The sequence below is a fragment of the Eurosta solidaginis genome, chromosome 2 (genome assembly GCF_040869045.1).
Source record: "Eurosta solidaginis isolate ZX-2024a chromosome 2, ASM4086904v1, whole genome shotgun sequence".
Taxonomy (NCBI): Eukaryota; Metazoa; Arthropoda; class Insecta; order Diptera; family Tephritidae; genus Eurosta; species Eurosta solidaginis.
This window is the reverse complement of record NC_090320.1, coordinates 157,033,590-157,177,768: the sequence shown is the minus strand read 5'-3', so window position 1 is coordinate 157,177,768 and position 144,179 is coordinate 157,033,590. Positions and strand designations below refer to the sequence as shown.

At 37.2% G+C, this 144,179-nt stretch overlaps 1 protein-coding gene and 1 pseudogene across 1 annotated transcript; one reads left to right on the top strand and one right to left on the bottom strand.

Annotated features, from left to right (window-relative positions):
• Nucleotides 1-32,001: 32,001 nt before the first annotated feature.
• On the bottom strand, nt 32,002-137,894 carry LOC137242434 (uncharacterized). Its single transcript, XM_067769720.1, has 5 exons — nt 137,769-137,894; nt 33,841-33,906; nt 33,457-33,638; nt 32,952-33,102; nt 32,002-32,889 (listed from the first exon to the last, which is right to left on the bottom strand). Exons 2-5 carry the CDS (start codon nt 33,869-33,871, stop codon nt 32,759-32,761), a joined length of 495 nt encoding a protein of 164 aa, XP_067625821.1. The 5' UTR covers nt 33,872-33,906; nt 137,769-137,894; the 3' UTR covers nt 32,002-32,758.
• Nucleotides 125,169-125,913, top strand: LOC137242433 (GPI mannosyltransferase 2-like; annotated as a pseudogene).
• Nucleotides 137,895-144,179: the final 6,285 nt, after the last annotated feature.

Below are 144,179 nucleotides of genomic sequence, written 5' to 3'. Positions count from 1 at the left end.
TCTGTGAAAATCGTATTCTAGGGATCAAAACAAAAAAAAACTTTGGCGAAGGAACCATACCTCTAAAACGAATTCTGATGTCCCCCCCTTTGGATCGAACTTTTGGGTAGGGGCAATTTCAATTCTACCTGCTGTGTCTTGTGGTGGCTTAAAAAAAACAACACAAGCAATTTTACGATCTGCAATTGTGACACAGTCATATCTTCATTTTTTAAAACGGTTGAATAAAAAACCCACGCAACTATGTTTACGACATGCAAATGCATCACAGTGATGCCTTGGTTTTAAAAGGGGGTTGTAAAAACGCTAATTTCTAATAATTTTTTTTAATTTCTTTGCTATTAATTATATTTCAATCGGTGAAATTTGAAGCTTATAGCTGTTAAAATGGGGTAGAAATTGTGAAAAGTTTCTTATCTGAACAATCGGTTGTATGAGATATATACTATATATACAATCGATCTCTATGATTTTTTCAGACAACAATATATGCTATAAACGTAAGCATTCGGTGAAATTTGAAGCTTCTAGCTGTTAAAATGGGGCTGAAATTGCGAAAAAAAAAAATATATATATACTATGTATACCACCATATATATACTATATATACCACCGACCTTTATGATTTGTTCAGACAACAATATATGCTATATACGTAAGCATTCGTTGAAATTTGAAGCCTTTACCTCTTAAAATATGGCAGTAATTACGAAAAGTTTCTTATCTGAACAATCTGTTGTAGGGGATATATACTATATATATGACCGATCTCATCAATTTTTTCAGACAACAATATGTGCAATATACGAAAGTATATGGCGAAGCTTGAAGCTTCAATCTGTTAAATTGAGGAAGATATGACAAAAATCCTCTTTTTCTGAGAAAACGGTTGTATGGAGGATATATGCTATAGTGGTCCGATCCGGCCGGTTCCAACAAATTATCGTCCTCCTACTTTAGGAGGGGTTTTTAAAAAATAATAAGAATTTTGTATGGTTAGTTACAGAATGTAACATTGACACCAAACTCAGAATCCAAACTGACTTTATTTTCCACAATTGCTCTTATTTATAACTTAATTCAATATTTACAATATAAGCGTTGCATCGGATTTGCCCTTGAAAACCGATGCGTGAGAAATGGAATGTTTATTCAATGAAATGCCAGTGGCTTGAGAAATATAATCTTTGTTTAGTCTGCTTACTGAAATGCCAGTGGCTTGAGAATACAATAATTGTTTAGTCTGCTTACTGAAATGCCAGTGGCTTGAGAAATGGAATATTTGTTTATGATTGCCATAAGGGCACTGTGGGAAGTGTACTGTTAACTCCCCCCTTTCTTTAAGAGAATCGCCCCGATTCTGTAATTTTGTTTGTAAGTTGATTAATTTTAACGGTTAATTCATTAAAAATTTCCTCTTGTTTTATTGACTGTCTATTTGTTTTCCATCTCTCAACCACTTTGTTGATCTTAAAAAATATATATATTATAATTATAATACATGTTAATACAATGACAATCCAATATACAGGATGTGATTGTATTTCATTTCTTACATAGTTTATCAAATTAATGTTTTCAAATTTCAAATTATAGTCTTTTGACTCAATGTAATCTACAATTTAAAAATTACTTACTTTACTATTCCTGACATACTGCCATATTTTTGAATTTATATTTTCATATGTAACATTATCAATATTTGTTTGATTTTCAAATGTAACTAAATAAATTCCATCTACTTCCTGATTATTGATAATATGCTTCCCTGAAACTAATATAGCACCCTGTTTTATTTCATCTATTTTTTTATTGCCTTCTTTAATTTTTTTACATTTAGCTTTATTCCCAGTTAAAATATCTGACAAGCAACCATTTGTATTATTAATTTTACAATAGGTGTTTATCAATTCTTTTTTACAATTATCAACATTAACATATTTGTCGTTACATTTTGCAATTTCTTTTGCAATTAGTAGCTTACCATCTATTTGGGCAATTGGCCTTACTTCAAACAATTTACAATCAAATATAATTTTTGGATATTTTATGTAAATAACCATTACATCTTCATTTTGCAATATTTTAAAAGTAGATACGTCTATTATATCTGATATAGACAGTCGTCCGTGCTCATTTTCGGCAATCTTCTCTATTTCATCAAAATGTAAAATTGTTGGATTTAAAATTCCTACTTTTGCCATTGCTATAGTATTAACGAGATTTTGTAATTCCGACATTAAAAATTCATTTCTTCGTTTTATAAGCAATTTAACATATTCGTCCCATTTAAGCTTTTTATTGTTTCAGTTAATCTATAAATATCTTTAAAAATTTCAGAGTTTGTAGTGTACTGTTTATTATTATTATCCGTTAATTCGTTCAATTTGTTATTTACTAACACCAAATCATCATGGTCTGGTGATCCCGCTATCCATTTCCATATTGTCCCTAATTCATTAATACCCCTTTTATCTTTTCCACTCTTTCTTTGTAGTTGCCCCAATAAGGTTTCTATTAAACCGGTTTCAAATTCTATGTCTGAGTTCTTAATATCTGGTGTTTCAGAGGTTTCTTCTAAATTATGGTTTCTGAATTTTTTGTTGTACAATTGTTTATCTGCCATTATGAGATTTTCAAAATAAGTCAAATTGGTTATATGGAAAATTGTTCCAAAGCTGCGGTATAGAGCAACATCACCATCTTCTTTCAGTACATAATCCTCCCGTGTATAGCCTACTATGTCTGATATCGCTAGAGCAATTAGTGATACAATTATTACTGGTATCATCTAAAAATGTATAATTAAGATTTTATATTATCTTTATGCACTATTCTATTTCTTTGATTAATCCTAACCCTGTTACCTAAATCCTCCTTTACTATCTGTTTCCTATACCTAGGTCTTAATTTATTCCTCTCTCCTATGATTTTTTCATATATAATATCACCACATGAATACGTTTTTATTTTCCTGTTTTTATTTTGTCTGTCTAACATTTTTTCTTGCGCCATTACACATTTTTGTGGCACAGTGTCATGTTTAATCTTATTATACAGTACCTCAAAAGGTTTATTCTCAATCACGGAGTGTATAGTTTTGTTATATTGTTGAACAGCTCTATATACTGGTTCAGAAAAACTGATCAAATCATATTCCTGCTTCATACATCTCGCAATCTCAATTATCGTTGAATGAACCCTCTCCACCTGTCCATTTGTAGTACTGTGATTTGGGTTACAAAAATAAATCTCAATATGAAGTCTCTCCATCAAGGTTTTAAATTGCACAGTAGTAAATCCTGGTTCATTATCTAGTGTTATCATCTTTACATTAGGGAAACCCTGTAATATCTCCAATACTTTATCTTCCAATTCAGTCTTATCCTCAATTCGTTTAATAATCAAAAACTTTGAATATGCGTCAATACATGTAATAAATTTCAAAGACTGAGCATAAAATATATCCATATGAATCTGTTTTCCTTCCTCATCAGGTACAGGAGCCTCTCCAATCGGTATTTTCTTCGGGTGCCTATCATATTTATTTCCATTACAAATATCGCAGCTTCTAATATACTCTCTGAATTGCTTATGCATTTCAGGCCAATAGTACATCTTACAACATTGCTTTATATTTTCTTCAAAACTTCTGTGTGCTCTGTTATGTGTTTGTTCTATTATCGCACCTTGGTCCTCCCTGTTTGTTACATCTATAGGAAAATTCCTGGCATACAAAAATTTATTTGTAAACGTTTCCTTTAACTTAGTTTTAATCTCATAGAGATCTTCTGGTGTACAGCGAATTGCAGTCACAAGACTGGGTTGTATAAATTCCTTTAACTTAGTTTTAATCTCATAGAGATCTTCTGGTGTACAGCGAATTGCAGTCACAAGACTGGGTTGTATAAATTCCTTTAAAATTGTTATCAAATTTTCCAGCGTGTCGTATTCAATAACATGTCTTGTCCTACCAAAGTTTATCACTGACTCATGTATGGTAAAACGTCCTTTACTTAGCAATATCTGCTGTTTAAACTGATTCAACGGTTTTTTTGTCTCCGGAATTTCCACATTATCTGAGCTTTCCGCAGAATGCTGCGTAGCACGATCCGATGAGTCATCAGATACCTGATTAACGCATCCGCTACTATATTCACTTTACCTGGCTTATAAATTATTTTTGGAGCATATTCCTCGATTATAGTGTGCCATCTTTTCATTTTAACATTAGGATTTCTTGGAGAAACCGAAAAAGATAATGGCTGATGATCTGTGTGAATCTCCAGATCTGATACCCCATAAAGGTAATTTCTTAAAGTTTTTAATGCCCAAACTATGGCATAAAGCTCCTTTTCGTTTGTCGCATAATTTCTTTCTGTTGAATTTAGTGTTTTCGATATAAAAGTAATGGGCTTTCCTTCCTGACTTAATACTCCTCCCAATGCGTCATTTGAGGCATCTGTTGCCAATATACATTTTTTTTTTAAATCCGACTGAGTTAGTTCGACTTGGTTTGCAAGTAATTTCTTTAATCTTTCAAAAGCCATAATTGCGTCTTGTTCTAATCTAACCTCAATTTTTTTAGACATGTGCTGTGACACATGTCCATTTTTCCCTGATAAATGCTTCGTCAATGGTTTCGTTATCGCTGCATAATCTTTAATAAATTTTCTATAATAACCTGTCATCCCCAGAAAACTACGAAGTTGTCTCACTGTTTTAGGTAATGGATACCTCGAAATCGGGTCAATCTTTTCCGGATCGGTTTTAATAATATTGTTAGCTACAATATACCCTAAAAATTCTACTTCCTTTCTGTAAAATTTCGATTTTTCCAATGAAATTTTCATATTTGCTTTCTTCAACGTATCAACAACCGTCTTTAAATGCTCCGTGTGCTCCGCAAATGTTTTGGAAAACACAATGATATCATCTATATATACGTGACAAAATTTGCCAATGTAATCCCTAAGAACGTTATCCATAGCTCTTTGAAAAATACTAGGTGCGTTTTTCAGTCCAAAAGGCATTCTTAGAAATTCATACTTGCCGTTATTAACCGAAAATGCTGTCTTTTCCACATCACTATCCTTCATCAAAATTTGATGAAATCCCGACTCAAGGTCAATTGTAGAAAAGTATTTAGAACCCCCCAAATTAGACAGTATGACATTGCTGTCTGGAATTGGATATTTATCCGAAACTGTTACTTCATTTAATTTTTTGAAGTTCACAACCATCCTCAACTTTTGTGTACCATCTTCATTTATGTCTTTTTTTGGTACAACCCAGATGGGTGAATTGTATGGGCTTTTACTTGGACGAACCACACCATCTTGTAACAAAACCCTGATCTCCTCATTAACAAAGCTATTTGCACCTACCGGATATTGATACTGCTTACTCCAAACCGGAGTATTAGTCGTAGTACGAATCTCCGCTCTAACATCTGTCCTAAACGGTAAATTCATATCTATTCCAGAATGAATTTTCTTAATTTCCGCTATTATTTCCTTTTCCATAACAATAAATTTATTTGACCCTTTCCTACTACAGGGTTTATAATTATCTTCTGCATTGCCGGAACATACATCGGCTGGTGCTTCAAAGGATTCTTCCTCCAAAGTAATTGTATTCAACGCTCCCTTTTCACTATTTATCTTGTCGGATAATTCAACGACTGGCTTTTCAGGATCTTCTCCCGAATTTTTTATATTCAAATTATTTTTATTAACGTGTTTTATTTTAAAACTTGCCGGAATTCTCTTCGGCTGGCGTCTCAGGATTTCTTTGTCCCGAGTGTTTTCCTCTTTATCTTCCTTTCTTTTGCCGGTATTACCATCGGCTGGCACTTTAGAAGTCCTTGCTCCCAAAGAATTTTTTTATTTTTTTTTATATTTTCCTGTCGCTCGGATTCACTTCCCAAGCTAAATATTTCTGCTTCTTTATCGTTATTTATTATCAACCTCCTCTTTTCAAGATTAATTACCGCTTTTATTCCTCTCAAAAACTTATATCCGATCAGCAAATCTGCTTCCAAATTTTCAATTTCATAAAAAATTTGCTTTTTACCGAACAAAGTTATAAAATGATAGTAACGTATTATTGAATAGCCGTTAATTGTTTTAACTCTTTTATGTATAGCCAGTTCATTTCTATTCTTGTGAATACCTGACTTTATATAACAGTTAGTTGCTCCTGTGTCAACTAATATTTTAAAATTTTTACCTATTGCCCTGTCATGCAAGAAAATGTATGGCAAAGCTAATTTTGGTCTAAAAAATGATCCTCATTTATATTATTGACACGTAATGTCTTATTGGGTGGTTGCACGGTCTGCTGCGTGTTTCCATGTGGTCTTTTTTCTATATTACCACTTTGATTATTACTTTGGTAATTATAAGTAGGTTTTAGCTGCGGCCGATTTTGTACCCTGATGCTGGAATCAACATCCATTGGGGTCGGTCGTGGTTGCACCCTTTCAACTCTTTGCCCGAAATTTCTTTGAGGCTGTTCTTGTGCAAACCTCAGATTATTATTGAAGTTTCTTCTATGGTTATAATTATTTTGCCCATTATTTGCTGAAGGCGAAAAATGGGTCGGCCTACCGAACTGTAAAGCAAAATTTGCTCACATATTGTTAGACTCCAATTCTTGGGCCTTTGCCAAAGCGTTCGGCAGATCACTTGGTGACAATGAAAACAGGATATTTGATAAACTCCCATTCAATCCGGTTATAAATATGCGTAAAGCATCTCGCCTATTCTTGGCATTAAGTTCCTTAGTGATCATGATCGTTTTATTTATCAACAACGTTAATTTCTCGTTAACCTTATTATAATAATCAATAATTGAATTAGAGCCTTGTCTCAAAATGCTCATCTCCTGTTCAATAATGTGGGCTGGCCTCTTGTCGGCGTATGCGAAATCTAATCGTGCCAAAATGGCATCAAAATTTAGCACTGTCCCATGATTTGATAGCAAATCATTGGCTTCCTGTGTAATATTATTTCTTAATATCGTTAGTGCAGCGAAATACCTACGGCTGCCTCTAACGTATAAACTCATTGTGTTATTAGCGGATTCCCTCCAACTAACATATTTATTTTTCTTTCCCGTGAATTCGGGCAAAGACTTTATTATCTCTAAAGACTCCTCGCACTTTATTTGCTGGTTGATGATCTCAGGCTTGTACTCCGCGATGGTAGCTGCCTGAGTCATCCCCTCGATTTGCCTGCGCAATTCCGCTACCTCTAATTTTAATGAAGCGTTAGTCGCGGCTATTAACCTAGCCACTAGGGCTTCATTTTCACTTTCTAACGACATACTTCCAAATACTTGTATCAACAAATCCACACTTAAATATTTTTAGTAATTGTTTTTTTTTTAAATAGCGTAAGTACAAGAATGAATCTCTATTCACTAAATAGCATAAAAATTAATCTTACTTCACTGCCGTACTGGTGCTCTCACTGGTCCTCTAACATCAAATTTATATACAGCTTCCTTTTTTCTCTGCTCCTTTTTGAACTGCTCTTCTCCTCTCGTTTACTTCTTCCTCTTATTCAACGTTATGGTTGTATGTTTGTTTTGTTGTTGTTGTGATACGAGTAATTCAAGAATTACGTTTTTAAATTTGTTTTTGTTTTTGCACACTCTATTAAATTTATATCTCCATGAACTTATTTTGCTGTTAGCTGCTCACTTGTATTTTTCTTGTCAATTTTCAAATTTCAACCCACGAACTTCACATTAAATGATTTAAGTATTCGAACAGCTATTCAACAGATGATTGAAGCTGTTTACTATTGTTAATGTTTTTTTCAAACCACTTGTATGAATTCACAATGGTAGTTAGTTAAAGTTTTGAAAACAATTTTTTGTTGTTTTACTTTTGTGTTTTTGGTTCTTTCTCGTCCAGTGACAATACTTATTTAAAAAATTGTGTTGTTTAACTTTTGTATTTTTTTTGTTCTTTCTCGTCCTTTGACGATACTTATTTAAAAAATTTTGTTGTTTAACTTTTGGGTTTTTTTTGTTCTTTCTCGTCCTTTGATGATAATTTTTTTTAAAAACTTTGTTGTTTAACTTTTGTGTTTTTTTATTTTTTCTCGTCCTTTGACGATACTTATTTTAACAACGCGTGCCCCACACGCCGGGCGCCAATTATCGTCCTCCTACTTTAGGAGGGGTTTTTAAAAAATAATAAGAATTTTGTATGGTTAGTTACAGAATGTAACATTGACACCAAACTCAGAATCCAAACTGACTTTATTTTCCACAATTGCTCTTATTTATAACTTAATTCAATATTGATAATATAAGCGTTGCATCGGATTTGCCCTTGAAAACCGAGGCGTGAGAAATGGAATGTTTATTCAATGAAATTCCAGTGGCTTGAGAAATATAATATTTGTTTAGTCTGCTTACTGAAATGCCAGTGGCTTGAGAAATATAATCTTTGTTTAGTCTGCTTACTGAAATGCAAGTGGCTTGAGAATACAATAATTGTTTAGTCTGCTTACTGAAATGCCAGTGGCTTGAGAAATGGAATATTTGTTTATGATTGCCATAAGGGCACTGTGGGAAGTGTACTGTTAACTTGCATGTAAAAACTATGACTAAGAATTACGTATTTCAAAAATATATGACGTAAACGTAACTTACTTACTTAATTGGCGCTTAACCATAAACGTAACTATTTGATGAAATTTGAAGAATTATGAAGCTTCTAGCCGTAAAAAAGTGGCAAAAATGAGAGTTTATATGGGGTATATAATATATATATAACAAAGATCTCTATGATTTTTTCAGACAACAATATATGCTATATACGTAAGCATTTGGTGAAATTTGAAGCTTCTAACTGTTAAAACGGGGCAGAAATTGCGCAAAGTTTCTTATCTGAACAATCGGTTGTATGAGATATATACTATGTATACCACCGATCTCAATGATTTTTCAGACATCAATATATGCTATAAACATAAGCATTTGGTGAAATTTGAAGCTTCTAGCTGTTAAAATGTTGCTGAAATTGCAAAAAAAAAATATATATACTATATATACCATCATATATATATTATATATATCACCGATCTCTATGATTTTTTTACACAACAATATATACTATATACGTAAGCATTCGGTGAAATTTGAAGCTTCTAGCTGTTAAAATGGGGCAGTAATTACGAAAAGTTTCTTATCTGAAAAATCGGTTGTGGGGGATATATACTATATATACAACCGATCTCATCAATTTTTTCAGACAATAATATGTGCAATATACGAAAGTATATGGTGAAATTTGAAGCTTCAATCTGTTAAATTGAGGAAGATATGACAAAAATCCTCTTTTTCTGAAAAATCGGTTGTATGGAGGATATATACTATAGTGGTCCGATCCGGCCGGTCCCGACAAATGTCTAGTCGGACACCCAAATACACCCGCTCACCAAATTTTATCAAGATATCTCAAAAATTCAGGGACTAGTTTGCAGACGTCCGTCTGTAAATGGCTAAATCAACTCAGCTCTTCATCCTGATTATTTCGGTATATTTAATGGGGGGTCTATCTATTTTCTTTTAAGGACTTACAATTTTGGGTTTCGTGACGAAATTAATATACCATTTCATTTTCATGAAAGGTATAAAAAGGGTCAAATTGACAGTAATGTCACGATAAATAATTCTCAAAAAAGAGATGTAAGAGAAATTGGTCAAGGAATAACAAGCACTATTGGCACGGAAAAAGCGAACTTAAGAGATGATTATCTATTAATTAGACACAAATTTCATGTAGTAGAAGACAATTTCCCAGTCCCATGCGATGGAATATTAGGATTAGATTTCATTAAAAAATATAACTTCATTTTGGATTATCAAACAGAAGGAGACACTCTAATATTGAGACCATATGACTACCCAGAAAACATAATAATTCAGATGACTAACAAACCAACAATCAATAGTATTTCAATCCCCGCACGATCACAGGTAGTTCGACAAATTCACATAGAAAATAACAATTCAGATTTACTAATCCCACAACAAGAATTGTCTGAAGACATTTGTTAGAATTATAAATACAACAAATAAAAATGCAACACTGCAAGATTTTAATATACGTACAGAAAATTTTAATGAGTATACAATAGTTAAAATAAAAATGAGAAAGATTAGAAAAATTAGGAAAAATTAGAAAGATTAAATAAAAATTTTTAAAATTTGCAAATAAATCACTTAATGCATTATGTGCAGAATTCATTGACATTTTTTCATTGGAAACAGAACCAATAACCACTAATAATTTTTACAAACAAAAACTTCATATGAAAGACAATAACCCAGTCTACGTAAAAAATTATATAATACCAGGAGCTCATTAAAGTGAAATTAATAAATAAGTAAATAAGTTAATTAAATATGACATAATAGAACCTTCAATCTCAGAATTTAATAGTCCAATGTTATTAGTACCGAAAAAATCACTCCCGAATTACCAAGAAAAAAGATGGAGAATGGTTGTAGATTACAGACAGGTAAATAAAAAATTAACCGCAGATAAGCTAAATATTTTTCATGCCTAGATTTAATGTCTGGAGATTGAACTCAGCGAAGAATCAAGAGATATCGCATCCTTTACAGCAGATAATGGTACTTATCGTTTTAAAATATTACAGTATGGCCTTAAAGTAGCACCGAACCCATTCCAGAGAATGATGACATTATCATTTGCAGGCTTAAAACCTTCACAAGCTTTCCTATACATGGACGATTTAGTCGTATTAGGATGCTCCGAAAATCATATGATTAAAAATTTACGAGATGTGTACGCAACTTGTAGAAAATATAATTTAAAATTACATCCGGACAAATGTTTATCTTTCAACCAAGAAATAACTTACCTTGGTCATAAATGCACAAGCAAAGGAATTTTGCCAGACCCCAATAAATTGGAAATTGTTAAAAATTTCCCAACACCTAAAATGCGGATGAGGCGAAAAGATTCGTCGCATTTTGCAATTATTACAGAAGATTTATTCCAAATTTTGCAGAATATTCTATAATAATAACAAGACTTTGCAAAAAAAATGTAGTTTTCGACTGGACAGAGGATTGCAAAAAATCCTTTGACTATTTGAAAGCTGCGTTAATAAGCTCTAATATCCTACAATATCCCGTTTCAATAAACAATTTTGTATAACCACTTACGCAAGTGGATACGCTTGCGGAGCAGTATTAAGCCAATATATGAAGGAAAGCAATTGCCAATGGCCTATGCATCAAGATCGTTTACTAAAGGAGAAATTAATAAAGCAACAATTGAGAAAGAATTAGCGGCCATTCATTGGGCCATAACATACTTTATACCATACATTTACGATAGAACATTTTTGGTCAAAACAGACCACAGACCCTTAAAATTCCTATTTTCGATGAAAAATCCGTCATCAAAGTTAACTCGAATCAGATTAGATCTGGAAGAATATGATTTCGAGGTGGAGTATATCGCAGGTAAAGAAAAATATGTAGCCGACGCATTATCACGCATAGATATTAAAGACCTAAAACAAATATCGGTAGAAGCGTGTAAAATATTAAAAGTTACGACTAGATCGGACACTAACAAAAATTATAACAATAAAGATTCCAGTAGTAAAAATGAAGAAATAAAAAGTCACAAAGAGAACCCAATAATATTTGAAGCGCTAAATAAATGTGAAGAAAAGAGACTAGTCCAGCTCGTTTTCGATCCTCCGAAATTAGGTTTCAAAAAAGGAAAGAATATTTGTAGCGGAATTAATATAAAAAATCTAATTGTTGAGGCGAAGATTGACTTAGATCAATTCTTTGCCAGGCTTATGAAAGAAGCCGGCAATTTAGGAATTAGAAAAATACAGTGGTCCTTAAGAGAAAAATTTTTTAAAGATAATTATACCCGGGTAGACCGATTTAAAGAAATTGGTACCAAAGTTCTCAAAAAGTTAATTATAGCGTTAACCCCAGAAGTTATGCATGTGACAAATAATGAAAAAATTTAAGAAATTCTTCACAAATTTTATTACGATCCTGTTTTTGGTGGCCACCCAGGAATAAATCGCATGACAAAAAAAAATAAAACAAAAATATTACTGGAAGGGAATGAAAAACGATATCAGAAAACATATCAAAAAATGCGTTCACTGTAATAAAAATAAAATATTAAAACACTTGAAATAGCTCATGATTATAACCGAAACGCCCACAAAAGCGTTCAATACAGTACAAATAGATACGTTGGCCCTCTTCCCAGGTCGGAAAATGGAAATGAATATGCAGTTACTATAGTATGTGACTTGACTAAGTATTTAGTTGCAATACCAATACCCAGCAAACACGCAAAAGCAACAGCCAAAGCGATATTCGAAAATTGTATCCTAGTTTACGGTTGCATGAAGACAATTATAAAAGATATGGGAAGCGAATATAAAAATAGCTTATTTGAGGAATTATGCAAACTTCTAAAAATAAACCATAAAACGTTTCTTATCTGAACAATCGGTTGTATGAGATATATACTATGTACACCCCGAACTCTATGATTTTTCAGACATCAATATATGCTATAAACGTAAGCATTTGGTGAAATTTGAAGCTTCTAGCTGTTAAAATGTGGCTGAAATTGCAAAAAAAAATATATATACTATATATACCATCATATATATATTATATATATCACCGATCTCTATGATTTTATTACACAACAATATATACTATATACGTAAGCATTCGGTGAAATTTGAAGCTTCTAGCTGTTAAAATGGGGCAGTAATTACGAAAAGTTTCTTATCTGAAAAATCGGTTGTGGGGGATATATACTATATATACAACCGACAATAATATGTGCAATATACGAAAGTATATGGTGAAATTTGAAGCTTCAATCTGTTAAATTGAGGAAGATATGACAAAAATCCTCTTTTTCTGAAAAATCGGTTGTATGGAGGATATATACTATAGTGGTCCGATCCGGCCGGTCCCGACAAATGTCTAGTCGGACACCCAAATACACCCGCTCACCAAATTTTATCAAGATATCTCAAAAATTCAGGGACTAGTTTGCAGACGTCCGTCTGTAAATGGCTAAATCAACTCAGCTCTTCATCCTGATTATTTCGGTATATTTAATGGGGGTCTATCTATTTTCTTTTAAGGACTTACAATTTTGGGTTTCGTGACGAAATTAATATACCATTTCATTTTCATGAAAGGTATAAAAAGGGTCAAATTGACAGTAATGTCACGATAATAATTCTCAAAAAAGAGATGTAAGAGAAATTGGTCAAGGAATAACAAGCACTATTGGCACGGAAAAAGCGAACTTAAGAGATGATTATCTATTAATTAGACACAAATTTATGTAGTAGAAGACAATTTCCCAGTCCCATGCGATGGAATATTAGGATTAGATTTCATTAAAAAATATAACTTCATTTTGGATTATCAAACAGAAGGAGACACTCTAATATTGAGACCATATGACTACCCAGAAAACATAATAATTCAGATGACTAACAAACCAACAATCAATAGTATTTCAATCCCCGCACGATCACAGGTAGTTCGACAAATTCACATAGAAAATAACAATTCAGATTTACTAATCCCACAACAAGAATTGTCTGAAGACATTTGTTAGAATTATAAATACAACAAATAAAAATGCAACACTGCAAGATTTTAATATACGTACAGAAAATTTTAATGAGTATACAATAGTTAAAATAAAAATGAGAAAGATTAGAAAAATTAGGAAAAATTAGAAAGATTAAATAAAAATTTTCAAAATTTGCAAATAAATCACTTAATGCATTATGTGCAGAATTCATTGACATTTTTTCATTGGAAACAGAACCAATAACCACTAATAATTTTTACAAACAAAAACTTCATATGAAAGACAATAACCCAGTCTACGTAAAAAATTATATAATACCAGGAGCTCATTAAAGTGAAATTAATAAATAAGTAAATAAGTTAATTAAATATGACATAATAGAACCTTCAATCTCAGAATTTAATAGTCCAATGTTATTAGTACCGAAAAAATCACTCCCGAATTACCAAGAAAAAAGATGGAGAATGGTTGTAGATTACAGACAGGTAAATAAAAAATTAACCGCAGATAAGCTAAATATTTTTCATGCCTAGATTTAATGTCTGGAGATTGAACTCAGCGAAGAATCAAGAGATATCGCATCCTTTACAGCAGATAATGGTACTTATCGTTTTAAAATATTACAGTATGGCCTTAAAGTAGCACCGAACCCATTCCAGAGAATGATGACATTATCATTTGCAGGCTTAAAACCTTCACAAGCTTTCCTATACATGGACGATTTAGTCGTATTAGGATGCTCCGAAAATCATATGATTAAAAATTTACGAGATGTGTACGCAACTTGTAGAAAATATAATTTAAAATTACATCCGGACAAATGTTTATCTTTCAACCAAGAAATAACTTACCTTGGTCATAAATGCACAAGCAAAGGAATTTTGCCAGACCCCAATAAATTGGAAATTGTTAAAAATTTCCCAACACCTAAAATGCGGATGAGGCGAAAAGATTCGTCGCATTTTGCAATTATTACAGAAGATTTATTCCAAATTTTGCAGAATATTCTATAATAATAACAAGACTTTGCAAAAAAAATGTAGTTTTCGACTGGACAGAGGATTGCAAAAAATCCTTTGACTATTTGAAAGCTGCGTTAATAAGCTCTAATATCCTACAATATCCCGTTTCAATAAACAATTTTGTATAACCACTTACGCAAGTGGATACGCTTGCGGAGCAGTATTAAGCCAATATATGAAGGAAAGCAATTGCCAATGGCCTATGCATCAAGATCGTTTACTAAAGGAGAAATTAATAAAGCAACAATTGAGAAAGAATTAGCGGCCATTCATTGGGCCATAACATACTTTATACCATACATTTACGATAGAACATTTTTGGTCAAAACAGACCACAGACCCTTAAAATTCCTATTTTCGATGAAAAATCCGTCATCAAAGTTAACTCGAATCAGATTAGATCTGGAAGAATATGATTTCGAGGTGGAGTATATCGCAGGTAAAGAAAAATATGTAGCCGACGCATTATCACGCATAGATATTAAAGACCTAAAACAAATATCGGTAGAAGCGTGTAAAATATTAAAAGTTACGACTAGATCGGACACTAACAAAAATTATAACAATAAAGATTCCAGTAGTAAAAATGAAGAAATAAAAAGTCACAAAGAGAACCCAATAATATTTGAAGCGCTAAATAAATGTGAAGAAAAGAGACTAGTCCAGCTCGTTTTCGATCCTCCGAAATTAGGTTTCAAAAAAGGAAAGAATATTTGTAGCGGAATTAATATAAAAAATCTAATTGTTGAGGCGAAGATTGACTTAGATCAATTCTTTGCCAGGCTTATGAAAGAAGCCGGCAATTTAGGAATTAGAAAAATACAGTGGTCCTTAAGAGAAAAATTTTTTAAAGATAATTATACCCGGGTAGACTGATTTAAAGAAATTGGTACCAAAGTTCTCAAAAAGTTAATTATAGCGTTAACCCCAGAAGTTATGCATGTGACAAATAATGAAAAAATTTAAGAAATTCTTCACAAATTTTATTACGATCCTGTTTTTGGTGGCCACCCAGGAATAAATCGCATGACAAAAAAAAATAAAACAAAAATATTACTGGAAGGGAATGAAAAACGATATCAGAAAACATATCAAAAAATGCGTTCACTGTAATAAAAATAAAATATTAAAACACTTGAAATAGCTCATGATTATAACCGAAACGCCCACAAAAGCGTTCAATACAGTACAAATAGATACGTTGGCCCTCTTCCCAGGTCGGAAAATGGAAATGAATATGCAGTTACTATAGTATGTGACTTGACTAAGTATTTAGTTGCAATACCAATACCCAGCAAACACGCAAAAGCAACAGCCAAAGCGATATTCGAAAATTGTATCCTAGTTTACGGTTGCATGAAGACAATTATAAAAGATATGGGAAGCGAATATAAAAATAGCTTATTTGAGGAATTATGCAAACTTCTAAAAATAAACCATAAAACGTTTCTTATCTGAACAATCGGTTGTATGAGATATATACTATGTACACCCCGAACTCTATGATTTTTCAGACATCAATATATGCTATAAACGTAAGCATTTGGTGAAATTTGAAGCTTCTAGCTGTTAAAATGTGGCTGAAATTGCAAAAAAAAATATATATACTATATACATCATATATATATTATATATATCACCGATCTCTATGATTTTTTTACACAACAATATATACTATATACGTAAGCATTCGGTGAAATTTGAAGCTTCTAGCTGTTAAAATGGGGCAGTAATTACGAAAAGTTTCTTATCTGAAAAATCGGTTGTGGGGGATATATACTATATATACAACCGATCTTATCAATTTTTTCAGACAATAATATGTGCAATATACGAAAGTATATGGTGAAATTTGAAGCTTCAATCTGTTAAATTGAGGAAGATATGACAAAAATCCTCTTTTTCTGAAAAATCGGTTGTATGGAGGATATATACTATAGTGGTCCGATCCGGCCGGTCCCGACAAATGTCTAGTCGGACACCCAAATACACCCGCTCACCAAATTTTATCAAGATATCTCAAAAATTCAGGGACTAGTTTGCAGACGTCCGTCTGTAAATGGCTAAATCAACTCAGCTCTTCATCCTGATTATTTCGGTATATTTAATGGGGGGTCTATCTATTTTCTTTTAAGGACTTACAATTTTGGGTTTCGTGACGAAATTAATATACCATTTCATTTTCATGAAAGGTATAAAAAGGGTCAAATTGACAGTAATGTCACGATAAATAATTCTCAAAAAAGAGATGTAAGAGAAATTGGTCAAGGAATAACAAGCACTATTGGCACGGAAAAAGCGAACTTAAGAGATGATTATCTATTAATTAGACACAAATTTCATGTAGTAGAAGACAATTTCCCAGTCCCATGCGATGGAATATTAGGATTAGATTTCATTAAAAAATATAACTTCATTTTGGATTATCAAACAGAAGGAGACACTCTAATATTGAGACCATATGACTACCCAGAAAACATAATAATTCAGATGACTAACAAACCAACAATCAATAGTATTTCAATCCCCGCACGATCACAGGTAGTTCGACAAATTCACATAGAAAATGACAATTCAGATTTACTAATCCCACAACAAGAATTGTCTGAAGACATTTGTTAGAATTATAAATACAACAAATAAAAATGCAACACTGCAAGATTTTAATATACGTACAGAAAATTTTAATGAGTATACAATAGTTAAAATAAAAATGAGAAAGATTAGAAAAATTAGGAAAAATTAGAAAGATTAAATAAAAATTTTCAAAATTTGCAAATAAATCACTTAATGCATTATGTGCAGAATTCATTGACATTTTTTCATTGGAAACAGAACCAATAACCACTAATAATTTTTACAAACAAAAACTTCATATGAAAGACAATAACCCAGTCTACGTAGAAAATTATATAATACCAGGAGCTCATTAAAGTGAAATTAATAAATAAGTAAATAAGTTAATTAAATATGACATAATAGAACCTTCAATCTCAGAATTTAATAGTCCAATGTTATTAGTACCGAAAAAATCACTCCCGAATTACCAAGAAAAAAGATGGAGAATGGTTGTAGATTACAGACAGGTAAATAAAAAATTAACCGCAGATAAGCTAAATATTTTTCATGCCTAGATTTAATGTCTGGAGATTGAACTCAGCGAAGAATCAAGAGATATCGCATCCTTTACAGCAGATAATGGTACTTATCGTTTTAAAATATTACAGTATGGCCTTAAAGTAGCACCGAACCCATTCCAGAGAATGATGACATTATCATTTGCAGGCTTAAAACCTTCACAAGCTTTCCTATACATGGACGATTTAGTCGTATTAGGATGCTCCGAAAATCATATGATTAAAAATTTACGAGATGTGTACGCAACTTGTAGAAAATAATAATTTAAAATTACATCCGGACAAATGTTTATCTTTCAACCAAGAAGTAACTTACCTTGGTCATAAATGCACAAGCAAAGGAATTTTGCCAGACCCCAATAAATTGGAAATTGTTAAAAATTTCCCAACACCTAAAATGCGGATGAGGCGAAAAGATTCGTCGCATTTTGCAATTATTAGAGAAGATTTATTCCAAATTTTGCAGAATATTCTATAATAATAACAAGACTTTGCAAAAAAAATGTAGTTTTCGACTGGACAGAGGATTGCAAAAAATCCTTTGACTATTTGAAAGCTGCGTTAATAAGCTCTAATATCCTACAATATCCCGTTTCAATAAACAATTTTGTATAACCACTTACGCAAGTGGATACGCTTGCGGAGCAGTATTAAGCCAATAGTATGAAGGAAAACAATTGCCAATGGCCTATGCATCAAGATCGTTTACTAAAGGAGAAATTAATAAAGCAACAATTGAGAAAGAATTAGCGGCCATTCATTGGGCCATAACATACTTTATACCATACATTTACGATAGAACATTTTTGGTCAAAACAGACCACAGACCCTTAAAATTCCTATTTTCGATGAAAAATCCGTCATCAAAGTTAACTCGAATCAGATTAGATCTGGAAGAATATGATTTCGAGGTGGAGTATATCGCAGGTAAAGAAAAATATGTAGCCGACGCATTATCACGCATAGATATTAAAAACCTAAAACAAATATCGGTAGAAGCGTGTAAAATATTAAAAGTTACGACTAGATCGGACACTAACAAAAATTATAACAATAAAGATTCCAGTAGTAAAAATGAAGAAATAAAAAGTCACAAAGAGAACCCAATAATATTTGAAGCGCTAAATAAATGTGAAGAAAAGAGACTAGTCCAGCTCGTTTTCGATCCTCCGAAATTAGGTTTCAAAAAAGGAAAGAATATTTGTAGCGAAATTAATATAAAAAATCTAATTGTTGAGGCGAAGATTGACTTAGATCAATTCTTTGCCAGGCTTATGAAAGAAGCCGGCAATTTAGGAATTAGAAAAATACAGTGGTCCTTAAGAGAAAAATTTTTTAAAGATAATTATACCCGGGTAGACCGATTTAAAGAAATTGGTACCAAAGTTCTCAAAAAGTTAATTATAGCGTTAACCCCAGAAGTTATGCATGTGACAAATAATAAAAAAATTTAAGAAATTCTTCACAAATTTTATTACGATCCTGTTTTTGGTGGCCACCCAGGAATAAATCGCATGACAAAAAAAAAATAAAACAAAAATATTACTGGAAGGGAATGAAAAACGATATCAGAAAACATATCAAAAAATGCGTTCACTGTAATAAAAATAAAATATTAAAACACTTGAAATAGCTCATGATTATAACCGAAACGCCCACAAAAGCGTTCAATACAGTACAAATAGATACGTTGGCCCTCTTCCCAGGTCGGAAAATGGAAATGAATATGCAGTTACTATAGTATGTGACTTGACTAAGTATTTAGTTGCAATACCAATACCCAGCAAACACGCAAAAGCAACAGCCAAAGCGATATTCGAAAATTGTATCCTAGTTTACGGTTGCATGAAGACAATTATAAAAGATATGGGAAGCGAATATAAAAATAGCTTATTTGAGGAATTATGCAAACTTCTAAAAATAAACCATAAAACGTCAACACCTTACCACCATCAAACTTTAGGCACAGTTGAACGTAGTCATAGAACATTCAATGAATATGTACGTTCCTACATATTCATTGACAAAAATTATTGGGATGAATATCTTAAATATTTTGCGTATTTTTACAATACTACCCCATCTACAGTTCATAATTATTATCCATACGAATTAGTATTTGCCAAAAAACCCCAAACTTACGAATTTTTAAGAGAAAATACAGTAAGCCCATTATACAATTATGAGGCTTACGACAAAGAAATTAAGTATAGATTACAAATAGCGCAGATAGAACATATAAATTAGTAAAACAGACTAAGGAAAAACAACGAATTAGTTATGATAGGAAAACCTCGCCTTTTAGAGAGGTCATGAGGTAGATAGTAGACATACGTATAGGGTCCCGCAGAATATAAAATGCCTAAAATAATTTTACAATCGAAAAAATTATTTTATTATGACCGGTAGAATAGAAAAATAATTTTACTAATACCCTATAAGGTAAAAAAAATCGATAAAAATAATAAATAAAAAAAATAATAATAATAATTTTACTATAATTCCATTTAGATAATAGAAACATAGAAAACGTAAATCAAAATGATAAAAATAAGAAAATTATAATACATAAAAATAGACTTAAACCCATAGAATAAGAGCACTTTAATTTTGTAAACACTAAGAAACTGTTTATTGTATGCAAAAAAAAATACAATAATAAAACAAAACAAAAGAGAAAAACAAATGTAAACTATTCTTTCGAAATCAAGCTAACACACACAAAAAAAAAAAAAAAAAACAAAACCAACAAACAAAGTAAGCACAAACGGATTCAAAAATGAATAGCATAAATTAAATTGTATATGTCTACTCTTTCAAAGGCGGATGGTGTAGCATTCATTCATTAAGTTATTCATTCATTTGTACAAACATATATTTTCTACATGCCACGGTAACTACGCCGTGCACTATCTGGTAACTTGAACCTTGGTATGTTACTGTTTAAAGCTTGCTCGCCACAAGCCTTTACCTGTATACAAATTATTAACATGATTAACTTATGCTTGCGTTGCAGATTCCACAGCTAATTTTATTTATGCTTAGAATGCAGTTCCCAGGGAACTGAATGTATTTGTATGTAATGCACTTAGTTTTTAAGTATTAGTGTAAGTAGGTATTTTAGCAGATAGAAATTTTGTATAAAAGAAACCGCTTTTTAATAAAGAACTCAATTCTATCTGGTGCCGCTTAATTGACACTACAACCGAATTCAATTTATTTTTATTTCCCAATCATTACATGGCGGTCCTGCCATACTGCCTGAATTAAATTGGCATCCTACCCGCTCTGCTTAATAATAAACAGACTGCTGTTTAAAAAGCGGTCTGCTAAACATATTTAGCAGGACTGATTTCATTTTTATACCAAGCAGGATAAACCTTACCTACAGGGCGATCCTGCCACACTGCTGAATTAAACCGGCAGTCTCCCTCGTCTGCTGTTTGAAGTATAGGCAGACTTCAGATACAAAATATTTTTGAAAAAGTTTACTTTATGCAAAGGAGTTTAAGGCATCATATTTGCAACGGCGAATGGTATAGTCAATGCAAAGGGGCGGATCACAGCGACAGTGACAACAAGGGTGCAAGCAAATTTTAAAAATTCATGAATACGACAAAGGAAAGAAGGAAAATATTTTTGGTCTTTAATACGGATGGCATTTTCAATAACTGCAACCAAAACCGCATAGCGAAGTGGAATAAACGTGGAGTAAAACCATATGCACTATCAGCTTGTTGGCGGTTCTACGTGCGCTATACAACTTGTTGAAGGATGACCGGGATTATGTATTATTTAACTTATTATGTATTTATTATCTAGGTATTTGTTAGCTTATAATAGAAGCATTTAGAAAGCTTACGGCTGCCAGTTTACGGGCAAAAAGTAGAATTATTCCAATATATTTAAGAACTTTTTTCCTTTCCCCCTCTAATTAAAATGAATGATATAAATAGTCAGGAAGAATTTGACGCTATATTCTTGCGTTGTAGAAAATTAATTTAGGAAGAAGAAAACAAATTAGAAAAAGTAGTAAAAAAAGCAGTAGAAATAACTAAACATATATCATTAAAGAAATTAAAAGAAGCAGAAAAGTAATTAGTCTCACTTAAAAAATGGTGGAAACTGATTGACATGCCTAGGGAACCCACCTTAGAAAATGTATTAATAAGCGGACTAACCACAGCTGAAGAAAGGTGGAGGTACGAAGTTAAATATATGGGACGTACCGACTAATAAATAAATATAAGAAAATTTTTGCAATTATTATTTCGAAATGGGAAGTATAGAATCCAAAGTAGAAGAACCCATTGCAAACGTAATTAATTCCATTCAGGTCGTTGACCATAGTGAAGCATTAGAATTTATCAAAATCTTGTTGATAATATTAACAATTTGCACTTGCCTCAATTTGTTTCTCAAATTATACTCAGCTCACAATAAATTCTTAAAGAAAAGATACAAGAGCCGAGCAGATGGTCTAGACAAAGTCTAATTCTAAGGGACAAATATATACCCCAATGGAGAAATGGGAAACCATTCTGAACAAGCTTGTGGAAGAGAAGACCTTGGCGGAAAAGTCTTATAAGTGTATCAACAAAAATACAACCATACTAAGATATACTGTGTTGAAACACCTCACGACAATATTACAGTCATTAAACAATATAGGAAAAATCATACAAAGAGTATATAGCAATTTAACAGCTAAACATCAGATGGAAGCACAACAAATTTTTTCCAGTGTCAGGGATAAATCCTCAGGTATCCTCAATAAGAGGAAGAGATTTTGATTTATACAAATAAAGAAATAAGCATTCAAAGGGAGAACTATAACGATAAATCTCCATTTGTCCAATTTGGAAATGGACGAACTTGGAGCATTTTTGGTTTGTTAGTCTTGTCCGCTGCTCTCAAAGACAATCACTTGGCAACATATGATGTTTGACACTACCTACTGTGGGGAAATGTACAAGGCAACCATGCATGAGAGAAGGTTCAAATTTATCCTAAATTGTCTAAGATTCGATGACAAAGAAAGAAGAACTGCTAGAAGAGAAATTATCAAACTAGCTCCAGTTTCTTCTATCTGGGAAAAACTTCTAAACAATTGCAGAGTGAACTATAAACCTGGAAGCTATATAACCATTGATGAGCAACTAGTTGAATTTAGAGGCAAATGTCCATTTAGGATGTATATTCCCTCTAAACCCATCAAGTTTGGCAGCATTTTGTGTCGCCGCTAGCATTTTTCCAAAATATGATGAACATAGCTGCAATAAACGCATACATCGTTTACGCGCACATTATGTGTAGCCGTGGGCAAAAGCCAGAATCCCGACTTAATTTTATGTTATCTCTACACAAGGAGTTAACGGGAAGGATTTCAAAGGAAAAGATTAGCAACTTATACAAACATGAGCCTGGCGTTGAAAAAATATTTTATATATTTTAATAAAAAATTACTCTTATATTATATCCTGGCTTTCAATTTTTTTCATTTTAAACTACTACTTCACAAAATAAATCAGATAATAACGTAAAATTTTGAAGTGAGTAAAATTTACTCATCGGTACACATAAGCGCCTACAATTTAACCGTACCCTTCTAGGTCTAGAAATTTTTTGTACAATATGGATAACAAATGAAAGCTGTTGATGAGTGCTTAATACAGGGTAATTTTCATACCTATTTGTGACTATGGTCTCGAGATATAGGCGAAAACGTTGATCAGGATAACACTAGGATGTGTTTTTACATTATGGGTATCAAATTGAAGCTGTTTATGAGTGCTTTTACAGGGTAGTTTTCATACCTATTCGTGACTAGAGTATCGAGATATAGGCCAAAACGTGGACCAGGGTAACGCTAGGATTTGTTGTTACATTATGGGTATCAAATTGAAGCTGTTGATGTACGCTTTAGTACAGAGTAATTTATACCCCTGTGTGACTAGGGTCTCAAGGTATAGGCCAAAACGTGGACCCGGATACCCCTAGAATGTGTGTGTAATATGGATATCAAATGTAAGCTGTTGCTGAGAGCTTTAAAGTAATTTTCATTGTGATATTCGATTCAGTCGCATCAACCTGGCAAAACTGATAAATATGCATGCGAAGCCGAAATAAAGACATAAATTAATAATACCCACATACCTATTTACATACGTCCTATTCGATTTGCTTGAAATTTGGTATATAAATTTGCCTATATTAGTATTTACGATTCTTTTTTCTGGGAAGTGGACAAGATACGGGCTGGGAATAAGATTAACACTAGGACTTGGGCTGAAACTTGGAGTTGGACTAGGACTCGGAATGCGACTGGAACAAAATAAATATAATAATAAATATAATAATAAAATGGGACTGCCAATAAGGGGTGAAGAAGAGTGAAAAAAACTTGAGAGATGAGAAAAGAGGAAAGGAGATAGAGTGAGACGAAAATACAGATGGATGAAGCGAAAAAGACGGAGGGAGGAGTGAATAAAAGGATTAAGAAAAAGTGAAGAGGGGGAGGGCAGATATAGACGGAAAAAGCTTATTAAAATGTATGGAGATTGACCAAATTTAGAGCAGAACAACGTCTGTCGGGTCTGCTAGTATTATATACAAAGATAATTGAGATATATTTCCTTGTGTCATGCAAGGACTGCAGACCTAGCAGCTTACCCCTCTCATCATAAGAAGGGAGGAAACTATGCCACTGAAGCTTATATAATGCGAATTTTGTAAATATATTTTGCACGCGTTCGATTTTATAAATGTGTACAACATAGGGACTCCAAATTACGGAACAGTATTCTAGGCGGCACCTGACTAGAGAAATATATAGCGATTTAAAATCAGTGGATCCTTGAACTCTTTGGTGTTTCCTCTTATGAACCCTAGCATAGCATAGGCTTTAGACTCCATAAAGTGTATATGTTTCGATAATGTGAGCTTTGAATCAAAGATAACACCCAAATCTTTCATTTCTTCACAACGAGATATTTTACAACTGTTTAGCTCATAGTCAAATGTAATGTCTCTCGTAGGCATTCTAGAAAACGGTACTAAATAGCAGTTATTGATATTTAGTTGTAGGCGATTAAAAGAACACCATTTTTCAAGAGCTTCGAGATCGCGCTGCATTTTAAGACTATCAGAGTGTTCACGTACAACTGAGAAAATCTTCATATCGTCGGCGAATATCAGACAGTTAGTGAATTTGAAGCAATTTGGTAAGTCATTTATAAATAATAAGAATAGGAGTGGACCATAGTGGGTACCCTGAGGCATATTTGATACAGCGTCTATTATAGTTCTTTATGATGCAGCTCCCATTTTTAACTTGGGTTTTTCTTTCTGTAAGAAAGCTCTTAAAGAAGTTAAGTAGCTTGCCACTTACTCCATTACACTCCATTTTTTTTCAAAAGTATAAATTGACTGACTTTATTAAATGCTTTGAGAAATCTGTGTACACAACATACAATTGCGTTCGATTTTTAAAAGCGTTAATTATAGATTACTTTTTTTTAACTTTTTAATGATTTATTTTTCAAATTCTTTAAATTACAAAGCCTAGAACAAAACCAAGGTGGTTAATTTCGGGTAATTAGTCTTTTAACAGGGGCATAGTAAGTTATGGCAAGATTTAAATTTTCTCGAAAAGTATTATATGCAACGGTCGAGCCGTTCAAGCCATTGAGAAACGCCCAGTCTATTGATTTTAAAAATTATTTAACGGTACATAACCCGCCTTCGAATAATCGCGTTCCTCCAAAACATTGGATTTTATAGTTTCGAAACTGTAAAATTGGGTCACAACTGAAATCGCTTTGTGATGTTACTTAAAATTGGATGCAGACACTCCTCGCAAGATAATTTTAAGTTACTGGAAGAAAAAATTAAATCAATTAATCTACCGTTATCATTTAAAATTGAATTGTGCTGATTAAAACCATACCTTTTAAATAATGATTACTAATGATAATGATTAGCAGTTCCATTGATTATTTGCGTTAAACGCCATTTAATGATTACTTGCCATTATATTCTATTTTTAATGATTACTTTCCAATTGATTAAAAAAATAATCAAAAAAATCTTCATTTTTTACTATTATTAAAAAAATTAAAAATAATCAAAAATAATAAAAAGTAATCAAAAATAAAAAATAATCAAAACTAATTGATTATTTTTGATTTAAATATTTATTTATTTTTTTTCTGGTTTGTTGAAATAAAAATTCCCGTTTGTTGCACGCACGGGATAATTTCCACATACAAATACATTTTAAGATGCAATAGTAAATCGTAACCGCTTACCGAGGCGAATATATACATGCAATATATAGGGCGAATAGTATATGAGCGTTGATTCAAACTGTAGCATTCACTCATTAAGTTATTCATTCATTTGTACAAACATATATTTTCTACATGCCACGGTAACTACGCCGTGCACTATCTGGTAACTTGAACCTTGGAATGTTACTATTTAAAGCTTGCTCGCCAAAAGCCTTTACCTGTAGACAAATTATTAACATGATTAACTTATGCTTGCGTTGCAGATTCCACAGCTAATTTTATTTATGCTCAGAATGCAGTTCCCAGGGAACTGAATATATATGTGTGTAGTACACTTAGTTTTAAAGTATTAGTGTAAGTAGGTATTTTAGCTTATAGAAATTTTTTATATAAGAAACAGCTTTTTAATAAAGAACTCAATTCTATCTGGTGCCGCTTAATTGGCACTACAACCGAATTCAATTTATTTTTATTTCCCAATCATTACATGGCGATCCTGCCATACTGCCTGAATTAAATTGGCATCCTACCCGCTCTGCTTAATAATAAACAGACTGCTGTTTAAAAAGGGTCTGCTAAACATATTTAGCAGGACTGATTTCATTTTTATACCAAGCAGGATACGCCTTACCTACAGGGCGATCCTGCCGCACTGCTGAATTAAAACGGCAGTCTCCTTCGTCTGCTGCTTGAAGTATAGGCAGACTTCAGATACAAAATATTTTTGAAAAAGTTTACTTTCTGCAAAGGAGTCTAAGGCATCAGCTTTGCAACGGCGAATGGTATAGTCAAGGCAAATGGGCGGTTCACAGCGACAGTGACAACAAAGGTGCAAGACAAATTTTAAAAATTCATGAATACGACAAAGGAAAGAAGGAAAAATATTTTTGGTCTTTAATACGGATGGCATTTTCATTAACTGCAACCAAAACCGCATAGCGAAGTGGAATAAACGTGGAGTAAAACCATATGCACTATCAACTTGTTGGAGATTCTACGTGCGCTATACAACTTGTTGAAGGATGACCGGGATTATGTATTATTTATCTTATTATGTATTTATTATCTAGGTATTTGTAAGATTATAATAGAAGCATTTGGCAGCCTTACGGCTGCCAGTTTACCGGCAAAAATTAGTTTTTTGCCAATAAATTTAAGAACTTTTTTTCCTTTCCCCTCTAATTTTTTTTAAATGAATGATATAAATAGTCAGAAAGAATTTGACGCTATATTCTTGCGTTTTAGAAAATTAATTTAGGAAGAAGAAATTAGAAATAACTAAACAGGGCCCTAAGGCAATTACCAAAGAAGAATATAGGCGTAGGGTTGGAGGTGGGGTTCTGCTTGCTGTACACTCTTCAATACCATCTGAAGAGATTTGCGTAACCGCCACCGATACAACTGAGTTCTTGTGCATACGCACACAACTAGCAAATATCCACATTTATTTGCCCATCTGTTATATCCCGCCATCTTCTGAACTGTCCGTTTATATGAATCACATTTCCTTGCTAAGAACTGTTAATTCGATGCTAAAGCCTTCCGATTCCATTATTGTCTTGGGTGACTTCAATATGCCACACATATCATGGTGCATCTCTGACTTTAATATCGTACCAGTTTCGTCAAAGTCTTCCAACAATGAATTTCTAGACGGAATGTCTGAGCTGTGCCTTCAACAAATCAACATCCAATCGAATAAATTCGGAAGAGTGTTGGATTTAGCCTTTGTGGATGATGAATCTAAATATTCCATTAGTCGATGCGAACCCATTATTGAACCTGAAGATGCTTACCACCCTTCCCTCAAAATAATTTACGAAGTTGTAAATTATGCTTGTAACAGCGGAAATAAACGATACGACTCCAGTTATCGCTTCGACTTTGCGAAGGCCAATTTTAAAAAATTAAATCGTGATCTATCTCGAATAGTGTGGCCAACATTTAATGCTGATGTGGAGCAAAGCGTTTCTCACTTTTACAATACCATTTACTGTCTTTTTGAAAAATACGTACCTAAGCGGATTTGTGTACATTCCGATACAAGCCAAGTATGGTTCACTAAAGAGCTGAAAATTTTAAAGAATAAAAAGTCTCGATCTTTCAAGTTGTTCAAAAAGACGGGTTTACATAACCATTACTTACAGTACTCGATTCTACGCTGCAAGTATTTTCAATTGAACAAAAAGTGTTACAAAGCTTATCTTTGTAAAATGAAAAGAAATATAACTTGCAACCCGAAGGCATTTTACGGATTCGTAAACTCTAAACGCAGGGTGAAAGGGTTTCCATCATCCATGAAATTCCAAGATAATATTTCCAGCGATGATCAAGAGATCGCCGACTTCTTTGCGGAATTTTTCAAATCAAATTACTCTATTGAGACCAACGTTCCACCTAATGAATACCCATACCATATTGATTCATGTTATTCAATCAGAGCTCCATTTATATCTTCAGAAGATGTATTATCTTATTTAAAAACTTTAAAAGTATCATATTCATACGGCCCCGACAGGATCCCGACACACTTTCTTAAAAAATGTGCCGCAAACATCTATCAGCCGCTAACAGATTTATTTAATTTATCTTTAATTTATGGCGTTTTCCCAACAATATGGAAGGAATCTTTTCTTATTCCGCTTCATAAAAATGGAAGCAGGTCTTCAATAGAAAACTACCGGGGCATAGCAAAGTTATCCGCTATCCCAAAGTTATTTGAGGCTATTGTTACCCACCACCTAACATTCCCTATTTCCCCCATAATTGCAAGCTCGCAGCATGGGTTCTGTAAGGGCAAATCACCTATCACCAATTTACTAGAATTTACCACCCACGTTTATAATGGATTTAGAAAAGGCCTTCACACTGATGTAATTTACACCGATTTCAGTAAAGCTTTCGACAAAGTATCACACCCATTACTTATTCATAAGCTCAGTCAACTCGGTTTTCAACCCCGTCTTATATGTTGGATTTCTTCGTATCTTGGTTATCGTACGCAAAAAGTAATCTTTAAAAATACACTTTCTGGGGTCATCAATGTTTCTTCTGGTGTTCCTCAGGGCAGCCATCTTGGTCCGATTCTGTTCTTGTTGTTCATAAACGATATATCTGGTACAATTAAATACTCAAAAATCTTGATGTACGCAGACGATGTAAAACTTTTCAAATCATGTGCCTCGGTTGAGGAACATTCCTTGCTTCAAATGGATTTAAATCACTTGGTTACCTGGTGCAATGTAAATTATATGCCGCTCAATCTCAAAAAATGTAAATTCATGTGTTTTTCTCGGAGAGTTTCGCCACCAGCTTCATATACAATTAACAACTATAGTCTAGAAACTGTAAATAATTTTATTGACTTGGGAGTCATGATGGATTCCAAACTTAGTTTCAATCTTCATATTAATGCTACAGTGAATAAAGGCAAAGGTGTTTTTGCATTTGTTAAACGGTGGTCAAAAGAATTTAACGACCCTTACATAACTAAAGCACTTTTTACAACATTAGTTAGGCCAATATTAGAATACGGCTCGATAATTTGGAATCCGCGTTATCAAGTCCATGCAGACAGTCTCGAATCAATACAAAAACAATTTTTACTATTTGCCTTAAGAAATTTCCAATGGGACTCTTTAACTAATCTTCCACCTTATACTAATCGATTAAAGCTTATCAATCTTCCAACTCTTGCTAGTCGAAGGGAAATGCTTGGTGTGATATTTATGACAAAACTTTTAAATGGATCAATTTCGAGCCCATTCCTTCTGAATGAAGTGAACTTTTGCGTTCCCTCTCGGACATCGAGACACTTCAAACCTCTTCTGCTGAAACAATGTAGAACGAATTTCGAACAAAATGAACCTTTTCGGCGTTTATGCCAAGATTATAACTCTCACTCAAACACATTTGATAGCTCGGACTCCCTTTTTTCTATAAAAAAGATTGTTCTCACCTCTCTAAATTAATGTATAATACGTTTGCTTCTGTTCTCTTTAAGTATTACGCTTGGCTGATGAAATTTCTTCTGTAGCTGAGCAGTCTCAGATCGTGACGCTTGACAAACCGCTGCCCATCAAAGACCCGGCAAAATAAAAAAAATAAAAAATAAAAAGTTATTATATATATATATAAATCGATCGCGTGAACAGGATTAGCCTGGTTTCATTGGGCCACTTGAGGGCAGCGCGCTGCCACAACGTCCATTAAAAAAAAAAAAAAAAAAAATCAGCAACATAAAATAGAGTAACCAAAGATTCCAAAACCATATAAAATCAAAAGAAAGAAAGGAGGTAAAAAATTCAACCTTAGAAAAACGATAGCAACTTTGTACCAAAGAATTAACTTATCCACAAACACAGAGGAAAAAATTCGTTTAAAGACAGAAATAAGAAAAATCAAGGGAATATAAAGTAAGCATTTTCAATGGAGAGTGCATTGCCTAATGACCTTGGCTACGAGGCTATCAACCGCACTGTTGATAATTTAGAATTGGAAAATAGGAATTTTAAGAAAGATATAATATCATTAAAGAAATTAAAAGAAACTGAAAAGTCATTAGTCTCACTTAAAAAATGGTGGAAACTGTTTGACATGCCTAGGAAACCCACTTTAGAAAATGTACCCTGCAGGAGAAGTATCTAACGTAAAAGTAACTTTAAGTTGCTTACCAATCAACTAGAGCTGTATATTTACTGTAAATTTTCATATACGCGGACTAACTATTTTTGTTCGACGATGGCCGGAATCCGGACAGTTATGGTTACCTCTGCATGAGATGCCAACCACCTACTAACTAACTACTTTTCAACCAAAAAATAGCCAATGGCTACTTTTTGACTACATTTAAACCAGCTGGTAGTTAGTTTGTTTGAAAATATATATAAGCTTATCAGAAAGATGGTAGCTTCTTAGTATCTACTAAACATCAGATTTAAACCCACACCTTTAAACCAGCTAGTACCTAGTGTGTTAGATACTACATATAAGCTATTTAGAAAGATGGTAGTTTATTAATAGGTGCTAAAAACCAGATGTAAACCCGTTATTAAAAAAGTAATTTTTTTATAAAAATTTACATTTTATTTATTAAATTCATTTTCATTGATATTTATAAAAACTAAATATGTATATGTATTAACGTAAAAATAAAAATTCAATATATTTACTTACAAAAATAAATAAATAAATTTTTTTAATGTATTAAGGTTTTGTTTAACCGTAATAATAATTGAAAATAGATATATATATATTTTTGTAACGTAAAAATAAAAAGCCAATCTATTTACTTACTAACATTAAATAATAAATTTGTTGTGTATTTATTTTTTGACAAACAGTAGTAATAATTGAAAATGGATAGGGCTCATTCCATTTCAAGACACCCGGTCCGCGCAGGACATGATTTTTGATTTCGATGAAATTTTAATATGCTGTTCTTTGGTCAAAATAATGAAACACGGGCTTTTTTTGATTGCCTTAAAAAAATTTCTTTTCGGATTTATCAGCAATTGAATTCCATAAAATGCAATGGGTATATTATTCATTCATTTTTCCAACTGTCAATAACTTTGTCAAAAATTAACCGATTCTCATGATTTTTTCTTTCAAATGTTCCTTATTACTTTTAATTTTGTATAAATTTATAGCAATTGTATATAGTTAAAAAAATTATTTTTTTAGTATTTAGTAAAAATTTATGACTTTTTTTCAAAAATTAATATTTCAAAAAAACGGTTACTGTTTTTTGTTTAAGCTTTTTCTATATCGAGTGAGCAGTTTATATTTTAACTTGGCTAAATATCCTTTAGCCAAAGCTTGTTGTTTTCGAAATATGAATTTTTTAATATTAAAATATTTCGCTAAGCCTCCAATACTGTCACAAGAGCCTTTGCCATGCCCTGTTACAAAATCACTGTAATTCTAAAAAATAATAACTGTGATAATAAATGTGATATTTTAATTAATTTTCAGCATTTGGCATTGGTCGCCTTGTATGCTGATTTGTATTGCATCAATATATGGCGAAAAAAAGTTTAATATTAAAAAATTCATATTTCGAAAACAACGAGCTTTGGCTAATGGATATTTAGCCAAGTTAAAATATGAACTGTTCACTCAATATAGAAAAAGTTTAATCAAAAAAAGATAACGTTTTTTGAGAACTTAATTTTTGAAAAAAGACATAAATTTTTACTAAATACTAAACAAAAATTTGTTTTAAAACTATATGCTATTGTTTATAAAGTTATATAAAAGTAACTATAATTACGAACATTTCAAAGAAAAAATCAAGAGAATCGGTTAATTTTTGACAAAGTTATTGACAGTTGAAAAAATGGATGAATAATATACCCATTGCATTTTATGGAATTCAATTGCTGATAAATCCGAAAAGAAATTTTTTTAAGGCAATCAAAAAAAGCCCGTGTTTCATTATTTTGACCAAAGAACAACATATTAAAATTTCATCGAAATCAAAAATCATGTCCTGCGCGGAATGGAATGAGCCATAGGAATGTATTTTAAATTAAATTTGAAATTAGAATTAAATTTGAAAGCAATAAAATATGTGTTAGGTCCTTTCTATATTAGGGTAACGATATGTATGATAATAACTAAAATTAGAATAAAAGAAAGTGTTTACGAAGTTAATTCGGTGTTACGCTTTTTCTCCGCAGCTTTTCGTATAGATACTTTGTGAAAGTATCTTTTTTTTGTTACAGCAAACGCACGCCGGAGTTCAGTAGTTGGATCCGGACTATCAATTGCAGCTGTATGAAAAAAACATTATTGTTAATTATTAAGGTTAATATGTAAATAAAAATTACGTTACCTAATAAAGTATCGAAGAACTGCCGATATTGCTTTAGTCCTTGCTTTCCGTGGATTCCATCTATGTTAATGGCGATGATGACTTCGGTGCTGAATACGTTATCTATTTTTTTTGTCAATTTCCCCTTCAGTAGCGTTTTTAGCGCTTTGATCTGCCAAAGACATGAGACAAATTTATTATGTAAACAAAAGGGTGGGACTATTCAAAAAATTTTTTTTTATTCGACAGTTATAAAAAATTCGAACAATATGACAATAGTAAGTAGAACGCGTACTGATGATGACGGCTTAGCACCCTTCGAAAATACAATTTTTCAAATTTAGAAAAATTAAAAAATAACAATAATTATCATTAGAAAAAAGTTATTGTTCTGGCCTTGAGCTCGAATCGAACCTTGAATTATTCGAATAGTTAACAACAATACTACTGCTCTGCATACATTTGTACAGGCAAAGTTACATACATATGTACATACAATGGTTATGCAGATACATGTATAACTTACATAAACTGCTTTGTTATCTTGGCATATTTTTTCATCTATTTCCTTCAACTCGTCTAATGACTTCAAAGGAAAAGATTTCAGCATATCGTCCGAAATTGAATCTTGGTATATAATTTGCTTTAGTAATATGATGTGTTCTGCCAACGTCTGCATAATAATTTTGTTTTGAGTTTCTACAACGCCTAAATGAATACAAATTTTCATAGTTTAGAATATTTAGACACATATATACCTATGTGATTATTATGCCTATTTTTTTTTATGCATTTCCATGGAAAATTAAATTTGTGCGCTTATCTTTTCATACAAAATTTAAGCGAAAACGCATATGCGTGTGAAAAAGAGGCATAATAATATAATGTTAAATGATCGTTATCAAATTACCTCTAAGTTCTTGTATTTCCTCGCGAAGCATTTTGGAATCTATACAGTTTTCGCATTTATTATTTTCTGAAAAAGAAATAAGATGTTTATTCTTATAGATGTATGCATATATTATATTAATATATTAATATATATTAATAAGCGGACTAACCACAGGTGAAGAAAGGTGGAGGTACGAAGTTAAATTTATGGGACGTACCGAATAATAAATAAATAAATATAAGAACATTTTTGCAATTATTATTTCGAAATGGGAGGTAAACAATCCAAAGTAGAAGAACCCATTTCAAACGTAATTAATTCCATTCAGGTCGTTGACCATAGTGAAGCATTAGAATTTATCGAAATCTTGTTGATAATATTAACAATTTGCAATTGCCTCAATTTGTTTCTCAAATTATACTCAGCTCACAATAAATTCTTAAAGAAAAGATACATGAGCCGAGCAGAGGGTCTAGACGAAGTCTAATTCTAAGGGACAAATATATACCCCAATGGAGAAATGGGAAACCATTCTGAACAAGCTTGTGGAAGAGAAGACCTTGGCGGAAAAGTCTTATAAGTGTATCAACAAAAATACAACCATACTAAGATTTACTGCGTTGAAACACCTCACGACAATATTACAGTCATTAAACAATATAGAAAAAATCATACAAAGGGTATATAGCAATTTAACAGCTAAACATCAGATAAAAGCACAACAAATTTTTTCCAGTGTCAGGGATAAATGTATCCTCATTAAGTAGATATAACGTTGAGACATTGGTCCCAACATCATTTGAAAAGGAAATAGAAATAGATTTTGCTGCACTATTGCTAGAGACTCAACCCAATTTAGGGGAGGCCCCAAAAATTGAAATTACTGATAAAAATCGAAAACGACCGAAAGCGACAAAGTGCCACAAACAATAGTCGAATTTTTAAAGACTGCTTCGTCAGTTCTGCCAGAATTCGATGGTAAAGCTGAGAACTTGAATAGCTTCGTAGATGCTTTGGATATCCTAGAACAACTTAAGGATACCCATGAAGCTATAGCTGTTTCGATGATAAAAACCAAGCTGAAAGGAACAGCCAGAAACCTATTAAGCACTGAAAGCCCAATTGAAGCAATAAAACAAAAATTAAAAACAGCAATTAAAGGTGAATCATTTGAAGTTTTGACAGCAAAACTCCTGAACATCCAGCAACGTAATAAAACGGCAAACCAATACACTGCGGAAATTGAAAGACTCACAAAATCGTTGGAAGGCGCTTACATAACTGACGGACTAGCACCAGAGTTAGCAACCAAGTATGCTACACAATCAGCTGTGAAAGCTATGTGTAAAAACAACTGCAACGAAAAGGTAAAAACCATTACGCAAGCTGGAACGTTCACAACAATGAACGAAGCTATTAAAATTCATTAACAGTTGCACACAGGTAACTGGAAATCCAAATTCAATATTACATATTCGCCAACAAAATCAGTTCCGAAGTAACTTCCGCAGGAGTTACCAAAACAATAATTATAGAGGAAATTATAGATGTTCTTTCAATACCTATAACAATAATAACAATAATAATAATAATAGACAAAATAACCAAAGACCTGGTCGAAATTTCGGATCGCGGGGAAATACCCGCAATACCACCAGAAATGTCCGAAATGTTACACAACAGGAAAACCAACAAACTCCACCTCAATAAATGAAAAATTATACATTTTCAATTTACATCTTAATAGCTACATATCTTCCAGAACAACTCTGAATGATTCCATATCAACCCTCCTAATCGATACGGGAGCGGATATTTCAATAATAAACAAGTAAGGACGGAACTGTATCCGGCTGTGCCGTTCGTAATCTCCAAATAATCGGATTTATAAGATAAGAAATATATAGTGAACAGATGTACATACCTAAACGATTTTTAAGATAAATATAAAATAAAAAATAGGTAGGTACTTTGTGTGAGGATGCAAATTTCAGGTTTTTTGTGGTCTGCGTGTAAAAACTATGACTACGAATCACATATTTCAACAATATATGACGAAAACGTAACTATTTGATGAAATTTGATGAATTTTGAAGCTTCTGGCCGTAAAAAAGGGGCTAAAATGACAGTTTATATGGGGTGTATGATATATATACCACCGATCTCTATGATTTTTTCAGACAACAATATATGCTATATACGTAAGCATTTGGTGAAATTTGAAGCTTCTAGCTGTTAAAACGGGCAGAAATTGCGCAAAGTTTTTTATTTGAACAATCGGTTGTATGAGATATATACTAGATATACCACCGATTTCAAATGACTTTTTGAGACAACAATATATGCTATATACGTAAGCATTTGGTGAAATTTGAAGCTTCTAGCTGTTAAATGGGGCAGAAATTGCGCAAAGTTTCTTATATGAACAATCGGTTGTATGAGATATATACTATATATACCACCGGTCTCTATGATTTTTTCGGACAACAATATATGCAATAACGTAAGCATTTGGTGAAATTTGAACATATCTAAACGATTTTTGAGATAAATATAAAATAAAAAATAGGTAGGTACTTTGTGTGAAGATCCAAAGCTTCACGTTTTTTGTGGTCTGCATGTAAAAACTATGACTACGAATAACGTATTTCAAAAATATATGACGTAAACGTAACTATTTGATGAAATTTAATGAATTTTGATGCTTCTAGCCGTAAAAAAGGGGCAAAAATGAAAGTTTATATGGGGTATATAATATATATACCACCGATCTCTATGATTTTTTGAGACAACAATATATGCTATATACGTAAGCATTTGGTGAAATTTGAAGCTTCTAGCTGTTAAAACGGGGCAGAAATTAAGCAAAGTTTCTTATCTGAATAATCGGTTGTATGAGATATATACTATGTATACCACCGATCGCAATGATTTTTTCAGACATCAATATATGCTACACACGTAAGCATTTGGTGAAATTTGAAGCTTCTAGCTGTTAAAATGGGGCTGAAATTGCAAAAAAAAAAATATATACTATATATATATACTATATATACCATCATATATACATTATATATATCACCGATCTCTATGATTTTTTTACACAACAATATATACTATATACGTAAGCAATCGGTGAAATTTGAAGCTTATAGCTGTTAAAATGGGGTAGAAATTGCGAAACGTTTCTTATCTGAACATTCGGTTGTATGAGATATATACCATATCTACAACCGATCTCTATGATTTTTTCAGACAACAATATATGTTATTTACGTAAGCATTCGGTGAAATTTGAAGCTTCTGGCTGTTAAAATGGGGCTGAAATTGCGAAAATATATATATATACTATATATACCACCATATATACTGTCACGAATATTAGCAAAACTAAGGAGTGCTGCCGTCTCTAAGCCGATGCTAAGCAGTGACGTGAATGCACATCAATAATTCAATCATTATGTATCTACATAAACGAAACAATAACTGCGTCTACATATATGTACCATGTACGTATACGAGCAGCGGAGAGTCAATGCACTAACACATGCATATATCTGAGATACTCTTATAAGTATGCAATGAGAAAAACTATACAATTGTGCAATTGTAGTTACAGCTGAGAAGTTTGAGAGCTACTGGACTAGTAGATTCTGGAAGCGCCTAGAAGATGTATAAAATTGTGCAATTTTAGTTATAGCTGAAAAGTTTGAGAGCTCATGGACAATACTAGTAGATTCTAGAAAATGCGAACGAGGAAACCAAAGAGTATAAAAGGCGACAGATGTAGAGGCGCTGTAAATCAGTTTGATTTGAGCTATCAAGCAGTTTTGATTAAGCGCTATCTAGCGAGCTATAGGAGTATTATTTTGAATAGTAGAGTTTCATTTAAGCTGTCAGTTTGGTTATTAAGCTATTCGTTGCACAGTTTGAGTGTTATTGTGAAGTATTTTAATAAAGGCCATTTTTCCATTATTCAATATTGGAGTTATTTATTCAACAGTTTAGCGATACGAACCTAGCAAAAGGGCAAATAAGAGGATTTGCAAGCAAATTCGTTACAATACTATATATACCACCGATCTTTATTATTTTTTCAGACAACAATATATGCTATATGCGTAAGCATTCGTTGAAATTTGAAGCCTCTAGCTCTTAAAATAGGGCAGTAATTACGAAAAGTTTCTTATCTGAACAATCGATTGTGGGGGATATAGACTATATATACGACCGATCTCATCATATACGAAAGTATATGGTGAAGTTTGAAGCTTCAATCTGTTAAATTGAGGAAGATATGACAAAAATCCTCTTTTTCTGAAAAATCGGTTGTATGGAGGATATATGCTATAGTGGTCCGATCCGGCCGGTTCCGACAAATGTCTAATCGGACACCCAAATACACCCGCCCACCAAATTTTATCAAGATATCTCAAAAATTTAGGGACTAGTTTTCATACAAACAGACAGACGGACATGGCTAAATCAACTCAGCTCTTCATCCTGATTATTTCGGTATAATTAATGGTGGGTCTATCTATTTTCCTTTAAGGACTTACAATTTTGGGTTTCGTGACGAAGTTAATGTACCATTTCATTTTCATGAAAGGTATAAAAATAGGTAGGTACTTTATGTGAGGATGCAAAGCTTCAGGTTTTTTGTGGTCTGCATGTAAAAACTTTGACTACGAATCACGTATTTCAAAAATATATGACATAAACGTAACTATTTGATGAAATTTGATGAATTTTGAAGCTTCTAGTCGTAAAAAAGGGGCAAAAATAACAGTTTATATGGGGTATATAATATATATACAACCGATCTCTATGATTTTTTCAGACAACAATATATGCTATATACGTAAGCATTTGGTGAAATTTGAAGCTTCTAGCTGTTAAAACGAGGCAGAAATTGCGCAAAGTTTCTTATCTGAACAATCGGTTGTATGAGATATACACTATGTATATATACCACCGATCTCAATGATTTTTTCAGACAACAATATGTGCTATATACGTAAGCATTTGGTGAAATTTGAAGCTTCTAGCTGTTAAAATGGGGCTGAAATTGCAAAAAAAAAGTATATATACTATATATATACTATATATATATATATATATATCTAATATATATTATAAATGGGAAAGTTTGGATGTTTGGATGTTTGGATGTTTGGATGTTTGTCCAGACGTTTGTCTTTGTGACTCAATAACGCAAGAACGGCTGGACCGATTTGGATGAAATTTTGCACACATATAGCCAATAGTCTAGAAGGATCTACTAGCTATATATTTTTCAAAAGGGCGTGGTCCCCGCCCCCTAGGAACAGTTATAATTTAATTATTATATTTTTTCGTCTTTGCGACTGAATCACGCCAGAATGGCTACACGGATTTTGATGAAATTTGGGACACAGACAGTAGTCTACTAGCGAAATTTTTTTCGAACATGGAAAGAGGGGTAGGGGTCCCACGACCCCTTCGAGAAATTATTTTTCATAATTTTTACACATTATAACTTTACGTATACTGGCCTTCACCAATATCACAGACTCAAGGGGTCAAATAAGTCGAGGGCTTACAAAGTAAGCAGTGACACCCTCCGCCCGCCCCCCTTTATCTCCCCCTCTGGTGTAAAATCCATAAATTGTTATAACTCAATCTAAATTTTCTTCTAAATCAATAGTTTTTGGTATCTGGTACATACAGAACGAGATCTAGACAATTTTGGAGGAACGATCAGTGGTCCTCTCCTCTACTTCCGCCATCCGCCATCCGCCCTCCATCAATTGTTTTTATTAGCACGCTTTTATTAGCTTTACCTGTATGTTTCTATCTAACTTTTTATTGGCTCCAATGCGCCTGCTGCCTTATTAACATGATTTTATAATTAGCTTCACCTTATTTGTAATCCCGTAAGGGTCATATCGAGACCCTTCCGGGATCATTTCTGGATGGTTTTCGGGATCGGTCCGGGATTACGCCGGGGTAATTTCGGGACTTTTTCGGGACTATTTCGGGATCATTTTGGGACCCTTCCGGGATCATTTCTGTATAGTTTACGGGATCCGTCCGGGATCCCGTCGGGGTTATTTTGGAACATTTTCGGGACTATTCCGGAATCATTTCGGGACTATTTCGCGATCATTTGGGGACCCTTCCGGCATCATTTCTGGATGGTTTTCGGGATCCGTGCGGGATGTCGTCGGGGTCATATGGGGACTTTTTCGGGATCATTTGGGGGCTCTTCCGGCATCATTTCTGGATGGTTTTCGGGATCCGTCCGGGATATCGTCGGGGTCATTTGGCGACTTTTTCGGGATCATTTGGGGGCTCTTTCGGCATCATTTCTGGATGGTTTTCGGGATCCGTCCGGGATCTCGTCGGGGTCATTTGGGGACTTTTTCGGGATCATTTTGGGGCTCATCCGACATCATTTCTGGATGGTTTTCGGGATCCGTCCGAGATCCCGTCGGGGTCATTTCGGGACTTTTTCGCGACTAATACGGGATCATTTGGGAACCCTTTCGGCATCATTTCTGGATGGTTTTCGGGATACGTCCGGGATCCCGTCGGGGTCATTTCGGGACTTTTTCGCGACTAATACGGGATCATTTGGGAACCCTTTCGGCATCATTTCTGGATGGTTTTCGGGATCCGTCCGGGATCCCATTAGGGTAATTTCGGGACTATTAGGGGATCATTTGGGAACCTTTCCGGCATCATTTCTGGATAATTTTCGGGATCCGTCCGGGATGCCGACGAGGTCATTGGACGACGAGGTCATGGAAAGAGGGGTGGGGGTCCCACGACCCCTCGAGAAATTATTTTTCATAATTTTTACACATTATAACTTTACGTATACTGGCCTTCACCAATATCACAGACTCAAAGGGTCAAATATGTCGAGGGCTTACAAAGTAAGCAGTGACACCCTCCGCCCGCCCCCCTTTATCTCCCCCTCTGGTGTAAAATCCATAAATTGTTATAACTCAATCTAAATTTTCTCCTAAATCAATAGTTTTTGGTATCTGGTACATACAGAACGAGATCTAGACAATTTTGGAGGAACGATCAGTGGTCCTCTCCTCTACTCCCGCCATCCGCCCTCCATCAATTGTTTTTATTAGCACGCTTTTATTAGCTTTACCTGTATGTTTCTATCTAACTTTTTATTCGCTCCAATGCGCCTGCTGCCTTATTAACATGGTTTTATAATTAGCTTCACCTTATTTGTAATCCCGTAAGGGTCATATCGAGACCCTTCCGGGATCATTTCTGGATGGTTTTCGGGATTGGTCCGGGATTACGCCGGGGTAATTTCGGGACTTTTTCGGGACTATTTCGGGATCATTTTGGGACCCTTCCGGGATCATTTCTGTATAGTTTACGGGATCCGTCCGGGATCCCGTCGGGGTTATTTTGGAACATTTTCTGGACTATTCCGGAATCATTTCGGGACTATTTCGCGATCATTTGGGGACCCTTCCGGCATCATTTCTGGATGTTTTTCGGGATCCGTGCGGATCTCGTCGGGGTCATATGGGGACTTTTTCGGGATCATTTGGCGGCTCTTCCGGCATCATTTCTGGATGGTTTTCGGGATCCGTCCGGGATATCGTCGGGGTCATTTGGGGACTTTTTCGGGATCATTTGGGGGCTCTTCCGGCATCATTTCTGGATGGTTTTCGGGATCCGTCCGGGATCTCGTCGGGGTCATTTGGGGACTTTTTCGGGATCATTTTGGGGCTCATCCGGAATCATTTCTGGATGGTTTTCGGGATCCGTCCGGGATCCCGTCGGGGTCATTTCGGGACTTTTTCGCGACTAATACGGGATCATTTGGGAACCCTTTCGGCATCATTTCTGGATGGTTTTCGGGATCCGTCCGGGATCCCGTCGGGGTCATTTCGGGACTTTTTCGCGACTAATACGGGATCATTTGAGAACCCTTTCGGCATCATTTCTGGATGGTTTTCGGGATCCGTCCGGGATCCCATTAGGGTAATTTCGGGACTATTAGGGGATCATTTGGGAACCTTTCCGGCATCATTTCTGGATAATTTTCGGGATCCGTCCGGGATGCCGACGAGGTCATTTCGGGACTATTTCGGGATCATTTGGGATACCTACCGGCATCATTTCTAGATGGTTTTTGGGATTCGTCCGGGATCCCGTCGTGGTCCTTTCGGGACTTTTTTTTCGACTAATACGGGATCATTTGCGGACCCTTTCGGCATCATTTCTGGATAGTTGTCGGGATCCCGTCACGGTAATTTCGGGACTATTAGGGGATCATTTGAGGACCTTTCCGGCATCATTTCTGTATTGTTTTCGGAATCCTTTCGGGATCCCGTCAGGGTCATTTTGGGACTTTTTCGGGGCTAATACGGGATGATTTGGGGATCCTCTAGGGGTCGTTTCGTGACTTTTTCTGTTTTATTTCGAGATCATTTGGGGACCCTTCCGGCATAATTTCTTGATGGTTTGCCGGATCCATCAGGGTCATTTCGGGACCATTTTGTGATCATTTGGGGACCCTTCCGAGATCATTTCTGGATCCGTCCGGGATGCCGTAGGAGCCATTTCGGGATTTTTTGTTACTTTTCCGGGATAGTTTTTGGGCCCTTCCGGGATCATTTCTGGATCTGTGCGGGATCCCATCTGGGTCATTTCCGGACTATTTCGGGATCATTTCTAGATCCTTCCGGAAGTATTTCTGTATGGTTTTCGCGATCCGTTGTTGATTCCCTCGGAGCCATTTCGGAACCTTTTCTGGAGTATGTCGGGGTCATTTGGGGACTTTTTCGGGATCATTTGGGGCTCTTCCGGCATCATTTCTGGATGGTTTTCGGGATCCGTGCGGGATCTCGTCGGGGTCATTTGGGGACTTTTTCGGGATCATTTGGGGGCTCTTCCGGCATCATTTCTGGATGGTTTTCGGGATCCGTCCGAGATATCGTCGGGGTAATTTGGGGACTTTTTCGGGATCATTTGGGGGATCTTCCGGCATCATTTCTGGATGGTTTTCGGGATCCGTCCGGGATCCCGTCGGGGTCATTTCGGGACTTTTTCTCGACTAATACGGGATCATTTGCGGACCCTTTCGGCATAATTTCTGGATAGTTGTCGGGATCTGTTCGGGATCCCGTCACGGTCATTTCGGAGCTAATAGGGGATCATTTGAGGACCTTTCCGGCATCATTTCTGGATAGTTTTTGGAATCCTTTCGGGATCCCGTCAGGGTCATTTCGGGGCTTTTTCGGGATCATTTAAGGATGGCTTTCAGGATTCGTCCGGGAACCCGTCAGGGTAATTTCTGGACTTTTCCGCGACTATTTCGGGATCATTTTGGGACCTTCCCAAGATCATTTCTGGATGGATTTCGGGATTTGTCCGGGATGGCCTCAGGGTCATTTTGGGACTATTAGGTGAGCATTTGAGGACCGTTCCGGCATCACTTCTGGATGGTTTTCGGTATCCGTTCATATTCCCGTCGGAATAATTGCGGGACTTTTTCGGGATCATTGTGGTCCCTTCCGACATCATTTCTGGATGGTTTTTGGGATTCGTCCGGCATCCCGTCGGGGTCATTTCGGGACTTTTTCTCGACTAATACGGGATCATTTGCGGACCCTTTCGGCATAATTTCTGGATAGTTGTCGGGATCTGTTCGGGATCCCGTCACGGTCTTTTCGGAACTATTGGGAGATCATTTGAGGACCTTTCCGGCATCATTTCTGGTTAGTTTTCGGGATCCTTTCCGGGTCCCATCAGGGTCATTTCGGGACAGTTTCGACATCATTTAAGATTGGTTTTCAGGATTCGTCCGGGATCCGTCAGGGTAATTTCTGGACTTTTCCCAGACTATTTCGGGATAATTTTGGGACCCTCCCAAGATCATTTCTGGATGGATTTCGGGATCTGTCCGGGATGCCGTCAGGGTCATTTTGGGACTATTAGGTGATCATTTGAGGACCTTTTCGGCATCATTTCTGGATGGTTTTCGGTATCCGCTCAGGATCCCGTCGGAATTATTGCGGGACTTTTTCGGGATCATTTGGTGTCCCTTCCGGCATCATTTCTGGATGGTTTTTGGGATTCGTCCGGCATCCCGTCGGGTTCATTTCGGGACTTTTTCTCGACTAATACGGGATCATTTGCGGGCCCTTTCGGCATCATTTATAGATAGTTGTCGGGAGCCGTTCGGGATCCCGTCAGGGTCTTTTAGGAACTATTAGGTGATCATTTGAGGACATTTCCGGCATCATTTCTGGATAGTTTTCGGGATCCTTTCGGGGTCCAGTCAGGGTCATTTCGGGACTTTTTCGGGATCATTTAGAGATGGCTTTCAGGATTCGTCCGGGAACCCGTCAGGGTAATTTCTGAACTTTTCCGAGACTATTTCGGGATAATTTTGGGACCTTCCCAAGATCATTTCTAGATGGACTTTGGGATCAGTCCGGGATGCCGTCAGGGTCATTTTGGTATTAGGTGATCATTTGAGGACCTTTCCGGCATCAGTTCTGGATGTTTTTCGGTATCCGATCAGGATCCCCTCGGAATCATTGCGGAACTTTTTCGGGATCATTTGGGGTCCCTCCCAAGATCATTTCTGGATGGATTTCGGGATCTGTCCGGGATCCCGTCAGGGTCATTTAGGGGTGCGTTCGAGATCCCGTCAGGGTCATTTCGGGATTTCTTCGGGACTATATTGGGATCATTTCTGGATGGTTTATGGGATCCGTCCATGACTCCTTAAGGGTCATTTCGGGACTATTAGGTGATCATTTGAGGACCTTTCCGGCATCACTTCTGGATGATTTTCGGTATCCGTTCGGGATCCCGTCGGAATCAATGCGGGACTTTTACGGAATCATTTGGGATTCCTTCCGGCATCATTTCTGGATGGTTTTCGGGATTTGTCCGGGATCCCGTCGGGGTTATTTCGGGACCTTTTTGGGGCTAATACGGGATCATTTGGGGATCCTCTAGGGGTCGTTTCGTGACTTTTTCTGTATTATTTCGGGATCATTTTGGGACCCTTTCGGCATAATTTCTTGATGGTTTGCCGGATCCATCAGGGTCATTTCGGGACCATTTTGGGATCATTTGGGGACCCTTCCGAGATCATTTCTGGGTCCGTCCGGGATGCCGTAGGAGCCATTTCGGGATTTTTTGTTACTTTTCCGGGATAGTTTTTGCACCCTTCCGGGATCATTTCTGGATCTGTGCGAGATCCCATCTGGGTCAATTCCGGACTATTTCGGGATCATTTTGGAATCCTTCCGGAATCATTTCTGTATGGTTTTCGCGATCCATCGTGGATCCCCTCGGAGCCATTTCGGAACTTTTTCTGGAGTTAGTCGGGATAATTTAGGGACCCTTCCTGGATATTTTCTGGATGGTTTTTGAGATCCGCCCGGGAGCCCGTCAGGGTCATTTCGGAACCTTTTCGGGATCATTTTGGAACACCTTCAGGGATCATTTCTGTGTGGTTCTCTGGATACGTCTAGAATCGTGTCGCTCTCATTTCGGGTTTTTTTGGGACTATTCGGGGAACTTTTGGAGACCCTTTCGGGGCATTTCTGGATGGTTTTCGGGATCCGTCCGCGATAGCGTTGGGGTCATTTCGTAGCTTTTTCTGGATAATTTCGGGATCATTTGGGATCCTATCAGGTTATCAGCTCATTTAGTTCTTTTTTTTAATCAATTACAAAAATAAAATGCATTAGACAGAAAACAAAATTTTAAACAGATAATAAGCAGGCTAACGCGAATAGCCCCTTATGTTTAAAATTTTCCTTGCGGACGGGGCCGCGAGTAAAGGCTAGTCTAATATATATTATAAATGGGAAAGTTTGGATGTTAAGATGTTTGGATGTTTGGATGTTTAGATGTTTGGATGTTTGGATGTTTGGATGTTTGTCCAGACGTTTGTCTTTGTGACTCAATAACGCAAGAACGGCTGGACCGATTTGGATGAAATTTTGCACACATATAGCCAATAGTCTAGAAGGATCTACTAGCTATATATTTTTTAAAAGGGGCGTGGTCCCCGCCCCCTAGGAACAGTTATAATTTAATTATTATATTTTTTCGTCTTTGCGACTGAATCACGCCAGAATGGCTACACGGATTTTGATGAAATTTGGGACACAGACAGTAGTCTACTAGAGAAATTTTTTTCGAACATGGAAAGAGGGGTGGGGGTCCCACGACCCTTCGAGAAATTATTTTTCATAATTTTTACACATTATAACTTTACGTATACTGGCCTTCACCAATATCACAGACTCAAGGGGTCAAATAAGTCGAGGGCTTACAAAGTAAGCAGTGACACCCTCCGCCCGCCCCCCTTTATCTCCCCCTCTGGTGTAAAATCCATAAATTGTTATAACTCAATCTAAATTTTCTCCTAAATCAATAGTTTTTGGTATCTGGTACATACAGAACGAGATCTAGACAATTTTGGAGGAACGATCAGTGGTCCTCTCCTCTACTCCCGCCATCCGCCCTCCATCAATTGTTTTTATTAGCAGCTTTTATTAGCTTTACCTGTATGTTTCTATCTAACTTTTTATTCGCTCCAATGCGCCTGCTGCCTTATTAACATGGTTTTATAATTAGCTTCACCTTATTTGTAATCCCGTAAGGGTCATATCGAGACCCTTCCGGGATCATTTCTGGATGGTTTTCGGGATCGGTCCGGGATTACGCCGGGGTAATTTCAGGACTTTTTCGGGACTATTTCGGGATCATTTTGGGACCCTTCCAGGATCATTTCTGTATAGTTTACGGGATCCGTCCGGGATCCCGTCGGGGTTATTTTGGAACATTTTCGGGACTATTCCGGAATCATTTCGGGACTATTTCGCGATCATTTGGGGACCCTTCCGGCATCATTTCTGGATGGTTTTCGGGATCCGTGCGGGATCTCGTCGGGGTCATATGGGGACTTTTTCGGGATCATTTGAGGGCTCTTCCGGCATAATTTCTGGATGGTTTTCGGGATCCGTCCGGGATATCGTCGGGGTCATTTGGGGACTTTTTCGGGATCATTTGGGGGCTCTTCCGGCATCATTTCTGGATGGTTTTCGGGATCCGTCCAGGATCTCGTCGGGGTCATTTGGGGACTTTTTCGGGATCATTTTGGGGCTCATCCGGCATCATTTCTGGATGGTTTTCGGGATCCGTCCGGGATCCCGTCGGGGTCATTTCGGGACTTTTTCGCGACTAATACGGGATCATTTGGGAACCCTTTCGGCATCATTTCTGGATGGTTTTCGGGATCCGTCCGGGATCCCATTAGGGTAATTTCGGGACTATTAGGGGATCATTTGGGAACCTTTCCGGCATCATTTCTGGATAATTTTCGGGATCCGTCCGGGATGCCGACGAGGTCATTTCGGGACTATTTCGCGATCATTTGGGATACCTACCGGCATCATTTCTGGATGGTTTTTGGGATTCGTCCGGGATCCCGTCGTGGTCCTTTCGGGACTTTTTTTCGACTAATACGGGATCATTTGCGGACCCTTTCGGCATCATTTCTGGATAGTTGTCGGGATCCCGTCACGGTAATTTCGGGAATATTAGGGGATCATTTGAGGACCTTTCCGGCATCATTTCTGTATTGTTTTCGGAATCCTTTCGGGATCCCGTCAGGGTCATTTTGGGACTTTTTTGGGGCTAATACGGGATCATTTGGGGATCCTCTAGGGGTCGTTTGGTGACTTTTTCTGTTTTATTTCGGGATCATTTGGGGACCCTTCCGGCATAATTTCTTGATGGTTTGCCGGATCCATCAGGGTCATTTCGGGACCATTTTAGGATCATTTGGGGACCCTTCCGAGATCATTTCTGGATCCGTCCGGGATGCCGTAGGAGCCTTTTCGGGATTTTTTGTTACTTTTCCGGGATAGTTTTTGGACCCTTCCGGGATCATTTCTGGATCTGTGCGGGATCCCATCTGGGTCATTTCCGGACTATTTCGGGATCATTTTGGGATCCTTCCGGAATCATTTCTGTATGGTTTTCGCGATCCGTCGTTGATTCCCTCGGAGCCATTTCGGAACCTTTTCTGGAGTATGTCGGGGTCATTTGACGACTTTTTCGGGATCATTTGGGGCTCTTCCGGCATCATTTCTGGATGGTTTTCGGGATCCGTGCGGGATCTCGTCGGGGTCATTTGGGGACTTTTTCGGGATCATTTGGGAGCTCTTCCGGCATCATTTCTGGATGGTTTTCGGGATCCGTCCGGCATATCGTCGGGGTCATTTGGGGACTTTTTCGGGATCATTTGGGGGCTCTTCCGGCATCATTTCTGGATGGTTTTCGGGATCCGTCCGGGATCCCATCAGGGTAATTTCGGGACTATTTGGGGATCATTTGTGGACCTTTCCGGCATCATTTCTGGATAATTTTCGGTATCCGTCCGGGATGCCGACGAGGTCATTTCGGGATTATTTCGGGTTCATTTGGGATACCTACCGGCATCATTTCTGGATGGTTTTTGGGATTCGTCCGGCATCCCGTCGGGGTCATTTCGGGACTTTTTCTCGACTAATACGGGATCATTTGCGGGCCCTTTCGGTATCATTTCTGGATAGTTGTCGGGATCCGTTCGGGATCCCGTCAGGGTCTTTTCGGAACTATTGGGAGATCATTTGAGGACCTTTCCGGCATCATTTCTGGTTAGTTTTCGGGATCCTTTCCGGGTCCCATCAGGGTCATTTCGGGACTTTTTCGGCATCATTTAAGGTTGGTTTTCAGGATTCGTCCGGTATCCGTCAGGGTAATTTCTGGACTTTTCCCAGACTATTTCGGGATAATTTTGGGACCCTCCCAAGATCATTTCTGAATGGATTTCGGGATCTGTCCGGGATGCCGTCAGGGTCATTTTGGGACTATTAGGTGATCATTTGAGGACCTTTTCGGCATCACTTCTGGATGGTTTTCGGTATCCGCTCAGGATCCCGTCGGAATTATTGCGGGACTTTTTCGGGATCATTTGGTGTCCCTTCCGGCATCATTTCTGGCTGGTTTTTGGGATTCGTCCGGCATCCCGTCGGGTTCATTTCGGGACTTTTTCTCGACTAATACGGGATCATTTGCGGGCCCTTTCGGCATCATTTCTAGATAGTTGTCGGGATCCGTTCGGGATCCCGTCAGGGTCTTTTCGGAACTATTAGGTGATCATTTGAGGACATTTCCGGCATCATTTCTGGATAGTTTTCGGGGTCCAGTCAGGGTCATTTCGGGACTTTTTCGGGATCATTTAGAGATGGCTTTCAGGATTCGTCCGGGAACCCGTCAGGGTAATTTCTGAACTTTTCCGAGACTATTTCGGGATAATTTTGGGACCTTCCCAAGATCATTTCTGGATGGATTTTGGGATCAGTCCGGGATGCCGTCAGGGTCATTTTGGTATTAGGTGATCATTTGAGGACCTTTCCGGCATCACTTCTGGATGGTTATCGGTATCCGATCAGGATCCCCTCGGAATCATTGCGGGACTTTTTCGGGATCATTTGGCGTCCCTCCCAATATCATTTCTGGATGGATTTCGGGATCTGTCCGGGACCCGTCAGGGTCATTTAGGGGTGCGTTCGAGATCCCGTCAGGGTCATTTCGGGACTTCTTCGGGAATATATCGGGATCATTTCTGGATGGTTTATGGGATCCGTCCATGACCCCTTAAGGGTCATTTCGGGACTATTAGGTGATCATTTGAGGACCTTTCCGGCGTCACTTCTGGATGATTTTCGGTATCCGTTCGGGATCCCGTCGGAATCAATGCGGGACTTTTACGGAATCATTTGGGATTCCTTCCGGCATCATTTCTGGATGGTTTTCGGGATTTGTCCGGGATCCCGTCGGGGTTATTTCGGGACCTTTTCGGGGCTAATACGGGATCATTTGGGGATCCTCTAGGGGTCGTTTCGTGACTTTTTCTGTATTATTTCGGGATCATTTTGGGACCCTTTCGGCATAATTTCTTGATGGTTTGCCGGATCCATCAGGGTCATTTCGGGACCATTTTGGGATCATTTGGGGACCCTTCCGAGATCATTTCTGGATCCGTCCGGGATGCCGTAGGAGCCATTTCGGGATTTTTTGTTACTTTTCCGGGATAGTTTTTGCACCCTTCCGGGATCATTTCTGGATCTGTGCGGGATCCCATCTGGGTCAATTCCGGACTATTTCGGGATCATTTTGGAATCCTTCCGGAATCATTTCTGTATGGTTTTCGCGATCCATCGTGGATCCCCTCGGAGTCATTTCGGAACTTTTTCTGGAGTTAGTCGGGATAATTTAGGGACCCTTCCTGGATATTTTCTGGATGGTTTCTGAGATCCGTCCGGGAGCCCGTCAGGGTAATTTCGGAACTTTTTCGGGACTATTTCGGGATCAATTTGGTACCCTTCAGGCATCATTTCTGTGTGGTTATCTGGATAAGTCTAGAATCGTGTCGTTGTCATTTCGGGTTTTTTTGGGACTACTTCGGGAACTTTTGGAAACACTTCCGGGGCGTTTCTGGATGGTTTTCGGGATCCGTCCGCGATAGCGTCGGGGTCATTTCGTGGCTTTTTCCGGATAATTTCGTTATCATTTTGGGATCCTATCAGGTTATCAGCTCATAAAGTTCTTTTTTTTACTCAATTACAAAAATAAAATGCATTAGACAGAAAAAAAATTTTAAACAGATAACTTTATAAGCAGGCTAACGTGAATAGCCCACATATTTCATTTTCTCCTTGCGGACGGGGCCGCGGGTAAAGGCTAGTAAATTATAAATGGGAAAGTTTGGATGTTAAGATGTTTGGATGTTTGGATGTTTGTCCAGACGTTTGTCTTTGTGACTCAATAACGCAAGAACGGCTGGACCGATTTGGATGAAATTTTGCACACATATAGCCAATAGTCTAGAAGGATCTACTAGCTATACATTTTTCAAAAGGGGCGTGGTCCCCGCCCCCTAGGAACAGTTATAATTTAATTATTATATTTTTTCGTCTTTGCGACTGAATCACGCCAAAATGGCTACACGTATTTTGATGAAATTTGGGACACAGACAGTAGTCTACTAGCGAAATTTTTTTCGAACATGGAAAGAGGGGTGGGGGTCCCACGACCCCTTCGAGAAATTATTTTTCATAATTTTTACACATTATAACTTTACGTATACTGGCCTTCACCAATATCACAGACTCAAGGGGTCAAATAAGTCGTGGGCTTACAAAGTAAGCAGTGACATCCCCGCCCGCCCCCCTTTATCTCCCCCTCTGGTGTAAAATCCATAAATTGTTATAACTCAATCTAAATTTTCTTCTAAATCAATAGTTTTTGGTATCTGGTACATACAGAACGAGATCTAGACAATTTTGGAGGAACGATCAGTGGTCCTCTCCTCTACTTCCGCCATCCGCCATCCGCCCTCCATCAATTGTTTTTATTAGCACGCTTTTATTAGCTTTACCTGTATGTTTCTATCTAACTTTTTATTGGCTCCAATGCGCCTGCTGCCTTATTAACATGATTTTATAATTAGCTTCACCTTATTTGTAATCCCGTAAGGGTCATATCGAGACCCTTCCGGGATCATTTCTGGATGGTTTTCGGGATCGGTCCGGGATTACGCCGGGGTAATTTCGGGACTTTTTCGGGACTATTTCGGGATCATTTTGGGACCCTTCCGGGATCATTTCTGTATAGTTTACGGGATCCGTCCGGGATCCCGTCGGGGTTATTTTGGAACATTTTCGGGACTATTCCGGAATCATTTCGGGACTATTTCGCGATCATTTGGGGACCCTTCCGGCATCATTTCTGGATGTTTTTCGGGATCCGTGCGGATCTCGTCGGGGTCATATGGGGACTTTTTCGGGATCATTTGGGGGCTCTTCCGGCATCATTTCTGGATGGTTTTCGGGATCCGTCCGGGATATCGTCGGGGTCATTTGGGGACTTTTTCGCGACTAATACGGGAGCATTTGGGAACCCTTTCGGCATCATTTCTGGATGGTTTTCGGGATCCGTCCGGGATACCGTCGGGGTCATTTGGGGACTTTTTCGCGACTAATACGGGATCATTTGGGAACCCTTTCGGCATCATTTCTAGATGGTTTTCGGGATTCGTCCGGGTTCCCATTAGGGTAATTTCGGGACTATTAGGGGATCATTTCGGAACCTTTCCGGCATCATTTCTGGATAATTTTCGGGATCCGTCCGGGATGCCGACGAGGTCATTTCGGGACTATTTCGGGATCATTTGGGATACCTACCGGCATCTTTTCTGGATGGTATTTGGGATTCGTCCGGGATCCCGTCGTGGTCCTTTCGGGACTTTTTTTCGACTAATACGGGATCATTTGCGGACCCTTTTGGCATCATTTCTGGATAGTTGTCGGGATCCCGTCACAGTCATTTCGGGACTATTAGGGGATCATTTGAGGACCTTTCCGGCATCATTTCTGTATTGTTTTCGGAATCCTTTCGGGATCCCGTCAGGGTCATTTTGGGAATTTTTCGGGGCTAATACGGGATCATTTGGGGATCCTCTAGGGGTCGTTTCGTGACTTTTTCTGTTTTATTTCGGGATCATTTGGGGACCCTTCCGGCATAATTTCTTGATGGTTTGCCGGATCCATCAGGGTCATTTCGGGACCATTTTGTGATCATTTGGGGACCCTTCCGAGATCATTTCTGGATCCGTCCGGGATGCCGTAGGAGCCATTTCGGGATTTTTTGTTACTTTTCCGGGATAGTTTTTGGACCCTTCCGGGATCATTTCTGGATCTGTGCGGGATCCCATCTGGGTCATTTCCGGACTATTTCGGGATCATTTTGGGATCCTTCCGGAATCATTTCTGTATGGTTTTCGCGATCCGTCGTTGATTCCCTCGGAGTCATTTCGGAACCTTTTATGGAGTATGTCGGGGTCATTTGGGGACTTTTTCGGGATCATTTAGGGCTCTTCCGGCATCATTTCTGGATGGTTTTCGGGATCCGTGCGGGATCTCGTCGGGGTCATTTGGGGACTTTTTCGGGATCATTTGGGGGCTCTTCCGGCATCATTTCTGGATAATTTTCGGTATCCGTCCGGGATGCCGACGAGGTCATTTCGGGATTATTTCGGGATCCTTTGGGATACCTACCGGCATCATTTCTGGATGGTTTTTGGGATTCGTCCGGGATCCCGTAGGGGTAATTTCGGGACTTTTTCTCGACTAATACGGGATCATTTGCGGACCCTTTCGGCATAATTTCTGGATAGTTGTCGGGATCCGTTCGGGATCCCGTCACGGTCATTTCGGAACTATTAGGGGATCATTTGAGGACCTTTCCGGCATCATTTCTGGATAGTCTTTGGAATCCTTTCGGGATCCCGTCAGGGTCATTTCGGGGCTTTTTCGGGATCATTTAAGGATGGCTTTCAGGATTCGTCCGGGAACCCGTCAGGGTAATTTCTGGACTTTTCCGAGACTATTTCGGGATCATTTGGGACCTTCCCAAGATCATTTCTGGATGGATTTCAGGATTTGTCCGGGATGCCCTCAGGGTCATTTTGGGACTATTAGGTGAGCATTTGAGGACCGTTCCGGCATTACTTCTGGATGGTTTTCGGTATCCGTTCAGATTCCCGTCGGAATAATTGCGGGACTTTTTCGGGATCATTGGGGTCCCTTCCGACATCATTTATGGATGTTTTTTGGGATTCGTCCGGCATCCCGTCGGGGTTATTTCGGGACTTTTTCTCGACTAATACGGGATCATTTGCGGGCCCTTTCGATATCATTTCTGGATAGTTGTCGGGATCCGTTCGGGATCCCGTCAGGGTCTTTTCGGAACTATTGGGAGATCATTTGAGGACCTTTCCGGCATCATTTCTGGTTAGTTTTCGGGATCCTTTCCGGGTCCCATCAGGGTCATTTCGGGACTTTTTCGGCATCATTTAAGATTGGTTTTCAGGATTCGTCCGGGATCCGTCAGGGTAATTTCTGGGCTTTTCCCACACTATTTCGGGATAATTTTGGGACCCTCCCAAGATCATTTCTGGATGGATTTCGGGATCTGTCCGGGTTGCCGTCAGGGTCATTTTGGGACTATTAGGTGATCATTTGAGGACCTTTTCGGCATCACTTCTGGATGGTTTTCGGTATCCGCTCAGGATCCCGTCGGAATTATTGGGGAACTTTTTCGGGATCATTTGGTGTCCCTTCCGGCATCATTTCTGGATGGTTTTTGGGATTCGTCCGGCATCCCGTCGGGTTCATTTCGGGACTTTTTCTCGACTAATACGGGATCATTTGCGGGCCCTTTCGTCATCATTTCTAGATAGTTGTCGGGATCCGTTCGGGATCCCGTCAGGGTCTTTTCGGAACTATTAGGTGATCATTTGAGGACATTTCCGGCATCATTTCTGGATAGTTTTCAGGATTCGTCCGGGAACCCGTCAGGGTAATTTCTGAACTTTTCCGAGACTATTTCGGGATAATTTTGGGACCTTCCCAAGATCATTTCTGGATGGATTTTGGGATCAGTCCGGGATGCCGTCAGGGTTATTTTGGTATTAGGTGATCATTTGAGGACCTTTCCGGCATCACTTCTGGATGGTTTTCGGTATCCGATCAGGATCCCCTCGGAATCATTGCGGGACTTTTTCGGGATCATTTGGGGTCCCTCCCAAGATCATTTCTGGATGGATTTCGGGACCTGTCCGGGATCCCGTCAGGGTCATTTAGGGGTGCGTTCGAGATCCCGTCAGGGTCATTTCGGGACTTCTTCGGGACTATATCGGGATGATTTCTGGATGGTTTATGGGATCCGTCCATGACCCCTTAAGGGTCATTTCGGGACTATTAGGTGATCATTTGAGGACCTTTCCGGCATCACTTCTGGATGATTTTCGGTATCCGTTCGGGATCCCGTCGGAATCAATGCGGGACTTTTACGGAATCATTTGGGATTCCTTCCGGCATCATTTCTGGATGGTTTTCGGGATTTGTCCGGGATCCCGTCGGGGTTATTTCGGGACCTTTTCGGGGCTAATACGGGATCATTTGGGGATCCTCTAGGGGTCGTTTCGTGACTTTTGCTGTATTATTTCGGGATCATTTTGGGACCCTTTCGGCATAATTTCTTGATGGTTTGCCGGATCCATCAGGGTCATTTCGGGACCATTTTGGGATCATTTGGGGACCCTTGCGAGATCATTTCTGGATCCGTCCGGGATGCCGTAGGAGCCATTTCGGGATTTTGTGTTACTTTTCCGGGATAGTTTTTGCACCCTTCCGGGATCATTTCTGGATCTGTGCGGGATCCCATCTGGGTCAATTCCGGACTATTTCGGGATCATTTTGGAATCCTTCCGGAATCATTTCTGTATGGTTTTCGCGATCCATCGTGGATCCCCTCGGAGCCATTTCGGAACTTTTTCTGGAGTTAGTCGGGATAATTTAGGGACCCTTCCTGGATATTTTCTGGATGGTTTTTGAGATCCGCCCGGGAGCCCGTCAGGGTCATTTCGGAACCTTTTCGGGATCATTTTGGAACACCTTCAGGGATCATTTCTGTGTGGTTCTCTGGATACGTCTAGAATCGTGTCGCTCTCATTTCGGGTTTTTTTGGGACTATTCGGGGAACTCTTGGAGACCCTTTCGGGGCATTTCTGGATGGTTTTCGGGATCCGTCCGCGATAGCGTTGGGGTCATTTCGTAGCTTTTTCTGGATAATTTCGGGATCATTTGGGATCCTATCAGGTTATCAGCTCATTTAGTTCTTTTTTTACTCAATTACAAAAATAAAATGCATTAGACAGAAAACAAAATTTTAAACAGATAATAAGCAGGCTAACGCGAATAGCCAATATATTTAAAATTTTCCTTGCGGACGGGGCCGCGGGTAAAGGCTAGTATACTATATATACCATCATATATATATTATATATATCACCGCTCTCTATGATTTTTTTACACAACAATATATACTATATACGTAAGCAATCGTTGAAATTTGAAGCTTATAGCTGTTAAAATGGGGCTGAAATTGCGAAAATATATATATATATACTATATATACCACCAAAACGAAGTACCTGCTGTCATAGAGCAAAGAGTCAGCGCATATGCGCCTTGACAACCACGCTACTGTTGGCAGCCATAATTTCGAAATAGTAGAAGACTTCGTTTATTTGGGAACCAGCATCAACACTAGCAACAACATCAGCACTGAAATCCAGCGAAGAATCAATCTTGCCAATAAATGCTACTTTGGACTAGGTGGGCAATTGAAAAGTAAAGTCCTCTCTCGGCAAACGAAAATCATACTGTACAAGTCAATTATCGTACCCGTCCTGCTATATGGGATAGAAGCATGGACCATGACAACAGCAGATGAAGCGGCGTTGGGAGTGTTCGAGAGAAAAGTTCTTCGAAAGATTTATGGACCTCTACGCGTTGGCGATGGCGAGTAGCGAAGAAGATTTAATGATGAGCTGTACGAGCTATACGCAGACATCAACATAGTCCAGCGAATTAAAACGCAGCGGCTGCGCTGACTAGGCCATGTTATGCGAATGAAAGATGATGCTCCGGCCAAGAAAGTGTTCCTATCGGAACCCACCTATGGAAGCAGAGGTAGAGTGCGGCCCCTACTCCGTTGGAAGGACCAGGTAGAAAACGATTTAAACTCCCTTGGTGTGATCAATTGGCGCCGGTTGGGGGAGCGAAGGAGCGACTGGCGCTCTTTGTTGGACGGCCATAACCGTTTAGACAGTTACGCGCCAATTAAATAAGTAAGTAATATATACCACCATATATACTATATATACCACCGATCTTTATGATTTTTTCAGACAACAATATATGCTATATGCGTAAGCATTCATTGAAATTTGAAGCCCCTAGCTTTCAAAATACGGCAGTAATTACGAAAAGTTTCTTATCTGAACAATCGATTGTATGAGATATATACTATATATACAACCGATCTCTATGATTTTTTCAGACAACAATATATGCTATATACGTAAGCATTCGGTGAAATTTGAAGCGTCTGGCTGTTAAAATGGGGCTGAAATTGCGAAAATATATATATATATATATATACTATATATACCACCATATATACTATATATACCACCGATCTTTATGATTTTTTCAGACAACAATATATGCTATATGCGTAAGCATTCGTTAAAATAGAAGCCCCTAGCTCTTAAAATAGGGCAGTAATTACGAAAAGTTTCTTATCTGAACAATCGATTGTGGGGGATATATACTATACGTATATACATTTTTTTTAATACAGTCGTCAAGCGATACGGACGTGTTTATTTTCGCTCCGTATTTATGTGCAATTTTTAATTGTTCACTTAACAAATGTTAATAATTTGTGCCTACTGCCACATTGAGATAGTGAATCTTGTTTTGGATTTCAATCCTGAAAGTAATATTTAAATGTTACAAAGGAACATGATATAAATAAAATTAAATTAATAGTGGCAAAGTGTTATCATTAAATATCATTATGCCGTGCGAATGTGGACAAAAGGTTGAAAGAGGCCAACTGAAAGTGTTGTGTGCTAAGTGCAATGACCTCTTTCATTTGAAGTGTCGTCGGATGATCTTGATTTTCTCGTTTCGTCAAACAAACATTATTTCTGCAAAGTGTGTTCGGTTGAGCGACGCGCGTCTATTCGTATGCCGCCACCTACTGCTCTCCCCACTATCGTTAACAATGTTGAGCGCAATGATTATTTAAGTGGTATTGTTAAAAGCATTGCCGACCTACGTTGTGATAACGCTCGTATACTATCGACCATGGATGCTCTAAAATGTGAAAACTCTCAATTATCACTAAAGTGTGATTCTTTATCAGCTGAAATCCGCTCATTATACTTAGTCATAGAAGATAAAAATGGTATAATCTCTACGATGAGTTCTGAAATGAAAAATCTTGGCAGTATTGTTGCTACAGTTGCTAGTGATATCAAATCCATTCTCACTAGTGCTGCGGACAGCAATAAGCAAACAAAATCTGCAATAACAAAACAGCCTACAACAAAAAAAGGGCAAAGGCAAAGGCAATGAGTTGGCTGGCTCTACAAGCAAAATTAACTCGAAAGCTGTTAAGGCTGCGAAAACAATACAGGCAGCCTCTCTCGAAAATGCAAAAGCAATTCAGTCAGGCGTAACAAGCAAATAAACTTGCGAAGATGATACGACAGAAAATACAAAACAACCAGCAGATGATAGTACTAACAACAACTCAGCTGTGCCAAATGTTCATTGTGCTATTGTTGATTTGTCTTCCTCACCCAGTTCTTTTAGTGGCGCTGCCGCTTGTTCTACTAGTGATGCAAATATCAGTTCTGCTGCACCTGCCAATAATAAAACTGGGTATTCCGGGTTGTAGCTTTTGGCCGTCAGGGATCAGTCGCTACTAACCTAACATCTATTAATAATTCTAGCTTAGCATCTAACAATAATAATAATACTTCAAATAAGTTCATAAAAGCACCCACCATTGTCGTAGGTAGCAATTCAAACGCAAATCTTAGCTTAGCTGTTCGATTGAAATGGTTGCATTTGTCGTCTTTTCAGCCGACGGTAAACGCCAGCGATATTGTCGACTATGTCTCACATAATACAAACATCTCGCCTTCATTAATTCATTTTTTTAAATTAATAAAGAAAGATGCAGACTCGAGTTTGTTATCAAGATGTAATTTTAAACTAGGAGTCTCGCCTTCAATATATAATAAGCTTCTTGAGTCTTCGCTATGGCCACCGGACGTCAAAATTAAACCATTCCGTTTTTTTTCAAAAAGCACAGGGCTCAACTGCAAAACCTTAGCTATATGCGGTAATATTAAAAAAAGTATAAATATCTATTATCAGAATATATCTGGGTTGAGAACGAAATCTAAAGATATATTTTTAGCCACTTCACGGTGCGACTATGATGTCTACGTCATTGTTGAGACTTGGCTTAATAATGACTTCTCTGACTCAGAATTTTTTGATCATAGTCTGTTTCAAACTTATCGAAAGGATAGAGACCCTATCAAAACAGGGCGTCGCAGAGGCAGTGGGGTGTTAGTTGCTGTAAGGCGTTCTCTTCTCTCTTCTTTTGTGCCGCTTTCTAACGATGACTCTCTCTTGGACCAGCTTTGTGTCTGTATTACTGGGCCTTCTGGCAATTTATTTATCTGCGTTTCTTACATTCCGCCTTGCAGCACAGATTTTCTCTACTTTGCTCATGTTAATAATATATTTGACCAATATGAATATAATGTTGATAGTAATTTTTGCGTCCTGGGAGATTTTAATCTCAGCAAGGTTGTTTGGTCGAAATTACTTGAAGATGATATCTTAACACCTACTAATGTTCATCATCCCCATGAGATTAATTTCTTAGACACCCTTTTTAGTGCCAATTTAATTCAGATTAACAGTTTCGTGAACCAGTTAAACAATATTTTGGACCTAATTTTTGTCGATGAGAACCTCATAACTCACTTGACTGAATGTGTGTTTCCTAGATATAAATCAGATATGCATCATGTAGCCCTATATTTATCTATTGAATTCTTCGACCTAGTGCCGAAAAACAATATAAATAATAATGAGCGCGCCTATAACTTTAAGGATGCAAATTACGAATCCTTAAACTCTCTCATATCTGAAATAGACTGGACATCCATTTTCTTTGCTAAAAATGCAACTGAATGTTTCGACATTTTTCTGGTAAAGATGGCTGACATATTCAGTAGGAATCTTTCTCTCCTACCAGTTAAAGTTCACAAACTACCCTGGTACAATACTAGGTTGAAAAAGTTGAAAAATCAAAGAAATAAGTACTTTAAATTATACAAGGATACCAGCGATACTGTTTTTAAAGATCAGTATACTTCCTATATGACGCAGTTCAATGTTCTTGATAATTTTTTGTACAACAAATACGTTTCTAGAGTTGAAGATGAGTTGAAAGTTAATCCTAAATCTTTTTGGAACTATGTTCGTTCAAAGAAAGGTTGTTCTAATATACCTACCTGTGCAAATTTAATAACATTTGCTCCAACAGTTTGGTCGATTCGGCAAATCTTTTTGCTGATTTTTTCAAATCTACGTTAGTTGTTGAGGCCGATAACTTTGATAACAGGTATCTTACTAATAGCCCCAAACCTTTAGACTTTGGGTCTCTGTCCTTGTCTGAGACCGATATTATCTTGGGTATATCCTCCTTACAGACCTCAATCAAAAATTATATTGATGGATTGTCCTCTTTTTTATTTAAGAAGTGTAGTATTTCTCTTTGTGTGCCACTGTGCCACATTTTCAATATTTCGCTATCGTCTGGAGTTTTTGTTGATCGCTGGAAGCTGGTGTCTATCACTCCTATCTTCAAGTCAGGCAATAAAAATGAAGTAAAGAATTATAGGCCAATATCCAAACTGTCAACATGTTCAAAACTTTTTGAAAAGGTAGTTAAAACAAAGTATCATTCGCTATAAATAAAATAGTCGATCCATGTCAGCATGGTTTCATTGCGGGACGTTCGACTGCTACAAATCTGGCTGTTTTCTCTCAGTTTTGTGTCTCTGCGTTTAAGGATAGATGTCAAGTTGACACCATATATACGGATTTTTCCAAGGCTTTTGACACAGTTTCGCACAAATTACTTCTGTGGAAACTTGAAAACATGGGCTTTCACTCAAGCTTTCGGTCGTGGGTGAAGTCCTATTTGGAAAATAGAATATCTTTTGTTGAAATCGAGAGAACTAAGTCTTATGAATTCTCAGCAACTTCGGGTGTACCACAAGGTAGCATCCTTGGTCCTATTTTGTTCTTAATGTTTATTAATGATGTTGGCTCATGCATAAACTATTCGAATTATTTGCTTTATGCTGACGACTTAAAACTCTTTCGGAGAATCTCCTATACTTCTGATGCATTGCGTCTGCAAGAAGATCTGAATGCTATAAATAATTGGGCCTGTCAAAATAATCTGCGACTCAATATTTGTCTTGGCCGGGCCACAGCTCAGGGATGGTGCCGGTCAAGATTTAATGTAGAAAAGAAGAAAAAGTTTGGTATTAGAATTTGAATTTAAATATAATATCTTTATTCGAAATAAAGATTGTGCACAAAATTAAGATATTTACAATTTTAGGTTACCTTTTAGTTGGTGAAGCTGGAACTGCGGCGGGATATGTCCTTTCTCCTTGATGTGTGAAAACAAGTGAAGTAAAAGAACATAACAGGTCAATACCGCTTGCCAGTCAAACTGTTTATTTATTCCAGCGATGTTCATTTGTATGGTTAACATAAACAATTTGACTGGCACTGTTAACCAATATAAGAAAAAGTGCGAGGGCGACCTTCTATGTTTTGAGTTTGGGCTGTTGGCCTAAACATGCCGGCCCCCTTGCGAAACGCAAGATTCAATTGGACATTTTCCGCCGCTGGTTCGCAGTTTAAATTTAATTAAATTAAGCTTAAAACTATTTTCAGCTCAGGTTCCGTTTGAATTACCTAAAGTCGAAAATTGAAGAAAAATAAATAATAGATGTACATGGTTCAATTTCAGTGGCACATTCATTTTTATTTCATGTATGTACTATGTATAAAATATGTCATTGCTTATGGATATGCATAAGCAGTATTCAAAATTAATTTTTTGTAGAAAAAATATGTAAGTATTTACAATTCATCAAGGCACTCGTTGGAGGTAGGTGGAATGCAGGTGATTCCACTCTCCTTGCGGCGCGACTTTGATGCGCTTGCTGCTTGCGTCGATTCTTTTTGTCTTTTCCATTGTAGCTATTTTTGGCGGTTGGAAAGTTTGCATTTCCAATCCGCTTGCGATCACCTCATGCCGAAATAGAGGACGAAAACGGCACAGTTGGAAAGTTTTCATTTCCAATCCGCTCGTAGAAGGTGGGTGGAATGCAGGTGATTCCACTCCACCTGAGGTCTCCGGACGGAAAGCAGACGTTTCCGCTGCAGAGGACTCTGCTTCGACCTCCAATGCCTTCATGGAGAGGGTGTCGCTTTCCTCATCGGTTTTGTCGACGTAGCGAGCGTATTTCGGTTGGCGAGCAATTCTGATAAGGTAAATGTGAACTTCACCTTATAAGGGGTTGTTGGTGGAAGCAGGGTACAGTATGCGATATATAAATACGCGATGGCTGTATTGTAATGTAGTATAACTGATATTCATTTGTTTTGCAAATAATACCCTCGGACCCCCAAGACAGAAACAACGCCAACCCAAATATTAACGGGAAAGATTTTCTCAAACAATGTCTAATTTATATATTTCCCAGCATTTATAGCATTTATTTTTGATTACTAACTAGTTTCTCAAAAATGTAAATGTCTATGTCATGCTTTTCCGTATGTGACGCATGTAGCCTTACGGATAATTGATGATGTGTCAACACCCATATGCTACCTTACTAGTGAATCGATTGATTGCAATATCGATATATTGCATGTTTCACTGACTTCAATTCCGGATTAATTAATGAAAACGAAAAACGAAAAAAAAACGTGGCGCGTGTGATTTCGGTTTTGTGATTGCAATATAATTGTAATTGCAAGAAAAAATAGTGCGCGTGCGGGCGAAAATGTAAATCGCGAAAATTTAGTGTTTATTTCGGGTTTGTGAAGTGGTTTAGTGAAACAAAATATAGATATGTACATATATGTATATACATGTTGCAAAGTATAAAAAGAGGAAAAAAAGAATGTGATAATAAAGACCTATGAAAGGTCATGTAAAAATCCTCCAATAAGCAGAGCAACAAGTTGTGTGAAAAAGTGTGTAATTGTGTTTTGATGTCGATACGATTTGCAATAAATCATGCGATCGTGGAGTGACAACATGTGTGGTAGGGTGTGCAGTGGTTTTTGTTTTTTTTTTTTTGTGAAAGAAAAAAATTTTTTTTCTTTTAAGTGTTTTTTGTGTTGGGTTTTGCTTCGAAAAGCAAAAACTTAATTGCAATATGTTGCATTAGGGTGAACCGAGCAACCCGAAATTTCTCCTCTGTTTTTTTTTTTTGTTGTTAGAAAATTTTTTGTTCCTTTCTTTTTTGTTTACTATTTAAACTTTTTACTTCGAAAAGTAAAAAGGAATTGTGCTATGTGCCGTGCATTATATTAGGGTGTCCTTAATTGAAAAATTTTTATTTCCGTAATTTTTGTTTTTTACTTATTTTATTTTTGTTTTTATTTTTATTTTGATAAAAACGGGTGTATGCAATGGAATTGGCAGCGCTTTGTTTAATTTAAGTAACGTTGCCTTTGCCATTGTACTATCCTTTTTTTCGTTTCTTCGTAACAAAAACAAAAAAATTGTGTTTATGTGAGGACCCCTGTATATAATGCACTAGGCGAAAGAACAAGGAAAATAATTATTTGAGGGAAATTTCATAATGTAATATGTGGTTTGCGAAACCCCGAACTCTTTTTTTGATTGCTTAAGTAGACCCGAATTTTTTTTTCTTTCATGATTCCATGCAGTCCAATGCACATAGTCATTGTGTATATGCCTGTGCACATGTTTTCGGTGGCGACTACCTGATAACCTCAATTTGTAGTGAGTGTGTAAAAATCGCGTTAAAAAATTGAAAACTTAATAATAAAAAGTGTTCATCAATTCTAGAAAAATATTGTTGCTTTTATAAATGAAAATCACCACCCATGTGCGCAAGCATGTATGTACATGTACATATGTAATATTAGGCTGCATCAAAAAAAGAAATTTTTGTTTCCACTATGAGTTTGTTGAAGTTGCTTCGTTTTGGTTAGGAGAAGTTTTGATGTTGTGTGGAGATTTTGTAACTTCAATTGTAGCGTTACTGCTGGAGATTTGGGTCTGACGTGTTTTCGGTGTCCGCATTATATGGTGGTAGTAATATTAGTTTGACAAGTGGTCTTGTCACTTGCCCCCTTTCAGTCCTTATATCCACAACGCGCACCCGGTTGTCTGAACCAGGGTGTAACCTTATCACACGCCCCAATCTCCATTCGTTGGGAGGAAGATTGTCTTCCCGTATAACCACCATATCTCCGACTTGCATATTTGATTTAGGGTGCTTCCATTTTATCCGTTTCTGTAGTTCCGAAAGATATTCTGATTTCCATCTTCTGCAGAAGTTTTGATGTAATGCCTTGAGTTTCTGCCAGCGATTGACTATTGAGGCCGTATTTTCATCAACGCTGATTTCCGCTGGTGCTAATAGGTGTCCTCCAATCAGAAAGTGTCCTGGTGTTAGAGGCTCAAGGTCAGATGGTTCATTTGAAGCGGGGCTAAGAGGGCGAGAATTGAGACACGACTCAATTCTACATAACAATGTGTTAAATTCCTCAAAAGTGAATTTGTTGTTTAAGGCCACTTTTTTGAAGTGGATTTTAAAGCTTTTCACTCCCGCTTCCCATAGTCCTCCCATGTGTGGAGCTCCTGCTGGTATGAAATGCCAATTTAATGCCTGATGGGAATATTTTGACAGGGTTTGGTTTCTTGCATCGGCAAGAAATTCCTTAAATTCAGTTTTTAATGCACGTGATGCACCGACAAAGTTTGTTCCATTGTCCGAATAAATGTTTCTTGGACATCCTCGTCTAGCTACGAATCTTGAAAGAGCGGCTAGAAATGAGGAAGTGCTCAAATCACTAGTGGCTTCTAAATGTATGGCCTTAGTAGAAAAGCAGACGAACAGACAAACGTAACCCTTTGAGGTACGACACCCGCGCCCACGGTAACTCTTAATATCGAAAGGCCCTGCGAAATCTACCCCTGTATTGGTAAATGCACGCGAAAAGGTGGTGCGTTCTTGGGGTAGAATTCCCATGAGCTGATTTTGAGATCGTTTCTTGAAGATCGTGCAGATCTTACAATTATGAATTACGGATCCTATCATGGTTTTAACTTTTGGAATCCAGTATTGAGTTCTAATGATACGCAGCATTAATTGGTTTTCACCATGGAGAGACATTTCATGGACAAACTGAACATACAGACGTGTAAACCTACAATTGTACGGAAGTATTATGGGATGGCGTTCAGATTCGGTAGTATCTTTGGATGCACCAAGTCGTCCACCCGTTTTCACTACTTCGTCTTCATCAAGATATGGAGTGAGCGAAAGTATTTCGCTTTTAGATCCAATTGGTGTTTTGGATTGCAAACTTGAAATTTCTGATCCATAATATTGCTTCTGAGCAAGTTTTATTAAACGGGTTGTGGTAGTTTTAATTTCATCTGAGGAAATTAAATAAGATTCAGGTTGACTACAATCTTTCGTTTTAGAATGCGTTCTATGAAAAAACCTGAGTATATATGAGATAACTCTTAAAGCCCTAGGAAGATTTGAAAACCTATCGAGAATATCATTAATATTGCTTGAAATTGCGGTTGCATGTGCTTGTACGCGTTTTCAATATTCGTGTTAAAATCCAAATCTTGTGTTGGCCACTTTTCCTTCTCTTCTTGGAGCCAAGAAGGACCCTGCCACCACAGAGAGTTGTTGACTAAATCCTCGGCTAGTATTCCTCTACTGGCTAAATCTGCTGGGTTTGTACCTGAATCCACATGATACCACGATGAACTTCCAACTTTATCGACGATTTTTGTAATTCGATGCGCAACGAAAGTTGACCATGAGCACGGAGGTTTTCGTATCCAAGCCAGCACGATTGTCGAATCTGTCCACAGGCGAATGTTTTGTTGACCTAAATCAAGGTTAGCGCAGATAGATTCGGTTATCTCCGCTAATAATACAGCTCCGCAAAGTTCCAATCGAGGAAGTGAGATGGTTTTGACTGGAGCTACTCTTGTTTTTGCCAAAAGCAGATTCACAAATATGCCGTCATTGGTTTCCACTCTCAAATACACGGCTGCACCATACGCTTTCTCGGAGGCGTCGCAGAACCCGTGGATTTCGACCTTTTCTGTTGGAGAAAAGGCTACCCACCGCGGTATTCGTATTTTGTCAATATCCTTGTACGTATTGGTAAAATTTTTCCACCTGTCTAATGTTGAAGACGAAACGGTTTCATCCCAGCCAGTACCCTCTAACCAGATATTTTGCATGATCATTTTTGCCACGATAATTGTTGTAGCTAGCCACCCTAATGGGTCAAATAGTTTTGCGATAGTAGATAGTATCGCTCTTTTTGTGGGCTCGGTGTTTTCTTCTATAGGGTTTGCTATGAAGTAAAACTGATCGGAATGAGCATTCCACCTAATACCGAGCGCCTTTACACTACTTGAATCTTCAAATTCTAAGAAATATTCCCTCAGTAGATGAGCTTTGGGAATACCCTGTAATATTTTACTGGAATTTGAAGTCCATTTTCGTAATGGAAAACCAGCTGAACTTAAAACCCTGGAAATTTCATCTCTTGCTCTGATCGCAAATGCAATAGTATGCCCTCCCGAAAGAACGTCGTCGACATACATATTTTTTCGTAGGATATTTGAACCGATTGGATGAGATTTTTCGGAATCATCAGCCAGTTTAATTAAAGTCCTTATTGCTAGATAAGGAGCACAATTGATACCAAATTTCACTGTTTTGTGCTCATACAGACTGATTTGATCATCTGGACTTGAGCGGAAAACTATTCTTTGGTATCTTGTATGATTATGATCTACTAGGATTTGCCTATACATCTTCTCAATATCGCTATTGAAGACGTATCTGAAAAGTCGCCAGCGAAGAATTAATGTTGGTAGATCAGCCTGAAGCACAGGACCAGGAAGAAGAACATCGTTCAGGCTAACACCATTAGAAGAGCGTGAAGAAGCATTGAAAACAACTCTAACTTTGGTAGAGATGCTTTCTTCTTTTATTACTGCATGATGTGGTAAATAGTAATTATCGACTGCATTGGCCGATTGAATTGAATCTAATTTTGACATATGCCCCATAGTCTCGTATTCTAATATGACTCTATTGTACTCTTTCTGTAAATCGAGATTTTTTCTAAGTCGGGTTTCATTTTTATAGAATTGAGAGCACGCTATTCTTAATGATGGACCTAGATTTATCTCTCCTGGGAATTCTGACCTGATCGGAAGCGACACAATGTATCTTCCGTCAGAATTCCGGTGCGTTGTACGTTGATACAATTCCTCAGAAAATGTATCTTCTAATGTGGAGGCTCTAGCTTTCGGCGTGTCTTCGAGCTCCCAAAATGACCTTAGCTGCTTGTCTAAAGCCACTTCATTGTAAAAGGATACCCGATTATGATTGGTTGGACTGGCTGCATCAGCACGACCAGTCAGTATCCAACCAAAGACAGTTTCTTGAGCTAAAGGAGTGCTAAGAATATTTTTTTTGATACCGTCTAATATGTTAGATAAATATCCCCGCCCAGAACAAGATCAACTGGCTCATTCACGAAGAAACGTTTATCCGCAAGCACGAGATCAGGGAATGCTTGTTGTGTTAATGCACTAACATCGCATGTTGGCAAATTACCTGTCAAATGGGGTAGAACTAGAACTAATGCGTCAATAGAAATTAGTGGGTCCACTGGGGACCGCAACTGAATGGCGCATGCCTCTTTTACCTGCGCAGAAACTGAATTATTGATGCCCGAGACTTGAGCATGCATCTTTCGAGTTGGCAGGTTGATTCTTCGTCTGAGTCTTTCAGTGATAAAAGAGCATTCAGATCCCGAATCTATGAGAGCTCTGGCCGAAAAATCTGTACCATTATAATGAATTGTGACGCGAGCTGTGCCTAGTAAAACCCCTTTACTGGTATTAATAAAATTAGATTTTACAGTAGTTTTATTTTGCTGCTTTTTTTGTTTTGCAGATTCATTTTGAGATTGAGCTTGCCTTGAAGTGCACGGTTGCTCATCTGATGAATCTGCAGAATTATTTACCTGTGTAAGTTTTGCCTTACTTCTCTGTAAATGCAGAAGGGTATTATGTCTTAAATGGCAGTTGCTGCAATTGTGCGCACTTGTGCATTTTGACACTGAATGCCCCGATGACAGACAGTTTAGGCAGAAGTGATTTCTTTTTATGAAAGCAAGTCTTTCATTCGTGTTCAAATTTTTGAACTTTGAACACGCATAAATTTTGTGATCATTGCTTTGACACATTTTACAAGTGCCTTTAGCTACACTTGCTTGGAAAGCGCCAAGTTTCTTTGGGGGATGTTCAGAGGCCAGCTTTGAGTTTTGTACTCTTTGAGGTTTTGTACTCTTTGTACCTCTTAAACCTGAGACTGATTCTAACGTTTGAAAACGATTTGTCAGAAATCGGTCCATATCCGCCCACTTGGAAGTTTCTGTCTTGTTTTCTACGGACTGTTCCCATAGCGAAAGGGTCACGTCAGGAAGCTTAGTTGAACATAAGTATGTAATAATTGGATCCCAATTAGATATGTCAATATGATGACTTACTAACGAGGATATGCAATTATTTATGTCCCTTTGTAATCTTTTTATTGAATTGCCGCATTCAGTTTCGACTGATTGAAGGTTGAAAAGAATCTTTAATTGAGTGTTGACTAATATTCTTTTATTTTCATACCTGTCGCACAAATTTTTCCAAGCTATATCAAAACCATCATTCGTCAATTCGCATTTCTTAACGATTTCTCTGGCTTCACCTTGGGTTTTTTGTATGAGATAATATAATTTTTGTACTGGCGACAGGCTTTTATTTAGAATATAAATGGCCGTGAACATGTCACGAAAAGTTGGCCATGACAAATAATCACCTTTGAATATATCAGTATCACAAGGTGCTAAATGCAAATTGCGTGGCGTGAAGGCAGCATCGTTCTCCTTCTCTGCCTTCTCAAATTTTTCCGACAGGTCATTAATTTTTGTCATGCACCGCACAAAAACGGTATAGCATGATTTATTTTTCTTTCTAATTGCAGTAACGTCTTTAGCGGTAATGTCCTCGGCCACTAGCAGATCATCGAAAGCAGCTTTGGCTTTATCCCACATGGACTTCAACTCCTGCTGCTGAATTTTCAGCGAATTTTTGGAGTGCTCGCTTGTGGGTTTGCTTAAGAATTCGATGTCGAATTCAATTACGGTGTCTGCTAGGCGGTTATATGCTTCCATATTGAAAATATTTTAAATATTACAAACAATGAATATTTTCAAAAATATTAAATGCACAGAGTCAGTGTCTGTGGAATTACCCAATTTGCTAATATAAATTAGTTAACGCTTTCCACCAACAAAATCAACCCAACAAATTAAATTACTTTCTGACAAATTTTGTGTAAAATTACAAACGTAAATATTTATTTTGAAACGAGTAAACTGAAATTTAATAATTTTCAGAATAAAAAAAACAGTGGACTGTATATACGTATAAATATACGTGTTAAAAAAAAAATTATTGTTCGCCAACCAAATATATTTATGTATGTGCGTGTATATATGTATGTAGCACAGTATATATTTAAAATCAAACGCAAGCGAATCAACTGAACAAAGTTGGAGGAAAATTGTTCCGTCCACTAAATAAATGCTCAAATTAAATTGTTTTGTTTTAAAAAGTGAATTGAATGAAAACCCGAGTGACTTTTGTGAAATTAATTTTTCTTAAATTCAAATATATTTATGTACGTGTGCGTGTATATATGTATGTAGCACAGTATTGATTCAAAGCAAACGCAAGTGAAAAACTGAGCAAGAGTTGGAGGAAAAATGTTCCGTCCACTAAATAAATGCTAAAATTAAATTGTTTTGTTTTAAAAGTGAATTGAATGTAGAAGCTGAGCGATTTTTGTGAAACTAATTTTTCTTAAATTCAACTGTGATGAACCAAACCCAAAAGTGAGGTTAATTACACAGTACAGTGTTGTTTTTGTGGGCTGTTAATAACAGAGCAGTCCAAGTCATATAAATGTATATTGAATTAATTTATTTTTGAAAAATTACTTGCACTTTTCTATTAAATTAATCCCAAACACTGTTTGTACAAATAACTGTGTGCAATAAAGCAATAGCGAAGACCCTTAAGCCGTGTCAAATATTATTTACCGTCGGCGGCAAGCAATACTTGATGGACAAATGGGCTATTTGTACAACAAACTTTGTATTTAATTTTTTCACAATATCACTCGCGCACTTTTCACTTTCACTAATCTTATTTGAATGTGTACCACTGAAATATACCACGTACCTTTTTATATTTGTAGATGTCCTTTTTGATGCAGTGGATCCAATAATATATATAAACAAATGGATTGTTAGTTCCTGTGTTGTTTAAGTTGGTATTGCTGCTGCTATTGACATGCAATTAAATATTTAAAACACTGTGTGTTGTTGTTTCGCAAAATGGTCGCTTATGATGGTCGCTCAATATAATATTTAAACACTTTGGTTGGTTCGCAAAATGGTCGCTTTGAAAAAACGGATTGAATGGACCAATGTCTTGGCCGGACCACAGCTCAGGGATGGTGCCGGTCAAGATTTAATGTAGAAAAGAAGAAAAAGTTTGGTATTAGAATTTGAATTTAAATATAATATCTTTATTCGAAATAAAGATTGTGCACAAAAATTAATTATATATATTTTTAGGTTACCTTTTGGTTGAAGCTGGAAACTGCGGCGGGATACGTCCTTTCTCCTTGATGTGTGAAAACAAGTGAAGTAAAAAATGTATAACAGGTCAATACCGCTTGCCAGTCAAACTGTTTATTTATTCCAGCGATGTTCATTTGTATGGTTAACATAAACAGTTGGACTGGCACTGTTAACAATATAAGAAAAAGTGCGAGGGCGACCTTTTAAGCTTTGAGTTTGGGCTGTTGGCCTAAACAATATTAGTCAATGCTGCCACATGACGTATACTAAGTCTACGAATGTGGTTTCATTCGCGTACTCGATTTGAAATGTAACTCTTGCGTTAATTAATGAGTTTCGCGATCTTGGCGTAATTTTTGACTCATCTTTTACTTTTTGTAATCATGTAAACTTTCTCATACCAAAGGCTTATACCAACTTAACTTTCTTGCGACGATATGCCAAGGATTTCAAGGACGCATATACCAGGAAAATCTTATACAATGCCTTAGTGCGTTCCAAGTTAGAGTATGCATCAGTCATCTGGAATCCCATATACTCCTCACACTCTTTAAGAATTGAAAGAATTCAGCGCAAGTTCATACGATTTGCTCTTCAACCTCTGCACTTTGTTAATCCCCTGCCACCCTACAATGCAAGATGCATGCTTATCAATGTCTTGCCACTTGAAGTTAGACGTCTTGTTCAAAGCGTAATTTTTATTTTTGACATAATATCCGGTGCCATTGACTGCTCAGAACTACTTGGGCAGTTGAATTTCAATGTCCCTAATAGAGCTCTCCGCTTTCACAGTACATTCCGCGTTGAAGTGCTGCGTTCGAATTACTTCAGTTTCGCACCTCTTATAAGAGGTCTTGTAGAATTTAATCGCCTATCCAGAAGCCTTGACCTGGACTTTTCCATGCCAAGGTCTCTGTTTAAGGCACGCATTGAGTCCTATTACTTATCTCAGTAAATCTTACTTTAAAATTGTTAAACTAGTACTAAGTTAACCTATAATCTAGTCAGTAAGGTTGTTACCATTTGACTTAATAAAGATATGAAATATGAAATATATTGTTGTGAAACCCTTCACCACGTATATAAACGTACCTACGTCGTTTACATTGATTCATATTCCTGCCAGTGGAATGACCCTTTGGCCCTATAGTGTGCACTCGCAGTAACCAGCAGCTTCAGTAGGGTGGATTCGGATAGTTCGGAACTTCAGGGACAGCGAGGAATACTGTAAAGGGAAGGTTCATACAGAGAAAGAAATTGCACACTGAGGAAACTATCGTACTCGCAAAACAACAGACCAGTACCGCCTAAATTCCATTTGGCGTAGACTTCCATGCTTAGCAGCCTTCGCAATTATTTAAAGCTGACCTTCTCGCCCACCCTTCCATGGTCTCATGATGTTTTATTGAAACCCCATCAACCCCCCCCCCCCCCCCCCCCCCGCCCAAAACCAAATAATTTCAGACCACTTTTCAAAGTTTACCAAACCATATTAGAGTAAATTATTCAGGTTTATTCACATTCTTCTCCATACAGGACAACCTATATACATATTCAATGTATATATGTATCTAATGTATATTATACATATATATATTTTTTTTTGTATGTACATATATATATGTGTTATGCTTAGGTGCTAACGAAATTATGTCCAACGTAATTAAAATTTATAATGTGGTCTGGTTGTTGCAGAATTTCCTGCCAAGGCTACTTCAAAATATTCATAATTTTAATAACTACATACTATATATTTATAATTTTTTTTTTTTTTTTTTATTCTTTGTTTTACCCACTTGTTTTTCTTTTGTGATCTTATATAACAACTAAATTAATAAGAAGAAGTATGAAAACAGAACCAAGAGGCGGAATAAGAACGAAAGGAATTTCGTTGAAAAAAAAATGTGTAACTAAATTTCTATCGCAATATTAATACCAGTAGTATGATTATAAATCCAAACAAAAAACATATTGTGAAGAAGAAGAGTCACTTACTTGCTTGTTGTTGTAGAGCGCTGCTTCGAAGGCCTTCCAAGTCGCTGCTTATCGTTGTTGTGAACAAGTTTTTTTTTTTTTCCGTTTCCCAAATTTACAAGTTCCTCCCTGCTTCAATATGTATATTAAAGTTTTACGAATTAATTCTAGGTATTTATTTTATCACTTTGGACTAATTTTTTTTTCTGTGCTTTCAACTCAGGGATTCTGCGCACCTCTTTTCTCAATTTCTCATGCTTTTCCTTTCACATATTTTTCTAACTAACGTTATTTTTTCTTTGTTGTGGTTTTGCCACTATATTTGCATAGTTACTAAGAACGATAATTACACCATTTAGTAACCAAATATATTAAGGGCTACTTTTAAAATGATCTTTTGTTTTTTTCTTTATATATGTTGGTTTTTTTTTTTATGTTTGAGCATTTGGTGCTGATTACCAGTGCGAAACTTTACTACGTTTGTACGCGAGGCTGTGGAAACTGATCACCGCGTAAGTAAAGTAACTACTCCTTCCTAGCTATTCTTCCCCTTGGCTTCGTAATTGGCTCTCAGTATGTATAAAGGTATACAATGAAACTTTTTAACATCTCAGCTATTACATTTTTGTTTTCTCTTAAACTCTTAAAGAGTGATAATAGTCTAATAAGAATGCGTGTTGTCCGAAGACGGGAACCAAAAAGGATTTACTTTGACGCTTTAGTAACTTCACTTCTAAATCTTGTACCCCACGTGTTCGAAAATACAGCAGTTGGAAAACTTATATCGTCAGGTGAATATAATGTTCGTACTATTCAGCGCACAGCTATAACAATGCAGTTACCATATACTTTTGGTTTCGACGTACGGGTACTTCCACTTATAATTCCTTTGTTAAGTCGATTGCCCCGTGGATGGCTGATGCTTATGATGAACTAACTAAGTATTAATTATATTTATAACTTTACCGACTGATGTGTACAGCTTGAAGTCTGGATATCAAAAGAGAGCGATACCTTTCCGGAAGTGCCATCCTCGATTCCCTTTTTTTTCCCCCCCTTTTCACATGTCACAATGACATAAAGGAGAAATCGATATGTTCGATTATTTCTTTCGTTGGGTTCGCTCGGTATTTTTGAACCATTTTGTACAGAAGATGCCACTGAGTCATTTGTTGGTGCATTCAGAATGTTAGGAATAGCCTTAAAGATTTATTACTCCAAAATGGTCTGGGAGTTCTAAATACGTAAATGTGTACATATATTTTAAGTTTACTATAAAAATAATTGTGTTGGTTATTAGTACATCGGTACACACTCCCCCACTTAAATTCATGGTACGTTTACTCTTCTGTTGCTCTATAGTCGCGGATATCTTTTCGATGGTAGTACTCGCGTTTCTTTGTATTCGTATCTTCCAGTTGATATATGCAATTTCCTTTGAGTCCAACGACCTTAGCTTTCACGAACTTTGGAGCGAATTTTGCGCAAAATCGTTTGCTGGCATCACTCAAAACAAAGTTTCGTCGAAAGACTATATCCCCGACTTTAAACGCTTTTGTGGTACTGCGTAAGTTGTAGCGCTTTGCGGAGTTTTCAAAAGCAGTCTTAATATTTTCGCCAATAGTTTTGCGGATCAATTGAAGTTTATCTGACCTGTCTAACAAACCTGTATTTATTGAATGCAGCTGACGTAGTAGCTGGTAGTCTTGAGCGTGAGTAACCATTTGCTGGCCGAAAAGAGCGTAATAGGGTGTAAAGCCTATGGTTTGGTGGTATGCACTTCTCAATGCTTCTCCTATTTCTGATATATGCCTATCCCAAACAGATTGATCATTCGCTAGATAAGATCTGATTCCAGTTATTATAGATCTATTAACACGCTCGCTTGCGTTTGTCTGAGGGCTATATAAGGCAGTATACACATGTCGTATACCTCTTTGGCTAAGCAATTGGTTAAATTGGGTCGATTTAAATTGCTTTCCATTATCACTTACTATCACCTCCGGTGTACCAAATATGCCGAATACTTGGTCGTGCAAAAATTCGCATATCACTGAAGTATGAAATTTCTTGATGGCTTTTAACAAGGGGAATTTAGTAAGGTGATCCAAAACTATTAATATTCCGATATGGCCTTGCTTAGACCTCGGATATGGTCCCAAAAGGTCAATATAAAGTTTCTGGAAAGGTCTTTGCACTACATATTGTGTTGTCATGGGTGGACGAAGGGTCATGTTTGGGGCTTTGTTTTTGTGACAAGTTTCACATTTTGCGACATGGGCTTTTACATCAACGGTCATGTTTGGCCAGTAAAGATTCTTTCGAAGACGTTCCAGTGTTTTACCTATTCCACCGTGACATTTATTTGGAGGTGCATGTGCGTTTTCGATTGCTTCTGGAACTAATGCTTTAGGTACCCATAGTTTCCAATTAAATGCCTCGTTTTCGGGATCTCCATTGGCCATTTCTGTCCGTTTATAGACGTGGTCATCGAGAATATGTAGGTCCGGTAAACGAGATATATTACTTCGAATTTTGTTTTTGAGCGTCTGGTATTCTTCGGACTTGAATTCTGATGAATTCAGATTTATGAGCGGCCGGATGTCGAGCTCGTCAACTTTATTTGTTTCAGAAGACATTTCCTCAAAATTTTGCCGAGATAAACTGTCCGCGACAACATTTTGAGCCCCTTTCCTATGATCAATGTTGAATCGAAATTGCTGAAGTTTTAAAGACCAACGAGCTAACCGTCCTGACAAGTCTGATTGCCTCATGAGCCATTGTAGACTAGCGTGATCAGTTATAATTTTAAAGTCTTGACCTTCAACATATGCACGGAATTTCTTTAAGCTCAGTATAGCAGCAAGGCACTCTAGCTCAGTTACGCTATAATTACCTTGAGCTTTATTGAGCTTTTGGGAGACATACGCTACTGGCATTTCTATTCCTTTGTCATTCAGTTGAGCCAAAACTGCACCTACACCTAGCTTGCTAGCGTCACATTGTATTATAAATGGTTTGTTGTAGTTGGGATTGGTAAGAACAGGGGCTGTGCAAAGCTTTTCCTTAAGTGCATCAAAAGCTTGGTGCGCTTCTGTCGTCCAACTAAATTTATTGCTCTTCTTAAGAAGATTAGTAAGAGGTGAAGTTATTGCTGCAAAATTGACAAGAAATCGGCGGTACCAACCCGCCATACCCAGGAACCTACGCAATTGTTTGACGTTGGTTGGCCTTGGATAATTTGTTACAGATGAAACCTTGTCTGGATCGGTTCGCAGGGTACCATTACCAACAATATATCCGAGGTACTTCACTTCCTTTATGCAAAAATTGCTTTTGGATAAATTGATAGTGAGACCTGCCTTCCTTAGCTGTTTTGCAATTTCTGCCAAAACCATCATATGAGTGTCAAAATCAGGTGAAACAATAAGAAGGTCGTCGATATAAACAAACACTTGGTTTTTAAGCTGTGGTGGTACCACGCGGTCCATTAAACGGCATAAGGCCTGGGGGGCGTTACAAAGGCCAAAGGGCATCACGCGGAATCGATATAGCGGGCGGTTTGGTACCGTGAAACACGTGTAGTCCCGGGAGCTCTCCGCTAACGGGATCTGCCAGAATGCCCTACGGAGATCAAGGGAGGAAATGAACTCTGCTTTTGGTAACCTACTCAAAATTCCTTCTATATGCGGGAGAGGATACGCATCCTTCACGGTAATTTGATTTATTTTCCTAGAATCTAAACACAGACGGACTTTGTCGGACTTCCGGACTAAAACTATCGGACTGGACCACGGACTGTTAGGCGATTCTTCAATAACACCTAATTTGAGCATTTCATCTATTTCGGTATGAATCATTTTCTCGATGGCGGGAGATATAGGAAAATAACGTTGTTTTATTGGACGGACATGCGGGTCCACTTCAATTATGTATTCCATTAGATCGGTTTTACCTAACCCTTCTTTCTCACAGTTAGGGAATCTGCTTTGAATTGTCCTTAAAACATTTTGTTGTTCTAGGGTTAGGAGAATCTTATTGGAATCTCCAATGGTGTTGCAATCATCGATATCGATTTCTGAGATTATATGTGGGGCTATTTGGAACTTTCTCCAAAAATCTATACCTAAAATAACGTTTTGAGACATTCCGGGTATGACAAAAAAGTTAATGTCATGCGAACATTTTTTAAAATTTACATTTAGGGCTATCGTTCCAAAAACCACTTGTTTACGTCCGTCTGCGGTGCAGACATCAGTTTTGTGGTGCTTTAGCTTATAAATATCAGAAATTTCTTTAGCTAGTGAGCCGCCTACGCAAGATACTTGCGCTCCACTATCCAGAAGAGCCAAAACCTCTCGTCCTAATAACAAAATTTGAGCGTATGGCCTTAAGTCGGATCCTTTGTTGGTTACTGAACAAATTATGTCCGCAACGTTTTTATGTTGGCCTTTAATCTTCCTCCAAAAGCTATTCATCCGCTTTGCAGAACGGCTAGGTGTGGCGGAAGGTTGTGGAAAATTTTCAAATATCTTTCTTTTAGCTTGTTGGTATTTCCGCAACCGGACGTCATAAGGGACAATGAATTTTAGTTTCGTACAGTTAGTTTTTGTGACAAGAGGGGGTAGAAGTGATTTTACTTGAACAGGTTCGGGTCGTAGCGAGGAGCCTTTTTCGGGACCTCGCTCGATTTCCCATTTCCCGGATGGCACGTGGGGCATTTGGGCTTATAGATTCCAGATGCTCCGCAGCCGTAACAAAATATAGATCTTTCTTCCAAACAGTCAAAATACCTATGCCCATCTTTTCTGCAGTTCCAACAAGCTAGTTTTGAACCTTTTACTTTCTGTCCTAATTCGTCTACTTCAGTGACAGGGATATCAGATAAAACGTCCTCTTCCAACTCGAGCTCATTTACCTGGCGGCGTGGAATCATACGCTGGTTATTACTTATTTCATTCAGTAACCTTTCTCCTTTCAGACAAAGTCTGCGAAGTTCTGCCATCGAATTTATAGGGACATACAAAAGTTGTTGACGTATGCGCGGTCGAAGATTTCTTTGTAGAATTTCAATCAATTCCTCCTCGTGCAACGGAGTGTGTAAGCCTTCGGCTGTTTTCAAAATTGCATTTCGAAATTCATCAAATGTTTCCGTCATGCCTTGTTTTCGAGAACGAATAATTTCCTTGATTTCTGTATCAGATTTGTGTTCGTCAAAGTGCGTTCGTAACGATTGACAAAGAGACGGCCATGTTACCCGATTTACTGTTCGGCGATAGCGCCAATACCAATTTTTGGCTTCGCCATTGAATAGAATCTGCACATTTTCACACAGTAAATTGAAATTCCCATTTAGTGTATCGAGAACCTGGGACTCAATCCGATAGATAAAGCTGTCCACGGTTAAGCGGGATGTTCCATCGAACTTTATATCCCAGCTTGCGATAAGTTGGGCAATCTTTGTATTATGGACCGTAGAGGAAGTGTCGCTGAATCGTATATGATCAATTTGTCTATTAAAATTATGTTGAGTGGAGTGAGTTCCGAGGTAAGGCATTTCTTGGGGCAACACGGGGGTTGAAACATTTCTAGATGGTGGAGAGGTGTTCCTACCCTGTGAGCCATCGGATATAGGGGGTTGGCCTGCGTTTAGATTTAAGCGGCCCAGAACATTACCTAAGACATCTTCTATCTTTTGTTCAATCATCTGTCCTACCCTTAACTCCATATCGTTAACAAGATTTGCTTGCCTAGCGGAAATTACTGCGTTAATCATACTGCGAATACGCGATTCTTCTACGAGTGTAGATTCTGTTTGTTGAGAGATAGGTGCTCCAGCATTTGCGGACACTTTAGGTAGTCTTTCCACAACGGACGGTTGCATACTTTCTTTAGCTAACCCTGTTTTTGGGGTAATATTTTTAGATGTAGTATTCTGTCCAGTCGTCTGTGACCTAGTACGCCCGCTAATATTAGAGGTGGAAGGCAAATTACGGCTAATGCAAGCCGTATGACATTCGGGACATGACGAGTTTCGTTTAAGCCACGAAATTAAGCAGCTCCTATGAAATTGGTGTGAGCATGCAGTGTGAAGTATATCATCATTCTCACCGTAAACACTACGACAAATCTTACAAGTGCTTGCCTGATCTGGCAAATTATCATTACTGTGTCTAACTGACATTGTTCTACAAGTAAATAGATGATAAGCCCAAATTCAAAGCAAAGTTAGCCAACGAGAAAATACTTTATCAAAAAAAAATAATTTCGGATGAAAAATTTCAACAAAAATATTGAATAAACTATACTTTTACAATTTTACGTATGGTCTTACTCTTAAATGGTTGTTATGGCGGTAAAAACAGCATTTTAGTCCAAGCCAAATGGTGAGGAGGTTCTGGGAGAGACCACTCTAAAATAAATCTATTAATCTGTTATTTTAAAGCATTCACTAAAAGTATGAAAGAGTTATTAAACTGAAGGGGACCGCTTAACTTCGATGAAATAAAATCAGAATATGTTACTTCCCTCTGGATGAAGGGCTGGCTAACCTAGCATTTAGCTAGTTTAACCCAGAGTCCACAGAACAACCCAGGAAGCGAACATAACGGAACCAAATTGCAAATTTCTTAGGGTTTATAGCTAGACATGTAGCCTTTGCGAATAAATATCCTATAAGTTATTTGACAAAATGGAATAGCAGCTTATTTTCAATTTAGTTAATTGCAATTGGTTGGTAAAAGGAGTATTTAACTCAATTATCGCGAATATCCAAATACAAACTTCATATTTAAAAGCACAAAAAAATTACCGACTGACAAAAACAGATTCCAAGAGTGAATCTAAAGATGGAAACCCACTATAACTTCGCGTGGCCCCACACTTGGACGCCATTTCTGTTATGAAACCCTTCACCACGTATATAAACGTACCTACGTCGTTTACATTGATTCATATTCCTGCCAGTGGAATGACCCTTTGGCCCTATAGTGTGCACTCGCAGTAACCAGCAGCTTCAGTAGGGTGGATTCGGATAGCGAGGAATACTGTAAAGGGAAGGTTCATACAGAGAAAGAAATTGCACACTGAGGAAACTATCGTACTCGCAAAATAACAGACTAGTACCGCCTAAATTCCATTTGGCGTAGACTTCCATGCTTAGCAGCCTTTGCAATTATTTAAAGCTGACCTTCTCGCCCACCCTTCCATGGTCTCATGATGTTTTATTGAAACCCCATCACCCCCCCCCCCCCCAAAACCAAATAATTTCAGACCACTTTTCAAAGTTTACCAAACCATATTAGAGTAAATTATTCAGGTTTATTCACATTCTTCTCCATACAGGACAACCTATATACATATTCAATGTATATATGTATCTAATGTATATTATACATATATATATTTTTTTTTGTATGTACATATATATATGTGTTATGCTTAGGTGCTAACGAAATTATGTCCAACGTAATTAAAATTTATAATGTGGTCTGGTTGTTGCAGAATTTCCTGCCAAGGCTACTTCAAAATATTCATAATTTTAATAACTACATACTATATATTTATAATTTTTTTTTTTTTTTTTTATTCTTTGTTTTACCCACTTGTTTTTCTTTTGTGATCTTATATAACAACTAAATTAATAAGAAGAAGTATGAAAACAGAACCAAGAGGCGGAATAAGAACGAAAGGAATTTCGTTGAAAAAAAAATGTGTAACTAAATTTCTATCGCAATATTAATACCAGTAGTATGATTATAAATCCAAACAAAAAACATATTGTGAAGAAGAAGAGTCACTTACTTGCTTGTTGTTGTAGAGCGCTGCTTCGAAGGCCTTCCAAGTCGCTGCTTATCGTTGTTGTGAACAAGTTTTTTTTTTTTTCCGTTTCCCAAATTTACAAGTTCCTCCCTGCTTCAATATGTATATTAAAGTTTTACGAATTAATTCTAGGTATTTATTTTATCACTTTGGACTAATTTTTTTTTCTGTGCTTTCAACTCAGGGATTCTGCGCACCTCTTTTCTCAATTTCTCATGCTTTTCCTTTCACATATTTTTCTAACTAACGTTATTTTTTCTTTGTTGTGGTTTTGCCACTATATTTGCATAGTTACTAAGAACGATAATTACACCATTTAGTAACCAAATATATTAAGGGCTACTTTTAAAATGATCTTTTGTTTTTTTCTTTATATATGTTGGTTTTTTTTTTTATGTTTGAGCATTTGGTGCTGATTACCAGTGCGAAACTTTACTACGTTTGTACGCGACGCTGTGGAAACTGATCACCGCGTAAGTAAAGTAACTACTCCTTCCTAGCTATTCTTCCCCTTTGCTTCGTAATTGTCTCTCAGTATGTATAAAGGTATACAATGAAACTTTTTAACATCTCAGCTATTACATTTTTGTTTTCTCTTAAACTCTTAAAGACTGATAATAGTCTAATAAGAATGCGTGTTGTCCGAAGACGGGAACCAAAAAGGATTTACTTTGACGCTTTAGTAACTTCACTTCTAAATATTCTACCGCACGTGTTCGAAAATACAGCAGTTGGAAAACTTATATCGTCAGGTGAATATAATGTTCGTACTCTTCAGCGCACAGCTATAACAATGCAGTTACCATATACTTTTGGTTTCGACGTACGGGTACTTCCACTTATAATTCCTTTGTTAAGTCGATTGCCCCGTGGATGGCTGATGCTTATGATGAACTAACCAAGTATTAATTATATTTATAACTTTACCGACTGATGTGTACAGCTTGAAGTCTGGATGTCAAAAGAGAGCGATACGTTTCCGGAAGTGCCGTCCTCGATTCCCTTTTTTTCCCCCTTTTCACATGTCACAATGACATAAAGGAGAAATCGATATGTTCGATTATTTCTTTCGTTGGGTTCGCTCGGTATTTTTGGACCATTTTGTACAGAAGATGCCACTGAGTCATTTGTTGGTGCATTCAGAATGTTAGGAATAGCCTTAAAGATTTATTTCTCCAAAATGGTCTGGGAGTTCTAAATACGTAAATGTGTACATATATTTTAAGTTTACTATAAAAATAATTGTGTTGGTTATTAGTACATCGGTACAATATATACGACCGATCTCATCAATTTTTTCAGACAACAATATGTGCAATATACGAAAGTATATGGTGAAGTTTGAAGCTTCAATCTGTTAAATTGAGGAAGCTATGACAAAAATCCTCTTTTTCTGAAAAATCGGTTGTATGGAGGATATATGCTATAGTGGTCCGATCCGGCCGGTTCCGACAAATGTCTAATCGGACACACAAATACACCCGCTCACCAAATTTTATCAAGATATCTCAAAAATTTAGGGACTAGTTTGCATACAAACAGACAGACGGACAGACGGACATGGCTAAATCAACTCAGCTCTTCATCGTGATTATTTCGGTATACTTAATGGTGGGTCTATCTATTTTCCTTTAAGGACTTACAATTTTGGGTTTCGTGACGAAATTAATATACCATTTCATTTTCATGAAAGGTATAAAAATAGGTAGGTACTATGTGTGAGGATGCAAAGCTTTACGTATTTTGTGATCTGCATGTAAAAACTATGACTACGAATCACGTATTTCAGAAACATATGACCTAAACGTAACTATTTGATGAAATTTGATGAATTTTGAAGCTTCTAACCGTAAAAAAGGGGCAAAAATTACAGTTTATATGGGGTATATAATATTGTAACGATTTTTACTGCAATTTGATATCCATATTACACACACATATATATTCAATCGCAATTTTAATGCAGAGTGTGCTGTCTGACCCAGGCCGACGAGAGGGTAGGGGGAATGGGGGATTCCCCCCAGAGCCCGGGGTTTCTCAGGGGACCCGCGATTTAGACGAACTAAGGCATTTTTTTTAATTCAGGAGTCTTTAGTTGTTCCATGAATTTCAAGCCGAATTTCAAAACCAACGAACATTGATAATGATTTTTTGCCTGGGCCTTCGAACAGTGAGGAGACAATAAAAACATCAAACAAAAATTTATGTTTACATGAATCCGAAATCGTAAAGTTTTCGTGGTGACACAGATGAAGGTTCACATTCAATAAGTCTTCCAACAATACCACCAACTCTGTATCAAAGTCCACATTATATAAACGAATTCAACGAAATAATTTGTCGAAGTCATCAAAGGCGTCCTGTTATTTTTCCACGTGATTGTCATGACGAGGTATTTCCTACCTCGTTGTTAAACAGAATCTTGCCAAATTGAGAGAATGTGGAGCGTGACTGGTTAGTGTGGAGTGCCAGTAGCAATGCTTTTAATTGCCTACCATGTCGTCTGTTAAGCACCAATACTTTAAATCGACCTAAAATTTGTTGTCCTGGCGGATATTTGAAATTCCAGGTATGGAAAAAGCTATACGACAAATTGCCATCACACGAAAATACCCAAGATCACATTAAATGTTATATACAATGGCGATCTTTACAAAATCTAATTCAAAAGGAAGCTACAATTGATACACTTATCAATGACCAGCTGAAACTCAAAAGTGGAAAGAAATTTTTTATAGAATTTTGGACACTATTTTATTTTTGGGTGAAATAGACCTAGCTTTCAAAGGCAAAACTATATATCTTGGTGAACGAAACAATGGACATTTTCGGGCATCTAAGATCTTATAAGCCAATATGATCCGATAGTTAGAGATCATTTGGAGAAAGTTGGGATTTCACAACAGCAGCAAAATCGTATACAGGTTCACTATCTTTCCCCAGACATTCAGAACGAGTTTATAGAAATTTGTGCAAAGCACGTGAAGAAAACTATATCAGATCAAGGCAAGAAAGCCAAGTATTTTGCTATTATCGTTGATGCTGTGCCTGATGCTAGTCACGTTGACCACTTTTATTTTGCGCTAACTCCATTTCAATTCGAAAGCAACAAATTATACAATTCAAGAACGGTTTTTCGATTTCGTGAATTGTAACCAAAAACCTGATCAGAAAATCGCTGATATAATTAGCCATACTCTAGGTAAACATGAAATCCCATTAAAAGATTGTCGTACACAAGGGCACGATAACGGCGCCAATATGAAAGAAGCGTACAACTCACATTCTCGACAAAAACTCGAATGCTGATTACTCGCCTTGTGCAACGCACAGTCTCAATGTATGTGGTGTTGATGCTGCAGAATGTTGTACGGCTGCAATTACTTTCTTCGGGGTTGTACAAAAATGTTTTATTATTTTCAGCAGCACTCCACAACGATGGGACATCCTAAAAAAATGTACCGAGCTCTCTTCATAGTCTTTCAGACAAAAGCCAAATTTGACTGCGCAAGCATACGGAGATGTTACCGGCATTCTCAAGTATATCAGCAAGCTCGAATGTGTCTTCCTGTCCTTAATTTGGTTCAAAATACTGACTACCATTAATGAAAGAAACGTGGCCCTCTAAGCTAGGGACGCCGCCATAGATGTTGAGGTCCGACATCTTGATGCCTTATTAGCTGATTTGAAGTTGATCAGGAACCAATGGGGTACAATTTTAAACGAACGCAAAGCAGTTGCTATTTAATTGAACATCTCGCCAAAGTTTCTGGACATTCGAAAGAGAAACCCCAAAAGACGTTCTGAAGATAATTTAAATGAGATGATTACGGATGATTCAGAGTCTGATTTTAAAAACAATACATTCCTTGTGATCGTTTTTTCTGTAATCACTTGCATTACTGAACGATTTGCAGCTATGAGAAATTTGAGCAAGACGTTTTCTTTTTGTGGCAATTTGAAGACAGGGATGAAACTACGGTTCGGGCGAGCGCAGCAAAATTTGTCGAAAAATGCAATTCGGACATTTCTCAAAGCTTAGAATGCGAAATAATTCACTTGAAACACATCAGCGAAGCAAATTTTGATAAAGGTCTGTCATCAATGGAATTGCTAAAACCATCTACATGTGTTCAAAATCTGTATACAATTTTCTCCAACATTTGTGTTATACCTGTCACTATAGCTAGTGCAGAACGTTCCTTCAGCGTCCTTTCAAGAATCAAAACCCTTCATAGATCGTGTTCATCTCAAGAGCGAGTTTCAGGTGTATCCACGATTTGTGTTGAATCCGTTTTGGCAAGACAGTTAAATTTTGATATTACTATAAAAAAATTTGCGGCGGAAAAACCAAGAAAAGCCACTCTTTGATATCCGAACCTTCTATATTGAATAATTAAAATGTATAATCATCATTAGATTTATCAAAAATGTATTAAAATGCTACCAAATAACTAGAAAAGATTATTTGAAACAATATGTGGCTGTTAAAAGAGAATTTTATTTCTACGTTACAATAAAATAGTATAAATAGTAAATATTTTGTGAAAATTTTTTTCCAGCTCTTAGTCCAAAAATTATTTAGTTGATGTGGCAAAATTTTTTTTGATGTAATCCATCAATAATGATTCATGAATAAGGCGTCATTAATTCAATGTAATCAAATGTATTAGTGGGCCCGTAAATTGTTTAGTCCCTGGTCCGGATTTTTTCTCTACGGCCCTGTTCCGACCACCTTCTAATAATGTAGCAGCAATTCCCGAAGATGCAAGTGCCAATGCAATTTTCTGTTCCGATCGAATAGTCGCGAAAGTCAGTGATATAACGAACGTTTTGCCTGTACCACCAGGTGCATACAAAAAATATAATCCACCTGCATTATTGGAAATGGTTTGCATGATTGTGTCATATATGTACATGTTTTTCTGAATATTCATTTTGGTTATATTCGATTGTACAAATAAACGCAAATCATTAGAATTGAATTCCTGCTCACGTTGCAATTCACGATCAAACAGATCATACATCTCAAGATTTGGTGCGATCATACCCAATTGTACTAATGTTTTATTTGCAATCGTTAGACACATATCTTCAATAATTATCAAAGCGTCGTTGTACATTTCCAAAGTTATCAACAAATCAGGATTTCTTGCATGATGACGCATACGAATTAAAATATCTTTTGCAATATAATGTTTATATTTGTTCCATAATTCAAGTGGACTTGATGGAATACATGTTGATAATATAATGGCAAATAGCATTCGTATTTGTTGAGGATGAGCCGAAATAGATGCATCATGAAGTGTTTAATCCCAATGTGCATCATCCTCTAACAAATGCAAAAGTTGGCATGCTTCACGGTATGTTTGACACAAATGACCGTTTACTGTTCTCAATTCTTGAAATGATTTTGGGCCACTCACGTTAACTAATAACAATCTCAAATAAAAACACTCAACATTGTTTGGATGTACTGTATATATTATCCCAATTGCATCTGTTTGGAAAATGCCAGGATGCCCATGAACTGCTGTTCCTTGTTTACGTCTTTGACATTTTTTCGAAGACACATTCCATGTATAATACTGAGGCACTTCAGGATATAACAAAGCTATAGCAAATGTATCAGTTTCGCATAATTTGAAAAAGCTGTTAACGTAGTTACTGGTGGTTGTGCTGCTCTTTCCAATACTTTTGCTACATTAAAATGAACACGTTGGCCATTCTCAAGATGTACAGCCAAGTGAACAGCCGCAGGATGTCTTTCGTGCATTGGAAATTACATAATCCTCCAGACAGCTTCATTGCTACTAATATAGCGCCCCATTTGATACTGAGTAACTTCATCATTTGTATTATCACCAGCAACAACGAAAATTGCCATATCGCTCCCTTTATTTACATACTTGCAAATATATTTAATGGATTTGACAGAATTATAATATTTCACATATATGATCATTGAATATTTTCGATAATAATGGACAATACGGAACCACCCAATGATTATCAACTTCAACTTCCTGGTTATGCATTCTAATGGTTGCCGTTTTGCCATTATCATTAGGTGATCTACGTCGATACAACGGATATCCGTCATTGCCCGTTATTGTGTCTGAAGTAAATGCCTTGGGTATCGTTTTGAACACTTTTCATCAATCATACATGGTGAATTCATATTTAGTTCACCGCACGGTCCATGTATCATGTTTTTAACGACAACTTGAAATAACTCAGGATCAGGAGTGTGATCAGGAATTTCAGCTGATATAAGGTTATTGATTTGATCCGGAGTTATTTTATGTACCAGCCAAATTAGTATATGTGCGTGCGGCAATCCCCTTTTCTACCATTCGATGGAGTACATATGGCAACGAACCTCCCCAAATACATATAATTTCACAATTAAATCCATAAGTGCTTTACATTGAAAACCACGCGCAGTAATGTCATGACGATCGGTTGTCGACTGTCCTGCAAATAAATTGTTTTTGATGTTATCCCACTGCGGATTACATGTAAATGTAATGAACAGATCCGGCCGACCGTATTTTCGTACATAACACATTGCGTCTTGTGCATATTCGTTCATATTCTGTGGGCTACTAATATACGAAGATGGCAATATAGTTAAACGTCCGATGTCATTAATATTAGCATCATTCGCTATCGCATCTTGCAAATGAATATATTGTTCAGATCTTAATTTTGCTTGGTTGAAAAGAATAAAATTAAGACGTTCTGTTTCTATTTTGGCATACATAACAACGATGTACTGATGATATAGTTTACCACACCTCAAGATATAATTTTGTTCTTGTGGACGAACCATCAATCGATACGAATAAAAATTCATGGCACTAACTTTTTTCTGTACATGTAGACCTGAAAATAAGTGCAAAATGTGACTTAAGAAATTTATACAAACGATGAAATGTCAACACACTGAAAATATTATTTACCTGTTCGTGGATCAATCATTGGTATATTGATATGGTAGCCATCGTCACTTTTCCAATGCAATATTGGGTATTGTAATGCGTCGTAACTACGATGAAGTTCCGAAACACGTTGCAATTGCTCATTTTTGCGATGAAGCATAATATCACGGGATTGAAACTGATCACCAAGAATTACAATTGCAACCTCATCAATTGTCGGTGCATTGAATCGCCTTTCATGTTATCCAAAAGGTGTTCTATCAGCCCTTATTACGATTTCGTGATTATGATCGAGAGCAATTTTGAACAATTGAACTACTGCGTTATGCTGATGGAAAAACCTTTGTACCTCATAAATAATTTATCGTCTTGTATTCAAGGCAATATATAATAATAATAAAATAAATTTGCAAAAATTTATAATCAGCGTCGGGGTATGGCAATAATGAACCAGCTTGATGATAAATTTGGTCCTGAATCTGCAACATGTATGCAATTTTAGGTATATGTTGCATAATAATTTTTAATACTATAGAATACTTTTATGATTCAGATTGATTGGGACAATCCTGTTTAAGTATTTACCTTAAACGTCGGGATAAAATTATCTCTAATAATGTTAGTAGCACCAAAAGAAGTCATTTGAAATGCCAAATTGTATTGTTGAATATGGCTCAAAAGTCCCAAAAATTAATGAAGACAATGGTTCGGGTGGAGTTTTTAATGCTGGAAATCTCAATTTGCCATTAGCACAACACATGCCGGGCGTTTCACCTGGAAATTTAGCCGCATCACAATGTGGACATATTGCGTCCATTATTCCAATATATCCGTACATACTGTAATCAATCTGACTGTTGTAATTAAAAGCAGCACGCATAATTTCAGGTACAACAGATCTATTTCGTGCATTACGTTCACGCTGCCATGCATTAGCTTGTGCTCGTTCATCTGGAGTCTGTGATCGCCTTTGTAATGCCGCAGCATTTGCATGACGCGTTCGGCGACCTATATTTCCTCGTGTGGGTCGTGGCATTTTTCTTTCAATTAAAAAATAATAAATTAAATTTAAAAAAATTTCTACATTAATAGTGGTACACCATATGTTTTTTCAAATAAACACACATGCACTCGTGTAATTCACTTCAACAGTTCAAAACTTACCGTTTTTTGCTCGGAAATTCGCTTTGCGCTATATTTCTTCTTTTCACAAATTCACACAAACTTCAATAATTATTAAACAAAAACACTATTTGCATTTTTATGTAATAATTTGCACCGCGGTAATTTCGGACACTACTGAACGTATTGGGCTGCTTCGTTTATTCTGCTAACGAATGGTGTTGAGGCCAAGAAAACGCACCAGCGATGTACACACACCAATGTCATTTATTTTCCTAATTTGAATTTTCTTAATGCTAAGAGCCAAAGCTCTATATACCTATCTACACAAAATATTCATGTATTTCTCTATGCAAAAAAAATGCACCGTAATATTGTTCGATGTCTTTTCAAAGCCTACTTTGTTTGTCGATCTGCCTGCTACATACATACATGTTTATATAAATATTATGCAAGTAAGTTTGTAGGAGGGAATAATAAGTAAGCTAGTTAAGACGAAATACATAAATTTTGAGATCGAAAGAACGTAGCTTAGTAGGTAACAAATCGTTTAGTAAATGATTAAACCATTATTGATGTATGTATGTTAATATGAAAACGTATAATCCGCTGGCTAAGTGGGATGAATCTGACCAAACAAATGGGTTTTTGGTTTGTTTTTCAAAATAATTTCACCATACATTGAGCGCTTTTCAGCGCCTTCAGGTAAAAAGATTATATTGTTATGTGATTGAATATACCATTTTAACTGGTTGTAGTACATAAGAATGCAATCTCTTAACCTGAAGGCGAGTTCCAAATTGATCTATATCTCGAGTCCTTAGTTACCCAGTGAAAAGAAAAGCCCTCTTATCATTAGCATTTATCAACAACTTACAATGGATACTCATGTGGTTCAAACACATCCTAGGGTAATCCGGGTCCACGTTTTGGTCTATATCCCGAGACCCTAGTCACGGAGGGGCATGAAAAATAATCTATACTATAGCAATCATCAACAGCTCCCATTTGCTACCCATATTGTACAACACATCCTAAAGTTATCTGGGTCCACGATCAATTAAAGATTTTCCATGGAAGCAACTCAGATAAAACGTCACCACTAGACCGTCGACTTCTTTCGCAGATAACTCTACTCCCTTCATCAAAGTTCCCCCATGCGATAACCAAGTTTTTTATGGCACAAAAACTGTTTCATTTATGGAATAAAACCCGAGGAAAGGCAGAAACAATTGTTAAACAGTATAGACTCTGCGACGAAAATGTTTCTCTTGACTGGGAGGCACTTAAAGCCCGCCCTGAAAATAAACGAATATTAATCGACAACTAGTTAAAGACCCTTTTCAACATTGCTCCTGCCATACCAGAAAATAGTGAGGGTATTCAACAGATTCAGAATACAACCAATTACTGCCTTTCGTGCCTACAATTTCAAGTGGTTTCGATCGCCGAATGGGATCCTATCTTAATTTATCTATGCTCCACAAAACTCTCCGAAGAAACCTTTCTCTCTGGGAACAGTCCCTTAAGTCTGGAAAAGATCTCCCCGACTGGGCCCAACCGGACGCATTCCTAACTAGTAACTACGAGGTGGTCGAACAATTAAATAAATACAAGGCCTATAAATCTCGCAATTCTCTCCCTCCGAAAACTGCGCCCAGGATACAATCTTATCATTCCCCAGAACAATTTTCGTTCACCTGCTAACTTTATCAATAATCACACTTAAAGGTTCTGTCCCGAATTCCGAAGCCTGACAGTTCCTGACCGTATCGAGTTCGCTGAGAAAAATAGTTATTGTACCATTGCTTGACTTATAATAACACACTCACTCACTTTAAAAGTCTGTTCCGATGTCTGCATTGTAGACAATTACGTCACTGCTTGCTTCATCCTAGTTCAATAACCAGAGCGGGTCGCAAGTAAACTGTCAAAAATGCAGAACCAAAATCAACACCCCTGTTACACACCCAATCTACCGCATCATCGAATCCATCTCGGCACCCGATCTTCAACCTAACCGAAGATCAGTACGAGGAATCACCAAACACATCTGTTAACAGGGACCCTTTCATCTAAGCAAGCTTCTTCGCGAACCACGAGCAGACGCTGCTTCCTTACTACACGCTATTAGTTGTGAAGTGAAGTATAATTGTGAAGTACTCCTAAAGTAATCTAAATAAAAACCAATTTGCAATACTGAATATTTATTCGACAGTCCAACGTTTCGAACGTTAGCAGAAGGTGCATAATAACCAGGATGACATGGCAAAGTTAAGTGAATTAAAGATCCAGCAACTGAAAAAGGAGTTGGAGAACCGTGGGTTGACTACATCCGGCAATAAAACCGAACTTAAAGCACGACTACGAGAGGTTATGGAATCTGAAGGAATTAATATGGACGAGTATGTCTTTCATTCTGATGGGGACGAGACATTAACAAAATTGGAAGAGAAGAACGGAAGTCAGAATTCAGTCGCAAGCGGCGAGAATAATGCGATATTGGCTTTGATATCACAGATATCGACAAAAATGGAAACCCAGGAAACACGTGTAACAGTAAATATAACATCTCAACTGGAGGAACAGAAGACATATATTACATCACAAAAGGCATCACAATTGGATGAACAGAAAACATACATGGCGTCACGAATTGCAGAGCAATTAAAAGAAAAAGAGGCTCGCATAACATTACAACTCGAAGCACAAGAAGAGCGTATCTCAATGAAGCTGGAGGCACTGGAAACAAAAGTCTCATCGCAGCTGAAGGCTTTTAGTGAATGAAAAGATAAAATGGAGGCCGAGATGGATGCTTTGAAAGTTCGGATTCAGGAGTTACAGGTGTTACAATTGAACCGTCCAATCACTTCAGCGTCTACTCCGAAGGTAAAATTTCCAACGTTTGATGGTTCTGTTCCTTTCCAGGTATTTAAGCTCCAATTTGAGAAGACGTCAGCAGCGAAAAACTGGAATGCCGAAGATAAAGTTGCTGCACTGTTCGTTGCATTGAAAGGGCCTGCAGCTGAAATCTGGCCGCTGTCGAGGGACGTTATGGAAGCGAGCATAGAAAACAGATATACCACATTCAGTGGCAAAACCGTCACCAAAAAGCGAATGAGACTTTACAGGAGTTTGCGTCGGATGTTGTAAGATTGTCTCTTCTCGCAAATACAGGCGCACCCGCGGAATACACCGAAAGGGTTCAAATTCAGAGCTTTATAAATGGAATAAGGGACGTCGAAACGAAGCGAGCGACATACGCAAACCCAAAAACCTACATTTGTTGAAACGGAAAGTGTTGGAAGATCACAATGAGTCGCGTTCGTATTATTTGGATTTATTACGGTTTTAAGACATTCAAACAAGTTTTCAAGCGAATCGAAGGAAATTGTATGCCGGACATGTTTTTGAAAAATAATTTTTGTCACTTTATTTAGGTATGACGCTTTTGTGAGTATTAGTTGGTTTTTAAATTGATTTATAGGGCATTTCACCGTTTTTACAACATTACTCAATGATTCCTCACTATGAGCCGTATCCATTGACTCACTCATATTATTGATGAATTGTCTGGAGAGCGCATCTGCCACCATGTTTTCACTTCCTGGCTTATAATGAAACGCTGGAGCAAACTCTTCGACGAAAGCACGCCACCTTTTCATTTTAGTGTTAGGATTTTTATCCGAAATTGAAAAGATAAGCGCCTGGTGGTCTGTAAAAATATGGATGTTGTTGACGCCATATAGATAGTGCCGAAGGGTCTTCAATTCCCAAACTATAGCTAGTAGCTCACGCTAATTGGTGGCATAATTTTGTTCTGTTCGAGAAAGCGTTTGGGAAATCATGGTTATAGGCCTTTTTTTCTGGGACAACACGGCGCCTAAAGCATTTGAAGACGGATCTGTGGTCAGATCGAAGGGGCAGCTAAAATCCGGGTATTGGAGCAAAACATCTTCAGAAGCAAGAATTTTCTTAACTCTATTGAAGGCGGACATGGCTTCGGAGTCTAATTTTATTTGGACTTTTTTTGATTTGTTAGCTTCTACGTGCCCATTCTCTCCTCGCAAATATTTCGTCAGCGGTATGACGATAGCTGCATAATCTTTAACGAATCTGCGGTAATATCCCGCAAGACCAAGAAAGGATCGCAGAGAGCGTAAAGTTTCTGGAACTTTATAATTTAAAATATCGTTGATTTTGTTTGGACAAGTTCTTAATCCATTCTGCGACACTACAAATCCTAAAAACTCCACTTCTTTTTGGAAAAATTTGGACTTTTCGGGCGAAGCTCTCATACCGGCAGTTTCCAGTTTGTTTAAAATTCTATTAATGTCATTTAGATGTAAATGCTCGTTAGGTGAAGAGATAATAATATCATCGATATAAACATGGCAGGCCTTACCGATTTCATCGCGCAGAATATCATCTATGGCTCGTTGAAAAATGCTTGGGGCATTTTTCAAACCAAATGGCAAGCGGCAAAATTCGTACTTGCGATTATTTACACTGAATGCTGTTTTTGGTCTATCTTTCTCGCGCAAGTTAATTTGGTGAAATCCTGACTTCAAATCTAGCGTGGAGAATAATTTTGATTTTCCTAAATTCGACAGGAGGACACAAGTGTTCGGTATGGGATATCGATCAGAGATGGTGTTTTCGTTAATTTTCCGAAAGTCTATCACCATACGTAGTTTATGTTTGCCATTTCCGTCAAGACCCTTTTTTGATACTACGTGGACGGGCGAATTATAGGGTGAACACGATTTGCGAATTATGCCGTCTCCTAGGAGTGATTTTGTTTCTGAATTTATGAACTCTGCTGCTGAAATTGGGTATGGGTAACTTTTGCTAAAAATTGGGTTGTCTGTAGTTGTACGAATTGTAGCCTCGACATTGGTATTGTAGGGTAGGGCACGATTTGGGTGAGCAAACGCATTAGTGTTTTTATTAATTAATTGACGAAAGTCATTTTGAACATTGGCAGGCACGGAATCATCGTTAATTGTGATCAAGTTGACTTGATTGCAACAAAGATGCTGAAGTTTTACCTTACCATCCCGATAATATAAATACCCTGCATTAATATCAATTTTTGAGCAAATTTCTCTTAGGAAGTCATAACCAATTATGCCGTCGAACGTTTTTAGATTATCATCATCATCATCATTCATCATTTATTTAAGAGTTCGTTATCAGTACAGTAAGATAACATAACCTTTTATCGTACAACACAAAATTATTACAAGTCAAGTGAATCGTATTCATTTATAAATATACATACATATAATTAATTTAACAAATTTTAAACAGAATAAATAGCTTAAGTATAAAAAGCATAGAAAAAGGAAGGTAAGAAGTCAGTAGAGCATTATGCTTATAGTTGGTTTATGTTTTATTAGAAAAAAAACTATAAAGAACACGTCTATAGTTGTTTTGGTTTAAAGAGTTTCTCACAGTAGACGGTATTGAGTTCCAGAGACGTATAGTGTTGACGAAGAACAGCCTAGCCGATGCCACATAATTAAAACTGGGTATATTCAGAGTACATGACCTGGTGGACCTATTAAACGCAAGTTTGTCATACAAGTATGGGGAGACTGTGTTAAGATTAGTCTGAATAAAAATATGCAAATCCTTGCCCTTTGATACTCAGTTATGTGGCAACCTAATACTATGTTCAAACAGAAAAATAAATTTAGGAAATTTCGATTTAAATTGAGTGCTGTTCATACAACTCGATTTAGCTTACACAATAGTAATTTGAAAGCTGGTTGGCTCATCTCTACAGCAAGAACATACCTTTGTTCAGACTGTCAAAATGTGCGTGTTGGTATTAGGCGAATGATATGGAATGAAAACATAAAACTTTGAAATTTTTGTGTGTTGTAAGAAAATGTGTTCAATGTTTTGGTTTCATTTTGAGTTTGCCATTTTCTTTTGACAATACCTACTCCATTGAAATGAAAGACATAAAATCAGCTGATGGGATGAGCCAACCATATAGTTCAGCCATGCGTAACTTACGTTTAAATATACTCAATAAACACACTTTACAATGTTGCATTTGCAGCTTGAAACAATTTATTACGCAATTTTTTTTAAATTGGCAATTTATTATTACAATTTATTATATGACAAATTGCGTAATAAATTGCCCAAATAGTATAAATTGCCAATTTGGTGTGTGTTTGAACCTAGTATAATAGACGAGATCTCCATGCATATACATGGTCAAATTTGTGCAAGCCATACACATACCGAGTGACGTGGTTGAATGCAACCTCCATTTTATGGGCAGAGCTCGAGTCTAATGCATTGTATACCAACTCTGAGTATGTTATGATTGGCATAATGAGCTGTATGGCTAGCTTTCTCCTAATTTGAAAGGGAGTGTAGGGCGCGGACTGCCTCAGATTACGCAAAGTGCCATAAACTTTACCCATCACGGCGTTAATATGGTCGCTGCCATTAAGACTGGAATTAATCACTATACCAAGATTCTTTACTTTATTGACGGTCTTCACGTTAGAGTTGCCAATAATTATTGCAGGCATTTGAAGGCTCGATATGTTTTTCTTAGCAATAGGTAACATGTATGATTTTGAAACATTGAGACAGAGGCCATTGTCATTCGCCCAACATAATATGGATGACAAATCCCTATTTACTCGACAACATAAGTCACATATATCAGTAAACTCACTAGACAAATACAACTGAATATAGTCGGCGTACGCATGCACATTAACAAATTTACACACATTAAACACATCGTTTATAAAGAGACTAAATAGCAAAGGACCAAGTATAAACCCTTGAGGAACACCAGCTGTTAACTCCTTTGGCTGCGATACATCAGCACCGTTGCTCACGAATTGTGACCGGCCGAATAGGTAACTTTTTATCAAGTTGTGAGCGCTGTTACCGAATCTAAAGTATCGTTGCAACTTGTAACATAACAATGAGTGGTTAACAGAGTCGAATTCCTTGGAAAAGTCGAGTAAGCATAGAAGCGTTAGTTGGCCTTTGTCAAAGGGCACACGTATGTCATCCAAAATTTTTATTAGGGCAGTTGAGCAGCTATGTCCAGCTCTGAATCCGGACTGTGGAGGATCCATCTTGGACCCTGGGGAAACTAGCGCTCTAATGCGCTCCCGCCTCACAAACGCACTCACTTTCTACTTTCCCTTTTCTTAATTTTTAAATAAAATAGGTTTGTTTAGTTTTCAAATTTTTATTGGTTTCTTTCTAATTTTAACTTTGTTCTTTTCACTCTCAGTTCAATACAACTTTTACATTGTTCTTTAAATTAAACTATATTCACAGAAACTTTCTTTTTTCTTTGCTCACTCTGTCTATCAACTTTATTTGCAAGACTTTATATTTTCTGGTACAGTGTACTTTTTTATTTTTCACCACTGTCCACTGTTTTGTGCGGTCCCAAAAAATTGCGCGTCTTAATCAGGTGCCGGTTTCCTTCAAACTAAAAACTGCCGCTATCGCAACTCTGCAGCTCAGCAGTTTTTCTTTACGTTGCTTAGCAACGAAATTAATGATGGCGTCAAGAATAAAAGCATGGCGTCGAACAACGGCAGTTTCAACCAATCAGAAACTCTCCACATTGCTCGACTCTAACAATTTTAGTGATGCCAAGTGCATCTGATGTATGGTTGCATCTTGCACATTTCTAAAGAGGGTTGCCATCTACAATTTATTTTAATGTATTTTACTTTGGCACTACATCTTCCCCCTTTAGAAAAGAAGAATTCGGTAAGATTAGTAATTAATCTTGCCACATTCTTCTTTAGGCTTTAATATGTTGTTGTAATGTTATGAACGAAGGAGTTTGCTAGCATTAGGGTGCTCTACACCGGGACTCATTCGTTCATCGCAGTGCAACTTCTAAAAAGGTGATTAAAAATGAAAGTAATATTTTGAATAAAGTGAAATATATAAAAGTTAGTTTAAAATATTGAATTTAATGTTTGAAGTAAACCGGTTTTTTTTCTAATTGTAAAATCTACCTAATTAAATGTATATTTGGTTGTTACATTTTTTTTTTTTAGCCTTCATTGGCGGTTTTAAAATATATTTATATGATTGATAATAGATTATTAACTTAATTAATTTTTTGTACTCGATTTTTGTGTACAATTTTTTCGTTTTCTTTACTTATCTCACAAATAGTTACATTTGGCCCATCAATATTCTTTACTATGTAGGGACCTTGGTATATATTTTTATGTTTATTCCTAGGTTCTGTTTCTACTAAAACTCTATCATTAATTTTAATTTCTAAAGGCTTAGCAGTTTTATCGTATAAATCTTTATTTCTTACCTTATGCTTATTAATCAAATTTTTTGCCATTTTATGCGATTTTTGCATTCTAAACTTAAGCTCTTTTGCGTAATTTTCTACGTTATAGATCGGATCAATTTGCTCTTTTTGCAATTCATGTGGCATCGTAGTTTTTCTGCCAAATATTAATTCAAAGGGAGTAAATTTATTATCAAAAACCGAACTACTTGTAGTATTGTGTAAAAATGTAAAGTATTTTAGATATGTATCCCAATCTGAATACGTTTCGTTTAGATATGCACGCAAGTATTCGTTAAAGACTCTATGATTTCTTTCAACAGCACCAACAGTTTCGTGGTGGTAAGCTGTTGAGAAATCATGATCAATCTTTAAAAGTTTTGTCAATTCAGAGGATAATTCGTTTTTATATTCCCTTCCTAAATCGGATCTAATAGCTTTCATTGTACCATATGTTAATATAAAGGTTTCAAAAATAGCGCAAGAAATAGTTTTGGCTGATTTATCTGGTACAGCTATTGTTACCAGGTATTTAGAAAAGTCACAAATCATAGTAACAGCGAACTTGTTACCATATTTGGATTCCGGAAGTGGACCTATTGTATCGACAATTATTATGTCAAAGGGTTTGCAGGGGTTGGAGTCAAAACAAGATTTTCCTTTGTTTTTGGTTTTACTTTATTTAAAAGGCATTTATTGCAATTTTTGACAAATTTCGCAATGTCTCTTGTCATATTTTGCCAATAGTATTTTGTTCTTAATTTGGAATATAATCGTTTTGTACCGCAATGACCGCCTAACAAAGGGTCCTCATGATAAATTGTCATAAGTTTTTGTTTTTGCTCTGTTTCTGTTACAGTTTCTACAGAGTCTGTTAGTATTATTTGCAATGATTTTAAAATTTTATTACCGCTCATTTTAAAATTTGTAATTGAAAACTCTTTGAAAAATATATCATTCTTTGGCCATTCTAACTGCTTAATATTGTGACTGCCGGCTGCTTTTTCAAGCCTCGAAAATAACTCATCTAAATTTGTTTTTTCGTTAGCATTCACAAAATTAAGTAAATTTAGTTTTTTATGTTTTAAATGCGCATAAATTTGTATATTGGAGATCTCATTATTTTTATTAAATTGTATAGTCGACTTTATTCGCGGTATCTTTTTTGAAAAATTTTATGAAAATGTGTCATAAACTTGTACTTTAGGCGTTTCGCAAAAAGTATCAGTAAAATTATCGTCTTTATTTTGTAAATCCTTTTGTTTGGTTTGTGATCGCGTTTGGACTGCTAAAACATGCTTTGTAGATTCTTTTATTTCGTCTATACTAATGCGTGAAAGAGCATCAGCCACAACGTTAGATTTTCCTTTTATATATTCAATCGTAAATTTATATTCTGACAGTTCTAATCGAATTCTAGAAAGTTTAGAGGAAGGGTCTTTCATGTTAAAAAGATAAACTAGTGGTCTATGATCAGATTTTACTGTGAAATTTGTACCGTAAACATATGGACGAAAATGCTTTATAGCGAAATGTATTGCTAGGAGTTCTAATTCGATAATTGCTTTTTTCTGTTCTGCTTTATTAAAAGATTTTGACGCGAAACAAATTGGTAAATCGTTATCACCGTGCTTTTGGCTTAATATAGCGCCACACCCACTCTTAGAAGCATCTACTGTAATTATAAATTCTTTTGTGAAGTCAGGGTATTGTAGTAGTTGAGGAGACATTAATGCTTGTTTTAGTTTTTCGAAAGCGTTTTCGCACGCTTCGTCCCAAACAAATTCAACTTTTTTCCTATTTAAACGATTTAAAGGCGCTGCCAGTGACGCAAAATTCGGTATAAATCGCCTGTAATAATTTGCAAATGCGATAAATCGCCTAACCGCATCTTTGTCTTTTGGCTTAGTATACCTTTTAATAGCGTCTATTTTTGAATCGTCTGGCAGCAAACCTTTTGACGTACATTTATGGCCTAGAAAAGTTACTTCAGAACGAAGGAAATTGTATTTGATTGGGTTCAGCTTTAAATTAAACTTTCTACAGGTTTCGAAAACTTTTTCCAAATTTTTAAGGTGGTGTGTCTCACTACAACCAATGACGATAACGTCGTCAATATACATAAAAGCCTGATTTGGCGAAATGCCTGAAAATGCTATTGACATCATACGAGAAAATGAGTTTGGTGCAATGTTTAACCCGAAAGGTAAAACTTTCCAACGAAAAGCTCCTCGATCTGTACTGAAAGAAGTTACGTCTCTAGATTTAGGGTGAAGGGGTATTTGGTGAAAACCAGAAAAAAGATCTAAAGTTGAAAAGTATTTGGCTCTGCCAAGATTATCGAGTATGTCATCAACGCGTGCTAGTGGAAATTTGCCGGCTATGAGCTTTTTATTGACTGCTCTGAAATCTACGCACATACGATACGACTTTTTGCCTGTTGGATCTTTTTTCGGTACCAGAATTAAAGGACTGTTATAATTTGAAAAACTAGGTTCGATTAAATCATTCTGTAGTAGGTTTTCGACTTGTTTATTGATTTCTTCGCGTTGTGTGTATGGCAAACGGTAATTTTTAATATAGACAGGGGTTTTCTCAGTTAATCTAAGTTTTTGTTCGTAGAAATTATTAAGCGTCATTACGTCGGTTTTTAATGCAAAAATATCAGAATATTTCAAACATAAATCAAGTAATTTCTTTTTAGCGTAAGAAGGCATTTGTTTTGCCAAAATTGATTTAAGCTCTTCTATACGTTTTGAATCGATAGGTGTATCATTTATTCGATAGACATTGAAGTTTTTAATGTCTTCAGTTTGAATATTGACATCTTTTACGTACTTGACCTCGTCGGTGGTGTTGATAACTTTTATTATTGGATTTTTTGTATCAACGATACATTTTGCTGTGAAAACACCGTTACAAAGTTCCTGAGAATCAACAAAAACTGGACTTGTCGAATTTTCCAAACTAAAAACACGAAAAACTTCGCATCTTGGTGGAATTACAAGAGTATTTGTTGAAGTGCTATGCAAAATTGAAATATTTACCTTTTCTGTCCCTTGTCCGAATGTAATTGTGTCATTAGCATAATTGATTATGCATTTGTTCGCTTTTAGAAAGTCTTTCCCTATTATACCGTCCGAAGGAATATTAAAGTTGCCATTGACAACGTGAAGAGTCAGAGGAAAAAATGTATTTGATGCGATTATACTTGTATTAACTGTTCCTAGTGTTGTTACCGTGTCTGTTGTTACGCCTGTTATATTTATTACGTTACTATTGTCTACTTCTACATCGTTTGCCAAACTGGAAATTTTTATTAGAGAAATGTCTGCCTGTGAATCTACTAGAAAAGAACATATTTTATGTGAATCGCTAAAAGCGACTTCGACGAAATCGGAAAAATTTTAATTTAGACAATATATTGACTGAGAAGTATTTAGTCGAATTGCTCCTGCTCCCTCAGTGTTCGCGCCTGAGGGGCTTCGGCATTTAAAGAACGAACATTTGTTGAATTTCTAGAATTTGATCCCTGATTATTGGAATTTCTGTTATTTCCGGACCGATTATTATTGTTATGGTTGGAATTGCTATTGCCTCTATTGTAATTGCGATTATTGCCTCTGTTATAATTGTTATTTCGGAAATTTGTATTATTGTGTTGCCTATTTGCGTTATTGTTAAATCGAAAATTACTATTATTGTTATATCTGAAATTACTGTTGCCTCTATAATTCCCACGGAAATTATTATATCTTATTGGACGTGACCGAAACGCTAACACTTGCCGCTCTTTAACTTCCTGATCCCGCTCTATAATCATTTTTGCTACTACGTCGTTTGAGTCTTTGAAGGTTGTTGACGCAAGGATTGATTTCACCATATCTGACCTACTATATAATCTACAAACGCTAATGGTTTGTTCAACTGCCATCTCATGGGCTTTTGCCTTCGTCATACCTTCAATGATTAGACATCGCTCTAACGAGTCAGAAAGCTCTTCTACCTGCTTTGAAAATTCTGAAAAGTTGTTATTGGTTACTCTTAAGGCTGCAATTTCTCCCGCGACAACTTTCGAGTTGTCTGGCCTAATTTCACTACATAGCGCTTCTTTAATTTGGTTGACAGATTCTATATGCGTTGGTAGGGCTTCGCGAGCTTTGCCTTCGAGCTTTGATTTTAAAAATGCAAGTAAAGTAGGAGTTAAGTTTTCGTTAGAGAATACTTCCATTAATTCAACTTTATTTATAAACGAGCCAAGTGCTAACGGGTCTGCACTGTAGTTGTCTCGCATAATCGAGGCACAAGTATTAATAAACGATTTTTTCTCCTCGATTGTGGCCATGGTTGTAACGTTATGAACCGGAGTTAGAATAGAAAAACTAGAATTTGGAATTACGGGTTGATCAGCAAATCCTAAAAAATCTGCACTCAGGGATAATTTATAATTATTTTCACTTGTTAAGGTATCAGTTGACGATGCACTTGAAGATGAATCAGAATCTGAATTATTGGAATCTATATCTTGCTCTGAGTTTTCGGAATCTAAATTTTGCTCTGAATTTTTGGAACTTGAACTCGGATGGGAATCTTTAGAAACAACCTTCCCGCTTCTTAGGTCCATACGCGTTGAAACGAATAAACAAAATATTAAAATTTTTGTTGCAAGATATGTGGAATTTGTTTATGAAGATTGAATAGAAATTGAATTTAAAGAAATTAAATTGGAACGGGTTGAGTTGAGCTCAAAAGAAAATTATGAAAGTATTCTTAAAGGGAATTTATGAAAATATTTTAAGAGAAATTTGTGAAAGTATGTAGTTTTGAAAGCTTTTAGATTTTAGTTATAATTATACAATTGGTTAGCGAATACCTATAGCAAAAAAACTTTAGTTAGTGAATTTTATTGAAATACTAAAGTTAGTGATTAGTTAATGAAAAGAAAGATTAAAGAAATACTTTACGCTTTTGTTGTCCGCAAATCCAAATCCAATGATTGGAATTAGCTGAAAATTTTTCATGTAAAACGGGAATGGGAATTGGGATTCACATGCAATTTAAAAGATGTTGATTGTTTACGAATATATTTATTGAAATGTACGAATTTTTAATTGTACAGAATGTGAAAAAAAAATGTTTAATCAGAAATGTATGGCAAAGTTATAATTTTATTTGAATTTAAATGCAAAGAGTATAGAATGGCAAATATTTTTGTACAGGCTTTAAACGGACGCACCGCTTTTATCAAAATTGTCTTGTTTTTAGTTTTATAGATACGGGCGCACCGCATCTTTCCAAAATTGTATTATAAATGTCCTCGGACGCACCGGGGTTTGAAAAAAAAATTTATGTCATATTTTTACGCGGACGCACCGCTTACGAAAAGAAAAAATTTGTTTGTATTTTTGTGTTGATGGAGCCCACTGTAGGGCAGAGTGGGATTAAACTAATGAAAACTTTTATGAAAATTTATTGAACCACCATTGTTTGAATAACGAAAAGGTCGAATGGATTAAAAATTTTTTTTCTTCAGTTTTTGTCCGACCCTGTTCTACAGTGCCTACCTATGGTTTTACACATATATGTATGTATGAGTATGTGAGTTTTAATAAATTTTTTTTTTTTTTTTTTTGTAGGCAATTTAATTTTGACTATAATGCAAAATATTTTTATAATAATTTTGAAAATGAATGAAATATATTTTAACTTCGATATAAAAATTGAAAAATGTAATTTTTAAATGTATTTATTAAATATGAAAATATGTATCAAAAGTTTTATTTCGCCATACCAATGCTGCTTGCTTGATTTACCGCTGTATGTTCTGCTGCTAAGCTTCCTTTTCTGCTGCTGCTGCTTGGTGTTCTGCTGCTGATGGCGTCGCTTGTTTTCCGCTATTTAATGGTGTACGGTGGTTTGCCGTTACAAAGTTGGCGTGGCTAAAGTTCCGTTTTACCACTAGTTTTTTTTCGCTACAGTTCGGTTTTGATATCATAGTTCAAAATTTCATTTCCAGTTTCTTTCTAATTTCTTTTATTACTTCTGCTGCGGTTTAGTTTTTGTTTTATTATAATGCCGAAATTTTCTTATTATTTCCGTTTTTATTAATTTTTTGTGTTATATCTATTTATATTTTCTTTAAATGTCTTTCACCCAAATTTTTCCACTAGCCACTGCCATAAGCCACCGCCACTGCCATGTACCATTTTTGGTAATTTCGAAAAGAATTTTTAAATGTGTTAATATTTATTTTTTTGTTGATTTTCTGATTTAAAAATTTTTTTTTTGTAGATTTTTCTTAGTTTTACAGATTTATGTAATGGTTTTAAATTTTGAATTTTGTTTGTATCTTCTTTAAAAAAATTTTTGTAAATGTTTTTTTTTTTAAATTTCTGTATTTGTCCGGTAGATTTTTAATGTTTTTAAATTTTTTGTAGATTTTAAATATAATTTTTTATTTTTTTTTGTAGAATTTTTCAAATTTTTATATTTTTTTTTTGTAATAGTTTTTTAATGTTTTATATTTTTTTTGTAAGAATTTTTAAATGTTTTATATTTTTTTTGTAAATGTCTTTTTTTTTTTTTAAATTTTTGTAGTTTTTTTTGAAGATTTTTGATGTTTTTAAAATTTTTTTTTTGCAGGGTTTTTGTATATTTTGTATTTTTTTTGTAATTTTTCAAATTTTTATATTTTTTTTGTAATATTTTTGTATGTATATGTATTTTTGTTAATTATTCAATCATTTTTTTTGAATTTTATGTGGGTTTTTCGCATTAATTGCTGTTACACCTACGCCTGTTGGGAGGCTTTCCTAATGCCCACTCGCCGCATTTACAGGGCTTCGGCCCACGGTCGCCATGTGGAGGATCCATCTTGGACCCTGGGGAAACTAGCGCTCTAATGCGCTCCCGCCTCACAAACGCACTCACTTTCTACTTTCCCTTTTCTTAATTTTTAAATAAAATAGGTTTGTTTAGTTTTCAAATTTTTATTGGTTTCTTTCTAATTTTAACTTTGTTCTTTTCACTCTCAGTTCAATACAACTTTTACATTGTTCTTTAAATTAAACTATATTCACAGAAACTTTCTTTTTTCTTTGCTCACTCTGTCTATCAACTTTATTTGCAAGACTTTATATTTTCTGGTACAGTGTACTTTTTTATTTTTCACCACTGTCCACTGTTTTGTGCGGTCCCAAAAAATTGCGCGTCTTCATCAGGTGCCGGTTTCCTTCAAACTAAAAACTGCCGCTATCGCAACTCTGCAGCTCAGCAGTTTTTCTTTACGTTGCTTAGCAACGAAATTAATGATGGCGTCAAGAATAAAATCATGGCGTCGAACAACGGCAGTTTCAACCAATCAGAAACTCTCCACATTGCTCGACTCTAACAATTTTAGTGATGCCAAGTGCATCTGATGTATGGTTGCATCTTGCACATTTGTAAAGAGGGTTGCCATCTACAATTTATTTTAATGTATTTTACTTTGGCACTACAGGACTGACACGGAGATAATAAGTTATGTTTAAGTATGTGTGTGCCAATTTGCTCCGCTAGTAAGCCTTCGAATGCTTTAGACAAAATTGGTAAAATGCTTATAGGTCTAAAGTCTCCCGGAGAGTTTGCCTTCCTATTTTTAGGATGAGGTAGAACCTTGGCCACTTTCCATACATCCGGAAAGCATGAGGTTGTAATAGAGTGATTGATGATATGAGTTATTGTCCCTATTACGAACGGAAGAATAATTTTCAAAAATTTGATAGGGATTTCATCCACTCCCATAGCCTTGGTTTTAATTTTGAGGATTGACCTTATGACATCAACTTCTGTCACCGCAGAGAACTCAAGCCTCTCCCCCGAATTACATGCGGGTACACAATACAGGGAATTCACAGGACTTAAACTACACATAGGACCACTAAGAAATGCATTATTAAGGACATCTGAATTCAAGGAGCATTCGGAAATGGCCTTACCACAAACACGCAAATTTTTTAAATTTCGCCACAAAACACTGGGTGGAAGATCTGAACCCAAACATGACGAGTAGAACTTGCACTTTTCCATTTTAATAATCTTTGTGGCTGTATTTCGCGTATATTTATAAAAGTCCCAGTCTGATTCCCGCCTTTTCTTTTTCCAAATGGAATAGGCCACTTTCCTGTTAAACCAGGGGCATGTTAAGGACTTAACCTCTCGAGTGCGCATGGGGACATGATTCTCAAGTGCATCAGTTATTTTGTTGTTAAGAAACCCCAGCTTCTCATTTACGGTTGGAAGACGCCAACATTCACACCAATCGACACTAGACAAATGGGAGAAAAGAGCGTTTTGGTAAAGTGAGCGGTAATCTCTATAACTTTATGTAGTTCCTATGCTAGGTGGGTCAAATTTGAGGTCAAGTGAACAAAATATAAGATCATGGTCTGAAATAAACGATAACTGGTCAAATTTTAGGACAATTGTAGGGTCAGCGATAATAAAATAGTCCAACAGGCTAGGACTACAGTTATGAGCATATCTAGTAGGTACACTTGTGTTAACGACAGAGAGACCTGCTCCAGCTACGTTATCAAGGAACCTAATACTGGAACACTCGCGAACAAGAAGGTTGACATTTAGATCTCCACATATAAGCAAATAATTATAGTCGACTACATATGAAGCCAAAGACGAAAATAGTGCGTCAAGGCTTATCGACTTGTGGGGATTGTACACACATGAGACAAACATTTTAACAGAACTACTATACAATTCGACAAACAAATACTCTACCCCTGGACCCTCAGACATCTTTATACATTTCATTTTGATACTATTTTTGCAATATATCGCAACGCCTCCACCTTTTTTATCCTTTCTGTCATTTCGGATTAGGCTATAGCCATCGATGGTAGCGTGAATGTCATCCATCTCTGGCGTAAACCAAGTATCTGAAACACAGATTACATCCACAGCAGAAGATTCAAACACATACCTGGCGTAATCCATCTTTTCATTGCATAGACTTCTAGCATTGAAGTGAACAATGTTGAATCCCGTTTGTTGTTTACACAGCAAGTAAATAAAAAGTCGAGGTGTGGTTGAGAACATTAACCAAACATTTTTTGTCTATAAAATTTTGTCCGTTTATTGATTTTAGCGTAAATGGAGTTTTCATTTCCTTAACACCGTCGAGAAATTGAAAATTCTTAATAAAATTTTTGGAAGTACCTGTGTCTATTAATATTTTGAGCTCCTGACCATTCGCAGTAGTTTTGGTGATGAAAGGTAGGAGCGACTTCAGTTTAAAAAATTTATTGCAGAATTATTTTTAGAGTCGCATGTATGATTAGGCTCTTCCAAGTAACTTTTAAAATTGGAGCTATCATAGTCGTCGTAGTGTTCTTCGTTTTCAGATTCATCAGAAACTATGCCAATATTGTCTGGCATATAATTAACTCGCTGTGTCTTTCCACCGGGTCTCTGGAAAGAACCGGATGGCTCACGAAGACGTTTGAATACGACTGCTTGATTGGGGGTTTTAGAAACGGTTGCACTATTTGGACTGGCATTGTGTTGTCGATAGATGGATGTGTCCTGGTCAACATCCATTGGACTCGGTTTATTATTATGATATGATAAACGCTTTGGTTCATTTTGTGGATAAAAATTATATTGGGGCATTGTTGCTCTTACTTTGTTTGGTTTGACTGAACTACCCATTGCAAAGGTTTGGGCGAAATCATAGCGCTTGTGACTCATCTCAAGCTCCTGTGCTACGGCCAAGGCAGTGGGCAGATCCTTTGGTGACGAGGAAAATAAGATGTCGGAGCGGACGGCGAAGACCTGAAATGAATACTCGTAGAGCGTTTGCTCTTGCACGATCATTTAGAGCCTTTATAACTTCGTCGTTGCCATTATTCGTCATTATTTGCTTATTTATGATAAGCGTCAGATGTTTGTCCACCGAGTCATAGTAGTCTGCAATTGACAAATGGCCTTGCCTTAGAATACTTAGTTCAGTTTCCAGAACATGAACTGGTCTTTTATCTGCATAGGTTTGGTCTAACCTAGCGATTATTGCCTTAAAATTGAGCACAGTATTGAAAGACGACAGTGTTGAATTCGCTGCACCCGTAATTTTATTTCGGAAAATACCCATTGCCACATAATATTTTTTGGAACTTTCAGGGTAGTAATTAATGGCAAAGGCGGTAGCGGAGCGCCAAGCTGGGTAACACGAGGCATCGCCACTAAATTCGGGTAGAGACTTGACTAAGTCTAAACTAGCATTTCCTGACACTATTAAAGGGTTAATTGCGACGGGTTGGTAGGGTTCAACACATGGTGGTTTAAGGCGATTTAAGGCTAGAGTAAGTTCGTCAACTTGGGCGTTGAATTCTGCCCTAGCACGCTCGATTGAGGTTCTTACAATTTCTAAAACTTGCTCTCTTGTGATTTCCATTCTGCAGAAACTAAAGAAAGCACTATTCGACGATTTCCTGATGTCTGTAAGCACTTTAACAGCTATATGTAAACTGAACAATCTATGGTTCGTTTTTCGCACTATTTCAAATGTGTATTTTTACAGCCGTAAAAGTTAAAAGACTGGGGGTACTATTTCGTTATACAAAATTCTTATACCCTAACTGTTTTAAACGAGGGTATGTTACGTAATCTGACAAATTATGTTACTACGTTTAAAAATAATTCACGGAAATCTATGTTTTTTTTCGCCTGATACAGCAATTATTTGGTTTAAAAAAGCTGTTTTTTTTTTTTTTTTAATTGGAATTAAAAATTCTATGCGAACATTTCCAACAATAAATATTTAGCCAATATTGCTTTAGAACACGTGTATGTTACGTAAGTTGAGAATTAAGTTTCAATAATTTTGCACAAATGCGGTGTAATCTTTTTATCGCCTAATATAGCGATTTTTAATTTTCTAAATTTGCGGTTTTTTAAAGATGGAAAAACAAATTGATGAAAAAATAACTTTTTGTAGTTTTTTTTACGCAAGTATTTTGAACTTTTTCAGTTTTAAACATGTGTATGTTACGTTATTTGGCAACTAAGTTTCAATAATTTTTCACAAATGCAGTGAAATCTTTTTATCGCCTGATATAGCGATTTTTAATTTTCTAAATTTGTGGTTTTTAAAGATGGAAATACAAATTGATGAAAAAAATAAATTTTTGTTGTTTTTTTTTTTACGCAAATATATTGAACCTTTTTCAGTTTTGAACACGTGTATGTTACGCAATTGGGAAGAAATTTCGCCTCAATACGACACGAAAAGGGACTATTAACACTTAAGTCTCCCGATTTTTTAAATAAAAATGTATATTCTATTTCTCACATGAAATGATTATCAGTTTTAATTATTACTTACATATGCCATTCGAAAACTGGTTCAAAAAATTTAAAGTTAAGATAAATGCTTCTTATATGGAATTCCACAATATCCACAATTGTCCAAGTAAGTGTAAGCGAAAAATTGCTGATTCACTGCTACGAATATCTCATGCGGTTGAATTGTGATCCTGGTTCTTTTGTGACCTGTCGCTTTGTTAGTCCTTCCTTATAGGAATTATTCTTCCAACCAATTCTGGTCAGTGCGGTTGACCATTTGAAACAAGTTGCGAAATATTTATTGGACAGGCCCCACACTTGGGCGCCACTTAATATTTTTAGAAAAACTCGAGCTAGACCTTCGGTTTCAATATCAATCTTTATTCTGCCTTTTAACAAAAGTGCTTCGCTCAATCAAACCCAAGCTCGATCCAATTTCACCAACTTTTACCGCTAGGCCATGCAACTCATAATTCATTAGTTCTCTTCCAAAACAGGTTTTTAGTTAAGTGTGAGAGCGATGATGTTACTGCGCATGTCCCATCATAAATTCGCTCGATCTTGGTCACGTAGGCAAAAGTAGTGTTGTGTAGCGTAAGCTTAGCTTAAACAAAAATGTAGCATCAGCTAAGTGTACGTTGGAGCAAACTCTTCGACGAAAGCACGCCACCTTTTCATTTTAGTGTTATGATTTTTATCCGAAATTGAAAAGATAAGCGGCTGGTGGTCTGTAAAAATATGGATGTTTTTGACGCCATATAGATAGTGCCGAAGAGTCTTCAATGCCCAAACTATAGCTAGTAGCTCACGCTCATTGGTGGCATAATTTTGTTCTGTTCGAGAAAGCGTTCGGGAAATCATGGTTATAGGCCTTTTTTTCTGGGACAACACGGCGCCTAAAGCATTTGAAGACGCATCTGTGGTCAGATCGGAAGGGCAGCTAAAATCCGGGTATTGGAGCAAAACATCTTCAGAAGCAAGAATTTTCTTAACTCTATTGAAGGCGGACATGGCTTCGGAGTCTAATTTTATTTGGACTTTTTTTGATTTGTTAGCTTCTACGTGCCCATTCTCTCCTCGCAAATATTTCGTCAGCGGTTTGACGATAGCTGCATAATCTTTAACGAATATGCGGTAATATCCCGCAAGACCAAGAAAGGATCGCAGAGAGCGTAAGGTTTCTGGAACTTTATAATTTAAAATATCGTTGATTTTGTTTGGACAATTTCTTAATCCTTTCTGCGACACTACAAGTCCTAAAAACTCCACTTCTTTTTGGAAAAATTTGGACTTTTCGGGCGAAACTCTCATACCGGCAGTTTCCAATTTGTTTAAAATTCTATTAATGTCATTTAGATGTAAATGCTCGTTAGGTGAAAAGATAATAATGTCATCGATATAAACATGGCAGGCCTTACCGATTTCATCGCGCAGAATATCATCTATGGCTCGTTGAAAAATGCTTGGGGCATTTTTCAAACCAAATGGCAAGCGGCAAAATTCGTACTTGCCATTATTTACACTGAATTCTGTTTTTGGTCTATCTTTCTCCCGCAAGTTAATTTGGTGAAATCCTGACTTCAAATCTAGCGTGGAGAAGAACTTTGATTTTCCTAAATTCAGAAGTGTCCGGTATGGGATATCGATCAGAGATGGTGTTTTCGTTAATTTTCCGAAAGTATATCACCATACGTAGTTTATGTTTGCCATTTCCGTCAAGACCCTTTTTTGATACTACGTGGACGGGCGAATTATAGGGTGAACACGATTTGCGAATTAAGCCGTCTCCTAGGAGTGATTTTATTTCTGAATTTATGAACTCTGCTGCTGAAATTGGGTATGGGTAACTTTTTCTAAAAATTGGGTTGTCTGTAGTTGTACGAATTGTAGCCTCGACATTAGTATTGTAGGGTAGGGCACGATTTGGGTGAGCAAACGCATTAGTGTTTTTATTAATTAATCGACGAAAGTCATTTTGAACATTGGCAGGCACGGAATCATCGTTAATTGTGATCAAGTTGACTTGATTGCAACAAAGATGCTGAAGTTTTACCTTACCATCCCGATAATATAAATACCCTACATTAATATCAATTTTTGAGCAAATTTCTCTTAGGAAGTCATAACCAATTATGCCGTCGAACGTTTTTAGATTATCAAGTAAATAAAAAGTCGAGGTGTGGTTGAGAACATTAACCAAACATTTTTTGTCTATAAAATTTTGTCCGTTTATTGATTTTAGCGTAAATGGAGTTTTCATTTCCTTAACACCGTCGAGAAATTGAAAATTCTTAATAAAATTTTTGGAAGTACCTGTGTCTATTAATATTTTGAGCTCCTGACCATTCGCAGTAGTTTTGGTGATGAAAGGTAGGAGCGACTTCAGTTTAAAAAATTTATTTCAGAATTATTTTTAGAGTCGCATGTATGATTAAGCTCTTCCAAGTAACTTTTAAAATTGGAGCTATCATAGTCGTCGTAGTGTTCTTCGTTTTCAGATTCATCAGAAACTATGCCAATATTGTCTGGCATATAATTAACTCGCTGTGTCTTTCCACCGGGTCTCTGGAAAGAACCGGATGGCTCACGAGGACGTTTGAATACGACTCCTTGATTGGGGGTTTTAGAAACGGTTGCACTATTTGGACTGGCATTGTGTTTTCGATAGATGGATCTGCCCTGGCCAATATCCATTGGACTCGGTTTATTGTTATGATATGATAAACGCTTTGGTTCATTTTGTGGATAAAAATTATATTGGGGCATTGTTGCTCTTACTTTGTTTGGTTTGACTGAACTACCCATTGCAAAGATTTGGGCGAAATCATAGCGCTTGTGACTCATTTCAAGCTCCTGTGCTACGGCCACGGCAGTGGGGAGATCCTTTGGTGACGAGGAAAATAAGATGTCACATAGCGGACGGCGAAGACCTGAAATGAATACTCGTAGAGCGTTTGCTCTTGCACGATCATTTAGAGCCTTTATAACTTCGTCGTTGCCACTATTCGTCATTATTTGCTTATTTATGATAAGCGTCAGATGTTTGTCCACCGAATCATAGTAGTCTGCAATTGACAAATGGCCTTGCCTTAGAATACTTAGTTCAGTTTCCAGAACATGAACTGGCCTTTTATCTGCATAGCTTTGGTCTAACCTAGCGATTATTGCCTTAAAATTGAGCACAGTATTGAAAGACGACAGTGTTGAATTCGCTGCACCCGTAATTTTATTTCGGAAAATACCCATTGCCACATAATATTTTTCGGAACTTTCAGGGTAGTAATTAATGGCAAAGGCGGCAGCGGAGCGCCAAGCTGGGTAACACGAGGCATCACCACTAAATTCGGGTAGATACTTGACTAAGTCTAAACTAGCATTTCCTGACTCTATTGAAGGGTTAATTGCGACGGGTTGGTAGGGTTCAACACATGGTGGTTTAAGGCGATTTAAGGCTAGAGTAAGTTCGTCAACTTGGGCCTTGAATTCTGCCCTAGCACGCTCGGTTGAGGTTTTTACAATTTCTAAAACTTGCTCTCTTGTGACTTCCATTCTGCAGAAACTAAAGAAAGCACTATTAGACGATTTCCTGATGTCTGTAAGCACTTTAACAGCTGTATATAAACTGAACAATCTATGGTTCGTTTTTCGCACTATTTCAAATGTGTATTTTTACAGCCGTAAAAGTTAAAAGACTGGGGGTACTATTTCGTTATACAAAATTCTTATACCCTAACTGTTTTAAACGAGGGTATGTTACGTAATCTGACAAATTATGTTACTACGTTTAAAAATAATTCACGGAAATCTATGTTTCTTTTCGCCTCATACAGCAATTATTTGGTTTGAAAAAGCAGTTATTTTTTTTAATTGGAATTAAAAATTCTATGCAAACATTTCCAACAAGAAAATATTTAGCCAATATTGCTTTAGAACACGTGTATGTTACGTAAGTTGAGAACTAAGTTTCAATAATTTTGCACAAATGCGGTGCAATCTTTTTATCGCCTAATATAGCGATTTTTAATTTTCTAAATTTGCGGTTTTTTAAAGATGGAAAAACAAATTGATGAAAAAATAACTTTTTGTAGTTTTTTTTTTACGCAAGTATTTTGAACTTTTTCAGTTTTAAACACGTGTATGTTACGTTATTTGGCAACTAAGTTTCAATAATTTTTCACAAATGCAGTGAAATCTTTTTATCGCCTGATATAGCGATTTTTAATTTTCTAAATTTGTGGTTTTTAAAGATGGAAATACAAATTGATGAAAAAAATAAATTTTTGTTGTTTTTTTTTTACGCAAATATATTGAACCTTTTTCAGTTTTGAACACGTGTATGTTACGCAATTGGGAAGAAATTTCGCCTCAATACGACACGAAAAGGGACTATTAACATAAGTCTACCGATTTTTTAAATAAAAATTTATATTCTATTTCTCACATGAAATGATTATCAGTTTTAATTGTTACTTACATATGCCATTCGAAAACTGGTTCAAAAAATTTAAAGTTAATATAAATGCTTCCTTTATGGAATTCCACAATATCCACAATTGTCCAAGTAAGTGTAAGCGAAAAATTGCTGATTCGCTGCTCCAAATATCTCATGCGGTTGAATTGTGATCCTGGTTCTTTTGTGACCTGTCGCTTTGTTCGTCCTTCCTTATAGGAATTATTCTTGTAGAATTGGTCAGTGCGGTTGACCATTTGAAACAAGTTGCGAAATATTTATTGGACAGGCCCCACACTTGGGCGCCACTTAATATTTTTAGAAAAACTCGAGCTAGACCTTCGGTTTCAATGTCAATCTTTATTCTGCCTTTTAACAAAAGTGCTTCGCTCAATCAAACCCAAGCTCGATCCAATTTCACCAACTTTTACCGCTAGGCCATGCAACTCATAATTCATTAGTTCTCTTCCAAAACAGGTTTTTAGTTAAGTGTGAGAGCGATGATGTTACTGCGCATGTCCCATCATAAATTCGCTCGATCTTGGTCACGTAGGCAAAAGTAGTGTTGTGTAGCGTAAGCTTAGCTTAAACAAAAATGTAGCATCAGCTAAGTGTACGAAGTTGGCGAATTTGTGCGGATAGCCTTAACTTGTATAAACGTGACCTTTCCAATTAAGAATTCATATGCCACGTCTACTTGTATTTGGTTATACTCGCCAGTGACCGTACGCAATCTTGCTCCAGGTAATGGTTGTACTCTCCTGTTGACCAAATCAGATCGGATTAAGGAAGATGCCCCCGAATCTACAGTCAGTAAATGCTCCTTGCCATCCACACTTCCTCTGACGCTAAGGCTGCTCGATTTTCGTCCGATTTGTAATACAGATATCACAGGACATTCAATAGCTTGAGCAAGTACTCGTTCTTTACATCTGGCTCGCTCTTGCTCATCTCCGTTGTACTTAAGACCATTGGAACCACTAGGGTCGAGACCGCAATGACGTACAATGTGACCTGGTTTCCCACATTTGATAACTCTTTCACTCCGGTTTTGCGATGCTTTCAGCGCCTCCAATATTGTGTTCACCCAATCTGGCCTTTCTACTTCCATGCGATGGGCTCTGTATGCTGGCTTACTCAAAAGTGAGGCTGTTTCCTAAGTCAGTGCATGTGATACCGTTTCAGCAAATGTTAGTTTTGGATTCGCATATGCAGCTCGTTTCGTTTCCACGTCTCGTATGCCATTTATGAAGCTCTGGATTTTTACCCTCTCGCTGTATTCCACGGGTGCGTCCGCATTTGCTAGATGGGCCCGCCTTTCAACATACGACGCAAACTCCTGCAAAGTCTCATTCGATTTTTGGGAGCGGTTTTGCAACTCAATTTGATATATATGTTTCCTATACTCGCTTCCATATCACCTCTCTAGAGCGCCCATCAGTGTTTCGTAGTTGTTCCGCTCTCCCTCGGGAATCGTCTGTAGGATTTCAGAAGCAGATCCTTTCAATGCCATATATATAGTGCAGCAACTTTATCTTCAGCATTCCAGTTGTTCACTGTTGCGTTCTTCTCAAAGTGGAGCTTAAATACCTGGAAAGGAGTAGAACCGTCAAAGGATGGTGTTTTTACCTTTGGATTACTCGCTGAAACTGCTGAGCGATTTAGTTGTAACTGCTCCATACGACCTTTTAAATCAACGACTTCTGCCTGAAATTGAGCCATTTTTGAATCCTGCGCTTCCAGCTTCATGTGCTTCTAACTGCGAAGACATTTGTGCCACCTGCAATGATAAGCGCTAATCCAATTTAGCTGTCATATATGTCTTCTGTTCCTCCAGTTGAGATGTTATGTTTGTCTTTTATAATTCCAGTTGAGATGACATTTGCAACGACTTTTCTGAAATGCATGCCTACTGTGCTTCCATCTTGGATGTTACTGTCGATGCTTGTGCAGATATTGCAGCCAATATTATGTTCAAGTTTGTGTTCGTAACTGTCTGCGATGTTTCGTTTTTCTCTTCCATTTTTGTTGTTGCCTCTTCCATATCAGGATGAAAAGTGTGTTCATTAACGTCGATTCCTGCCAATTCCATAGCTTCCCTTAGACGTGTTTGTAGCTCGTATTTATTGCCGGTAGTATTCAGTTCACGGGCTTCCAACTCCTTTTTCAGTTGCTGAATATTCAATTCATTCAACTTGGCCATGTCCTTGTTGTCCTCTGGAATTTATTCAACAATTCCTCTTCTGACACCAGTTGTAACGAATTTGGGGAAATCGTGGTTATTTTGAACCTTCTGCTAACGTTCATATCACTGAACTGTCGAATAAATAAATCCCATATGCAGTATTGTAATACGGTCTTTATTTAGTCTACTTTGGGAGTAGTACAATTATACTTCAATATCACGTACTTCACAAAAGCGTGTTTAAATCAAACTGATTACTGTTTCCTCAGCTTGCGCTGCTTTTATACTCTCGGTTTTCTCGTTCACCTATTTCTCCTAATATCTAGTAATTTCGCGAAGAGTTGTATATCATGCTTGGTTAATAGCTATATACATGTGTATATGTAGTTTTTGCTTTTTTACTAGCCATATGCTTGTGTATGGGCGAGTAACTATTTCGGCTGGTGACTACGTGTGTGTGTGAGATATCTCTTCGTTGCCTTGTACATATGTGTTTTTGTCGTTGCTGTTGTAGCGATAAGGTTTCTCCCCGAAGGCTTTGGGGAGTGTTATCGACTTCGGCTTAAACTTTGCACAAGCAACGAATATTGATAATGATTTTATGCCTAGGCCTGCGGATACAATAAAAACATCAAACAAAAACGTATGTTTACATGAATCCGAAATCATAAAGTTTTCGTGGCGACACTGATGAAGGTTCATCTTCAAAAAGTCTTCCAACAATACCACCAACTCTGTATCAAAGTCCAGATTATTTAAACGACTTCGATATCGGTACCTTGAATAATGAGTTTTTGCGATCTGAAGAAGTCAACACGAGATAATTCGTCGAGGTAATCAAAAGTGTCCTGTTATTTTTCCACGTGATTATCATGACGAGGCATTTCCTACCTCGATGTTAAACAAAATCTTGCCAAATAGAGAGAAAGTGGAGCGTGACTGGTTAGTGTGGAGTGCCAGTAGCAATACTTTTTATTGCCTACCATGTCGTCTGCTATGCACCAATACTTTAAATCGACAGATATGGAAGAACCTATACGATAAACTGCCATCACACGAAAATACTCAAGCTCACATTAAATTGTATATTCAATGGCGATCTTTACAAAATCTAATTCTAACAAGTAAGGAAGGTTAAGTTCGGGTGTAACCGAACATTACATACTGTAACGAATTTGCTGCAAATCCTCTTATTTGCCCTTGTGCTAGATTCGTATCGCTAAACTGTTGAATAAATAACTCCAATATCGAATAATGGAAAAATGGTCTTTATTAAAATACTTCACAATAACACTCAAACTGTGCAACGAATAGCTTAATAATCAAACTGATAGCTCAAATGAAACTCCACTATTCAAAATAATACTGCTATTGCTCGCTAGATATCGTCCCAGTCGTAACTGCTTGACAACTCAAATCAAACTGAATTCCAGCGCCTCTACAATTGTCGCCTTTTATACTCTTTGATTTCAACCTTCGCATCTTCTAGGCGATTCTAGAATCTACTAGTCCAGTAGCTCTCAAACTTCTCAGCTGTAACTACGATTGCACAATTTTATAGTTTTTCTTATTTCTCCGCTGCTCGTATACGTACATGGTACATATATGTAGACGCAGTTATTGTTTCGTTTATGTAGATACATGATGATTGAATTATTGATGTGCATTCACGTCACTGCTTAGCATCGGCTTAGAGCTGGCAGCACCCCTTAGTTTTGCTAATATTCGTAACACTACCCTCCACCTAAGTCTGATCGTCCCGATCAGACAAATCTCTCGATCTAAACGCTGCTAGCATCGCCAAATGTACCACTCTTCTACTCCGTGGTTTCTCAATGCTTTGTATGCGGTAGATGGTATCACTGATCTTCTTCACAACCTTGGACGGGCCTTCCCAACTGCACCGAAATTTGGATGGAACACCTTTCCGCCGGTGAGGGTTGTATAGCAGTACCAAATCTCCCTCCCGGAAACCTTCCGAATTATTTTCCTTGCCCTACCTGTGTTTCATCTTACTACTCATTATCCTGAATCGTTCCCTCGCACTCTGTTGCTCGGCCAATGAAGAACTACTTCGCAGAGCTTGCGCTGGACGGATTTGCTTTGCATAATCAGTATCGTTCCGACACTTCACAACAGTAGGGTGCCTTGGCTTGAAACCACCCTTGCATTCTTTCTTCGTTTTAGTACGTCCGTTAGGGCTTTTCAATGCCAGTGTTTCTCTCACAAGTACCTTCGGTTTTGATTTGTTTGGTCCATTTGTTCCATCAACCTTTACCTTTGAATTTCATGGCCTTCGTCGAGCCTTCTCCACCAGTACCCGATTACTGCTGAACCCTTTTTCCAAACTAAAGTTAAGTGGCACATCTTAGTTCTCATAACTCATCACCCTTCTCTGCATATCGATCTTGATGTCATGGTCAACCAAGAAATCCACTCCCAATATAACTTCATCAACAATCTCCGCCACAAAAAATTTGTGTAGAAACATGACCTTCCCAATCAATACTTCACATATCACTTCTCCCTGAACTTGGTTATACTCGCCAGTGACCGTACGCCACTTTGCTCCAGGTAACGGTTTTACTCTCCTGTTGACCAAGTCAGATCGGATCAAGGAATGAGATGCGCCCGTATCTACAGTCAGTACTCGTTCTTTGCCATCCACATTCCCTTTGACGGTAAGACTGCTCGATTTTCTACCAATTTGCGACACAGATATCACAGGGCATTCAATAGCTGGATCTAGCTCTCTACCTCTTACTCGCTCTTGCTCATCTCCTCCAGCTTTGCGTTTACGGCCACCCACATTGTTGGAACTATTAAGATCAAGATCGCGATGACGTGCTATGTGACCGGACTTCCCGCATTTGAAGCATTTGATAACTTTTTCACTTCGCTTTTGCGATCCTTTCAGTGCCTCCAATATTGCGTCTACCCACTCTGGCCTTTCTACCTCCACACGGCGAGCTTTGTAAACTGGCTTACACAGAAGCAATGCTGTTTCTTGAGTCAGTGCATGGGATACCGTTTCCGCGAATGTAGGTTTTGGGTTTGCATATGTCGCTCGCTTCTTTTCTACGTCCCGTATGCCATTTATAAAACTCTGGATTTTTACCCTCTCGGTGTACTCCACGGGTGCGTCCGCATTTGCCAACCTTTCAACATCCGAAGCAAACTCCTTGCAACTCAATTTGGAATATCTGTTTCCTACGCTCGCTTCCGTAACGTCTCTCTAAAGCGCTCATCAATGTTTCGTAGTGGTTCCGCTCGTACTCTGGGATGGTCTGTAAGATTTCCGCGGCAGGCCCTTTCAGTGCCATGAACAGAGCTGCAACTTTATCTTCAGCATTCCATTGGTTCACTGCTGTGGTCTTCTAAAACTGTAGCTTAAAGACCTGAAAAGGAACAGAACCGTCAAAGGATTATGTCTTTACCTTTGGATTACTCGCTGAAACAGCTGGGCGATTTAGTTGTAACTGCTCCATACGACCTTTTAAATCAACTGCTTCTGCCTGAAATTGAGCCATTTTTGCATCCTGCGCTTCCAGCTTTGATGTTACCCTTGCTTCCTATGCTTCTAACTGTGAAGACATTTGTGCCACCTGCAATGATAAGCGCTCCTCTTGTTCTTCCATCTTTGATGTTATACGGGTTTCCTGCGATTCCAGTTGTGAAGCAATTTGTGTCGACATTTCTGAAATACGTGTTTCTTGTGCTTCAATCTTCGCTGTTATACGGTTCTCCTGCGATTCCAGCTGAGTTTCCATCTTGGATGTAATACCTGTCTTTTGCGATTCCAGTTGAGATGACATGTTGGTGGATATTTGTGATGACATTTCGGACATTTGTGCCGATATTGCAGCCAATATCATGCTCAGGTCTGTGTTCGTCATTGTCTGCTGTGTTTCTTCCATTTTTGTTATTTCCTCGCCATCAAGATGAAAGTCACACTCTTCCACATCAATTCCTTCTGCTTCCATTGCCTCTCGCAGCCGTGCCTGAAGTTCCAGTTTAACGCCGCTTGTATTCAATCCACGGCTCTCCAACTCCTTCTTTAGTTGCTGGATCTTCAATTCACTGGACTTTGCCATATCCTTGTTGTCGTCTGGAATTTATTCAACAATTCCTCTTCTGACACCAATTGTAACGAATTTGCTACAAATTCCTCTTATTTGCCTTTTTGCTAGGTTCGTATCGCTAAACTGTTGAATAAATAACTCCAATATTGAATAATGGAAAAATGGCATTTATTAAAATACTTCACAATAACACTCAAACTGTGCAACGAATAGCTTAATAACCAAACTGATAGCTCAAATGAAACTCCTCTATTCAAAATAATACTGCTATTGCTCGCTAGATATCGTCTTAGTCGTAACTGCTTGACAACTCAAATCAAACTCAAACCCTCGCCTTTACTGTCGCGCCTTTTATACTTTTTGATTTCTAATTGCATACTTCTAGGCTTTTCCATTCCAGAACTTACTAGTTTGTTTCGGCTACAAAATCGCCAGCCACAACTACGTGCACAAATTATTGCCCTCTCTTGTGACAACTCAGATAGATATATGCATGTGTTTGTGCATTGCCGCTCCACTGCTCGTATACGTACATCTGTGTAGACACAATTATTTATTCGTTTATGTAGATACATAATGATTGAATTATTGATGTGAATGTTTGTAGTTTACAGTCTCTCGAGTACACATAGGCGTATAAGTAAATGCATCTGTGTGTGACATCAATCTGTGCTCGTAACTGTCTGCTATGTTTCTTTTGTTGTTGTCTCGTCGACATCAAGATGAAAGACATACTCTTCCACGTTAATTCCTTCTGCTTCCATTGCCTCTCGTAGTCGTGCCTGTAGTTCGAGTTTAATGCCGGTTGTATTCAATCCACCAACTCCTTCTTCAGTTGCTGGATCTTCAATTCACTGAACTTTGCCATATCCTTGTTGTCCTCCGGAATTTATTCAACAATTCCTCTTCTGACACCAATTGTAACGAATTTGCTGCAAATCCTCTTATTTGCCCTTTTGCTACGTTCGTATCGCTAAACTGTTGAATAAATAACTCCAATATTGAATAATGGAAAAATGGCCTTTATTAAAATACTTCACAATAACCTTCAAACTGTGCAACGAATAGCTTAATAACCAAACTGATAGCTCAAATGAAACTCCACTATTCAAAATAATACTGCTATTGCTCGCTAGATATCGTCCCAGTCGTAACTGCTTGACAACTCAAATCAAACTGAATTCCAGCGCCTCTACAATTGTCGCCTTTTATACTCTTTGATTTCAACCTTCGCATCTTCTAGGCGATTCTAGAATCTACTAGTCCAGTAGCTCTCAAACTTCTCAGCTGTAACTACAATTGCACAATTTTATAGTTTTTCTCATTGCATACTTATAGGAGTATCTCAGATATATGCATGTATTTGTGCATTGACTCTCCGCTGCTCGTAACGTACATGGTACATATATGTAGACGCACTTATTGTTTCGTTTATGTAGATACATGATGATTGAATTATTGATGTGCATTCACGTCACTGCTTAGCATCGGCTTAGAGCTGGCAGCACTCCTTAATTTTGCTAATATTCGTAACAATACTCAGTTGAGAGCTATAGTGACAACAAAAGGGAAAATAACCATGTAGGAAAATGAACCGAGGGTAACCTTGGAATGTGTTTGTATGACATATGTATCAAATGAAAGGCATTAATGAGTATTTTAAAACGGAGTGATCCTTAGTTCCATAGGTGGACGCCGTTTCGAGATATCGCCATAGGGGTGGACCGGGGTGACCCTAGAATTTGTTTGTACGATATGTGTGTCAAATGAAAGGCGTTAATGAGTATTTTAAAAGGGACTGATCCTTAGTTCCATAGGTGGACGCCTTTTCGAGATATCGCCATAAAGGTGGACCAGGGGTGACTCTAGAATGTGTTTGTTCGATATGGGTATCAAATTAAAGGTATTAATGAGGGTTTTAAAAGGGAGTGGTGGTAGTTGTATATGTGAAGGCGTTTTCCAGATATCGACCAAAATGTGGATCAGGATGACCCAGAACTTCATCTGTTGGATACCGCTAATTTATTTATATATGTTATACCACGAACAGTTTTCCTGCCAAGATTTCAAGGGTTTTTTATTTTCGCCCTGCAGAACTTTTCATTTTCTTCTACTTAATATGGTAGGTGTCACACCCATTTTACAAAGTTTGTTTCTAAAGTAATATTTTGCGTCAATAAACCAATCCAATTACCATGTTTCATTCCTTTTTTCGTATTTTGTATAGAATTATGGCATTTTTTCATTTTTCGTAATTTTCGATATCGAAAAAGTGGGCGTGGTCATAGTCGGATTTCATGTTAACGGCCGAGCGGAAGGACAGACGGTCGACTGTGTATAAAAACTGGGCGTGGCTTTAACCAAATTCGTTCTTTTTCAAAGAAATGAGTTATCGTCCTAGAATCTAAGCCCCTACCAAATTTCACAAGGATTGGTCAATTTTTGTTCGACTTATGGCATTAAAAGTATCCTAGACAAATTAAACGAAAAATGGCGGAGCCACGCCCATTTTGAAATTTTCTTTTATTTTTGTATTTTGTTGCACCATATCGTTACTGCAGTTGAACGTTGACATAATTTACTTATATACTGTAAAGATATCAAATTTTTTGTTAAAATTTTGCTTTAAAAAACATTTTTTTTTTGAAAGTGGGCGTGGTCGTTCACCGATTTTGCTAATTTTTATTAAGCATACATATAGTAATAGGAGTAACGTTCCTGCCAAATTTGATCATGATATCTTCAACGACTGCCAAATTACAGCTTGCAAAATTTTAAATTAACTTCTTTTAAAGGTGGGCGGTGCCACGCCGATTGTCCAAAATTTTACTAATTTTCGAAGTAAATTTTGGTTAGGCTTTTTGATCAATGTATGTTAGATGCAAAATATAAACTTTATTTCATCTTTCTATCCGACGTTTCGCTAGTCTCTCTAGCTTCTTCAGGGGGACATCTGTTTATTTAAGAAAAAACAACAAAAAACATTAAAATATATGGTAAAAACCGAAATGAAAACTAATATAACATCACATTTTTATATACACATAAATACATGATAAATATCACAAACCACAAATAAACACGTAACACCCTAATGAAAATTTATCACACTTACATATTTATATTGTTTTTAATATTAAATTATTCTAAAAAATGTTATTTTAACATTCTTTTGTGGTATCATTGTCATACTAGACTAATAAATTTGACTATAGGCATAAAGTATAGGCAGCGGCGACGTCATAGGTATCTTCCTTTTTATTTATTGTTTTTTCTCTGTTTTGTAAAATTCTTAAGCTTTCCAATGTTAGTCTGGTTTTTCCTTGTTTGTTTTTATCAAGTATTCGTATATTCGCTAAATCAGCTGTATGGCCGTTTTCTGTTGAGTGCTGTGATAACGCCGTGCTTTGCTTCTTTTTCTTTATATCAGCTGTATGTTCGGTTATCCGAACTTGTAACGCCCGTTTTGTCTGACCCATATATATTTTGTTGCAGTCTTCGTTCTCATTGCCTTTGCATGTTATTTCGTAGACTACATTGCTTTGCTGTAGTTGTTCGGCAGGGGTGCGTCTGATCCTTGCGAGAGGTTAGCGCACCGGGTCGATCTCAAAGAACGGGGGTGTTTGAAAATAAATAAGAGAAGACGAGATTTCTCGTTATAAAGCTGTGATTTTATTGGTAGATATTAAATAGACAGGAAATAATATTACCTTTGATAAACGGCAGAGATCGTTGGCGGCAGATGTGTACGCGTTGGCTGTTAGAATCCAAGAGGCCGGTTGTATAGCAAGCTACAACCGTTGACCCGCAAAATCCTCCGTTTTGGAGGGGAAAGGCACCCACACATCAACCCCGACATGCATATGCATGAGTGCTGACAAAAAACACACATACACGTACATGTACATGCATGCACATGCATGTGGCGGTGATGGTGTGGGTGGTTACAAATCAATTCGAGTATCGAGTATCGATTCGCAGGGTTGCATTGGGGGAGGGGAGGGGGGGTCGCAGACAGATGCGGAAAAAGTTAGGCATCCTGCCTAAACATGCCGGCCCCCCTTGCGATACGCAACATCGTTTTCCGCCAATGACCTCCGCTGAAACGAGAAAAATTAATATAAGACTTACACACTAAACTTAATCTAAATGAGGAGTTCGTCTGACGACGCAAAATGGCCGGGAATCCTTTCCGACTTGCTTCGCATTCCACCTGAGCTAAGATGAAAAAATTAGCGGTCATGAGCAGTTATAAGTGAATATTTCTTGCCATTGAATTATACATAAATATAGAAATTCAGAATGTAATATGTGTATAGTTGATGGCCAGTAAGGTTGGACGAAGAGGCCGAGGTCTCCGTTCCAGAGTGCCACCATTTTTTGTTATTCTTTGATTTTTGTCGTTCCGGATGGAGAGGCGGAGGTCTCCATTCCAGATTTGCGGTTTTTTTTTGTTGGTTGGACGAAGAGGCAGAGGTCTCCGTTCCAGACTCGAGGGTTTTGAGGTTTTTCTGGGCTGGACGAAGAGGCCGAGGTCTCCGTTCCAGCGTATAACGTGTCGTGTCGCTCTCAGGTCGACTGTGGCATTTTATGGATGTGCCAGGGCGAGTGGCCGTGAGGTTGGTTGGGTGATGCGCGTTTTCGCTGCAGCGCATGTATTTCGTCAGTTGTGTATTATATTATTACCCTATAAAACACTTGGTCACAAAACTTACCCACGCCCATGCAAATGTGACTACGAATATAACTTATCACCGTAAAATGACTAGTCAAATGACGTGGAATGACGAGAGCGTTTTTGCAAGGTGGTTAGTGCTGTGATTTTGAACAGCTTATGCATTTCAACAAAACCAGAAAGATTGCGGTGTGTGGGAGTTTGGAACGGACGTGATTCCAAGCCACCCGCGCAATATTACTTGTTTTCGTGATACGCGTGTTGTTTTATTAACAAACGTACGTTAAAATAGATGAATAAACCGAGTTTAAAACGAAGCGTAGAGGCTGACGAAGGTATGTATTTAATTTTGTGCGACAGCTCATGACGAATAGCGAAAATCGTAATTAAATTCGAAAGTGTACCAACTGCCGGTGCTTGCATGCAGATTGGCGATGCGTTCTCAACGACGCATTCTATCTGCACGTACAATTTTGAGATAGCATGCAACCCTGTCGTGTATTTATTGGTTAGCTGACAGCTGGTATGGTGAATTTGTGGCGTGCGAGTATATATATATATACATATATGTATTGGCTTGCCCTTGAAAAAAAAACTAGGTCACTGGGACAGTAGCACACTAAGCCAGTAGAAACAGTTGACTTTTTTCAATTTCGGGACTTTGTCGTGTCGGGATTCTTTAATTTCGGGACTCGGATTGGTTTTGTACCGAGCCCTTATAATGACCTTTTGTGATATCTGTTGTTGAAAAACAACAAGTCCTACCCCCCAGCCAAAAAAGAACAAGCAGTACCGACGGCAAAAGGAACCAGGAAATAAAAAAAACATTTTTTTGTTTTTTTTTCTTTTTGTTTTTTTGAATGAGGGTGTAATTAATTTTGAATGAGATTTCTTCCTTTATTTTTGTGCGTAAGTATGTTTTCGGACTGCCCGATGTGTCAGTATGGGTCAAAAAGGCCGATCCCGATTTTGTGTTTTGCGGGCTTTCGGTACCTGCCTGCACATTTTGTGCAGCACTACATCGTGTGAGAGACAACTTATACAAACACACATACATAATTATGCCCACGGCGAAATACAAAAAAAAAGAACAATCATTTCTTGTAGAGAATGGAATTTTCAACTGAATTGAAGTAAACGGTAAACCTCTTTGCCGTTTCTTCATTCAATTCATTTTAATGCGTGGCTGGAGTACGGTGCTGGTGATTAAATATAAAAAAAAAAAAAAAATGTAAGGCGCGATAACCTCCGAAGAGATCTAAGGCCGAGCTTCTCTTCCAATTTGCGTCGTGCTCCTCTTGATTTTTCCCTACAAATTGGCCGGACGGGACCTACATGTTTTATGCCGACTCCGAACGGCATCTGCAAGGCAGATGAGTTTTCACTGAGAGCTTTTCATGGCAGAAATACACCCGGAGCGCTTGCCAAACACTGCCGAGGGGCGACCCCGCTTAGAAAAATGTTCTTCTAATTGAAAAATCTTATTTCTAAAATTTTGATGTTGCTTTGCCCGGGAGTTGAACCCAGGGCATACGGTGTGATAGGCGGAGCACGCTACCATCACACCACGGTGGCCGCATTAGTGAGGAGGAAATATGGTAAGTAACTTTTAATATTTTCTTTTATTTCTTGTTATAAATAAATTTTCTTTCGTTTTCTTATTAGTTTCCTTTATTTTTTTAATTTCCTTACATTTTCAGGTGCAGATGGGACAGGACATCGGGGTTATCGTTGGTTTTTTTTTTTTTGATTACCGGCATCGCAAAAGAGGTGCTCCAACTGCGGCGCCGGCCACGCTGTCAGTTGTCACACTTATGCGATGCCCATTTGTGCACTTTATTAATGAATTTTTTCTTTGCAGGTTAGTGATGTTGGATATCCTATATATTTTATGCTACGTCACAGCATAGTTAATCATGTCAAGAAGACATACCATTGTTTTACCACATTGAAACTGGTGACTTGCATCCTAGCGGCTTTAATGCCTTTAACATTCTTCTATTTCTATGCATTCGAACAATTTTTTTATGTCCGATCGTACAATGGTACATACATCAGCGGTATTGGATTATGGACGTAAAAGAAATTTATATTTTGGCTGGTCAGAGAAAACCTGAACATTCGCCATGGTGTGATAAGACATTTCCATTCCCATATTCATATATACAGTCGCATTATTGGAATGTTGGTTTTTTACGTTAATATGAAGTAAAACAATTACCAGGTTTTATCTTAGCATTACCGGTGCTTGCGTTCCTTCTCTATCACTGCGTCAAATACTTTAAGAGTTTTCCTAAGCACATTATTGCCAAATTATCCTATTGTGCAACTTTTAAAGAATATAAATCGCTGACATTTGTGCTGCATGCGCTACTTCTTACAGTGTTTTTCACATTCTTCGTACAGTGCAGATATCGACGCTTTTATTGTGCTCACCTTCACCATGCATTTATTGGTTTGCGGCGGATCAGTTGCCCAAGACATTTGATCAAATAAAATTGCGTTCGAAGGCTGGTTCTGTATTAGTTTGGTTTACGAGTTATTACTTGATTGGTACAGCACTATTTTGCAATAATCTGCCGTGTACGTAAGGTAGGAAATGAAACTAACAATAAACTATAGACAAAATGCAATATACAGCGTGTTATTTGAAATATATGAATTGGCGGCGGAAATTCTTTTTCATACCATCACTGGTTTACTAGAACATAATGACTTACAAGCTTTTGGCCTGCGAAATTCTTCATTTCATTGTCAGCACAAGTTCCCCCTGTGGGTTAGGGGTTAGAATATGCCCACGGTAGGTATACCGGTCGTAAAAGGCGACCATAATACCATGGGTACCCAATCCATGAGTAAGGTGTTTTACTCGAAAGGTAGCAGGGTGGACGCGGGTATCACCCTGTGGGACCCTAGGCAAGGTCTTTATAAAAACTGCTACCGCGGGAGCAGGAGAAGCCAGTGTGATCTGGTGCACTGCATCGAACGATGCTTTGTACTCAGGTCTCACCTCCTGTCCTGGGATGGCCCCCTTGTGGGAGCATCGCGGTGGATGTGGTTTCAAATAGAGTTCACTTATGACACACGCTCTGAGTATACTTGTTTTCCCTTGGGGACCTAAGACCCAAGGGAATTCGGTCTCATGCTTGCCACAAGAATCCTAATTTCATTGAGAAACTGACCCTGAGGGGCAGATGAAAGGTCGGCCACATCCCTTAATTGTGGCAACCGGAGATGCCGGTTATATATGCTGTTAAACGGTGACGAAAGATGGTGAAGGAACGCATGTCTATCGTCAGCCGAAAAACAATCGATAATTGTACGAGTGGGCCGGTGCTCATCTCGTCTTTTGAGATGTTTGAGGCTGCTTTAGACTGCGTAAGCGAATAGGAGGCGTTCACGGTGTGGATGGCCACATGCAAATATGTGGCAAGATTTGACGTTGTCAAATCACTGCAGTATGGCGGACTGCAATGCAAGGATATCTCTGGGGCAGGTACTCGGTCACTTACAGGTCTGTGAGCGGAAAAGGTTATACACATCCCTTTAATTGTGGTAGGAGTTTATTTGGAGGCATAATTGTTTCGTAATTGAGTAAAAATTGGAGCGAAATTAGTTGCAAAAATGGAAGCCAATAGTAGCACAATATGGCGTGCAATGGCAAGTCAACGTAGTGTGGTCTTAAGCGATGTCGAGAGACATTGCTGAGACGGGCACTCGGCACTCACAGGTCTATGCGCGGAAAAGGTTGGTCACATCCCTTGATTTTAATTGTGATGGAGTTTTATCGACGGAGCATAATTTGATGCCAAGCTCACTCTGTTTGTCAACGTAGTGCGGCCCTTAAGCGATATCTAAGCAAAACCAAGCTCCGTCGTTTTATACATTGTTGTAACACTGCAGGATAGAAAAGGTTGGTCACATTCCTAAATTGCGACAAAACACAATATCTCAATCTGATTAACATGTTAATCAGATATCGAGATATCAAAATCAATGAAATAGGGATTCTGGGGCAAGCACGGAACTCGCGGTGGAGTTGCCGTGCAACCGGGTGCCATTACCCGAAAATGGAAGATGAGGATGGATAGTCCTCCTCGGCCAAACCAAGGCTGGTTGACTTGAACACCCCAGCTCACCGATTTGGTACCAACCTGTTGGGCCGAAGATCAACGGACATTGGTCTGTGTTTTACACCGGAGGTAAGTCTACGAAGACAGGGACTCCCGTAAGCACTCACTGGCTGTATGTCAGCACAAGTCCCATAAAATCATCAAGAAGAAGAAAAGCAAATACCAAAACTCAACTATTAGACTAAAATTAATTATTTACAAGGCATGTTTTTTTTTTTTTGCTGATAAGGCAACAAATGAACATTTATATAAAATGGCTTCTGAATTACGTGAAGCTATCGAAATCCAATCACTTAATGTTGCTAGCACTTGGATAAAATTAAATGATCTTTTAAGTATGCGCCTAGCATTTGGTACAGCCGGCCTACGTGGTAAAATGCGAGCTGGCTTCAATGGTATGAAAGATCTTGTCATAGCACAAACCGCGCAAGGCTTGGCCACTTATATGAAAGTTCAATTCAATGATAACGAACGAAAACACAAGCGGTATGGGTTCTGGCTATGATGGACGTCATAATAGTAAACGATTTGCTGAGTTATCTGCAAATATATTTATGGATGCCGGCTTTAAAGTTGACCTCTAAACGATTGGTAGCAACCCTTTAGTGCCCTTTCCAATACGTCATTTCAATTGTTTAGGTGGTGTAATGGTTACTGCGTCGCAGAGTCCAAAAGATGGGAATGGTTATAAAGTGTATTGAATGATAGTGCACAAATTATAATACCGCATGACAAAAATATAGTCAAATATAATAAGCAATTTAGAGCCAAGGGCAGACAGTTAGGGTACATCAAATGCGTATGAATCGGAACTTCTAATTGCTCCATAAGAGGCTATTGAGGCTTATGTTGTTAGAGTACGTGAGACTTTACCCCCATCGATTATGGAGGTGAATAGTCAAAGCAATGTACTTGTGGGTTATAGGGCGATGCATGGCGTGGGATTATGCTGGAGCTACAGATTCACTTAAGCCATCATCAAGCACCTCGGTATAAGGTAGATGAAAATTTTCGATTCCCGACTGTTGTCACCGACTGAAAAATTTGCAGTCTCTAGTCTTACAAGAGCATATTGATTTACCCCATTCCGACCACTCTACCGTCAAATAAAAAAAATGTTTGATTTTACCACCGTTCAAAACTAGGTAATATTATGGAGCACTTACGCAGTGAGCACCCTGAAGCGTATCATAAAACCTTTTCCTCAGAAGAAACACCAGAGCATGAGTTAGTCAAGTCGGCATCATGGCAGTGTGACGTAGACGCGTTATTGGAATCCCGACATAGATATGTGACATCAGGGCGCGGGTACAAGCTTCAAAGCAAAAGATTATGTGACACGTGAGCATACAATAGCTTGATGGAAGAATGCGGTTGAAAGTGGCGCAGATATGGTAGAATTCGATGTACGGCTACGCAAAGATTCGGTGCCGGTAGTGTATCCAAGAGTTTATGATTTATGTGTCGCTGAAAGCAAAAGGTAGCAAACTATTGGGCTATGATGAGACGCGCCCTATGGACAATGTGCGTGCATTTGGGATTGGTTTAAGGAGGCCAAATGTTGGAACTTAGACGAGTGCGTTCTGGAATCCAATTTGAGCGTGACGGTATGATCACCAGGCATGATGCTTTATATCGCAGTGAATCGGGGCGGCGTTATACGGTAAGATGTGGAAATATATACAGCTTTTATGTGAAACCTGGATGTGTTCCTTTTTTAGGATTTAGTTCATCCTTTATTGATCACACGTACATTCCCGTATTCCTCAGCCGAAATGGAGCAAATTGCGCGCTCGTATCGGAAGTCTGCAATTGGAGGAAACAGCTTACGCCCGTTTCGGTGAGTGGTTGAGTTAGAATTACTGTATTTACTTTGAGCTATTTGACTCAAGTTCAAAACTGCTCTCGATTTTATAAAATCAGAAATAAGAACAAAAGGGGTGGGGTTTTTTTTTTTTTTTTTTTTTAGAGGTTCTTGTTCGGTGAAACGATAATTTGGAATCTGTCACTCCAGTCATTCATATGAGTAGTCGCTATCTCACGTATTTCCTTAATCCGATTCACCATCTAAGAGCTATTGCCCACTCAGCACTTGGGTGCTTAACTTTTGATTACTCCTTCTGAATACATAATGAATTATCATACAAGTTAACAGAAGAAATAATCAAATATGAATACTTTTAATGATCAAAAAGGAAACTGAGTATCGCCTTCCAATCACAGTTGGGGCTCATATTGGAATCAAATGTGTTTGCTTTTGGTGATCGAGGATTTCAAATCATGTTTCCTTCAACTTTATGAATCTTTCCGCCCTATTTTGATTGACTGAATACTGGCTTTATACTTGTTAAAAATATGTTGACGAATATGATCAGAAAGGGACTGTCCACCCATTAACGTTAAATTTTGTAATGATATCCAGTAGGAAGGAAAGCGTTTTGACATATTGATCGTCAATGATCATTCAAAAATCCTCACAGGTACGGTCCATTTTCCTCCCGATGATACATGAATTTGCGAATTGAAAATACTTTTAAATGTGAACGTTTTGATCATCTTGAGGTAGGACATTTGGATGTATTCTGTGATCCCATTTTTCAAGGGGGGAAAAGTAGTGGAGAAATCAGCGCCTTTTGGGCATAGTGTTCATTTCTGTAAGGTTCCCCCCCTTTTTAATAGTTATTTCAAGATTTTGGGTGATGGGATGAATCTTGATACAGTCTGTTGGTCTCGCGCCTTTTGGTGATGCATAGGTGTTCTGTGGCAGATCGTGGGTCTGCGTTAGGTTTGCTATGGGCTTCGTTGCGCGCCATCGAGTGCAAAGGTTGTCTATGGCAGATCGGTTCGCCCTTCTGCGGTAGGCTTTCTAGTGTCCTCGTTATGGGATAACGAGTGAATGGGAGGGTTTTCTGATGTCCTCGCTCTGGGTGAGCGAGTGACTTTGGGTTTGATTTGTTGGAAATTTAAAGATGATGGGCTGAAAGCCTTTAGGTTCTGTGGCAGATGCGGATCTTCATTAAGGTTGTTGGCCTCGTTCCGGGTGAACGAGAGCTGGGGTTCATTTTTTTTTGAAAGTAGGGATATGGAGGAACGGAGGGATTGTTAGGAGGAACTCTTAGCCTTCTAGCAATCTATCTCTTCCGTTGGAAGAAGGATCAGTTTGACTAAAGGTCGTCTGACTTGACCCTTCTCGGTTTTGAGGTCGACTACGCCTACTCGGTCATCTTCGCCGGGGTGTACGTTGACAACTCGACCTAACCTCCATTCGTTGGGAGATAAGTTGTCCTCTTTGAGGACAGCGAGATCTCCCACTTTTATATTCTGTCTGGGATGCTTCCACTTCACCCGTTTTTGAAGTTCGGATAGATATTCCACCTTCCATCGTTTACAAAAAGTGTGATGGAGGGCTTTGAGTTTCTGCCACCGATTGATCATCGAGGCAGAGCTCGCACTCGCATCTGGTTCTGGCGGAGCCAGTAGGTGGCTGCCTGTGAGGAAGTGGCCTGGGGTAAGCGGCTCACGGTCCGTTGGGTCATTGGATGCCGGGCTGAGCGGCCGCGAGTTCAGGCATGCCTCGATGCGGCACAAGAGTGTATAGAATTCCTCAAATGTGAATTTGTGTGGTGAGGCTATCTTTTTGAAGTGGCTTTTGAAGCTTTTCACTCCAGCCTCCCACAGCCCTCCCATATGGGGAGCGCCCGCAGGGATGAAATGCCAAGTGAGTGACTGGTGGCTGTACTTCGAGACAGCATTGTCTCGGGCTAGTGAAATGAAAGTTTTGAATTCCGATCGTAGGGATCGTGAAGCTCCGACAAAGTTTGTACCGTTGTCGGAGTAGACGTTTTTGGGGCATCCGTGTCTAGATATAAAACGGGCAAAAGCCGCAAGAAATGATGGGGTGCTGAGGTCAGTAGTGGCCTCCAGATGAATCGCCCGTGTGGAAAAACACACGAAAAGGCAGATATAGCCTTTGGATAGTCGACATCCTCTACCGCGGTAACTTTTGATGTCGAAGGGTCCGGCGAAGTCGACACCAGTATTCGTGAATGCACGGCTGAATGTCGTGCGTTCGCGAGGGAGAACACCCATAAGTTGAATCTGAGCACGCTTTCGGTGTATAGTGCAAACTTTGCAATTGTGAATTGTTGCCCTAATCATGGTTTTGATGTTAGGTATCCAATATTGGGTGCGTATCAGACGTAACATGAGTTGGTTTTCCCCATGCAGACTTTGTTGATGAAACATTAGGACTGTCAGACGGGATAACCTGCAGTTGTATGGGAGGAGGATTGGGTGGCGTTCATTAAAAGCTAAGTCCTTTGACGCCCCGAGTCGCCCTCCTACCCGAATGATGCCATCTTGGTCTAAGTAGGGATTAAGTGAGAGTATTGCACTTTTCCCTGCAATTGGTTTTCCGGCCTTTAGATCATTATATTCGGAACTATAATGTTGTTTCCGATAGATTTTAATTAAGAGTTGGGCTACTGATTTGATCTCATCAGGAGATCAGACTAAAGGTGACTCGACCTGAAATGATTTTTTTGTTTTGGGGTGAGTCCTTTGGTAGAACCTCATAACGTATGAGAGCACCCGTAAAGACCTAGGTAGGTCTGAAAAGCGGTAGTACATCGGTAGTATTTACTGTTGTTGTTGCGCAGGTCTTCGCCCTCTTTTCCTCTACGGAGGTGATGTAGTCACTTTCTTGTGCTGGCCATTGGGAAGTGTCTTCTTGCAGCCAAGAAGGTCCCTGCCACCACAACGAATTGTTGACCAATTAAGAAGCAGGTAATACTCTGCTACCTAAATCTGCTGGGTTAGATTCTGAGTTTACATGCAACCAGTCCTTATTTCCGACCATGTCGATGATCTTGGTGATCCGATGTGCAACGAAAGTGGACCAGGAACACAGCGGTTTCCTTATCCATGCGAGGACGATAGTTTAATCCGTCCAAAGGTGCACTTTCACTGGTCCCAACTTGACGTTCCTGAAAATTGATTCGGTGATTTCCGCTAACAGCACGGCTCCGCAAAGTTCCAATCGTGGAAGAGAAAGAGTTTTCACTGGGGCTACTCGGGTTTTGGCTAGAAGTTGGTTTGTCCCGATGTCATTATCCGTTTTCACGCGCATGTAAACGGCTGCTGCAAAAGCCTTCTCGGATGCGTCACAAAATCCATGGATCTCGATGTCGGTTCCTGGTGAAAAGTTGACCCATCTAGGTATCCTCATTTTATCGATTTCATGGTATTGGTCGGTGAAGGTTTTCCATCGTTCCAGCGCACTGGTAGATACTGGTTCGTCCCAAGCGGTGCCTTCCAACCAAATGCTCTGCATGAGTATTTTTGCCACAATGACCATTGGTGCCAGCCACCCTAATGGATCGAAAAGTTTGGCGATTGCTGATAGTATCGCTCTCTTTGTAATGTTTTCCGGGTTATCCAGCGTCCCTGCTTTAAAATAAAATAAATCGGAGAGGGCATTCCATCGAATTCCTAATGCTTTAACTGAACTGGTATCTTCGAAGGCCAGGAAGTTTTCAATGAGGAGGTCTGCTTTGGGGATGTCCCTTAGAATGTCCTCTGAATTGGATGTCCATTTGCGAAGTGGAAAGCCCGCGGATTGTAGGACTTGACGAATTTCATCTCTGGCTTTAATGGTCGATGTGATCGTATATCCACCCGCTAACATGTCATCTACATACATGTATTCTCGCAGTATGCTAGCCGCTAGCGACGTCGTCTGCTAGTTGTAGGAGCGTTCTAATCGCGAGATATGGCGCGCGATTCACTTCGAAGGTAACCGTCTTTAATTCGTAGAGACTAATAGGGTCATTCGGGGAAGTGCGATACACAATGCGTTGAAATTTGGTGTGATTTTCGTTCACCCAAATTTGTCGATACATCTTTTCGATATCGCTATTGAAGACGAAACGGTATAGTATCCATCGTAAGATAAGGATGGGTAGATCGGCTTGCAGAACTGGGCCTGGGAGTAGAATATCATTTAGGCTCTTCCCGTTGGCCGTAGAGCTCGAGGCATTGAATACTACGCGTACCTTTGTAGTGGTACTTTCCGCTTTAATAACGGCGTGGTGGGGCAGGAAGTAATGATCCGAATCGTCGGATGGGATATTCTTTTTTAATTTTCTCATATGTCCGAGCGTTTCATATTCTGACAACACTCGAACATATTCTTTGCCTAAATCTGGGTTTTTTATTAGCCGCCCCTCATTCCGGAAGAATTGAGAGCATGCGCGTTTCAGGGACGGTCCTAAATTAATGTTTTTAGGGTAATCCTGCCTGAATGGTAGTGATACGGTGTATCTTCCATCTTCATCACGTTTCGTTGTTTCTTTAAATAATTTTTCGCAATACCTCTCATCTTCGTTTAATATTTTATGTTTTGGTACATTTTCTACCTCCCAGAAAGCTTTTAATTGATTGTCTAACGCAACTTCGTTGTAGAAAGACATGATGCTCTTCGTTGGATTTGGTGCTTCTATTCGACCGGTTAGTATCCAACCGAACACTGTCTCTTGGGCCAGAAGTGTGTTAAGCACGTTTTTCTTGAGGCCACTTAATATGATTTGGGGATATATGTCTCCGCCAAGTATGAGGTCTACGTCTTCATTGACGTAGAACCTCTTGTCTGCCAAAACCAAGTCTGGGAATGCCTGCATAGTCATTGCGTTGATATGGCAGGATGGAAGATTCCCAGTGAGTTTCGCTAGAACTAGTACAGGTGTAGTCAGGCTGAAGCACGGATCCACTGGTGAACGTAATTCGATGTTGGATGCTTGTTTCACCTGAGCTGACACCGCATTGGTGATGCCTGAAACATGGGCATGAATTTTCCTCGCTGGCAAATTGATTCTGCGTTTCAGTCTTTCAGTTATAAAGGAACATTCAGACCCAAAATCAATTAATGCCCGCGCGGAGAAGTCGGTAACATTATGGTGAATGTGTACGCGAGCAGCTCCTAATAGCACACCTGTGCTGGATTTGGCATGGCAGGATTTGACATTCTGGTTCGTAGAGGAAGGTGGATGTCCCGATTCCTGTCTTTTCCGTGCCTGACAGATGCGGAAAAAGTAAGGCATCCTGCCTAAATAGTAATTTTTCAGTAGGGCTTTTGTTCTTGTGAATATCACGGTGCTAACAATAAGCGACAAACAGTTTTTGGAACAAAAATATTAGTAAAATGAACGAAATTTTAAAAAATAGCAATTATCCGAGCACCCTAATAAAAATTCTAACTGAATCAAAAGTAATTGAAATAAACAGCATACAAAGTAAAACAAGACGAGAAGAGAGAGAAACAAAACAATATTTCAGTGTAACATACATACCGAAACTCACAGAAAACTTTAGCAAATCACTCACCAACAACAAACTGAAAATATCACTCGCCTACAAATCAAACCAAACATTATCGACGATATTTACAAGAACAAAAACCCCTCCTGAAAAACTACAGCAAAGCAATGTAGTCTACGAAATAACATGCAAAGGCAATAAGAACGAAGACTGCAACAAAATATATCTCAGTCAGACATAGAACATACAGCTGATATAAAGAAAAAGAAGCAAAGCACGGCGTTATCACAGCACACAACAGAAAACAGCCATGCAGCTGATTTAGCGAATATACGAATACTTGATAAAAACAAACAAGGAAAACCCAGACTAACATTGGAAAGCTTAAGAATTTTACAAAACAGAGACAAAACAATAAATAAAAAGATACCGATGACGTCGCCGCTGCCTATACTTTATGCCTATAGTCAAATTTATTAGTTTAGTATGACAATGATACCACAAAAGAATGGTACAAATAACATTTTTTAGAATAATTTAATATTAAAAACAATATAAATATGTAAGTTTGATAAATGTTTCATTAGGGTGTTACATGTTTATTTGTGATTTGTGATATTTATCATGTATTTATGTGTATATAGAAATGTGATGTAATATTAGTTTTCATTTCGGTTTTTACCACATATTTCAATGTTTTTTGTTGTCTTTTCTTAAATAAACAGATGTCCCCCTGAAGAAGCTAGAGAGACTAGCGAAACGTCGGGTAGAAAGATGGAATAAAGTTTTTATTTTGCATCTAACATACATTGGTCAAAAAGCCTAACCAAAATTTACTTCTATAAATAAATTGACCGGAAAAATTCATTACTATTTACTAATTTTCTTTTTTGCGTTATAAGTTCAACTCACCTACCAAGTTTCATAGCTTTTTCCGTCTTTGGTAATGAATTATCGCACTTTTTCGGTTTTTCGAAATTTTCGATATCGAAAAAGTGGGCGCGGTTATAGTCCGATATCGTTCATTTTAAATAGCGATCTGAGATGAGTGCTCAGGAACCTACATACCAAATCTCATCAAGATACCTCAAAATTTACTCAAGTTATCGTGTTAACGGACGGACGGACATGGCTCAATCAAATTTTGTTTCGATCCTGATGATTTTGATTTATGGAAGTCTATATCTATCTCGATTCCTTTATACCTGTACAACCAACCGTTATCCAATCAAAGTTAATATAATCTGTGAGCTCTGCTCAACTGAGTATAAAAAGGAGGCTACAATTGATACACATATCAATGAACAGCTAATCGCTGAAACTCAAAAGTGGAAAGAAATTTTATATAGAATTTTGGGTGAAAGAGGTCCGGCTTTCAAGGCGAAGGTATATATCTTGGTGAACGAAACGATGGATATTTTGTGGGCATCTAAGATCTCATAAGCCATTATGATCCGATACTTAGAGATAATTTGGAGAAAGTTAGGATTCCACAACAGCAGCACAGACGTTTACAAGTTCACTATCTTTCCCAGACATTCAGAACGAGTTTATAGAAATTTGTGCAAAGCACGTGAGGGAAACTATATTAGATAAAGGCAAGAAAGCCAAGTATTTTGCCTTTATCGTTGATATTATGCCTGATGCTAGTAACGTTGACTACGTTCATTTTGCGCTAACTCCGTTTCAATTCGAAAGCAACAAATTTTACAATTCAAGAACGGGTTTTTGTCTTTCGTGAATTGTAACCAAAAAACTGGTCAGAAAATCGCTGATCTAATTTGCCATACTTGATTCAAGATTGTCGTGCAGAAGGGTACGATAACGGCGCCAATATGAAAGAATCTTACAACGGAACACTACGTCACATTCTCGACAAAAAACTCGAATACTGATTACTCGCGTTGTGCAACGCACAGTCTCAATGTATGTGGTGTTGATGCTGCAGAATTTTGTGCGGTTGCAATTACTTTTTTCGGAGTTGTACAAAAATGTTTTGCTATTTTCGGCAGCACTCCACAACGATGGGACATCCTCAAAAAAAATGTACCCAGCTTTCTTCATTGTCTTTCAGCCAAAATCCAAATTTGACTGCGCAAGCATACGGTGATGTTACCGGCATTCTCAAGTACATCAACAAGTTCGAATGCATCTTGCGGTCCTCAATTTGATTCAAAATACTGACTAACATTAATGAAAGAAACGTGGTCCTCCAAGCTAGAGACGCCACCATAGATGTTGAGGTCCGACACTAGATGCCTTATTAGCTGACTTGAAGTTGAACAGGAACCAATGAGAAACAATTTTAAACAAATGCAAAACAGTTGCTATTCAATTGAACGTCTCGCCGAAGTCTCCGGACATTCGAATGAGAAAACCGAAAAGACGTTTTGAAGATAATGGAAATGATGTAATTACGGATGATCCAGAGTCTGATTTTAAAAACAATTGGTGATCGTCGATTCGGTAATCACTGGCATTACTGAACGATTTGCAGCTATGAGAAATTTAAACGAGACGTTTTCCTTTTTGTGGCAATTTGAAAACATGAATGAAAGCACGGTTCTGGCGAGCGCAGCAAAATTTGTCGAAAAATACAAGTCGGACATTTCTCAAAGCTTAGAATGCGAAATAATTCCCTTGAAACACATTTACGAAGCAAATTTTGATAAAGGTCTGTCACCATTGGAATTGCTAAATGCCAACTACATATGCTCAAAAACTGTATACGATTTCCCCCAATATTTGTGTTGCTTTACGTATCTTTTGAACTATACCTGTCACTGTAGCAAGAGAAGAACGTTCCTTCAGCGTCCTTTCAAAATCAAACACCTTCATAGATCGTGTTCATCTCAAGTGCAAGTTTCAGGACTTGTCACGCTTTGTGTTGAATCCGTTTTGGCAAGAAAAGTTAAATTTTGATATTATTATAAAAATTTTGCAGCGAAAAAAGCAAGTAAAGCCACTCTTTGATATCCGAACTTTTGTACAATATTTACCGGATTTAAAACGATGGCAGGATCGCCATGTAAAATGTATGCTTTTAGATTTAAAACAAAATGATTTTTGTTGGCGCTAATGTTCAGCGCAAACATCAGATTTATAATTCTTCTTTATTAAAAAAATGCTTTGCCTTTTATAGGAATTCTACTTACAATACTATGACAACATATTTGTACAATATTTTCACACTAAAAATAACTACATTCTATTTTTATATATGGGGTATTCCATCCCATTTCGACCAATTTTGAACCCGACCCCTTTAGAATTGGCTGAAAATTTTGCTTCTTTTTCTAGCTTACGAAAAACGTTTTTCAGAAGTTTTTCAAATTTATTCATCAAACTCAAAAAAAGTTACGAATTTTTAAAAAAACACCGTTTTTGTTTTCAAAATGCTATAACTTTTTCAAAAATTGACCGTTTGGGATCTTTTTTTTTTAATTTGTTTTTAAATGTACTTTTCGGAAAAAATACAAAAAAATTTTTAAAGTTTTTTTTGTAATTTTTCAGTTTTTCGCGATTTTTCGAATTTCACCCTTTTTTTCTCATAAAAAACTTCAATCAATTCTGCAATCATCCCTACTAATCCCGGAGTGGGCCGAGAAATTTTTTTTTTTTTTTATTTAATTGAAAAAAGAAAACTTTAAAATTTTTTTTTTATTTTTTCCGAAAAGTACATTTAAAAAAATATTTAAAAAAAATGATCCCAAACGGACAATTTTTGAAAAAGTTATAGCATTTTTTTTTCAAAATATTTAAAACTTATTTTAAGTTGGATAACGGTGTTTTTTTCAAAATGCTATAACTTTTTCAAAAATTGGCCGTTTGGGATCATATTTTTTTTTTTAAATATGTTTTTAAATGTACTTTTCGGAAAAAAACACAAAAAAAATTTTAAAGTTTTTTTTCCATTAAATAAAAAAAAATTCTCGGTCCACTCCGGGATTAGTCGGGATGATTGCAGAATTGATTGAAGTTTTTTATGAAAAAAAGGGCGAAATTCGAAAAATCTCGAAAAACTGAAAAATTACAAAAAAAACATTAAAAAATTTTTTGTATTTTTTCCGAAAAGTACATTTAAAAACAAATTTCTAAACAAAAAAAAGATCCCAAACGGTAAATTTTTGAAAAGTTATAGCATTTTAAAAACAAAAACGGTGTTTTTTTTAAAATTCATAACTTTTTTTGAGTTGGATGAAAAAATTTGAAAAACGTCTTTCGTAAGCTAGAAAAAGAAGAAAAACTTACAGCCAATTCTAAAGGGGTCGGGTTCAAAATTGGTCGAAATGGGATGGAATACCCCATATATATTCAGTACAATATTATTATTACCTAACTATGTAATAATATTTGGTCAGTCGCACCGACAAACTGATGTTGTCATTCAGTTATGTTTACGGGTTAAGCAACTGTAAATGTATATGGCTCCCCGCTGGGTTCAATGTAACTTAGTTATGCCGCTATGAGTAATTCGTGTGTGTTCGAAAGTGAAATTCATTTGTTTATGCATTTCAAGTTAGACATATTCTGGCGTGTACATAAGTACAAATATCTTGTAATGCGGTCATACCACATCATCCACCTTTAAGAAGAATCGCATACACTTGAGAACAATTGTATGTATTGATTTAATGACCATGTAGAGTTTACTAAATTTTAATTGATTTTTAGTTTGCTATTGTAATTTATTGTCTTGCGGTAATTTGATATTGAGCGGGAAGCGTTGTTTACTTATTTTTATATCCGTTTACATTTGCTTGCCATGTGTGATTTTTTGTGTTGACATATTTTTATTTTTTTTTCTATTGTTCCCTTGTTTGTACAAAACTTTTTTTTGAAGTACAATATATATGTACATTTGTATGGTTATGCGCTTGTGTTTATGAATAATGTTTTGCTTCAAGTGTTATTGACATTTGGTTTTACATATCAGAATTTTAAATTATTTTTGCACAGCCGGTCTTTAAGAGCGTCGACTCACTTATGGCGCGAAGCACGGCTACAACAACAGCCAAACAGCCACGATACCACATACACCAAAAAAAATACAATACGATTTTGGCAAAACGGGCAACATCTGCAACGACAATTATAAAGAAAAAAAAAAATACCAGCAACAACCACAATAAATTTTGGCGACAGCTTGTATCCATTTTTGCGCTAGTAACATATCTTGGTAACACAAGTAACAACTAACACCAGCGTAGAGAGGAGCTTTTCCAACAACACATTTAGTCATATTATGATTGTTGTATATTTTGTATATATTATTACATTTATTTAGATATTGTTATAAGGGGCATAATTTTGTTAGGGAACGGGCAGAAGGGTAGTCACTTTGTGGGTCAAGCATTTATTTTTCGAACATATAATTTTCGAGTTTTACCTTAACTCCATATTTCAAGAGTTAATGGTGGCACTTCTTCCTCCATCCTTCTTTTTCCTTTATGTTCTCCATTTTCTTTTTTTTTAATTTTTTTTCGGTTTGACATTCCATTTTTTTATCTTTTGATATCTTTATCTTCTACCATATACACATTTCTTTTTTCGTACATGTTTTCTGCTATCTATGGTAGCACCAACTAAAAAATTTCGAATTTTCAATTTAGATTTTTTTATTATTTATTTTTTTTTTACGATTATTTGGAAAATCAATTCCAACATACCTTTTTTGGTTGGCTTCACACCCCGAGATTATGCATGTGATAGGGTGCCTTCAGCACTAATAACTTTTTCCTCGTCTAATATACATTTTTTTAAATATTTTTACACTTAATCAGCACGCTTCACAGTGTTTCGTGTAGAACAAGCTAGCTGGACAAAATTATTTTATGAGATTTTCCGTTTCATATGCAGTCATCTACGTCATTTTTGTCAGCCATATGTTCTTTTTTTTATTTTTTTCCAAAATTTTAATTCATATGCATACATTTGCTTATTTCATATACAGTAACTCATGTGAATAAGTGACATAGATCCAAAAAAATGTAAAGGACTTAAGAATATTACTTTATTGTACTTAAATTGAATGGAATACAAATCTCAATACTCTAAAAAATTCTAAAAATTCGGAAAAAAAAAATTTTAATTTTTTATGAAAATTCGTCGAATTTTTTAAATATAATTTAGTTTTTGTTATAGATCGGAACAAATTTTCTTATGGGAAATTAGTTAAAATAAATTTGCGAAAGCGAAAATTGTAAGAATTATCCGAAAAAGGGTGTCTACTTATTTGTGTGAGTGACTGTACATATGTACATACATATTTTGTATTTATTTGAGTATTTATCCTGGCACTACAATTTTTACAGAATTATTTTATAGTACCAGTCAGGAATGTAAAAGTGAATTACAATAATAATAATAACAATGTAAATAATTAAATTAATTATGTCAAAATTACTTATTACAAAAACTTAAAAGTAAAGTATCATACAAAGTAGAAAAGACAATAGATTTAAATTGAATAAAACCTGATCCAACAAAAAGTTATAGGGTAGGTTATCTTTTATAATTATGTTATTATTCGCTATCATCACTTTCATTGGATGAGTCACTTGTGGAATAGTCATGAACATCAGCAACACTACTGTGAAAGCTTGAAACAACTGGGGTATTTATTGACTCCTCAACATTATCGGGGGACAGTAAATTTAAGACTTCTGAAGTCAGACTTTTAAATTTTTTTTAGGTATCTCCCTAAAACTGTTAACTAAAGGATCCGATATAGCAACATATTCATAAGATCTCTATTCGTGGCTTCACGCGTCTGCTTTTGTGTGTTATAATCCCTGAATCGTCTCAAATCTTTGTTACTGGCTTCCTGTGCTTCCTCGGAAAATTGACCAATAGGTAAAATTGCTGATTTTATAATATCAGTACTATGCACTAAGAATTTATGAACTGTAACAAGCATATTAAACCATGGATAGAGATCTATGTATAGTTTTTTAGCCTCGACCGCCAATTTTTCAAATCTTTGGATATTTGTATTGTACCCAGATGATAATGCGCGAAGGAGAGTGTCGAATCTTTTGATGAGCGTTACATCCAATCCCGTAATCTCAGCACTAGCCTCAGAATTTTCGAAAAACCTACGAGCAGTGTTGCCGTCATTGGTATTGCCGAAACCTGGTTTTGGTTTATCTTCATCAATCCATTGTATGTACCTGTTTTTATGCCTTGGTGACTGGTGCGGTAGGTTGTGGCAGGTTGAAGTCAATGATCTTCGCCTTTTTGCTTTTGGTGTGCTCTTGTTGACCTTGCGCGTTTATTTTTGTATGTTTTATGGCTACGTGTTTGTTCCCTGTACCAGGGAATTGGTTTTTCCGTTTGTAGATCAGCTTTAAAGGTTCAAATATCTCGTCGGAGCTGGTACGTACATACATCCTATTTGATATGTAGAGATAACTAAATCTACAAAAAAAAATTAAAAATAGATGTGCAAAGAATTCGCGATGATTTTTTCTTTCGACTATTAGAGAATACTTGCGACTATAACATATGTAAAATTAAGCCCGGATGTCCGCGGATGTATGTAACTTTTTTGTCCCTAAATTTAAAAATATAGGTAAAAAATACCTTTTCTTCTTAATAACGGAATGTTAAATATATTGAAAATACTCTAATTATGAAAGAATTACTATTAAAAAATTTTACTTACCTTCGAGCTTAGAATCCATCAAAAAAATTATGTAAAAGTGTTCACTTAAAAGAAATATGAATCTTAATATTCTACAAGAATTTTGCAAATTAATCAATGCATTTTACGGCCACTCCTGCCTTCTTACTTCAATTACTCAATATATATGAGCAAAAATCTCAAAAAAAGCAAAAACCCCGTTATTTTGTTTGTTTTCATTCATTTCTCATTACACTTTTCTTGGAATAAGAACTTTGTTTTTGTCCATCTAGCTTGTTCTACACGAAACACTGTGCTCTGGTAGACTTGATACTACCAAAGCACTCATTACCAAAAATGACTAGCGAGTGATCTTGGTTGAGTGATTGTGGGTGGCGACGGTGAGCGTATGTATGCATGTTAAGAGTAATTTTTTTCAGCATTTTTCAGCTAAACAACTCAACTGCAGCGGCGCCGTTGGAGAAGTTGAGACTGGTGAGTGCATCTCGAATAATTATATGCGTATGTACATATATTGGTTAAGATTACTAATCTTGAAAAAAATAGAGTAAGAGTTTGCAAAGTAAAGCAACAACGAACATATGTATATATGTCCACACATAAATTCATGCCTACACACATTTTACGTACATACACCTTTTTTTATATACTTGCACATTTTTTTTTTTTTATTACCAACTTTTGCTTTGTATTACTTTGTATCACTGCCAAAGTCCGTTTTGCGTACAAATATAAAAACAATGTTGGGAAAATGTACAACAAGATTAAAGACAAAATACCTACAAAGAAAGGAAAGAACGTTGTATACAAAATAGACTGCATCGACTGCTAACGAAGAAATAGTTACATAGGCACTACATCTCAACATTTATACAAACGCAAAAAGTGCACTCGCTATTACTTTTGGACATAGATTTGATTTCGAAGGAACCAAAGTATTGGCCAGAGAGAAAAGTTGGGAAAAAAGAATCCTATTAGAAGAAATATTTATTAAATCTGATAAAAACTGCGTTAGTAAAAGAAGCCTAGAAGATAAAAATATCAGCGATATCTGCACGTGTATTTTCTAACGATGTCAACAATCATCAGCTGCTCTACATAGTCTATCAAGCACGAACCGGCTGACAAAATTGCCTTCATCCAGTGAGTTTTACAGCTCCCGCTCCGGCTCACGCTCAATTCTCACGGGAATGCTCTGTATCATTGAGAGACTTGAGAAGAAGATGTCGTGAAATTTTCGCACATGTGATAGGCAGATGTCGCCGCTGTTTTTCATTTAACTCATACGGCGAAAGTCTAAGCAGCGACATCTATTTTTGGAAAAGTAGGTTTATTAAAGGCAGCATTGCCAAACTAAAAAGAAGTAATTAACAAATTATCTGGCTCACAAATTGAACCAGACTTCTATCTGGATTTATCTGGCTCAAATCGTTGTTGTTGCACTTACATGCAAAATTATTTATCTAGTTCAGGATTTTGCCACACGATGACGGCAAATATCAACAAACGCCAATTACGTACACATATATATAGATCGTTGTTTGAATTTGCATTGTGTTCATTTTATTACTTATTTCTTTTCAATTTTATTCAAATTTATAAAAAAAAAACTAATCCCAAAGCCCTATAATTTAAAATTTTATATATGACCATTTCTGCACAACACAGAAAACAAAATATCTATACAAAACAACAGGAAAAGGAAGAACGCACTAATTTTGAGTAATAATCTGTGATTTCAATAATTGTGTTATATATGTACTTT

Excerpts from the sequence above, each read along its gene's own strand:
- LOC137242434 (XM_067769720.1), bottom strand. The coding sequence starts at position 33,871 with ATGCTTCGCGAGGAAATACAAGAACTTAGAG. Across the intron at positions 33,103-33,456 it reads AAGATAACAAAGCAGTTTAT|ATCAAAGCGCTAAAAACGCT; the intron begins GTAAGTTATACA and ends TGTCTTTGGCAG. Across the intron at positions 32,890-32,951 it reads GTTCTTCGATACTTTATTAG|CTGCAATTGATAGTCCGGAT; the intron begins GTAACGTAATTT and ends TTTTTCATACAG.